The sequence below is a fragment of the Schistocerca gregaria genome, chromosome 8 (genome assembly GCF_023897955.1).
Source record: "Schistocerca gregaria isolate iqSchGreg1 chromosome 8, iqSchGreg1.2, whole genome shotgun sequence".
In the NCBI taxonomy this organism is placed as follows: Eukaryota; Metazoa; Arthropoda; class Insecta; order Orthoptera; family Acrididae; genus Schistocerca; species Schistocerca gregaria.
Genome location: NC_064927.1, coordinates 125,678,928 through 125,797,693, shown reverse-complemented (window position 1 = coordinate 125,797,693; position 118,766 = coordinate 125,678,928). Strand labels below are relative to the sequence as shown.

The following is a 118,766-nucleotide window of genomic DNA, read 5'->3' as shown; positions in this document are numbered from 1 at the left end:
AATTTTTTTGCGAAGTTGCAGGATTGCATTTTTCAAATATTGTATAGTATATGTGGCACTTATTTGATTCGCAAATGACCATATTGTGCAAAGTAACACACACACACACACACACACACACACACACACACACACACACACACACACACCAAAAAGTATTTGCCACATGTGTTGACACAAAGATTGAAGGTTTACAAACACAACAGCCTTTGATGAAAGGAGAAAATATAAAAATGCAGTAAATGAACAAGGCAAAAAGGAATACAAACGTCTCAAAAAAGAGATCGACAGGAAGCGCAAAATGGCTAAGCGGGCATTGCTAGAGGACAAATGTAAGGATGTAGAGGCTTATCTCATGAGGGGTAAGATAGATACTGCCTTTGGAGGAACAAGAGACACTTGTATGAATATCAAGAGTTCAGATGGAAACTCAGTTCTAAGCAAAGAAGGGAAAGCACAAAGGTGGAAGGAATATATAGAGGGTCTATACAAGGGTGATGTACTTGAGGACAATATTATGGAAATGGAAGAGGTTGTAGATGAAGATGAAATGAGAGATACAATACTGCATGAAGAGTTTGACAGAGCATTGAAAGACCTGAGTCAAAACAAGGCCCCACGAGTAGAAAACATTCCATTAGAACTATTGATGGCCTTGGGAGAGCCAGTCCTGACAAAACTCTACCATCTGGTGAGCAAGATATACGAGACAGGCAAAATATCCTCAGACTTCAAAAAGAATGTAATAATTCCAATCCCAAAGAAAGCAGGTGTTTACAGATGTGAAAATTACCGAACTATCAGTTTAATAAAACACAGCTGCAAAATACTAACGTGAATACTTTGCAAGCAAATGGAAAAACTTGTAGAAGCCGACCTCGGGGAAGATCAGTTTGGATTCCGTAGAAATGTTGGAACACGTGAGGCAATACTGATCCTACGACTTATCTTAGAAGAAAGATTAAGGAAAGACAAACCTATGTTTCTAGCATTTGTAGACTTAGAGAAAGCTTTTGACAATGTTGACTGGAATACTCTCTTTCAAATTTTGAAGGTGACAGGGGTAAAATACAGGGAGCAAGGCTATTTACAATTTGTACAGAAACCAGATTGCAGTTTTAAGAGTTGAGGGGCACGAAAGGGAAGCAGTGGTTGGGAAGGGAGTGAGACAGGGTGTAGCCTCTCCCCGAAGTTATTCAATCTGTATATTGAGCATGCAGTAAAGGAAACAAAAGAAAAATTTGGAGTAGGTATTAAAATCCATGGAGAAGAAATAAAAACTTAGAGGTTCGCCGATGACATTGTAATTCTGTCAGAGACAGCAAAGGGCTTGGAAGAGCAGTTGAATGTAATGGACAGTGTCTTGAAAGGAAGATATAAGATGAACATCAACAAAAGCAAAATGAGGATAATGGAATGTAGTCAAATTAAACCGGGTGATGCTGAGGGTATCAGATTAGGAAATGAGACACTTAAAGTAGTAAAGGAGTTTTGCTATTTGGGGAGCAAAATAACTGATGATGGTTGAAATATAGAGGATATAAAATGTAGACTGGCAATGGCAAGGAAACCATTTCTGAAGAAGAGAAATTTGTTAACATCGAGTATAGATTTAAGTGTCAGGAAGTCGTTTCTCAAAGTATTCGTATGGAGTGTAGCCATGTATGGAAGTGAAACATGGGCGATAAATAGTTTGGACAAGAAGAGAATAGAAGCTTTCGAAATGTGGTGCTACAGAAGAATGTTGAAGATTAGATGGGTAGATCACGTAACTAATGAGGAGGTACTGAATAGAATTGAGGGGAAGAGGAGTTTGTGGCACAACTTGACTAGAAGAAGGGATCATGTTCTGAGGCATCAAGGGATCATGAATTTAGCATTGGAGGGCAGCTTGGAGGGTAAAAATCGTAGAGGGACACCAAGAGATGAATACACTAAGCAGATTCAGAAGGATGTAGGTTGCAGTAGATATTTGGAGATGAAGGAGCTTGCACAGGATAGAGTAGCATGGAGAGCTGCATCAAACCAGTCTCAGGACTGAGGGCCACAACACCAAACAATATAACGGGCAAAGTTTTGCACAGTTGTCTCTAATTTTTTTTAATTTTTGCTAGAGGAGAATGAAATTTTTTGTGACCATGCTTGGAACATTTAGCTGTACATAGAGCTTACTAAATGTAGCCTCCATCAGCTGTGACACATCTGGCCCAATGTTCTTTACATGATGTAAACGCACTTTGGTAAAATTCTGGGATTGACTTTTACACCATCGCGTGATATAGGAAATACGGTCTTTCTCACTGTCAAATGTATTACCGCACAGGTGGGCCTTCAGACGACCACAGAGGTAAATCTCAGATGGAGCCAAGTCCAGTCTGTGGTGAAGATGAGGAACAATTATGCAACCCATTTTCCTGATTTTCTCCTGCGTCATAAGGGCTGTATGGGGTTTGGCATAGTCATAGTGAAGTCTGATGAGCTGTCCCTGAAGCTGTGGTCTGTGGGTCTTGATGGCACCTCGAAGCTTGTCCAATGACAAACAGTAATGGTCCTGGTTAATTTTGGAGACAGGTTCCAAAAAGTCAATGAAAATGACACCACACTGATCCCAAAAGAAGGAGGCCATCACCTTTCAGCCTGCTGTTCATGAAAGTCTTGGTTCCTTCTTCTGTGGGGAACTCGGATGACACCACTCCATGGATTGGGTTTTGCTCTCAGGTTCAGACAAAAACAACCATGTTTCATCCTGGGCAATGACGCCTTCAAAACACTGTTTCCACTCTTCAGTAAAGGTCTTCATGAGACCGTTGTACACATTCTTCCTCATTGTTTTTATTTCTCTTGTCAATAATCTAGGCACCCAACGTGCACAGATTTTTCTGTACCCTAGTGACTGTACCAGTGACACCACACTACCCATTGACAAACAAGTCATTTCAGCAAGCTGTCGTGTCATCACGTCTGTCATTTTCGACGATTTGATCAATGGTCTCCTTATTCACATCACTCATTGCCGCTGATGGTCTACCACAGATCGTCCAGTACAGAGGAATCAACTTCTTCTCTGCAACCACCGCTGGATACTGCTACGATCCATTGTGTCCTCCCCATAAACAGGGAGCAACTTCCTGTGAATTGATGTGGCAGAGTTTTCGCCGGTCTTGAAGAGGAACTTCATCACTGACCATTGTCGCAACCTGACATCTACTACATGGGCCATTATGGCTCACCTGGAGATAAAAGAAAATACTTTTATACACCGACTCATAGCTAAATGTTCCAAGTATGTTCACAAAAAATTTCATTCTCCTCCTGCAAAAAATTAAAAAAAATAGAGATGACTGTACAAAACTTTTTGAACACCCTCTGTGCATTCAAATTGCAATTTAAAATTTCATCACTATTGACATCTGGTTTCAACAAACTGACTGTTGCTGCTAATACACATGTGGGCATTATTAGTGATTACAAGTGAGTAGTTTTGGGACCTATCCATGGACGCTATGGCATTTAACTAATACACTTCGAAAATTTTCTTTCACCGTTGTGGTATATTGAATACTATATGGGGAGTCATGAAAATGAGACAGATGCAGAAAAGTAGGTAAACTGTTTATTATTTCAAAAGTAATCACCATAACTGTTAATATATTTATCTCACTGGAGACAAGACAACTAACACCTTCATGGAAAAATGTTTTAAGTTACCTACATAACCATGATTGTATCTTCTGTGCACCTCTTCATCTGAAGCAAATCAATGGGCACAAATGCTTTCTTCAGGGCTCCAAAAATACAGAAATCCATGATAGGGACTTAATGAAGGATGTGTAAGAGCTTCCCAGTGAAACTTCAGCAGAATACTCAAAACCACCTCGGGAACACATGAGCGGCCCACTTGTTGCCAAGGTTGTTTCGATTACACTGCAGAAGTTTTGCTGGGAAGCCTTTGTAGCTCTGAAGTGAGACATTCATGGCTGTCAATTTGCTTTGAACAAAGAGGTGCATGCCTGCGTACAATCATGCTTCCATAAGCAACTGCAAACATTTTTCCATGAGGACTTTTCCCATTTTGTCTCACAGTGGGATAAATATATTAATGGTTAAAGTAATTACTTTTGAGGCAATAAATGGTTTACTTATTTTTTTCCCCTCTGTTACATTTTCATTCGCACCCCCGCCCCCACTCCTATACTCTCTGTAATTAATGATCCGATTTTCTTCCTTCTCTGAAACCAGAACATAATTTATCAAACCTGTACAAAGATTTTGATATTGTAAAAAACTCACATATGGATGCCACATGTAGTCTTCTAGTCTAGTAGCCATTTCCTGTGTGAAGTGCATACCTGATCTATTAAGCTGGATCCTACAAACCTCCACCCAGAAGTTCAGAAATGTGCATTCAAGATCTTTGCAGAATCATCTTAGCCTCTGGTTTAAGCCTTCTACCTGGTTCCAGACCAGGGGAGTCTGGAAATGATGCTCCATAATTGTAGCTTTGCTGGCACTGCCTGCATGAGGCTAACTGTCTCGACCAAACCAGCCATCCACCTCTAGGAACCAAGGATGGCCTCTGAACCAATGCAACAGGCATCATTCATTCAGAGACAAGCCATGATTTGTAGCTAGCTGCATCCAATGCACTCTGTCGCCACTGGCATAGCTTCCTCCAGATCTCAACCACCACCCTGAAGCTTGTCAATCATCGCCTACAAAACTTCCAACTGTTTTTGGACAACTGGCCAATTCCCCTTGCATCTGCACATGGAAAGCATAGTCCCCATCCATCTTTAATCTACTTTCAAATATGCAAGTATAATAAGGAATTTAACACTAACCCAAGCAGTCAATGTAATACAAGTTATGCTGCTACATTGTTACCGGGTATCAGTGCAAAGTCAGTTGTGGCTACTGCTATAAAAATATGCAAATGTTTTCAAAATGTAATTAACACTACTCCACACAGATACATAAATAGACACCAATCATTTCTTGTAGGAGCAGGTAAGATAAAATATAAATGATGTGCATGGACAAATGTGGCTGCTGCTATTCTCAACCTGGTTGAGAGATGACTACTGTTGTCTCATATGAATTAAGCAGACAGGCTCAACTCAGTGTTTAAAGTAATCAGGCAAGAGAAAGGTGTGTAAAAATATTGGGAGATGTCCATGAAAGGTGCATGTTGGAACTGTCCAAGGCTATTACATTTTCAAATCTATTGCATAACTACATGCAGTGAGATACTGTTATTACTGGAGGAGTAGCAATTCCTGTACTTACACTGGAAGTGAGCAATCTGCTGCCTAGATTCTAGCTTTCAGACAGTTGCCTTCTGACCTTCCACTTTTCCTTTTCCACAAAGCTGGCAAGAATAACACTATGATAGGTACCTGGGTATGTCCAATTTTTCTCTGTTTTAATGAGGAAAATAAAAGTAATGTCCTTCCACAAGTCAAGGAACTGTTCTGCGTCCCATACTCTTCCGCATCTTTCTCTGTCCCATAGGTTTGTACATTCACCATTTCTATGGAATTCTATGTTTCTGTACTCAGTTACTGAAATTTAAAGTTGTGACAAAGCTAAGATAGGCCCACTTTTGCTAAGGCAACTGCATACTAATGTGTTCACAATACAATTATTTACATTTTCTGTAAGATTGTATATGGAAACTCACTTACCTGTTTGCACCTGGCAACCTTTCATTACTGCTTAGAAGAAGGTATGCAACCTTACTTTGACATTTTATTTACTTTTTTTCTCTTGATTGGTGCTAATTTTATTGACAAACTGCATAAGAGTAACTACTGAAAAATATTAATTACACAATTTTTAATTATAAACAGCTGTGCTGGAATATGGGGCAGCAATCCTAGTATGTTTTGTTTATTTGTAAATTATGTTATATGAAATGTACATTTCATTAGGAAACTCAATGAAGGAAGGTTGATGTAAGCCAGGATCTTAGACTGTAGGGGTTTACTAATTACTGGGAGCTCTAATGATGGGCATGTTACAGAGCCCCTTGGAAAAACAGCATCCAGGGATGGAAATAAGTCTAACATGTGCTCAGTATGTCTGCTGGAAGGCCTCATCCAAGATGCAGATGTGGCCCCTCTGCAGTTGAGGATGCAGTGTGTGGCTCATGTTGACATCCATAACAACTGTTGCTTGGGTTCTGAGGCCCCCCTTAGTAAGTACACCATAGAAGGGGAAATGTTTATTGCAGTAGACAAAAATATTTTGTCTATTGAGGTCATAATTAAATCTGACTGTGAAGTTATGTGGACACAAGTTAGTGACCCGATCAATCAACGAAAACTCAGTAGTTCAAAAATACTCCAATCATGCATGGTTAGTTGGATGTAACATTAACCTACCAAGTAGTGGTGGGGACATCTATAGATATAGTTTTGTTTGTCCATCCTTGTGATTGATAGTCTGTGGGACTGGTCATTCAGTTACGTAATAAAATGAAGCACCTGCAGCCATAATTTGGATGTTATTTTGTTTTGGTAATTCAATAAGTTGGGAAGGAAAACATAGGTACAAAGAAGGTAGCTGCGAAGAAACCATGGGTAACAGAGGAAATACTTCAGCTGATTGATGAAAAGAGGGTCAGTTGATTGATGAAAGGAGGAAGTACAAACATGTTCTGGGAAAATCAGGAATACAGAAATACAAGTCGCTGAGGAATGAAATAAATAGGAAGTGCAGGGAAGCTAAGACGAAATGGCTGCAGGAAAAATGTGAAGACATCGAAAAAGATATGATTGTCGGAAGGACAGACTCAGCATGCAGGAAAGTCAAAACAACCATTGGTGACATTAAAAGCAACGGTGGTAACATTAAGAGTGCAATGGGAATTCCACTGTTAAATGCAGAGGAGAGAGCAGATAGGTGGAAAGAATACATTGAAAGCCTCTATGAGGGTGAAGATTTGTCTGATGTGATAGAAGAAGAAACAGGAGTCGATTTAGAAGAGATAGGGGATCCAGTATTAGAATCGGAATTTAAAAGAGCTTTGGAGGACTTATGGTCAAATAAGACAGAAGGGATAGATAACATTCCATCAGAATTTCTAAAATCATTAGGGGAAGTGGCAACAAAACGACTATTCACGTTGGTGTGTAGAATATATGAGTCTGGTGACATACCATCTGACTTTCGGAAAAGCATCATCCACACAATTCCGAAGACTGCAAGAGCTGACAAGTCCGAGAATTATCGCACAATCAGCTTAACAGCTCATGCATCGAAGTTGCTTACAAGAATAATATACAGAAGAATGGAAAAGAAAATTGAGAATGCACTAGGTGACAATCAGTTTGGCTTTAGGAAAAGTAAAGGCACGAGACAGGCAATTCTGACATTACGGCTAATAATGGAAGCAAGGCTAAAGAAAAATCAAGACACGTTCATAGGCTTTGTCGACCTGGAAAAAGCGTTCGACAATATAAAATGGTGCAAGCTGTTCGAGATTCTGAAAAAAGTAGGGGGTAAGCTATAGGGAGAGATGGGTCATATACAATATGTACAACAACCAAGAGGGAATAATAAGAGTGGACAATCAAGAACGAAGTGCTCGTATTAAGAAGGGAGTAAGACAAGGTTGTAGCCTTTCACCCCTACTCTTCAATCTGTACATCGAGGAAGAAATGATGGAAATAAAAGAAAGGTTCAGGAGCGGAATTAAAATACAAGGTGAAAGGATATCAATGATACGATTCGCTAATGACATTGCTATCCTGAGTGAAAGCGAAGAAGAATTAAATGATCTGCTGAACGGAATGAACAGTCTAATGAGTACACAGTATGGTTTGAGAGTAAATCGGAGAAAGACGAAGGTAATGAGAAGTAGTAGAAATGAGAACAGCGAGAAACTTAACATCAGGATTGATGGTCACGAAGTCAATGAAGTTAAGAAATTCTGCTACCTAGGCAGTAAAATAACCAATGACGGACAGAGCAAGAAAGACATCAAAAGCAGACTCGCTATGGGAAAAAAGGCATTTCTGGCCAAGAGAAGTCTACTAATATCAAATACCGGCCTTAATTTGAGGAAGAAATTTCTGAGGATGTTCGTCTGGAGTACAGCATTGTATGGTAGTGAAACATGGACTGTGGGAAAACCAGAACAGAAGAGAATCAAAGCATTTGAGATGTGGTGCTATAGACGAATGTTGAAAATTAGATGGACTGATAAGGTAAGGAATGAGGAGGTTCTACGCAAATAATTGAGGATGTAGGTTGCAAGTGCTACTCTGAGATGAAGCGGTTGGCACAGGAAAGGAATTCGTGGCGGGCCACATCAAACCAGTCAGTAGACTGATGGGAAAAAAAAAATCAATAAACTAACTTCAGGCCTTAGCTGATGGTGTTTCATTTTATAACAAATCTATAGATCAGTCACAGGTAGTACAGAAAGACAGTCATGTGAAGCAGTTCTGAACACATTTTCCACAAACTGTCTTCCACAGCTGTCTTCCCACACACAAGAGAAATATTTTAGACCTTCTAACTACAACAAGCCTGACCTTATCAACACTGTCAGTGGAGAGGCAGGGATTTGTGATCATAAAGTCATCATAATGACAATGGTTACTGAAGGTAATAAAACGATCAAGAAGGCTAGGGGAGTATTTATGTTGGAAAGAGCAGATACACAGCTGTTAGCATCCTACTTTGACAATGAGCGGACATCATTTAGATACAATATGATGATATAGAGTCATTATTGGCAAAGTTTAGACTGGCTATAAATAGCACGCAAGAGAAGTATGTACTGAGTCAGTGGATTCAGGACAGAAAAGATCCACTGTGGTTTAATAACAAAATTTAAAAAATGCTGAGGAAGATAAGACTGTTGCACTCTATGTTCAAAAAATGAACAGCAAAGTTAGTAGAAATTTGTGCATCTGGAAAAAGATCAGTGTACAAAACATACAACAACTTCCACTATCATACTTTTGTGAAAGATTTTGCTGACAACACTGAGAAATTTGTCATCCTACTTAAAATCACCAATAATATCAAAGATTTCTATTCAGTCGCATGTCAATCAACCTGATGTGGCAATAGAAGACAGCAAAAGGAAAACTGAAATTTTAAATTTTGCATTTAAGAAATCATTTGTGCAGAATTGTGTAGATGCCCCAGTGCTTGACCATTACACAGACTCACATAGAACGGACTTAGTAATAGGCACCCATAGCAAAGAGAAGCTACTGAAAGAGTTGAAAACATATACCTTGCCAGGTTTGGATGGAATCCCAATTCAGTTTAACAGGTTGTACTTTATGAACTTAGCTCCTACTTAGCTTTCAGTTATCATGAATTCCTTGCCCAGTGCAAAGTCTGAAGCTACTGGAAACAAGCACTCGTGACTCTTGTACATGTTGTTGTTGTTGTTGTTGTTGTAGTCTTCAGTCCTGAGACTGGTTGGATGGAGCTCTCCATGCTACTCTATCTATTGTAAGCTTCTTCATCTCCCAGTACCTACTGCAACCTACATCCTTCTGAATCTGCTTAGTGTTGTCATCTCTTGGTCTTCCTCTATGGTTTTTACCCTCCACGCTACCTTCCAATACTAAATTGGTGATCCCTTCATACCTCAGAACATGTCCTACCAACCGATCCCTTCTTCTGGTCAAGTTATGCCACAAACTTCTCTTCTCCCCAATCCTATTCAATACTTCCTCATTAGTTATGTCAACTACCCATTTAATCTTCAGCATTCTTCTGTAGCACCACATTTCGAAAGCTTCTATTCTCTTCTTGTCCAAACTATTTATTATCCATGTTTCACTTCCATACATGACTACACTCCATACAAATACTTTCAGAAATGACTTCCTGACAATTAAATCTTTACTCGATGTTAACAAATTTCTCTTCTTCAGAAACGCTTTCCTTGCCATTGCCAGTCTACATTTTATATCCTCTCTACTTCGACCATCATCAGTTATTTTGCTCCCCATATAGCAAAACTCCTTTACTACTTTAAGTGTCTCATTTCCTAATCTAATTCCCTCAGCATCACCCAACTTAATTCGACTACATTCCATTATCTTCGTATTGCTTTTGTCGATGTTCATCTTATATCCTCCTTTCAAGACACTGTCCATTCTGTTCAACTGCTCTTCCAAGTCCTTTGCTGTCTCTGACTGAATTACGATGTCATCGGGGAACCTCAACATTTTTATTTCTTCTCCATGGATTTTAATACCTACTCCGAATTTTTCTTTTGTTTCCTTCAGATTGAATAACATCAGGGAGAGACTACAACCCTGTCTCACTCCCTTCCAAAATCTGCTTCCCTTTCATGTCCCTCGACTCTTATAACTGCCATCTGGTTTCTGTACAAATTGTAAATAGCCTTTCGCTCCCTGTATTTTACCCCTGCTACCTTCAGAATTTGAAAGAGAGTATTCCAATCAACATTGTCAAAAGCTTTCTCTAAATCTACAAATGCTAGAAACATAGGTTTGCCCTTCCTTAATCAAGCTTCTAAGGTAAGTCATAGGGACAGTATTGCCTCACGTGTTCCAACATTTCTACGGAATCCAAACTGATCTTCCCCGAGGTCGGCTTCAACTAGTTTTTCCATTCGTCTGTAGAGAATTCGCGTTGGTATTTTGCAGCTGTGACTTATTAAACTGATAGTTCAGTAATTTTCACATCTGTCAACACCTGCTTTCTTTGGGATTGGAATTATTATATTCTTCTTGAAGTCTGAGGGTATTTCGCCTGTCTCATACTTCTTGCTCACCAGATGGCAGAGTTTTGTCAGGACTGGCTCTCCCAAGGCCGTCAGTCGTTCCAATGGAATGTTGTCTACTCCGGGGGCCTTGTTTCTACTCAGGTCTTTCAGTGCTCTGTCAAACTCTTCACGCAGTATCGTATCTCACATTTCATCTTCATCTACATCCTCTTCCATTTCCACAATATTGTCCTCAAGTGCATCACCCTTGTGTAGACCCTCTATATACACCTTCCACCTTTATGCTTTCTCTTCTTTGCTTAGAACTGGGTTTCCATCTGAGCTCTTGATATTCATACAAGTGGTTCTCTTATCTCCTTAAATTCCCACCTTTTTGCAGTTTCTTTAGTTTTAATCTACAGGTCATAACCAATAGCTTGTGGTCAGAGTCCACATCTGCCCCTGGAAATGTCTTACAATTTAAAACCTGGTTCCTAAATCTCTGTCTTACCATTATCTAATCTATCTGAAACCTGTCAGTATCTCCAGGCTTTTCCATGTATACAGCCTTCTTTTATGATTCTTGAACCAAGTGTTAGCTATGATTAAGTTGTGCTCTGTGCAAAATTCTACCAGGCGGCTTCCTCTTTCACTTCTTTGCCCCAGTCCATAGTCAACTACTACGTTTCCTTCTCTCCCTTTTCCTACTACCGAATTCCAGTCACCCATGACTATTAAATTTTCGTCACCCTTCACTATCTGAATAATTTCTTTTATTTGAGCATACATTTCTTCAATTCCTTCTCTTGTACATAAGAAGGGCTAAAGAACAGACCCACAAAATTACAGACTAATATCCTGAACATCAGCTTGCTGCAGAATTGTGGAACATATTCCAAACTCAAATATAATTAATTTCCTTGAGATAGAAAAACTTCTGTCCACAAATCAGCACAGATTTAGAAAGAATTGCTCATGCAAAACTCAGCTTGCTCTTTTTTCATTTGATATCCTGCAAAGCTCAGATGAAGGGCAAAGGGGAAGATCCCATATTCCTAGATTTCTCAACAGTGTTTGACAAAGTGCCCCACTGCACTCTGTTAATGAAGGTCGTAGCACATGAAATAGGTAACCATATAAGTGAGTGGCTGAAAGACTTCTAAAGGAACAGAACTCAGTATATTGTTCTTTACAGCTAGTGTTAATCAGAGATGAGGGTATTACCAGGAGCGCCCCAGGGAAGCACGATAGACTACTCTTGTTCTCTATATACATAAACAATCTGATGACTATGATGAGCAGCAACCTGTGACTGTTAGCTGATAACACTGTGGTGTATTATCCAGAAAAGTAAGTCAAATTCTTCAGAAAAATCATGTGAAGACTGTCTTCCACCCACAAACTAAAACACTGGTACTGCCTGGTAATGCCAAGGAAAACCTTGGACTATGGAAATCAGAAATCTATCAGGTCCCCCGTCAATGAGGCATGACTTACAAAGATCAAATGGCGTGTACTGACAAAGATTCAAAGATCATTGCTAAGAACACCAATGGCACACCAGACTGCAACAGCATAACAAGTCAGCAGTTGCAGAACATTGCCTATTGTAAAAATACAGAATGGGTTACAACCATAGTAAGGTACTGAACCAGACTTCTAACTTTTGGGTCTGTGTCATTAAAGAAAAATAAATAGTCTTCATGGGTTTGCCGCCGGATGATGTTGTGTAAATTCCACAATATTTACTCGGAGCAACTGTCCTACTTCTTCAGGTGATTGAACCTTGCTGGTGGCTTGGAACGACTGATGGTATCTGCATGTCAATGTCCCTGTATATATAACACACGCACAAAGAATGCTCTGACATGGAAATCACGCAAGCTAGACTTCTTAGGTGGAGCTTGGATCAAGATGCAGCATGTGTCATGCCTAATCTCTCCGGCAGCATCCTTAGGAAGTTTCGAAACAGCCTGTTCTATTCCACTAATTGCATCTCAGATGGGGGTGGCACCCAGCATAAGTGCAGAATTCAGATCCTTCTGTAGCACCAAAACAGCAGCGTTGTCCAAATTCTTCACTATGAGTTTTAACACAGTAAGTCTTCTTGCATTCAGGCTTCAAGTCAATTGTACACTCCTGGAAATTGAAATAAGAACACTGTGAATTCATTGTCCCAGGAAGGGGAAACTTTATTGACACATTCCTGGGGTCAGATACATCACATGATCACACTGACAGAAACACAGGCACATAGACACAGGCAACAGAGCATGCACAATGTCGGCACTAGTACAGTGTATATCCACCTTTCGCAGCAATGCAGGCTGCTATTCTCCCACGGAGACGATCGTAGAGATGATGGATGCAGTCCTGTGGAACGGCTTGCCATGCCATTTCCACCTGGCGCCTCAGTTGGACCAGCGTTCGTGCTGGACGTGCAGACCACTTGAGACGACGCTTCATCCAGTCCCAAACATGCTCAATGGGGGACAGATCCGGAGATCTTGCTGGCCAGGGTAGTTGACTTACACCTTCTAGAGCACGTTGGGTGGCACGGGATACATGCGGACGTGCATTGTCCTGTTGGAACAGCAAGTTCCCTTGCCGGTCTAGGAATGGTAGAACGATGGGTTTGATGACAGTTTGGATGTACCGTGCACTATTCAGTGTCCCCTCGACGATCACCAGAGGTGTACGGCCAGTGTAGAAGATCGCTCCCCACACCATGATACCAGGTGTTGGCCCTGTGTGCCTCGGTCGTATGCAGTCCTGATTGTGGCGCTCACCTGCACGGCGCCAAACATGCATACGCCCATCATTGGCACCAAGGCAGAAGCAATTCTCATCTCTGAAGACGACACGTCTCCATTCGTCCCTCCATTCACGCCTGTCGCGACACCACTGGAGGCGGGCTGCACGATGTTTGGGCGTGAGCGGAAGATGGCCTAATGGTGTGTGGGACCGTAGCCCAGCTTCATGGAGACGGTTGCGAATGGTCCTCGCCGATACCCCAGGAGCAAAAGTGTCCCTAATTTGCTGGAAAGTGGAGGTGCGGTCCCCTACGGCACTGCGTAGGATCCTACGGTCTTGGCGTGCATCCGTGCGTCGCTGCAGTCCGGTCCCAGGTCGACGGGCACGTGCACCTTCCGCTGACCACTGGCGACAACATTGATGTACTGTGGAGACCTCATGCCCCACGTGTTGAGCAATTCGGCGGTACGTCCACCCGGCCTCCCGCATGCCCACTATATGCCCTCGCTCAAAGTCCGTCAACTGCACATACGGTTCACGTCCACGCTGTCGCGGCATGCTACCAGTGTTAAAGACTGCAATGGAGCTCCATATGCCACGGCAAACTGGCTGACACTGACGGCGGCGGTGCACAAATGCTGCGCAGCTAGCGCCATTCAACGGCCAACACCGCGGTTCCTGGTGTGTCCGCTGTGCCGTGCGTGTGATCATTGCTTGTACAGCCCTCTCGCAGTGTCCGGAGCAAGTATGGTGGGTCTGAAACACTGGTGTCAATGTGTTCTTTTTTCCATTTCCAGGAGTGTATTTTGTTATTTGAATTCAGACCCTTCTGTAGGCCTGAAACTGCAGCATCATCCAAAGTCTTCTCCATGAGATTAAACAAGGTACATTTTTTTATCACGAAGCAGAAAAGGATGGACCTATCACAGATGTTGTCAAATCCCTGGAATGGAATGTGGTGACAGCTTGAGAACTGTCCAGCAGATTGCTAGTGAAGGTAATTTATCTGTCTTCACCAGTGGAAGCCCAGTTTTCAGATTGCCACAGAAACATCACAGTTATGAGAAGCCTATCATGGATTTAGTAGATTTTGATGCAGACATTATAAGTCGAATTGTGCTAAATATGTACAAGACAGAGAAATTTTCTACTGTCAAAAAAATTACATAAAAAATGTGTGAAATTACAAATTGTAAAGGCAGTGTTACCTCAATGCAAAGAATACTACAGACAAAAAGTTTTAATGGAATGTTGTAACATCACTGCTCCAAGGTCAAAATTTGTAAGGAGTACTCTTGAAATAAGAAAATTTGGAAAACAGAACATTTTTTACTTGGATGAAATACATGTTGGAAATTCAGCAATGCTTCTGGTGGTTTTAAAGTACCAGTCAGTAAAGTGGGACAAATAATTGTACTTCATGCCAGTTCTGCTTCCGGATTCATTCCAGAAAGCAAATTAGGTGTTCTGGACAAAAAAGATCAGTTCAGGCTATAACCATTCTAAAACCAACTCAGACATTTACGTTATTGTTTAGGAAACAGTTTTTCTCTTACTTGCGTGCAAACTCATCTATTATTATGGACAGTGTGAGGTATCACTCAGTTGTTGACAAGTCTCCTGAAAACAAGAACAAAAAAAAGGCGATATCATGCTGTGGCTTGCAAGTAAAAAGATGCCATGAACTGCCAGTCAAACTCAGGCTGAATAGTTGAACCTTGTAGGGCTTAGTTGAAAAAGTATACAAAGTCAGTTGTGGACTCACAAAAACTGAAATATATTGTCAGTGAAGAGCAATGTGCAAAAAACAAACTTATTTCAGTGTGTCTGTCATACACAAAAGCAATTGATTGATAAAATATGGATCATTGAGATGAACATTGAATATGTTTTTACAATATTAGTGTTAAAACTACAACTGAGGAAGTAATAAAAAAAGAAAAGACAACATGCATTTTGCATGTGTGCCTCACTTCTCATTGTTTTTAATCACTGCGACCATTGTCATCTACAACTCTGCAGTCATTGTCAGTGTCTGACTCGTCTGTTCTTAGAATGATGATGATGGAATCAAAGAGATCTACAATTAAAATTTTCTTTTTTGTGTCCTCCCATAACTGCTCTGCATGTCAGCCATGCTCAAGGGAGTTATGCTGTCAAGTGCTGTGTACAAAAGCCCCTCTGCATCAGCAGTTTTAAATGTCATGTTTCATTCTGCAACATACCCTGTCACTTGTGCCCAAATGAGCTCTGTCGAATTGCACTGGCAATGATATGGTGGCAAAGGCAAGAGTGTGTGTCCACTTTCCTGTGCAATACAATTTCACTCACTTTTACAGGAGACTTATGAACCCCTAGAAGATTCAACGGTTCAGTATGAGTTTGACTGGCAGTGTGCGGTGTCTTTTTACTCACAAGCCACAGCATGATATCAGCCTTTTTTTTTTTTTTTTTTTTTTTCAGCAACTTAGAGATAACTCACATTGTCCATAGTAACAGCCGAGTTTTGCATGCAAGTAAGAGAGAAACTGTTTCCTAAACCATAATTTAGATGTCTGAGTTGATTTCACAATGATAACAGCCCGAATTGTTCTTTTTTACCCAGAACACTTAATTTGCTTTCTGGAATGAATCTGGAAGCAGAACCAGTATGAAGTACAATTATTTGTCCCCCTTTACCAACCGGTACTTTAAAACCACCGGAAGCATTGCTGAGTTTCCAACACGCTTTTCTTGCATGATTCTGGTTTACCCATGTTTCGTCCAAGTAAAAAATGTTCTGTTTTCCATTTTCTTATTTCAAGAGTTCTTCTTACAAACTTTACCTTTGAAGCAGCGATGTTACAACATTCCATTAAAAATTTTGTCCGTCACTTGTATTTGCATATTTGAACTCAATGTGTTTCAGTATTCTTTGCAATGAGGTAACACTGCCTTTACAATTTATAATTTCACACAATTTCAGTGTAATTTTTTTGACAGTAGGAAATTTGCGTCTTCTACATATTTAGCACAACTCGTCTTATAGCTGTGTCAAGATTGTCTAAATTTGTGATGGGCTTCTCTGGACTGTGATGTTTTCCTGGTGATCTGAAAACTGGGCTTCCGCTGGTCTGGACAGACACATTACCTGGCAATCTGCTCGACAGTTCTCAAGCTCACACCATGCGCTTCTGCTGTGCGTTCCAGAGATTGGGCAACATCTGCTTCACACTTGTGGAAAGTGTCTTTCCAGTAAATTATGTTTCTTGCCGGTTTATGCAGAATTTGTTGCTTACTATCACGATCAGCCATGACATATCACAACAAAGTGAATAAAAATTTACCAAATAACTGCCCCAATCACATTTAACAGTTGCACTGACCAAGATGTTCACAGTAGAGCACTGAGAAAACTGCTGGAAGTTCATTGGCTGTCAGAGGATGACGTCATGTCAAGTGTAAGGAACAAGCCTGAACTCTACCGCCTTCGTTCATGGCTCCAACATAGCACTTTGTTGGTCACTTTCGGGTCTGCTGAGCACTGTTGGGAATCAGGATGCACTCAGCCCTTGTGAGACAATTGAGGAGCTATTTGACTTAGATGTAGCAACACAGGTCAGGAGAGCAGAGTGTTGACCACATACCTCTTTGTATCTGCAACTGGTGACACCTAAGGGCTATCAAATCTCACAGATTCTGCTGACAGAGCATGATCTGATGTGCCATTCAGAATCAGATCAGCTTGTTATGATGATTTCAGTCCAATTCTAGTGGTTGCAGCTTTTTTCTTATTTGTGTTTCAGGCTTGAAACTGACATCTTACCTGCTTGAAACATTTTGGTTTGGTTTTCCACATTTGCCTGTGTTAAAATTGTAGTCTTCCATTCACTGCTTTCTTCTTTACAGGATTGTACATGAGAACATATGGGATAACTACACGAAAACTACAAGTGACTGACAAAAATGCCACATATCAGTGGACAGAGCATCTCTCCAAGCTCTGATTCGTAATATGAACCATGGTGTAGTTAACAGAACAGTATTAAGCGGAAAGGCATATCACAACATGAAGAAAAATCATTTGCTCCATACTGTTGCATCGAATTACTTCACACCTGCAGATATGCAACCAATGAAATGATTTCCAAAGCAGACTGCTGTTGTTGTGTCTTCCTGGGCAGAAAGCAATTTCAATGAATATGCTCTTGTGCTAGTATTTACATCTGTCAGATCACAGACAGGGTCCTTGTTTGCAAAACTGTTCATGAGGGGATGGCTGGATGGTAGTACCCAATGGGCATAATATTTATGCAAGCAGCCACACTGCCATAATCAGGTATGCTGAAGAACTGGCTGTTTAGAAGCAGGTGCTGTGCTTTTATCTCTTCCCACCTTTCCTCTGATCTGGCACAATGTCCACTCCCTGTACATCCTCCCCCACTCCTTCCGCTGACATGATGCTCCAGCCTCATTCATGCCTAGTGTTGTGTAGTGGTGACATTTCCACTGGTGCTCTGCATATCCCTGAAGTGAGTTCATTGTGGCATAGCTTCTTTCTCTTCTTAATCGTTCATGTGTTGGTTTTCAAGCCTTTCTAATGATGTAGTCACTATTATCCGGTAAGATATGACAGAGTCTATGGAAACGCCAAGTAAGACAGTCTTCCATTCCATCCAGCACCTGAAACACAGGCATTGCTTGGTAATGTCATAGATTACTTCAGATTACGGAAATGATTTCCTCATGCACCTCAATTCCATACACCAAAATATGTTTCACCATGGAAGTCAAATAATATGGAATGCTCCCCTTTCTGGATGTCCTGATAAAAAGAGCAGAGGGCATGAGGGACTCAAATATGTTCAGTTAGAAGATACACACCAACCCATACTTACATGTGGACAGCTGACATCATCTGGCACAGAGGAACAGCATGTTCAAAACATTGGTACATAGGGCTTGTATCCTCTCTGGCAATGTGAACCTCAAACAGGAATGTAATTATCTGAGGTTGGTGGTCCAGTAAAATGGCTACATAGAATGGCAAAATTAGGAGAACTCCATATCCTACACTTACAATACCACTGGCAGAAATGGAAGAGGCAGCTCAGGAGGATGCAGCCATTGCATTTCTCAGTTTTGTGAGGTGCTACCTGCAAAAAAAAGTGAAGACTGTCCTCCATTCAACAAATAAATCACAGGCAGTGCTGGGGAGGACGACCTTGGATTATGAAAATCTGAGGTCTATCAGATACTCTGGCAATGTGGCAAGTCATATATAAGTTACACAGTGTGGACTGTCACAGATCATTGCTGAAAAACACCAGTGGTATACCATATTGCAGCAGCGTGACAAATTGGCAGTCACCGAACATTGCCTTTTGAAATTACACAAACGGATTATAATCATGCTACGGTTCTCACACAGACATCTAACTTCAGGGACTGAGTTATTTAATAATCTATTGAGAGTCAAGTAAGGGAACTGCTGATCAACTGCGATAGTGGCTACATCGTTAAAATGGCTTGGGATCAGCACTTAGTCTGATTCAGAAGAGGAAGGAGGTATCACACAACCAACTGACTTTAGGAGTATGCAGGGCAACAGTAGATGTGCTGTCAATACACATCACTGGGCATGAACCAAGCATGGAACAACATGTCAGCTGGAAGAATGGGAATAGAGCTGCTAGGAATGGACAGCAGACAGAGCAGCAGGTCAGAAGGGATGAGAGAAAATTGTCATGCCAGCTATTAAGCAGTCAGTTCATCAATTCATCTGACAATAGTGAAATGTCACATTAAAACACCTTCAGCCGTCTAAATTTCCATTTGTTATTTTATTTGAGCAACCATTTTCAGCACTACATCACACCATATTCAGGGCCCCTGACCAACATGTAGGAAGAATCCCACCTCATATCCAGTCAAACCAGGGGCCAGCACTCAGTGACTGGCATCCATAGATTTCTACTTGATGCAGTGACCTCTTCAATCATCACTTGCTGACTAACAGTCAGAATATGGTGATCTAAGGGATCGGTGTGTCAAGCAGAAATCTATGGATACTTCACTGAATGCTGGCCCCTATCTCAACTGGACACAAGGTGGGATTCTTCCTTATACATTGGTCAGGGCGTTTTTAGATGAATGACATAGCGCTGAAACTGGTCGCTCAAATAATGTAACAACTGAAAATTTAGATGGTTAAGGTGTTTTGAATAAATTTCCTTTACTTCACATCAATATTCACAAATTTCTTTGTCATCAAACTACTGGTTTGGTCTATAATGACCAACTTCAGATCTCCAGCAAAATTTGGGAGAAACACAAATACACTAGCAGATTGTCTACAGCTTAAAACAATAAAATAGACCATAATGAAAAGTATCACTGAAATACATGTGCATTTGTGCACTTTGAATATGAAGAGGCACACCTGTTTTATAAAAACATTTCCTAATCTACTGGAGCTATAGTAGCATTGTCAAACGTTAAGCACAAAATCAGCACCAGCATCGCCAAATATACATAAATAACTATTTTATCATGAATCATTCCCAGAAAAGCTGAAGAAACATAGTACCCACACTGACTATCTGTAATGTGAAATAAAAACTTGCTCTGTCCACTGATTCCTATTTGCTTTGTTTATGTCTTGTAGTTTTTGCACAGTCATCTTCTGAAACCCCAGAGGTACTTAAGAATAACATTGTATTTGTACACGATTTGATAGGTCTGGTTGACTTTACAGCAAGTATTTGGTGGCAGAAGTGCTTGCAAGTATGGATGCTAGTACCTGCTTCCACCGATGATACTCGGATAGAGGAATTAATAGTCTGCTAAACTTGTAGTCACAGCAGCAAAATAACATTGAAAATATTGGCAGCTGTGTAAACCAACATGTGTCAAATGGCTCTAAGCACTATGGGAGTTAACATCTGAGGTCATCAGTCCCCTTTACTTAGAATTTCTTAAACCTAACTAACCTAAGGACATCAGACACATCCATGCCCAAGGCAGGATTCAAACCTGCGACCATAGGAGTAGTGCAGTTCCAGACTGAAGTGCCTAGAACCACTCAGCCACAGTGGCCAGCAGACCAATATGCTACTTTTTCTTCAGTATAAGGTATTCTTTTTGTGATTTTGATGTCTTTTCCCTTCAATGAGTGCTGACCACTTGTGACTACAGAGAGCAAGATTCCCAATGCAATTAATGCTGGACAGAGGCGAAGAACATGGTGTTCAAAACTTCCTGGCACATTAAAACTGTGTGCCTGACCGAGACTGGGGCTAAGCCATGTCTCTGCAATATCCTTTCTTTCAGGAGTGCTAGTTCTGCAAGGTTAGCAGGAGAGCTTCTGTAAAGTTTGGAAGGTATGAGACGAGGTACTGGTGGAAGTAAAGCTCTGAGGACGGGGCGTGAGTCGTGCTTGGGTAGCACAGTTGGCAGAGCACTTGCCCGCAAAAGCCAAAGGTCCCGAGTTCGAGTCTCGGTCCAGCACACAGTTTTAATCTGCCAGGAAGTTTCATAACAGCACACACTCTTTCAGAGTGAAAATCTCATTATGGTGTTCAGAGCTCATGAGGTGATTTACCACAAGCAGTCTGATCTTTGTAATTTATAGTGTTGTGCCCACAGAGCTGACTTTATGAGCAACACATTGGATTTGGCACATAGAGATTTATCCAACACGAATACATCCACCAGCTCTGCTCTATTCCGATATGACTTAAATGATGAAATGAAGGTGAATACAAATTGCAGCTGTTTTCTTGCATGGCATCCAATATTTTCATTACATTTTGTATGTAAAAAGTACTTTCATCTTCTCAACTCTTGGATATCTGTCCCTGTCAAATCTCTGCATGCTGTAGTTTAGAAGCTTGTGAAGCTCTGTAAATATTGTATGATCACTAAGCAATCTTGACTTTTGTTATTGGCTGGTCTGCAGAGAAGCAGAGGCTTCTACAAAAAAATTTTATGGTGTTTCCATCTACAGCTAGGGATACAGAAGTCCACCCAAACAGAGCTGTATTAGCTGGAGCATATTTTATACAACTGAGCTGTGGCATGTTCCCCGAGTGTGTTGCTAAAGACTCTTTCATAACAGCCACCAACAATCTCATTAGTTCATAGTACACTTTTCTTGTCTTTTTCAAATGGAGTGATGGGTGTGGTTAAATCAAGATCCTCACTGCCTGTGCCACAATGCTCCACATCGCATTAGCATCAGTGAAGTGCTCACAGAGCTTACAGTAGAAGGTGGTTGGCAGCACTTCTCAGTTTGCAAACCAGTAGCTGGCCCGCAAAGACCATGCTATCTTAGGCACTTGCCAGTAGGAGCAACTCAACAAGCACGTGGTCACAAACACAGTGAGCATTATCCCCCTCAATGGTATATCACTTGGGAGGACACTCATGATGCCCTCTCCCCCTCCTCCGTCGCCCAACAACCTGAAAGTCTGGCAGGAAGTGAGTGTGCGAGTTACTGTTCCTGCTACTGAGCCTCCCCCCACCCTCCCCCACCCCCACCCCTCCACCGCAAAAAAAAAAAAAAATTCATTTAGAGATGTAACTGATCTACAGGCAGAGCCAACAATAAAATAACTCTCTATGCAATTAGTGCTTTGGTTGAAGCAATTTTCACTTGTAACTAAATCAAACTGTCCCATCCTTAAAGCTACCATATGCTGGACAATCTTGAACCTCTTGTAACTCCAACTACATTCTTGCCCTGTCCTGTCATGTCATCAGTTTCTGTGAAGAAGTGAAAGCTCTTGTAAACCAGAATAGTTCATGTCTAATCTACGGCTATATTACAAAGACGAGAGTGCCATATATAACGCATCAGGCCTTTTCACAGTGTTCTGACACAGCAAGTTGGTAATATTCCATCTGTGGTGACTTCTACTCATGTTAACAACAATTATTTTTCATTTGCTTATTTCTCAATTTTTTTCATTTTCTAAATTGTGTACAGGTGGGAGGGGAGTTCAAATACTCCAAAATGTCAATTAAACTGTTTACCACTTACATTCATCATTCACGACAATAATTTTGACATGCTAATCAAAATACTGCACTTAGTATTACTGGCAAATCAGTTAATTAAAAGTTGTGCATAACTGAAAATTCCATCTCATTATATAACAGGCAAAAACCTTGTGAGATAATATATATTTCCAAGCATAGTGACACTACTGGTTTTCCATCCAAGCTCTTAAAATACATATGGCTGCTTCTCTTTTTTCCAAAGTCTCTAATTTTCCTGTAGGTGGTATCTATCTTCCCCCTATTGAAATATGCTTCTAAAACTACATTTGCAAGCCACTGTATGGTGCATGGCAGAGGGTACCCTGTACAACTAACAGACACATCCTTTTCAGTTCACCTGAAATAGAGTGAAGGAAAAATAGTCTATCTAAGCCTCAATATGAGCCCCAATTTATCCTACCTTATCTTCATGGTCATTATGTGAAATGTATGTTGGTGGCATGGCTCCCCATAAACCATGGACCTTGCTGTTGGTAGGGAGGCTTGTGTGCTTCAGCGATACAGATATCTGTACCGTAGATGCAATCACAGCAGAGGGGTTTCTGTTGAGAGGCCAGACAAACATGTGGTTCCTGAACAGGGACAGCAGTCTTTTCAGTAGTTGCAGGGGCAACAGTCTGAATGGTTGACTGATCAGGCCTTGTAACATTAACCAAAACGGCCTTGCTGTGCTGGTACTGTGAACGGCTGAAAGCGAGGGAAAACTATAGCCGTAATTTTCCCCAAGGGCATGCAGCGTTACTGTATGGTTAATTGATGATGGCGCCCTCTTGGGTAAAACATTCCAGAGGTAAATTAGTCTCCCATTCGGATCTACAGGCAGCGACTACTCAGGAGGACGTCATTATCAGCAGAAACAAAACTGGCATTCTATAGATCAGAGCATGGAATGTTAGATCCCTTAATGAGGCAGGTTATGTTAGAAAATTTAAAAATGGGAATGATAGGTTAAAGTTAGCTATAGTGGGAATTAGTGAAGTTTGGTGGCAGGAGGAACAAGACTTTTGGTCAGGTGAATACAGGATTATAAATACAAAATCAAATCGAAGTAATGCAAGTGTAGGTTTACTAGTGAATAAAAAAAATAGGAGTGCGGGTAAGCTACTAAGAACAGCATAGTGAACACATTATTGCAGCCGTGATAGACACAAAGCACATGCCTACCATAGTGGTAAAAGTTTATATGCCAACTAGTTCCGCAGATGACGAAGAGATTGAAGAAATGTATGATGAGATAAAAGAAATCATTCAGATAGTGAGAGGAGATGAAAATATAATAGTCATGGAGGATTGGAATTCAATAGTAGTGTAGCGGCACCACTGTTTAAGATGGGAAGAGGTTAGCTTTGGTGCAATATTTCTGAGCACACAAGTTACAGCCAGGTGCGGGCCTGTTGACAGTAAGTTACGCTACCAGCAGTAGTGAAGCAGAATGGAGGCCACAGGGCGGTAGACCTGCTCAGTAAATGCAGTGGTTTGCATGGCGCATGTTACAGGCAGAAGGGGCCCACTGGCCTACCTAGGTATGACTTAGAGCGGGGCGTTACAAAACAGAGGCGCACAGCCGTGTATATATAGATGCTGGTTCACTAAAAAGCATTCAAGTGTGACAGCTCTACTGGACGGCAGGGCATGTCACACCACCGGCTGCACACAGCAACAGATGGGGCGCCAGTGTTCCAGTCCACGGCAGGTTGCTGGTTCAACCCTCTGAGGCCAATGCATGGTCCGCAGCCAGTCAGCGGCGGGCGCCACCACAGTCCGCTACTGCAGGCAGTCTTGTTCGCTTCCAACACATTCCGGAGGCATCCCAAGGCGAGGGCCGCAGATTCAGATGCCGGATCACAGCCGCTTGTTGTCACCGCGATCTTAGCCATGCCGGCGAGGAAGCACGCCGTGGGCGCCTTGCGGCTTCCTGAAAGCGGTACTGAGGTGACAGGGCCAAAGACCACTGAGTTGACTGCCGGCACCTCCCGACATTGTCACAACTCCGCGGCCATATGAGGCCAACACACAGCTGTGCATTGTACGGGTCGCTGAGGGAGCCGTTCAGCACTAAGCCATTTTGCAGACAGCGAATTGGTGTCCTCAGTATTGTGGGACTCTGAGACGCAGACTGAGGGGAACGAGGCCTCTGTAGTTGAAAATAATAAATCACTTCAGAAACTCAGATGAGTTTTAATGTGGCACATTCCGTCAGTTTCCATCCATGTCCAACATCCCCTCTACATTTGGAGTCATAATGGTGGGTGTTGTCTGTACAGTACGACGTTCAATTCCACCACCTGCATTAAAATCACAAAATGTGGTGAGAGTTGACCAATTCTTCTTTTTGAGTGTTGGACGTTTTATTTTTGTGTTTTGAATATGGCTTCTGGCAGGTCATTTTAGATGTTTTGTATAGGCTTTTTTTTTTTTGTTAGAATAAGTGTTAGTGTGTTTGAGGCAGTAAGATGTTGTTTTCCATGGCATTGAATTACTTTTGTATTGGTTTATGATGATACTGAGTACGATGATACAGAGCTGTAGGAAGTCAGGTTATTCTTGTACTTAAATGTTTTGTTTTGGGACTAACTGGGAATGAAAGCAACACAATGGCAGAGTCAGGGACACAAGGTGTGTCAGACCCAGAAGAGGTACAGATTTTGTTGGAAAAGGCAGCACAACTGACAACGGACAATACGCAATTGAGAAGTGAATTAACCTCTAGAAGTGAGCAGGAAACCACATCGGATCAGTCATTTGTGCATAGGATGCCACAGCAGGAGATTGATCCAGCCATTGCAAGTTTGATTATTCCGTTTTCTGGCAAGGCATCTGAGGATGTATGTTCGTTTGTGGAGGACTTGGAAACTTCAGCTGTGATGAATGGTTGGTCTGACGAACAGTTGTTACATGTAGCCAAGATTAGATTAACAGGTGAAGCAGAGACATATGTAAGGGGTTCTGAGGCCTTCAGGAAGGTGAGACAGTTTAAGCAGTTGAAGGAGGGGCTTTTACAGAGCTATAAGAAACAGAATAGAGCTCGGTACTTCAGGGAGAAGTTGAGTACAATGACAAAGATGCAGGGTGAGATGATAGAGAAATACGCGGACAGGGTAAGAGAAATTAATGAGTATACTTACGAGATGGGTCAGAGCGATGAAGAAAATGGTGTTCTGTTGCAGGTGGCCGAGCATAGGGCAGTTGTATTTTTGAGGGGGTTACTGGCGCATATGTCGCGGAAAGTGCGTGAAAGGACTCCGAAAGAATTGTATTCGGCAATTCAGCTGGCAATCCTATGTGAGGAAATAGACATAGCAACCGGGGTACATGATAGACTAGCAGGTTTACAGTGGGTATAAATGTTACAAGTGTGGTCAAACGGGACACATGCAGAGACAATGTACCCTGTCACCAAGGAATAGAGGAAGGAGTGGAAATCAGCAGTATGGAGGATGGAGAGGTGGAGTTAGTAGAGGTGGACAATCGTTGAATGGCAGGAAGCGGCCCAAGACCCACTTTAGGGAGCTCCCGTTTAATTTTGATGCTACAAATATGTTTGCAGAGGTGGAATGTTCAGTGGTAGCATTCATAGGAACTAAAAAGATTAAGATTTTGTTGGACACAGGGGTGCAAGTGTCAGTAGCTACTAAGAGTTTAATGGGACAAATCAAGTTAGACCCACCACGTTATAGGTTGCGTGGAGTGGGGGATAAGGAGGTCACACCTTTGGGGCCAGTGACAATTGACTTTCACATAGGGAATGTCCGATTTGATGTATGCATGGAGGTAGTAACAAAGGTAAGCGAGGGCTACGACATGATGCTATGAGTAGATTTCTTGCATCAACATTATGGCAAAATTGACCTTGGACAACGAACTGTGGAACTTGGTGGAATGTTATTTCAGCTTGGGGAAACTGTTGTTGATGCAGAGCTGCCGCGAGGGGCGTTCAACATAATGAACAAACCAATTGAACCGCGTACATTAGCACTAAGGCTTAATTCACATGAGTGTGTGTCTAGTGGCACCAGGAAGTCGCTTTGGGTAAGAGTAGAGTGAAATCTACTTGTGGGTACGGTATGTGTTATTGAACCATTGGAGGATAATGAATTTTTGGATCGATTAAGTTGTTTTGTGAAATGTAGTACTGTACATGTACAAGAGGGAAACGACGGGCGAGTAGTTCCCCTGAACATGGATAATTTTAGCATTGTAGACGTGAATTTGAGAAAAGGAGTTTTAGTAGTGAATTTAGATGTTCCAGCTGACAAAGACTGGGGTTCGAGAGGTAGGTGTAGCGATCAACCACTAACTGCCAATAGAACTGCAAACTTTTGCATCTGAAAGGAGAAAAAAAAGAGCATATGGAAGAATTGTTGTGGGAATAAGGATTTGTTTTTTCCACTAGTGCCATTATCAGCAACTCCATTAGTTCAACGTAGGATACCAGCAGGGAATGAAGCACCTGTTTACTGTAAACCATACAGTAAACCGAGGTATTTGCAGCTGATTGTCAAGGGTTTCATTGATCAACAGCTTGTGGACGCTATTATAGAGCATAGTAATAGTAGCTGGGGAGTGGGCATTGTCATTCTGCCTAAAAATTCTTTGGATGGAACTAAGAAATACAGGTTCTGCTGTGACTACTGATACCTCAATAACAAGACAGTAACGGATGCATTCCCCATACCCAACATATCAAAGACTTTGGATCACATAGGACAGTGCCAGTACTTTTCTGCAATGGATTTGCCAAATGGTTATCATCAGTTAGAGGTGGCTCCAGAGGATTGTCCAAAAACGTCGCTAGACAGTGTGTTGAGGGATTTCAAACCACGGCAGTGTCTTGTCTATTTGGATGACATTATAGTGTTTTCAAGTAGTATGGAGCATCATAGACAGCGGTTAAGGGAAGTCTTTATGAGGTTAAGAGCAGCTTGTTTCATGTTAAGCCTGGAGGAGAGACATTTTGCATTGGAAGAAGTGAAATATTTAGGTCATATCATCAGTAAGGACGGAGTGCGAACAGATCCGAGGATGGTACAGGCTGTCAGGCACTTTCGGGAGCCGAAAACAGTTAAGGGAGTGCGATAATTCGTCAGAATTTGCAATTTCTATCAAAAGTTCTTGAAGGGTTTTGCAGATTTGGAACAGCCATTGATGAGATTTTTACAGAACGGTGTGAAATTTGAGTGGATAGAAGTGTGTCAGAAAGTGTTTGAAAAACTGAAAGAAGTGTTAACATCAAGTCTGGTTCTTGTGTTTCCAGATTGTGAAAAGGAATTTATTCTATCACACGATGGGAAAGAACATCCTGTAGCCTATGCATCTAGACAGCTGAATGCAGCAGACAGGAATTACTCAACAACAGAGAGGGAGATGCTTAGCATAATCTATGGAATCACATATTTGAAATGTTGCATTGAAGTGGTTGTTGGGGTCGAAGGATCTGTCCACTAGACTTGCTAGGTGGGCTGTGAGGCTTAGTGAATTCAGCTACGAGGTGGTGCACAAGCCTGGGAAGAAGCACGGTAATGTGGATGCACTGAGTATGAAGGTGGCAAAAGTAGAAGCCATAGGTTGTGACCTAGCAGTATGGCAAGAATTACAGCACGCTGACAACAATTGTAAAGTGTATCGGACACAGCCACAATTTAATATGTATTATGGATACAGCTACAGTGATTGCCGGAAGCGACATGTACATTTCCTATGTGGGGAATTGATGTCGTATGACCTTTCAGTCAAACACCATTGGTGAACAGCTTCTTTCTGACAATAATAGACCATTTTTCGAGGTATATGGAGATGGTGGCTATGCCAAATCAACAGGCAGCAATGGTAACGCAAGCGTTAGTAAATAACTGGATTTTGAAGTTTGGTGTACCAGAGAGAATAATTACTGACCAAGGGACCAACTTCATGTCAGATTTAATTAAAGAAATGTGTAAATTGTTGAATGTAAGGAAGTTGAGGAGGAGCACATTGCATCCACAGGCAAAAGGAAGGACAGAATGGGTACACAGAACAATCAGGAAGATGTTCAGTTTTTATGTGGATTCTCATCACCATCAGTGGGACAAGTATTTGAAGCATATTGTATACGCATACAATGCGAAAGTTCATACCAATGTAGTGTACAGGCGATAAATGTCATCACTGGTTTAGTGAAGCTACACAAAGGAAGGACTGGTGATTCTGTATGTCAATTCGCGAGAACAATTTGGGATGTTTGGAAATGGGTAAAAAAGGTGAATTTGAAGGCTTTGGAAAGCCAGGCACACACAGTGAAGCGGAAAGGAAGTTTACTGTAGGGCAATGGGTAATTCTATTCAGGCCCTATACGCCAAAAGGGAAAATGAATAAGTTCGCCACGAGGTATCAAGGGTCATACCAAGTAGTTGAAACCGCATACCCCGTTAATGTTAAGCTTCAGCTGCCAACTAGAACAACGATAGTACACATTGGGCAGCTGTGGTCATTTAAGGGTTGTCCGGATGTGATTCCAGGCATGTCACAGGAAAGGAAGAGGAGGAAGGAGAGAGTGAAGAGAGGTGTTCGGCGCAGAGAAAACCAGGAAGATAGAGTGGAGCAGGTTTTTTTTCCCCCCTTGTTATGTGTTGTTGGGTTTGCGTAGATTAATTAGGCATTGTATTTTCATATGTTGTATGTGTTTTTGAGTATTGTGGGCCTGCTACGGACAGGAGTCTTTTTGAAGAGGGAGGAAGGATGATGGTGATACTCTGCCCTCAGGCCACTGAAAGGGGAGCGTTGAGCAAGTTTGTAGAAGTAAAACCTGAAGATGTATTGCTGATCTCAGCAGTTAACAGCCAGTACGCCGAGATGACAAGGGAGCAATTATGGAGTTGCCATAGAGGGAAGGTAATGGTATGGCCAGCCAGGATGATAAGCTTTGATCCAGACACAAGCATGTGCAGTTATTTTTAGCCAGGAGGAAAGAAATAGACTGTCCAAGGGACACTGTGGAGCCAAAATTGAGCTTCCGCAGGTCGGGATGCATTAGATATTCTCCACCTATGAAAAATTAATAGTAGTTGTTTTCAGCAGGGAGTATTTGCTGAATTGAAAAGTATAGAGCTTGAGGGGAGCGGATTTTCAATCAATGGAACTAAGTGTGATAGGACCAACCTTCCATCTGCCAGCATCAATTTCGGTAGTCACGCAATTGAATGTTACACAGCCACAGCTGTACTGGCCAAAAGCAACTTAAGAGTTTTTGCCAAGGAAGAATCTGACCTTGTTAAATCAAACTCTGGAGTCAGGTCTGTTGAGATCCGTAAACCAGCTCATTTCAGAGTGAGAGGGGCACTTATCAGCCGAGCAGCTTGTGCAGCATGTCACTCAATATAGGGAAAGGCAATAACAAGTAACGATCATTTTGAGCACCTCTGTGCCAAGTGCCATTGCAACCTTAACTTTGTTGTGTGTTATTTTCATTCTGATCAGGCGGAGAGACAATTCCAAGAGGCAACCGATGGTAGTCCAGATCCCAGTGGATTGAATAACGAGGGAATAAGGGGTTGATTGTGTATTAAGTGGAGTGGTCATCCAGTAAGGAATTTTTACGTTTTGTCTCATGTCGTGTTTTAAGAGGACTAGACCACATCTACATTTCCTAATAGTAGTAGTAAATATATCAGAAATACCTGCTTACCCAAACAAGTTTAGGAGTAGTTAGAGGTCAACCCGGGAAACGGGCCTTTCCGAAGGAAGGGTGCAATATTTCTGAGCACACAAGTTACAGCCAGGCACGGGCCTGTTGACAGTAAGTTATGCTACCAGCAGTTGCAAAGTAGAATGGAGGCCACAGGGCCTTAGACCCACTGAAAAGAGTAATCGCAGTGGTTTGCAGGGTGTAGGTTACAGGCAGGAGGGGATCACTGGCCTTCCTAAGTGTTATGAGTAGATGACTCACAGTGGCGCTTTAGCAAAACAGAGGCACCCAGCATTGTACAAATAGGCGCCCGTTCCCTAACAAGGCAATCATGTGACAGCTCTCCTGGACGGTGGGGCTGTCACACCACTGGCTACACACAGCAGCAGATGGGGCACCAGCATTCCAGTCCACACCAGGTCACTATTTACTCTCCTGGACGGCGGGGCTGTCACACCACTGGCTACACACAGCAGCAGATGGGGCACCAGCATTCCAGTCCACAGCAGGTCACTAGTTCGACCCTCAGAAGCCAACGTGAGGTCCGCAGCCAGCCAGTGGTGGGAAATGCCACGGCTCGCTACCACAGGCAGTCTTGTTAGCTTCCAACACATGTCGGAGGTAACCTGAGGCAAAGGCTGCAGATTCGGACGGCAGATCGCGGGCGCTTGTAGTCGCCGTGATCTTAGTCATGCCGGCGAAGAAGCACACTGCGGGAACCTTGAGGCTTCCCGCGAGCGTAACTGAGGCGGCACGGGCAAAGACCACTGCGTCAACTGCCGGTGCCTCCTGACATCATCACAACTTCGCAGCCGTACAAGGCCGACACACAGCAGTGCACTGCACGGGTTGCTGAGCACCGATTCCGCACCAAGCCATTTCGCAGGCAGTGAAGTGGTGTCCTCAGCACTGTGGGACCCTGTGACGCAGACTGAGAGGAATAGGGGCACTGTAACTGAAAATAATAAATCACCTGGAAAACTCGGATGGGTTTTAATATGGCACATCCTGACAGTTTCCATCCAAGTCCAACATCCCCACTACAGTAGGAAAAGGAAGAAAAGAAAATGTAGCAGGTGATATGGACTGGGGGTAAGGAGTGAAAGAGGAAGCCACCTGGAAGAATTTTGCACACAGACAACTTAATCATAGTTAACACTTGGTTTAAGAATAATGAAAGAAGGTTGTATACATGGAAGAGACCCGGAGACACTGGAAGGTTTCTGATAGATTATAATTATCATGTTATGACATTGATTTAGGAACCAGATCTTAATTTGTAAGACATTTCCAAGGGCAGATGTAGACTCTGACCACAATTTATTGATTATGAACAATAGACTACTACTAAAGAAATGGCAAAAATGTAGGAATTTATGGAGATTGGACCTGGATAAATGGAAAGAACCAGAGGTTGTAGAGAGTTTCTGAGAAAGCATTAAAGAAAATTGACAAGAATGAGGGAAAGAAATATGGTAGAAGAAGAATGGGTAGCTTTGAGAGATGAAATAGTGAAGGCACCAGAGGATCAAGAAGTTAAAAAGACAACGGCTAGGAGAAACCCTTGGGTATCAGAACAGATATTGAATTTAATTGATGAAAGAGAAAATATAAAAATGCAGTAAATGAAGTAGACATAAAAGAATACAAACGTCTCAAAAATGAGATCGACAAGAAGTGCAAAATGGCTAAGTAGGGGTGGCCAGAGGACAAGTGTAAGGATGTAGAGGCATGTATCACTATGGATAAGATAGATACTGCCAAAAGGAAAATTAAAGAAACCTTTGGAGAAAAGAGAACCACCGGTATGAATATCGAGAGCTCAGATGGAAAACCAGTTCTACGCAAAGAAGAGAAAGCAGAAAGGTGGAAGAGGGTCTATACAAGGGCGATGTACTGGAGGGCAATATTATGGAAATGGAAGAGGACGTAGATGAAGTAGAAATGGGAGAGATGATACTGTTGCGCGATGAGTCTGACAGAGCACTGAAAGACCTAAGTCGAAACAAGGCCCTGAGAGTAGACAACATTCCATTAGAACTTCTGATAGCCTTGGGAGAGCCAGCCCTGACAGAACTCTACCACCTGGTGAGCAAGGCAAAATACCCTCAGACTTCAAGAAGAATATAATAATTCCAGTCCCAAAGAGAGCAGGTGTTGACAGATGTGAAAATACCCGAACTATCAGTTTAATAAGTCACTGCTGCAAAATACTAACTCGAATTCTTTACAAATGAATGAAAAAGCTGGTAGAAGCCGACCTTTGGAAAGATCAGTTTGAATACTGTAGAAATGTTGGAACACACAAGGCAATACTGACCCTACAACTTACCTTAGAAGATAGATTAAGGCAAGGCAAACCTACATTTCTAGCATTTGTAGACTTAGAGAAAGCTTTTGACAATGCTAACTGGAAAATTCTCTTTCAAATTCTGAAGGTGTCAGGGATCAAATACAGGGAACAAAAGGCTATTTACAATTTATACAGAAAACAGATGGCAGTTATAATAGTTAGGGGCATGAAAGGGAAGCAGTAGTTGGGAAGGGAGTGAGATAGGGTTGTAGCCTATCCCCAATGTTATTCAATCTGTATATTGAGCAAGCAGTAAAGGACACAAAAGAAAAATTCGGGGTAGGAATTAAAATCCATGGAGAAGAAATAAGAACTTTGCCCATTCATCTACTACCATATTCCTTTCCCCTGTTCTAGTCAACAGTTGCCTCAATTTCCCTCTGAAACTCACTGAAACCTCTGGTTCTTTCTGACTTGTCCACGTCCAATTTCTTACTGTTCTGCAAATTCTTGAGTGTTAATGTACAGTTCATAATCAATAAATTGTGGTGAGATTCTACATCTGTCCCTGGAAATGTGTTACAATTTGGAATCTGGTTTCAAAAGCACTCTCTTACCATTATGTAATCCATCTGAAACTTCTGGTGTCTCCAAGCATCTTCCATGTATAGAACCTTCTTTCATACCCCCCCCCCCCCCCCCCTCTTACTTTCCTACTACTGAATTCCAGTCGTATATCACTTAAATTTTTGTTTCCCCTTATCTGTTGTTGTTGTTGTCTTCAGTCCTGAGACTGGTTTGATGCAGCTCTCCATGCTACTCTATCCCGTACAAGCCTCATCATCTCCCAGTACCTACTGCAGCCTACATCCTTCTGAATCTGCTTAGTGTATTCATCTCTTGGTCTCCCTCTACGATTCTTATCCTCCACGCTGCCCTCCAGTACTAAATTGGTGATCCCTTGATGCCCCAGAACATGTCCTACCAACCGATCCCTTCTTCTGGTCAAGTTGTGCCACAAACTTCTCTTCTCCCCAATCCTATTCAATACTTCCTCATTAGTTATGTGATCTACCCATCTAATCATCAGCATTCTTCTGTAACACCACATTTTGAAAGCTTCTATTCTCTTCTTGTCCAAACTAGTTATCATCCATGTTTCACTTCCATACATGGCTACACTCTATACAAATACTTTCAGAAATGACTTCCTGGCACTTAAATCAATACTCGATGTTAACAAATTTCTCTTCTTCAGAAACACTTTTCTTGCCATTGCCAGTCTACATTTTACATCCTCTCTACTCCAACCATCATCAGTTACTACTTTAAGTGTCTCATTTCCTAATCTAATTCCCTCAGCATCACCTTATTTAATTCAACTACATTCCATTATCCTTGTTTTGCTTTTGTTGTTGTTCATCTTATACCCTCCTTTCAAGACACTGTCCATTCCATTCAGCTGCTCTTCCACATCCTTAAGTGCCTCTGACAGAATTACAATGTCATCGGCGAACCTCAAAGTTTTTATACCTTCTCCATGGATTTTAATACCTACTCCGAATTTTTCTTTTGTTTCCTTCACTGCTTGCTCAATATACAGATTGAATAACATTAGGGATAGGCTACAACCCTGTCTCACTCCCTTCCCAACCACTGCTTTCCTGTCATACCCCTCGACTCTTACAATTGCCATCTGCTTTCTGTACAAATTGTAAATAGCCTTTCGCTCCCTGTATTTTACCGATGCCACCTTCAGAATTTGAAAGAGAGTATTCCAGTCAACATTGTAAAAAGCTTTCTCTAAGTCTACAAATGCTCCCCTTATGTATCTGAATAATTTATTTTGTCTCATCATAGATGTCTTCTCTTCATCACCCTATAGAGCTAGTTGGCACGCGCGTGTGTGTGTGTGTGTGTGTGTGTGTGTGTGTGTGTTTGTGTGCGCGCACGTGCAAGTTTTAATCTATCTTGGCTATGATAATGCTTTCACAATGCTGTTAGTAATAGCTTACTCGCATTCCTTATTCATTATTAAACCCGCTCCTGCCCGAGACCTCTTTGATTCTGTATTTATAATACTGTAATTACCTGACCAGAAGGCCTGTTCCTCCTGTCGTCGAATTTCACTAACTCACACTGCATCTAACTTCAAACTGTCCTTTTCCCTTTTTAAATTTTCTAACCTACCTGCCCGATTAAGTGCTCTAATAATTTGAAAACCCTTACTTGATTATCCTCTTCTCTCTCTCTCCAAAGGATGATCACAGGAGTCATGTAAAGGAACTTTAATATTTGTACACAGTTATATTAAATGTTTCTGTAATGCCACTATAGCCTGACGAAGAGATGTTAACTCAAAACTTGTTGCTGAATAAATAATTTAGAAGTCAACAAGTTTTGTGACTGGTAGCAGTATTTGAAAACTTCTTCATAACGGATCTAACATTCCATGCTCCATATCATATCAAGAGCTCAGATAGAAAACCAATGGTCAGAAAAGCTTTTCTGAAGTTGAGATAATTGTTAACATCAAATATAGATTTAAGTGTCAGGAAGTCTTTTCTAAAAGTATTTGTCTGGAGTGTAGCCATGTATGAAACTGAAACATGGATGATAAACAGTTTAGACAAAGAGAGAACATGAACTTCTGAAATGTGGGGCTACAGGAGAACGCTGGAGACTAGACGGGTAGATCATACAACTAATGAGGTGGTACTGAAGGGAAGTGGGAAGAAAACAAATTTGTGGAACAACCTGACTGGAAGAAGGGGTTGGTTGATAGGACACATTCTGAGACATCACCAGTTTAGAATTGGATGGAAGTGTGGGGCACAGGGAAGGTAACAATCGTAGACGAAGACAAATAGATGAATAAAGAAAGATAAAGGTTGCAGAAAGTATTTCCAGATGAGTCTTGTACAGGGTAAGACAGCCTGGAGAGCTTCATCAAACCAGTCTTCGGACTGAAAACCGCAACAACAGCCCACCAGTTATAAAGATTGGCAGTTCAACTTTCAAATCCCATATTTCAAATTCTATAAACTAATTAATTTATGAGATAATTAATATTCAGTTTTACAAGTAGCAAAATTTTCCATTTTCGATTTTGTCTCTGTGCTTATTAGATTCCAACCTTTACAAGCCTACATTTTATGCACAAGATGATGTCCTTACTTCATTAATCACGATTTTTACTTAATTTATTGAAAGTTTCTACTTGCCCACTGTTTCCATGGCACAGTCAATATTTCTAGTTGGAACAAGGATATGAAAGAAGTCCACCAAGACCAGCAAAAGAGCTTCCACCACATTAATCATTGTTTGGATTTTGCACTATAAGAAGTTTCAAGAAGATGTGATCCATTGTGTGATGTCTTTGTATCTCTGAAATGATGTCTCAAATATAATTCTGGAATCTACAAACAGGAAAAACATGTAAGTAGATGATGTGCTATCATCAATTTTCGATGAGATGAATCCAAATCCAAAAAGTTCAACAGCCAATACCAATGTGCTTGACCCCATGAGTGGTATAGGTTAAACCTTTGAAGCATTTCAGGAAAAATATTGACATGTGCCACAAAATAGTGACCAAATTATTGAGCACACAGAGCTCAATCAAAGACAAAAGATGGTCAGTCCCGTAAGGTTACGTGAAGCAGCTCAAAAAGTTTGGGACTATTACTTTTGTATGACTGTTGCTATTGAAGTCTTTTGACTATGAAAAGAACTGATCAGATCTCTACGGAGTCCAAATTATAATATAACTGGAGCATGAAGTTCTGTAGACATTCAGCAAGAGTTCGGAAGAGTTGCTTGGGGTATACACACTGCAAGCTTTAACATGTACAAGCTCCATGCACAGCTCAAAATACTGCGAACCGTTACAGCTGGTGTGAAATCATATAATGTATCCTCTCTCAAAAGACAACTTATTGCTGAATATGCTACATTTAAGGAACTATTTCAAGAAATTATCCATTTGAGCAGTCTCGTAAAGACAGTTCCAGTATCACTGTAATCCTCTGAGAGGTCATTCATTGCACTGTGACAAATTAAAAACTTGCCACAGATCAATGATGGCCTGAAGGAAAGAGGATTTGAGTTTAAAGTCCCACTGACATTGAGGTCATTAGAGATGGAAGGCCAGCTCAGATCGGTTCAAGGATGGGGAAGGAAATTGACTCTGCTCAAAGAAATCATCCCAGCATTTGCCTGGAGTGATTTAGGGAAATTGCAGAAAACCTAAATGTCACTGGCTAGATGTGAATTTCAAATTTGTACCATTAACCCCACCACCACCACCAAAACTGTGGAAAGGAAAGCTAGATTAAGAAATTGTAAGTAAAAGATTTGGAATCTAAAAAGAAACAACATAAATGCCTTCCTCTTTTTCAAAGAAATTATGTTGTTATATACAGAATTTCTTACACAGTAATACTAATGATTAATGGCCTTTTGTTACTGAAGTCTATAGTAAATCTGAGCTATTGTTTGTAAGTGACCTCAGAGAAAAGAACTGATTTCTTCCTACATATGTCTTTTTTTTAAAATTAAATGGAAAAAGTTTCCAAAAAGCACGGCCTATAAAATGGGGTCCACACTGATATTTTTTAATATTAATATTTCTCTTTGTAAAACAAAATACCACTGAACAGAGATATATTAACAGGCATAATAGGGCACTGCAGTTGGCATCGCCTATATAGCAGTGGTTGAGACCAGTTACTGCTGCTACAATGGCAGGTTATCAATAATTAAGTGAGTTTGAATGTGGTGTTATAGTCGGTACACAAGCGATGGGTCACAGCATCTCCAAGATACGACCATTTCACGAGTGTACCATGAATATCAGGAATCCAGTAAAACATCAAATCTCCAACATCACTGCAACTGGAAAAAGAGCCTGCAAGAACAGGACTAACGATGACTGAAGAGAACTGTTCAATGTGACATAAGTGAAACTGTTCCACAAATTGCTGCAGATTTCAGTGCTGGGCCATCAACAAGTGTCAGCATGCAAACCATTCAACGAAACATCACTGATATGGGCTTTCTGAGCCGAAGGCTCCGTGGTGTGTCCTTGATGATTACATGACACAAAGCTTTACGCTTTGCCTGGGCCTGTCAACATCATCATTGGAAAGTTGTTGGCTGGAAATATGTTGCCTCATCAGACGAGTCTCATTTCAAATTGTATTCAGCAGATGGACGTGTAAGGGTATGGAGACAACTTCATGAATCCATGGGCCCTACATGACAGCAGGGGATTGTTCAAACTGGTGGATACACAGTAATGGCGTGGGGTGTGTGCATTTGGAGTGATATGGGACCCCTGGTGTATGTCCAGATACGACTCTGACAGGTGGCATGTATGTAAGCATCTCATCTGATCACCTGCATCCATTCATCTCCATTGTGCATTCTGACAGACATAGGCAATTCCAGCAGGAGAACGTGACAACCCACATGTCCATAATTCCTACTGCGTGGCTCCAGGAACACACTTCTGAGTTTTAACACTTCCAATGGCCACTAAACTCTTCAGACATGAACATTATTGAGCATATCTGGGATGCCTTGAAGTGTTGTGTTCAGAAGAGATCTCCACCCCCTCATACTCTTACGGATTTATGGACAGCCCTGCAGGATTCATAGTGTCAATTCCCTACAGCACTACTTCTGACATTTAGTAGAGTCCATGGCATGTTGTGTTGCGGCACTTCTGTGTGCTCACGGGGGTCCTACACAATATTAGGCAGGTGTACCAGTTTCTATGGTTCTTCATTGTGTGTGTGTGTGTGTGTGTGTGTGCCTCTCTGTGTTGTGTTAAGTGTTTCGTGTCCTTTACGAAGGAATATACACTGCAGCAAACGAGTTAAATGTATTGGTCGTCTTGGACAGGGAGCCTTCCTGCGGAGCCACAATAACCACCTACATTCGAACGTTTCAGGAGTGTTTAGATTTGTGGATTTTAGAAGGTGGGAGTGTGGAGACGGCATGAATGAGACTGATTTTGGGTAGAGTTAGGGATCAGAGGCTATTCTGAACTTCTGGAATATGACATTTTAGTTAGGATGAACACATCAGGCCTTTTAAAGACAAATGGCTGCTCTTTCTCCCATTACAGCGTTTGAGGAAAGACAAGCTAAGTTTGGAGGTAAGGACTTCCTGGCAATCAACGAAGGGATGGTCTGTGGTGCTGGGAGATTACTGTTCTATTGAAGTATAAAGTAGCAGATGCAAGGTAAGATAGGTTCCCCATGTTGGTTTTGGTCAGGAAAGTTCAGGAAAGTTGGGGCAAAGAAGTGCTTCCGTTTGAGATAATGTCTGAAGAAGATTATACCTCCAATCAGTCCACAGTTGCTTCCCCCAGTGGGAAGCCCCCCCCCCCCCCCCCCCCCCCCACCACCACCACCACCACCACCACAGAGCCACCCACATTTCCATCCATTCTTTGAAGAATAATCTCTCTTTGTGATTAAAAAGAGACTCATGGGATAGATTCTTCAATACAAGCAAACGAGTATAAACACCCTTATTTATCTGGATTCTGTTATGATTCAAGTGTTGACTGTTTGTCCTAGATCTGACTATCCTACTTGACACATGCAACACAAAATATTTCCTTGTCTACCTGCATCTATTGCTACAGTAGAAAGAAGTTTTTCACCACTGCGGCGTACAAAGATATGGCTGAGGTCAGCAATGAAGGAGGTTCAACTTAATGGCTTATCTCTGTTGAACACTCAGCCTGACATTGATTGTCCCATTGATGGTGTGATTAACCAATTTGCCAGGAAGAATAGGCATATAGAATTCATCATTTAAGGAAGAGAACCACAATTCTAACTTTTTTATATCATAAGATGGCATTGTCTTAAATAAAACTTTCTTAAACTTTGCATTTGACTTGATTCATTTTTATTATGGTAAAAGTAAAGGTAGCTCAAGATATCGTTACGGGTGCCTTCCATGAGGTTTTTCTGAATCCGCCACTGGTTCCACCCAATATAACTATCAACTTAGAGATGCTACAATGTTGGGGACAACAGTTGTGACCGTGTCTATGCTCTGAAGAAAAAGTATAAGTCTGTAAGCTCAGCTACTATGTTCCACTTCTAATTTGCATTTTTAAAGACACAGTTGTATATCTGGATCTGTATGAAGAGTCACGTTTTAACTCTACCTCATGTCCTCTCAGTGCTTGATCTTTATAACATTCAATTAGTGAAATTTACCTTATCCAAGATTACAACTCTTCAATTATTTGCACCAGTCCTTTTTGGCATACCCAGTCATTACCAAATTCGTTACTAGGTAACAGCCTTTGCAAAGTTTACTGCATGGTTAACTACTAAAAAGTAAATTATTACTATACTACACATACTGACTGAACATAGAAAACATGGCATTATAGTTATAATGAATAAGACTGGTTAATTGTAACAGACAAATTGTGTGTACAGTTCTAACTAGAAAGTAAATGTTCAAATACAGGTATTTAACTGCAGCTATGGGAAAAAGCAGTTTCCTGAATCATATCTGCTCAATGATGTATCTTAAGAGAGAGAGAGAGAGAGAGAGAGAGGGGGGGGGGGGGGGGGGGGGAGAATTAGTTTTACTGGCCTCCAGCAACCATACTGAGGAAGTATAAGTAAATCAGAGCTGCATGAAATCTTCATTCACCTTTGTAATAATGGATTCAAACAAAGTGAGACAAATATAAACAACAGTGACTCAGGGATGTTAAAAATCACAGTACTGCTTGAAGTGATATTAAAAATAAAGATCCATATATCATATAAAAATTATATTTTGTTATTAAATATAAAAATAAAAATACATTACTTCTGGAAGCCTTAAATATATACTGATGCATAAAGTCACAAATCACTACCAGTAAAACAAATGTGACCATTATGGCTCCACTGCAAGAAACCACACACAGTCCCTCTACACATACAATTTCATGACAGCAGCCATCAACAAGGGAAAAAAATTACACACAAACATATTCATTCTTTTGCATTACTGTCGCTGTCTTTTGTGTAATATAACAAATAAACAGTAATACTGCAATCCATTAAATGTGATTTGAATAATATCACTGACAACTGACTAGGTCTACATAAGATATAGCTGCACAAGCATTTCATAACAGCACCAATCATTCCAGCATATTGTAATAGTAGCAGACCATTTCTCTTCCCATAGGTTCAATGCTTTAAAAAGATAATAATTCATAATACAATACAAAATATATGTGAGAGTCCATTTTACAATGACAACCCACTACACAGACAAATATTTTACAATTAGACACAATGCAACATTAATTAGAGATTTTGTCACTGGCAAAATATACATATCTACACTGTCTCTATTAAGTAGAGTAAAGAAAACCTCTCAGAGGTGTATTACTTCTCCATCACTAATACTGATGGACTGTATCATAAGTTACAATTAGCATCCAATTTTTTTAGCATAGTTTTGCCCTTCCACCACTGAAAAGTAAATAAATATAAAGAGTTTTTATAAATAAACATCTACATCAAAATATGATGAATCATTGAAAATCAGTCACTATTTTAATTCTTTCCATGACCAGTACAATTCAGTTTAAGAGTGCAATGGCACATAATTCATGATAAAACTGACGAGGATATGAAGTACTATTTAAGTATATTCTCGGCATGATTGGGACAAAGGGATTGAGTTACAGAAGGGATAAAAGGCCAATGACGAACAGGAAATGTTATGCTTCAAAATGAAGGATATGTCTAAGATACACTTACAGCAATAAATAAATATAAAAATAAAGAAAACCCATGATATGTAATTCCGATTTTTCTATGTGCAGTTTAACTTTGATCAGGACAAAGGAAGAAACATATTCGATTCCCTAACAGTTATCATTAAATATCACATTTGTTCTAAAATTGTGCAAATTCTTGTTTCTTTAGAGTATCCTCACCAGCCTGTTTACTGAGGTTCTCTCTCATAAACTGATCTTCAGTTCACATAGCCCTAGGGACTTATGAATAGGTTACTACTTGTGAGAAAAATGCTTTAGTTTTGCTGTAATTATGAACATATTAAGGTATTTTCCTCATGCAAATGGGGATGAGGTATAGATAAACACAAAAATATTATAATTTTATTATACTTGCTTTTTTAAAGACAAATAAAAAACTAATGGCACAATGGAATCTTATTTTCAGACATACAAATAAAAGAATGGCCGAATTTCTCATATAAATGAAGAAGACTAGTTATTACCCCCCACTTTGCACTAGAATTTTAAATGAACATTATTTCACAAGTTTCTCAGAACAAAACTGCATTAATTCAGGATAGAGGCCACAAATTTAACACTAAAAGTACTGTCTCCTTCACCTCCCTCCTCCAAGTTTTTCCTCAGTAATTTCCAAAATTAATGCACTGTGACTGACACTAAAAATATGGACATTTCAAGACTTGTCATACTTTCTTTCCAGTGAAAATAAGTGCTAGTTTCACATAAAACAATCATGCAATGAATAATTATATTTCACCATATCAACAGGAAAATGACTTCCTCTCCTATTAATATTTGTCCTCTTTCCATGATCTTCCTCAGCTATTAAATCCATCTACCGTTTATCAGAATCTTGAAGGAAAAAAAAAGTGCACACTTCCATTACACTACACTAACATATCACTGTTCAACATGGAGTGACTTTCTAGGTTCCAATTATGACAACTGACTGAATTATCCAACAAGAATCTCGTACACGACATTTTCAAATCATAGGATCACAGGCGTATAAGCACAAAATTCTGAAATACTAGTTTTTGCATAACTCCAGAAAAAACTGCTGTATGTATTTGTGAATATGAAATGTAAAACAAACAAATTCTACAACACTAGTCATTTTACAATATCAACTGTCAGAATTAGAATCGAGTATAGGAAAGCCATCTTAATTCTTCCTGATTAAAAATAATTACATACATTTGTTTCACAGCACTCTTACATATAACTTCTAAAGATATTGCAAAAAGTTGTAATTTTTGTTTAAAACTTCAGTTCTACTTATCTGCAAAGGAACTGAATACTGGCAGTTCCTGGATTTCTAAACTATGAACTGTCCATTAAACAATACTCATAAATCTTAAAACTACAGTGTTATTGCACATAAAAACTTTATTTTAATTTCCACTGCGCCTGATGAAGAACTTTTCTTTTAAGTGAACATTATTACTATATTTATAATTATATAAATATAACTACTGAAATTCTGGTTGCTGTTTCATAAGAAAGTCAAAGTTGCTATCACAGTTGTACGATCCACATTGCCCTATGCCCTAATGCTGAAAACAGCTACTCATATAGTTCTCCTGTTTTAGAGAGTTATAAAGTCCACAGAATCCCTTCAAGTACTGAAAACATATCTATACTCTGTAACAATAGGTTGTTCCTTCATTTTAACAACAAGCCAATATATCAAACAAGATGACTCTGTTGACAATACTGTAATGTCCATTTTTAGAAAATTCCATACAGATCAGGCCTCCATTCCTGAAATTTGTTCCTGTTTGACAGATTGCTGATCTGTATCCTTTGTCAGTGCAGCAGCTGCAGTGATGCTGAACACAAAATTTATACAGCCAAACTTTATGAAAGAGCCGTGGTTTATCAATGCTGTCCCTTCCCAACCAGCTCCAGCATCTCCAATTACATCAGAGCTGCTTCCTCGACAGCTGCACTGTATCTCTACCTATAGAAATAACACCAAAGAAATAACTTTTTCTAATTTCTTCTCAAACACTGATAAAAAATTAATTTTAATTACAGAGCTGTGACTAAATTTTTGAATCATAAGTTAACAATGTAAACAGGTATTCAATATCTAACAACTACAATGGGCAGAAAGCAAGTGTCTACTTGAAATGTGTAATGATAATAATAATAAATAATTATATATTTGTGTAAAAACAATTGTGTTGGTTTCTCTGCAGAAGTAGGTTGATTTTCACAGATATAAACCTGTCAGTGCTGTGGCATTCTGTTGTGGCTGGTGCTGAGATTGTTGTGGACTGTGCATGGGCCACATGTTACTTTACATCCAAGCACAATTACGATTGTCACACAAAACACCTGCTTATGGGAATTCGTTATGGACACTGTAACAAGCAGTCAATCCAAGTCATCCATGTCAGAGGAAAATCAGCAATTGGTGTGGAAATGTTCACATCATGCCCCAAAAAATCAACTTGTTAGACAGCTCATGACAGTGGTATAACACAATACATGATCTGAAGATACTTAAAAATGAGTATGAATTTCATTAGTGTAAGCTGCATTACTATTGGGAACTACCTGTGAAGATTGTGACGATCACATGAGATATTATGGAGAAATCATGGTAGACTAGCTCAAAGACTTTCCCCAGTTGTTTTCAAACACAATCTAGTGAGATAAAGCTGTGTTTAACTTGCGAGAATTTGTAAATTTCTATAATTCTCACTACTCGCAAAAGATTTTCTGCATGTGACCACAGAGAAAATGCAGAATCACCTCAATGTAATGGTGTGATGCAGTACAACATTAAAACAACTTATCAGTCTGTTTCTTCTACAAAATACAATGAACTCAGACTTCATCTTTACGCAAGTTGGAGCACCACCACATTTTGCAAACAATCAGCGTAAACAAATGGGTCCATAATCATTTTCTGGGATGATGGTTGGGTTGCTGTGGTTCTTGCAAGAGGCTAACATGAAGACTTTGCCTTACACTGTATGATTACTTCTTGTGATGATGGGTGAAGGACAAAGTTCATCAGACCACACCATGTGTCTGTGGGTTATTTGTAAATTCGTATCCTGCATGTTCTCAACAATAAACCACAAAAGTTCCAGCAGAAGTCAATTAAGAATATTCTCAAACAATTGAAGAAACTGGTGGAAAATATTGGCACCTATATGGAATATACATTGTGAACTCAATCTACACATTCTGCTAATCATAAAATATCTGGTTTGAACACAATAGATCAAATATTTTGGGAAATCCTGTATTAGCAGTTTCCAATAGGCACTCACTTTCTGCCACCTCAGGAGTTAATGTTGAGCAGCAAGGGAAGAGACTGAAAACTGATACAACTACAAAAACTCCTCACCTTTCCTGAGCCAGCAATCATCTTTTGCGGTTCTGATTCTGGATCACTGCATACTTGGGTCTCTCTCTTCCTTCGTTTATGGACTACTTCTCGTATCCTCTGAACCAGTGGATGGACAGTATTTGATGCTCCCATAGGCGCAGGCTTCTCCGAAAAGTCACATGAATACAGCACATTGTCAACCATTGTGCCATGTTCGCTGTAGTTCAGTAACTCGAACTGTTTTGTTGTCTGAAGTTAAAAATAGAAATATATCTTAGTGCACTAAAAGAAAAAATGAGCCAGATGTTTTTTGTTTGTCCCTATGAGTGTGGCTCAAATGAAAACATGAACTGCATATTTCTAAAATATTTATTACATTTAAAATGAGTATGATCACATCACTTCTTCAAAGAATCCCAAAAATGTGTTAGCAACATACTGCACTAATAAAAAATTTGAACTTATGGGAAGTCACTTTGTGGATGAGAGAGGGGAGGTTGTGGAACTTCAACAAAAGTTGAAAACATGTAGTACCAAATTGCAGGTTAAGACTATGTCTAATGCTTTTCTCTTGACAAATTCTTTCTAGTCCCTTAGGTCTAGTTAATTGTACTGTAGCAATATAATACATTGAAACTAACAGAATGTACACAAACACAGAAGTGTTTACCTTATCCAGCCAGCCCAGGTGAAAAAATGGTTCTTACTAACAGGCAACTGTATGACAACCCCCTTTTCCAGATTTAATATTTGTAAATTAAGTAAATTCTCAGGCTGCACATTTATTATCATTTTATTATCACTTGGAATTATTATCACTTGGAATTTTAGGGCGACTTTCTTATTGTGGTGCTTTCTTTTAAGAGGGTATGTATAGGTCACAAGTTCTATAACTGATTCACTGACTTTTAAGTTCGCTTGAATGACAATCAAAGCCACAAACAAATAAATCCAGTCTTCTAGTTATGGCTGTAACTACATAAACACTGTGTGACTCATCTAATTTGATCAGAAGCAACTCCAACAACTAATCAGTAGCTGTGAAAATCACCGAGAGCAAGGTTGGTGCATAGCATGTGTGTGGAAGACACTCAGATTCCATGTTCTGTGTTACAAGCAGTATAGGGACTAGAATTGTCATGCAGCACACAAACATCAGAAGTGTAAAGTCAATGATATTTACTCCTCATTGCAGCATATGGGTGACTCTGGAAGGCAATTCCTGACATTTGAAATGGTTCAAAGGACAGGTCTCTTCCTTGGTACTGTTGCTCACTGTTATTACAAAATTAATTCTCTTCAGTCTTAAACGAACACAGTCAACAACTGCAACCAAAATTTTTCGCAAGCGACCCCAACAGTTACATCCTACTCAGATTTATTCTGTTGAAATGAGTATTTTCTTTTTAATTCCCAATTTGGTAAGTCTAGATATCTTCTTAAGGGTTGGTTTTATTGGGTTACACATTTTACCTCAAAACTTTTACATCCTCACAGTGCATATGCCCCTTAACTGCACCAAAACTGAATAAAAATTAGGTAATTTAAATCACACTATATGTACATCATTCAAAGAATTAAATTTAATATCAACTGAACTTTCAGTTAGCTACTCTGACAAAAAGGACATACCTCATCAAAGAATATGCATGCATGTTTTGGTGAGACAAAGTTGCAGTGGCCATAATTTTCCAAGATGACATCCATATCTGCACCTGAGGATAAAATTACACATAGTAAATTAGAGTATTAAAGCCACAGCTCTATAATGTAAATGCGCATTATGTGGAGAATACAATACAGCAACATAAATATGAATAAATTTTGTCACTTTGAAATAACATACAGTAACAAAAACAAAAAGGTAGCTTTTATCTACTGATTTACATTAAAGCTTCCCTGCCCAAATTTTATTTATGTAGAAAGCAAATAAATACCACCAATAAGAAACTGCCAGATGACATTGGCATGCCATCAATGGGCTGCAAAAGTTTGCAAAACTCTAAATTACTACATACAGTCCTCACGTAACAATTTGTAAACATATCACTGAATCATAGTACCCATAGTTACCATACTGAAAGCTCATTTTGAACTCTTTAAACACATGTAGTCATGTTAAAGAAGTCAGACAGCTTTGTGATGAATCATCATCTAATATCAACAATGTAGAAGAAGACAAGATACCTACTTATCATAAATAAGGCATGTTTGAAAAAACAAAAATAATGAAAAATAAAAAATAAAAGACCTGCCTGCAACTTAATGTGTCTTCTTTATGGTAAGCAGTAATCTTGTCTTTTTCTATATTGTTGATATTCCTACATGGAGGTCCATTGTTTAAATAACTACTAATGTTCTATGAGAACATTTATTTTCTCTAAATATTTACCTACATTGACTGAACTGTTCATGATGAAGATAAATGAACTCAAATCTGAAACTGATAAAAGCTGAAATAGTTTTGTACACTGATGATGCAAGCACCATAATTAATTCCCATAGTGACACCACAACAAAAGGACTGAATGATAAATTAAATTTTCACCAAAAACACTGATTGGTTTGCAACACTTCATTTAGCACTGCAGTGCAGCATTTATCATTTGGCACGGTTTTCTTCACTTCAGTAGAATTGTGGTGTCAGCATTATTTGTGGTATAAGAGAAGTTCAGAGGTCTATGTCTGTCTGCCTAAAAAGAGGCAGCCTAGTGATCTATCATCACAAGCTGTTAAAAATGAATGAGAATGACAGCAGAGGAGGATATGGATTCTCAGCACCTATATACAGTTAAATAATCGACAAATACCACAAATTTGCTTTGAAACGACACTACAGCGCCACACACAAAGAATTTAAAGAATTAGATGACAATTAAAGAGCAAAAAGAATACAATACTCAACAGACAGTATTCATCAAGGAGTCTTATTTGCTAAATTTGCAGGCATGGCATGGCAAAGAAACCTCCTTAAGGATAATATCTGATGTATGTTCTCAACCCTAACATTGGCAACTGCTGAAATATTAAACACACTAAAAACAGCATCACATTATCTTAACCTTCGTATGAATTGCTGTTAGTAATCAAGCAGAAATTGAAAATAAAGGTGGCACCCAGAAATATAAAACTTCAAATAGTAAGTAAAGCTGCCACCAACCCAAATGTTGCTTTACTGTGCACAGTCCAATTTGGAGATAGTATGCCACTGTGTTTCTTCAACCTTTGAGCTGATTTAGCTAGTTAGTTGTATGGGAACATATAGCTTAACATATGAAGAGCCAAGATAGACATGAAGCCCATGCCTACTACAGTAGTACAAAGTTTATATGCCAAATAGCTCTGCAGATGATGAAGAAATTGATGAAATGTATGATGAGATAAAAGAAATTATTCAGGTAGTGAAGGGTGATGAAAATTTAATAGTCATGGGTGACTGGAATTCGACAGTAGGAAAAGGAAGAGAAGGAAACATGGTAGGTGCATATGGATTGGGGCTAAGAAATGAAAGAGGAAGCCACCTGGTAGAATTTTGCACAGAGCATAACTTAATCATAGCTAACATTTGGTTCAAGAATCATGAAAGAAGGTTGTATACATGGAAGAACCCTGGAGATACTAGAAGGTTTCAGGTAGATTATGTAATGGTAAGACAGAGATTTAGGAACCAGGTTTTAAATTGTAAGACATTTCCAGGGGCAGCTGTGGACTCTGACCACAATCTATTGGTTATGAACTGTAGATTAAAACTGAAGAAACTGCAAAAAGGTGGGAATTTAAGGAGATGGGATCTGGATAAGTGGAAAGAACCAGAGATTGTACAGAGCTTCAGGGAGAGCATAAGGGAACAATTGACAGGAATGGGGGAAAGAAATACAGTAGAAGAAGAATGGGTAGCTCTGAGGGATGAAGTAGTGAAGGCAGCAGAGAATCAAGTAGGTAAAAAGATGAGGGCTAATAGAAATCCTTGGTTAAAAGAAGAGATACTGAATTTAACTGATGAAAGGAGAAAACACAAAAATGCAGTAAGTGAAGCAGGCAAAAAGCAATACAAACACCTCAAAAATGAGATCAACAGGAAGTGCAAAATGGCTAAGCAGGGATGGCTAGAGGACAAATGTAAGGATGTAGAGGCTTATCTCACGAGGGGTAAGATAGATACTGCCTACAGGAAAATTAAAGAGATCTTTGGAGAAAAGAGAACCACTTGCATTAATATCAAGAGCTCAGTTCTAAGCAAAGAAGGAAAAGCAGAAAGGTGGAAGGAGTACAAAGAGAGTCTATACAGGGACGATGTTCTTGAGGACAATATTATGGAAATGGTAGATGAATATGAAATGGGATATACGGTACTGCGTGAAGAGTTTGACAGAGCACTGAAAGACCTGAGTCGAAACAAGGCTCCGGGAGTAGACAACATTCCATTAGAGCTACTGACAGCCTTGGGAGAGCCAGTCCTGAAAAACTCTACCATCTGGTGAGCAGGATATATGAGACAGGAGAAATTCCCTCAGACTTCAAGAAGAATGTAATAATTCCAGTCCCAAAGAAAGCAGGTGTTGACAGATGTGAAAATTATCGAACTATTAGTTTAATAAGTCACAGCTGCAAAATACTAATGCGAATTCTTCACAGACGAATGGAAAAACTGGTAGAAGCTGACCTCGGGGAAGATCAGTTTGGATTCCGTAGAAAAGTTGGAACACATGAGGCAATACTGACCCTACGACTTATCTTAGAAGAAAGATTAAGAAAAGGCAAACCTACGTTTCTAGCATCTGTAGACTTAGAGAAATCTTTTGACAACGTTGACTGGATTACTCTCTTTCAAATTCTAAAGGTGGCAGGGGTAAAATACAAGGAGCAAGGCTATTTACAATTTGTACAGAAACCAGATGGCAGTTTTAAGAGTCGAGGGGCACGAAAGGGAAGCAGTGGTTGGGAAGGGAGTGAGACAGGGTTGTAGCCTCTCCCCGATGTTATTCAATCTGTATATTGAGCAAGCAGTAAAGGGACCAAAAGAGAAATTCGGAGTAGGTATTAAAATCCATGGAGAAGAAATAAAAACTTTGAGGTTCACCATTAACATTGTAATTCTGTCAGAGAAAGCAAAGGACCTGGAAGAGCAGTTGAACGGAATGGACAGTATCTTGGAAGGAGGATATAAGATGAACATCAACAAAAGCAAAATGAGGATAATGGAATGTATTCGAATTAAGTCAGGTGATGATGAGGGAATTAGATTAGGAAATGAGACACTTAAAGTAGTAAATGAGTTTTGCTATTTGGGATGCAAAATAACTGCTGATGGTCAAAGTAGAGAGGATATAACATGTAGACTGGCAATAGCAAGGAAAGCGTTTCTGAAGAAGAGAAATTTGTTAACATCGAGTGTAGATTTAAGTGTCAGGAAGTCATTTCTGAAAGTATTTGCATGGAGTGTAGCCATGTATGGAAGCAAAACATGGACGATAAATAGTTTGGACAAGAAGATAATAGAAGCTTTCGAAAAGTGGTGCTGCAGAAGAATGCTGAAGATTAGATGGGTAGATCACATAACTAATCAGGAGGTATTGAATATAATTGGGGAGAAGAGGAGCTTGTGGCACAACTTGACTAAAAGAAGCGACCGGTTGGTAGGACATGTTCTGAGGCATCAAGGGATCACAAATTTAGCATTGGAGGATAGCGTGGAGGGTAAAACTCGTGTAGAGGGAGACCAAGAGATGAATAAACTAAGCAAATTCAGAAGGATGTAGGTTGCAGTAAATACCGAGAGATGAAGGAGCTTGCACAGGATAGAGTAGCTTGGAGAGCTGCATCAAACCAGTCTCAGGACTGAAGACTACCACCACCACAACAACAACAACTATAAAGAGTACATTTTCTGAAGTCGCACTGTCAGTTGCAACAGTTTGCAATGGACGGAGGCTTTAAAAATTACAGTGAAGTACCTTGGTTACGTCAAGATGCATGCCTAGAATGATTTTTCAATTCAGAATCCTGGAGCAACTCAGAATTTTTCACATATGCAAATCATTGCCAGAGTTGAAATAAGTGATAACTGACATAAAAATGCTTGGACTATCTGGGGAACAAACCGGGGACATTTGGATCTGTATTTTTGCAATTTAGCATTGAGTCAAACATTGCTCCCACTACTGAGAACATCACTCTTGCAAAGAAGGGGGGAGGGGGCTTTAAAAAAATTGAAATCATTTCAGCTTGGCAATTACTGCTCTATAAATGAATTTTTCAACAGATACCTTATCTGTGCAAGTGAGGGCAACTAAATTTAAATGTAGGGTGTGATTGGGTGTTGCATTAATTGTGTACAGCGGCACAATGAAGCAATATTTTCATTCAGACTATTTATTATACTTGTATTTGTGATAAATTCCACATTATAGTGAGACATCGTAGATATGGTGCATGGAACACAAAAATAGGAAAAAGAAACTGACGTGCAAATGACAGTGATACACTATATCTTTTCTAAATATTTATGTGAAGTGACTGAACTTTTTCAATACAAATATGGAAGACATGTTAGTTTCATCTTATGTAATAAAACAAGGAAATGGTTCAAATGTGTGCTTAAGGATAACCAAATGAATAATTCTTGACTGCAGAGAAGAAATTGGCAACAACTATGCTATATCCTCTCATTCCTTTCCTAGACTTCACATATGCTTTGTCTGTAAGCAATACAACAGCTGTTCCCCAAATGCTGAGGAAATGAATGGCATCCTTAAAACCATATCAATGTCTTTACTTGGTTCAATGGATGGATAGTCTGAACACCATTTAGACTATCTGCAGACACAGGGAAACTAATTCAATAGTCATATATCATCTAGTTCAAATCCTTCTATCAGCCACACTGTCTGACATAATAAAAAACGAAATGCAGATATAGAGTCAATGAAATTATTCCATACTTTTGAAGAGGAATCTGGCATTTTTAAAGGAGGTCAATTCTGAATTCCGAAGCAGACACAAAAGATAAATGATAAGTCATGCTATGCCTGAATAGTTTCTACACAACTACAAAACCCAGTAAATCAGTTGGCTGAAACACTGTATCAGCATTTTCTATATCAAAGTGAACGCTGGGACTAAAAACTAATGATTAAGGGCCTGTGCAGACAACACACAACCTCATGGTGCAGCCAGTGAAAGTCATGGTGGACATTAACAGGAATCCCTGAAATGCATGCCAATGCACTGTGTTGGCTACATGGAAAGCTCGTTTGACGTGATGCCAGCTGGCTGCTGTTACTTACATTGAGAACAATGTGCTGCATCCTGCCACAGTGAGTATGCAAAGCTTTTCATGGGAAAAAAAGATTTAAGTTTATTTGTGCCTACAGTATCACAACATTTTAGAGAGGACAACATTTCGCATTTGGACTATTAAACATTTATTTATTCATCACCATTGTGATTTTGGCTTATTCTGTCATTTACAACTGATAGTACACTATGAAATGTGTAAATGAATCATTCTCAATGACTCTCTGAAATAGCAATCTGCAGCTGAAATGTTCCCAATTATTTTGTAACACATATGGTTTAATTTTTTTCTTTAACGTACTGTGTCAATACTTTTGTTGTCTACTTTCCTTAACACATTGCTGTCACATTAAGCAGAAAGAGTAACGGGTGACAAGGGATGTAAACTGCTGGGTTGAACTCATCTTGTCACAGAAAAAGACAGCTCTGTCTGATGAGGAGGACAAGTTGCAATGAAGACATAAAATATTGTTACCACCAGCATAGCAAAATCTTGCAATTTCTGTATGAAAAAGGACAACACTTTTGCTAGTTGGGATAAAAGATATGGATAATTATGAAAACCAGCAAGATAAATGGAAATGAATACTAGATGTGGCAGAATGGTGTCACATTAAGATATTTGGTAACCAATTATAATGATTACTTTCTCACAATGGCTGCAAAATTGCATCTGATAATAAATAACAATTATAGAAGTATTTTAATTTACTTAGGCAGATATTCTTTACTTTGCAGGCAGACTGTACTATCAACAATATACCCTCTTCAATGATCACAAAAATCATTATGTCCCTCAAATATGGTAATTATACAGTAGCGTTTTTAGAAGAGTTTTTTTTAAAAAATTGTGACCACAGGACTGTCACTGAACTACCTTTGTAATCACCCAATGTCATAAGAGAGAGATTTCAAAAAGCAGCATTGATACAACCGAATTAAAAAATTCACAAACAACTGCAGATCAAGTTCACTTCTTTACGTCAATTGCGAACATTTTATAGAATGTCACCTACAACAGAATAAAAACTCCTTTTACACAGCCTCTAAAGAGACAGCCATACATAATTATAAAAATTAAGTCCTGGCAGAGCGCTAAAATAGAAAAACTACCCTGTTGATACAGTCTGTGACCTTGTCAGATCTTTCAATTGTGTTGATCACAAAATTCTAACTGAAGTGCCAAAGAAACTGGTATAGGCCTGCACATCCAAATACAGAGATATGTAAACAGGCAGAAGACGGCATTTTGATTGGCATTTTGATAAGACAAGTGTCTGGCACAATGTTGAAGACTAGTTACTGTTGCTACAATGGCATGTTATCCAGATTTAAGTGAGTTTGAACGTGGTGATCTAGTCGCCACACAAGCGATAGGATACCGCATCTCCAAGTAGCGATGCAGTGGGGTTTTCCCATATGACCATTTCACAAGTGTACTGTTAATATCCAGGAATCTGTTGAAACATCTAATCTCCGACACAACTGCAGCCAGGAAAAGATACTGCAAGAATGGGACCAATGATGACTGAAGAGAATCAGTCAATGTGACAGAAGTGCAACCCTTACGCAAATTGCTGCAGATCTCAGTGCTGGGCCATCAACAAGTGTCAGCATGCGAACCATTCGACGAAACATCATCAATAGGGGCTTTTGGAGCCAGAGGCACACCTGTGTACTCTTGATGACTGCACGACACAAAGGTTTAAGCCTCGCTTGGGCCCGTCAATGCCGACCTTGGAGTGTTGATGACAGGAAACATGTTGCCTGGTCGGACAAGTCCTGTTTCAAATTGTATCGAGCAGATGAGTGAGTACAGGTATGAAGACATTCTCATAAATCCATGGACCCTGATTGTCAGCAGGGGATTGTTCAAGTTGGTGAAGGCTCTGTAACAGTGGTGGGTGGGTGCAGCTGGAGTGATATGGGACCCCTGATACATCTAGATATGACTGACAGGCGACACACACATGAACATCCTGTCTGATCACCTGCATCCAATCACGTCCATTGTGCATTCCGACAGATGTGGGCAATTCCAGCATGACAATGTGACAGCCCACATGTCCATAATTGCTACAGAGTTACTCTAGGAACACTCTTCTGATTTTAAACATTTCTGCTGGCCACCAAACTCCCCAGACATGCATATTATTCAGCATATTTATTTATTCACACGCCTAGATCACTATGGCCAAACTGAGGAGCAAAACTCCAAGGTCATGGAAAGAGTCAGTACATGAAATTACAACATAAAAGTAATAACAGATAAAACAAAATGTTTATGAACCCAAAAAATGCCAAGCCACAAGTTTAAGTAAACACAATCAACAACATAAAATAGGAATTAGCTAATTTTTTAAGGAAATTCTCAACAGAATAGGAGGAGTGACCTATGAGGAAACTAACTCTTCAGTTTTGATTTGAAATCACATGGATTACTGCTAAGATTTTTGAATTCTTGTGGTAGCTTATTGAAAATGGATGGATCAGTATTCTGCACACATTTCTGCACCAGAGTTAAGGAAGTGCAATCCAAATGCAGATTGGATTTCTGCCTAGTATTAACGGCGTGAAAGCTGCTAATTCTTGGGAATACGGTGTTATTGTTAGCAAGAAATGACAGTAAAGAATATATACATCTTGAGAGGAGAATGTCAGAATACTCAGACTAGTGAACATGGGTCGTCAAGAGGTTCACGAATTTACACCACTTATGGCCCAAAATGCCCGTTTCCGAGTCAAAAATATCCTTTGAGAATGGGAAAAGTTAGCCCAAAATATAATAAAATATGACATAAGTGAATGAAAATAAGCAAAGAAGACTAATTCTTGTGTCGAATGATCACTTACTTAAGATATCATTTGAATAGTAAAAAATGGCAGTATTATGTCTTTGAACAAGATCCTGAATACGAGCTCTCCACGAAAGTTTACTATCTGAACACCTGGAAATTTGAATTGTTCAGTTTCACTAATCATATGCCCTTTATGTGAAACTGAAATGTTTGGTGTTGTTGAATTGTGTGTTATGAACTATAAAAACTGAGTTTTAGTATGATTTAGTGTTAGTTTATTTTCTACTAGTCATGAAGTGAGGTCATGAACTGCACTATTTGAAACAGAGCCAATGTTGCACACAACATCCTTTACTGTCAAGCTAATGTCATCAGCAAACAGAATTATTATAGAATTACCTGTAATACTAGAGTGCATATCATTCCATTCTCAACACAGTGAATAATGACATTTTGTTGTCTGTTTTAAAGTAAGAGGTGAAACAATTGTGAGCTATTTCCCATGTCCCATAACTGTACAAACTTCTGGAGCAATATTTTGTGATCAACACAATCAAACGCCTAAGCGAAATCAAAACATGTGCCTAGCGTTCAAAACCTTTTATTTAATCCATCAAAAACCTCACAGAGAAAAAGAGATTATAGCATTTCCAGTTATTAAACCACTTCAAAAGCCGAACTGTACATTTGTTAGCAAATTACGTGATATAAAATGATCAATTATTCTCACATACACAGCATTTTCAATAACTTTAGCAAACACTTATGGCGTTGGAATAGGTCTGTAATTGTCTACATTATCCCTTTCTCCCTTTTTATAAAGCTGTTTTACTAAGGAATACTTTAATCGTTCAGGAAACTGGCCATTCTTAAAGGAAAAATTACAAATATGGCTAAGTACAGGGCTAACATGTGCAGTACAGTACTTTAATATTCTGCTAGGCAGTGTCATATCCATGAGAGTCCTTGTTTCTCAGCAATTTAATTATTGACTCAATCTCCCCCTTGTCAGTATCACAGAGGAGTATTTCAGAAATCAATCTCAGAAAGGCATTTTCCAGGAGAGTTATATGATTACATGTAGAAACTTTTTATTTAATTCACCAGCAATGCTCAGAAAAGATTGTTAAATACTGTACTTATACCTGACTTATTAGCAGCAGAAATATGTTTACTACGGACTGATTTACATCATCGATCTTGTGCTGCTGGCCAGACACTTCCTTCAAAACTGACCATATGGTTTTAATTTTATCCTGTGAATTAGCTATTCTATTTGCATGCCTCATACATTTTGCCTTCCTCATAACATTTTTAAGCACCTTACAGTACTGTAAGCACCTTACAGTACTGTTTGTAATAGACTACCTGTAGCTTGACTCTGACTATTTCTAACATTTTGATATATTCCCGCTTTTTTCATGGTATCCTTATCCCACTGGTTAGCCACCCAGGCTGCCGTTTACTGCTAGTACCTCATTTAGAACATTCTAATGGAAAGCAACTCTCAAAGAGGATGAGAAATGTGTTAATGAAAGCATTATATTTGTCATCTATGTTATCGGCACTATAAACATTCTGTCACTCTTGTTCCTTAACGAGGTTTAAAAAACTTTCTATTACTGTTGCATTAGCTTTCCTATATAGTTTGTAATTATACGTGACATCTGTTTGAGTACAAAAGCCTTTTTGTGTTAAAATTTGTACACCATGGTCTGAAAGGCCATTCCCTCTTTACTAAAAGAATGCCAATCTAGTAATGAAAAATGAATAAAAATATTGTCTATGGCTGTGTCACTGTTCCCCTGCACCCTGGTTGGAGAAAAACACTATCTGCATCAGATTGTATGTGTTTAGGAGATCTACCAATATTCTTCTTCGTGCACAATCATATACAAAATTAATATTGAAGTTACCTCATATAACTAATTTTTGGTACTTCCTATAAACTCTCTCTAGCTTGAGCAGAAATGCTCTGAAGTCAAGTGTTAGGGGACCTACAAACAACAACAACAACAACAACAACAACAACAATGAGAAGTTTAGTTTCACTAAATTCAACTGCCCCTGCACAACATTCAAATACTGTTCAGTGCAGTGCCGTGATATGTCTACTGACTCAAACGGAATACTATTTCTTCTGTACATGGCCACTCCCCACTCTACAAATTGTCAAATTATTTAAGTGATGCTCCGATACGCCAATAATGTCAGAGTTAACATCTATAAACAGTTCACTAACTTTGTCTCTAATACTTCTTATATTTTGATGAAACATGCTAATTCCTTCTCTAACTGGATACCTGACCACCTCTGTAAGTCCTCCTTTGTTCCTTTAAGCAGGTATACCTATCAACTGACTCCAATCTAAAAAAGGTGCAGCTCTACCACCAATTACTACAGGAATTTTTCCATGAGTGATTCTACCACCACCCACTACACTGTCACCCATAAGCTTTGCCAGCCTCTCCATCCCATACCAACTGAGGTGCAGGCCATACCTAGTAAAATCCACTCTATTGATGGACTCAACTTGCACCACTGCAATGTGACCCATGCCCTCTGCCGTCAGTGCCCTCTCCAGCCCCATGTTAACTTGTCTAATAGCAGCATTAAGATGAGGCTGATCATGGCACTGAAACAGTTGCACAAAGTACACATTAGTGCCGCCAGTTTGAGTAGCTATCATTACCTGGTCACCACCTACATCATATTCCTCATCCCTATCAAGACTATTCCCTGCTCCACCCACAAATCACTACCTGATCCTCTTTCATAAAATTCCTAAATAACTCCCCTATGCTTCCAGTCCCCTGAACCAACCTTGCACTAGGCTTCACAATGCAGGTGACCTGGTACTCACTCCCCATCACTTCCTGCGACTGCTGGCCCACACCTCTACCGTGCGAACTACCTATCAGCAGAACCTTCTTCTTTCTTCTAGAATTTGCAACTGAGGTAGGCTTCCTAACTGCCAAGGTGCTGCATGTTTCCTAACCTACAGTTGTGAGACACTGCTCTCCATTCAGCTCTGACAGTTGGTCAAATCTACTGCAAGGAGGGTCTCACTAGAATGCCCACTGGCTTCCCCACTGCATTTCCCCAAATGAAAATACTTTGAACAAATCCCACACCATAACCCACTACTCTCAAATCTATAACAAAGCCCATACTTCTCGCTCTTGGTAAAATTTTAAGAGTTACGGAAAGAACTAAATGTCTACATTACCTAAGTTCAATTACAACAGTAGAACTATTTAAAGAACTAACAATAGTGGTCTCAAAATCCTCTCTCTACTAAGAAAGCAACAACATTTATTGATACGACTAAACCACAATTAATATCAATACCACCAAAACTTCACACAATTTCTTAGCTGAAACCAAAGATTCAAGTGCCCACTGGAGCACTCAACATAAGTAAAACGGTGAATGAAAATCTTACTGAAATATTTCACTAAAAACAATTCAAAAGTCAGCTGAAAACTACTGCATGAAATTTATTAAACAACTTCAACAAGGAGACAACTCTAAAAAAAACACAGTGGGTGAATGTTTCCAAAAGTTTATTAACATGTTATTTCGCCACAAACAGCAAGAGACACCACTGAAAACTACTAAATTTAATATGTCTATAACCATGCACAAAAAACTTTGTCAGAACTTAACTTTTAAGAACGGCTGCAGCTACAACTGCACGCCGCCAAATGTAAACACGCTACTAATACTTGGTTGAATAATTGAGTACAGTGCACAAACAACTTTGACAGTACGTAGCTTTATAACCAGTATAGCTGCAACTGCACAGTGCGAAATGTAAACACACTACTGAGGCCTGAGACTTGGATGACCGACATGAGCACACTCACGAATAACAGACCACTCGGGTCAATAAAATAGAAAGAAAGACTGAGATGAATGAAAAGACACTAATAATTTTCTTTAACAGCAAATATTAACACAATTAAACTTTAAAATAAGTATCTGAAGACTCAAACTTTATAAAATATTGGCGAGCAATTTCAACAGCAGTCCATTGCACGTGATGTCACACCAAAGGCACCTTGCAACGTGTTGTTCACGAGAGATCTCCACCCCCTCGTACTCTTACAGATTTATGGATAGCCCCACAGGGTTCATGGTCTCAATGCCCTCCAGTACTACTTCAGATATTAGTCAAGTCAATGCCATGACGTGTTGCAGTACTTCTGGACGCTCATACGGGGCCTACACGATATTAGGGAGGTGTACCAGTTTCTTTGGCTCTTCAGTGTATCATAATGCTATATCACTGTATATTAGAAGTAATGACCCTAGACACTTGACCCACTGTCACACAAAGCAGCGAATGACTGTCTCCTAAAATTCTCAGGGCTGCGATATTAACCAGTTAAACATGTACAGCTGGACGTCGCCATCCGAGGTGAATCGTTTGCCCCTCAGAGCCTTTATAAGGGGACCAAAATTGGCATAATCACAGGGAGAGAGGTCCGTACTTTATGGAGGTGGCCGAGAACCTCCCATTTGAATTTCTGCAGGAGTGCCGTGACTGTGTTGGTCGTATGAGGCTTTGCATTATCGTGGAGCAGAATGACCTCATGGGCGAGATTGTCTGGTCATTTTGATTTGATCGCTTGGCGAAGAGTGGTCAAGGTTTACGAGTTTGGGCATTCACTATTGTCCCATGTTGCAGGAAGTGACTCAGAAGCCAGCTGTCTTTGTCAAGGAAGAATGTCAGTATAACCTTTCCTGCACCTGTGTGGACATTTGATGTGTGCTGCTGGTAGCTCTGTATAGTCACGTGATGTGCACGTGTGCCCTCTAGCGACAGGGCTGTAAACTTCCACACTCTTGTCGGAACCACACCTCATGACACACGCCACGATATTACCCTCCTGTCACCGGTTTGTGCATTCCAAAAACTGGCTCGTTTCTTTTTGAACGCTCCTTATAAAGTGGCATTAATGCTTAGATAAGCACAATGAGATATGGATTAAAAATTAAAAAATCATTGAAGTAAGACCTATATTTTTCCTTTCATTTGTCTGTCATGTACGTGTTTAAATAAAACTCTATCTCGGAGTTGTAACACTTTTAGATTGCTGTTTTGAATATAAAACCTTGCACGTCTACCCTGAAATTAACCTACTTTTAAAGTTCCTACGATTTGTTCATTTACTTCATATTTTTGTTTTTAAACATTGCAATTACACTTTGGGCAGATATTGATGCTTTTCATACACATTTTCTGCAGACAGTTTTTTTCCATTTCTCACAGATGCTGATGGTCTTGTTTCCTTTGCACCTTCCAATATGACTCTTCTTTTGGTTTTTATATTTTTCTGGTCCTACAGCCATTTCTTTGACTGACTGACTGACTGACTTACTTTCTTCTCCTATCCTGCTCGTAGCTGTTTCCCATTCATTTAGCAGCTGAAGAATGAATCCCATCCTCTTACGTTATTTGACTGTAGACGATGCATGCATTTATTGCTGCCATATCTAGGATAGTGTGAAAGACATGTATGAGCTATTGCCAGATAGCAATCTTAGTTGAACATTTACGAATCATTTAGTCAATGACGTCCACACCATACTCTGTGGTGTTACAGATGGTATCACATTTTGGTTTCTTCTTTTTTTCACTCACTGCTAGTTCAGGATGCAGTTGGCTGAGAATAATGGCATTCTTAGGGCCAAATGTACACTGCAGTTGATCTTAGATTAACACAAAACTTTGAAATCTGCCTTGTATAAATGTAAATCTCAGATTATATCACCATGAAGTTGGGTTAAGATATTATTGGTTATGTAAGAAATGAATGCAAATAATAACTGATTCCATAACAATTTGTAAATAATTTGAATAGTTTAAGACATTTTATAGATGAAGCCGCAGCGCCAGACAGAGAAATTAGAAACATATGATGTCTGACAGCAGCCAATAAATACTGAACACCTCTCACAAAAACGTTCTCTAGGCTTGAAAAGCATTAGCTACACAATTCACATTAAATTTTTAACTATGAAATACATGCTTAAACAGCTTTGCTAACTGCACACACATTGATGAATCAGACTAGCACAATGCAGAAGCAAGTTGCTCTGTAACTCTCAGACTGTAAAATAATAGCTGCATCAGTTACTTGTGTTTGGATGCTTAACACAGTGTGTTTTGAGAATTTATTCTCATTTTCAAGTGCACTTGTTTACGTGAATATGTTTGCATGTGTGATTTTCTACTTCTTTTGCATCTTTTTGCAGTTGGACTGCAATCGGAAAGCCAGACAAAATGAATCTTTGAATGTTTTTAAATGCTAAAGTTAGAAATGTACTGCTTCTTTTCATCACATTTTCAGCTTTCAGCTCATAAGCACAATACTTTTAATGTTCATGTCTACAAAAAAACTTATCTAGTGTTGTTTTGTTAGCCAATAGACATGTGCAATAAGAAAAAAAGCAAGGCACACTATTGCATCTTGTGCATGCCAACAAAGTGAATGATTATTGAAATGTCAAAGAAACAGAACTGCATAAAGGTATACCTCCATGCAGAACAGATTTCTTGTTTTATTAGATTGTCAGTGTTTTAGTCTTACTGTAGTTTACACAACTTCTCACTTTGTAATCTTACCTATGATGCATCATTCAGTGTGTGGCCAATAACAGCAATTTAGTTACTACCAAGGCATAGAAAGGTAATCCAAATGTACTTGGATGCCACTTCTGCAGCTATTCAAAACTTGAGCCCATGTCTGTCAGTTTTGATTGACATAAATTAATTAACCAGCAGCTTGCTTTGTTTGGAAGCAACTGCTCATCAACTGTAATGTCTTCACATGGGCGGTAACAGCCACAGTATTTTTGTCCGAGCTTGTTCCATATTTCAGAAATAAAAGTCAACTCATCAGCAGGGGTGCTCTGATTCTGGAATGACTTCTCATCACAGAGGAGGAATCTGAAAAGTTCACAGAAATTGTCTCTTGACATTCTATCCCTGGTAAAATTACACTCCCATAATGCAACCAATGGCCACGTAAGGAAACACCTTTAGCACAAAAAGCACCTATGGTCTCCAATTCCTCCAACAATATGGTCTAAATGGTGCTTTTTATTTCTTCCCAAGCACATGATCCTGTTCGTTATTATTATAATATGCAGCATAAAATATGCATCATCATCCCATCAGAAAGAAGTTGGAAGGCAGTGATGATAGTCATCCACTCAGTGGCAAGAATATTCAGTCTGCACTCTCTCAGCCTTTCCTTCAGGACATACAAAGCAGCCCCTCATCCATGAAACTACACGTTAATAACCTTCCATTCCATTTCTAATCACCATATTCACTGATTTGCATGTTGACTCTTGATACTGTTGTTTGAACAATTACAATGGGGAGACATTTACTGATTACATCTCCTCAATCTTGCTATCTTCATTGTTACTTGTCTCTGGTAGGAAATCACCATTAGTACCTCATAATTCAATTATGGATACAATGACCACCATTGAAATCTTTTCGATCATGTGTATATCATCATTCAAGGGAGTGATTGTTGATAAAAACAATATGCGATGCAAGTATCTTTCTAACTGTAAGAACAGGCTATTCAAAAAAGGAGTCACTCCAGAGGTCAATTGAACCCTCCTACTGTTCTGTGTATACCTAATGAAATTTCCATGAAATCATGAAAATTCAACCAACTGTAGTACACTACCGTCAAAAATAGAAGAAATGAGGAATAGTCACAAATTTACGTGAAAACACATTAAAAACTGAGAAAAGATCGTTATCGCAGAAATAAAAGTTTCAAATGTGCCTTTTGACATCTTTTGTTGTTCTAGTGTTAATGGCATTTGTTGCCTGTCTCAAATGAAAAGTGATTTACATAATATATAAATAAATTCCTTGTACACTTTGACTCCACATTTAGGTTTCAGAGTGGAGTTATGTATTCTGGAGTGAAAGTCTTTCACAAACTTTGTGGTCATTAAGCAAAAACTGAGAATTTTATAAAAATCAAACAGCAGTTAAAAACGAGCCACATCTACTAAAAATTGTCTGAGTTTTTAGGTTTAAAGAAAGAAGATTCCCATTAGAAATGCCCACTGCAAACAAATCTTTAACTTTGTGGCACATTTATTATTGTTCTAAATCAAGTGCAGTGTGGTTGTAAAGATGTTAATCTGGCAAGAGGTGATGAACAGCAGTTATTTAATGTATCTGAGAAAGTGGTGGATAATTTTATTACATTGGACTTAGCTTGGGCAAGGAAATGGCTTGTAGCAATTTAACTACAGATCTTTATTAATGCACTTTCAAAGAACTGGTACTATTGTTAATATATATCTTGATTTATTCCACATCCCTGAATGTTGCCTTCATAACAGATCTATGGAAACAGATAAATGAAGAAATGGATGATTGTTATGGATGACAGTAAATTTTGAAATATGTTTAATGGTTCAAATACACTAAAAATCTCATACTGACCTGTACCAATTGTCAGTGTCCTGTAAGGCATGGCACAAGGAGGACCTGTTGTGCCCAGTGGACAAAGAATGGCACGTGCTCTCACCATATGATGCTGAGTTGAAGCCCTGAGCTGACTAGCCAACAGCTGAGCTAAGTGGTCATCTGTAGATGAGGAAGGCAAAGAGGCTGCAAATATAAATTTCATATTAATACTGCAAGATTAACAGAAAATGGAGGTCAAATTTATCTGAATTCCTCTGTCTGTTTTTGGCTGGTGTGAATATTTTTGCAGTTATGTACTGTAAGAACTATTAATGATTCCACAAATCAACAGATACAATTTTTTCATTTCCCTGAGGCTTGATAAAAATCAAGTGAAGTTCACAGATGTTATTGTCCATTTGAATTTAATAACTCCTACAATTTTGTTTCGATATTAATGGTGTCAAAAGAAAACATTATTTTTATTGCACGAAGACCTTAACTTTTTTTTAATGGAGACAAATATGCAACTACATCTAATTTAGAGAAAATGTCAAGAGATATGTGTTGAGAAGTATGTGGTTTGATGCAAGGTGAACCACAGACACACTTCTTCAGCATAAATTACATTAGCACATGGTCTGAATATCTCACGAGCCTTGTAGGGACTACAGTCTTTGTGGTCATTGTCCCATGATTAAATTTATCCACATGCTTTCTTTGCTTCCTTATTTGGGCTTGTTCCATTTATCTACTGATACTGATTTACTATTTTTCATTGATTACTATGATCAGCCATCTCCCCACATATAAACTGTTGCTTCACATGTAGCTCACTAATAGATAACCACCTGTGCTGTTACGTATTCTGTGGCTTCCTTTGGCACTGCAGATGTAAACAGTTCAATCTTAGAAGATTTTCTTTCTAGGTGTGATATTGTCATATATTAGCACTGAAAAAAATTGTTCCATTGCCTTGTCCATCTTTTGAATTAGTATTTTGTTTGTAGACAGCTCAGAAAGCATGTGTTCACTCAGTTTACACTTATTGTTCTAGAAGTGAAGGATTTGAAACAAACACTTCTTAAAAAGCTTTCGTATCAATAATTTAGGGGGAATGGAGACCACTCACCTAATAGCAGAAGAGCTGAGTTGCTGATTAGCAGACACACTGTGTGTATGGTACTTCAGCTTGGCAAAAGATTTCTGCCAAAAGCTAACAAGTTTTCATAATCTTTTGTGTGCGCCTGTCAATGACTCAAGGCTTCTGCTATTAAGCGACTGATTTCATTTACTTCGAAATTATTTACATTCTGACAAAACTGTCCCTACTATATTTAAATCTTTTATGATTGTACTTGTATAAAGAAAAAAAAAACTAACTAAAAGTCAATAGCTTGGTCCTTGTGTGTCAGGATATTGAGGAAAAAATTAAAATTTTATCATGAGTAAAAAGGTCAGCTACAGCCATAAAATTATGAGTAGGGGTCATAGACTGATCTTTGTAGTGATAGATTTCACAGGGGCAAATGCAGAAAGGAGGCTGGAGCTGCATGTAACGTAGAGGGAATAGAATGATAGACCAGCAGGATGGGACATTCTGAGCACTTTAGGCACAAGTAGAGGAAGCTAGACTTCAACTGGACAGGCTACGGACAGAGAGGGTGGAGAGATGGGAACCAGGATTGGCAGAAATGACATTGGCAAGAGAATTCACCCAAACAGTTTTAATCTGAATACTGACAATAAGTCTAACCAACTATCAATAATACAGTGGAGAGGAGCTTTCAAATAGTTGAAAGATAAGGGAAGTCTTCCAAACTGATCGAAAGTTTAAAGTTGGCAGAAACGACAAGTGTAGCCTTCTGCCATTTTGCAGTAGTCGCAGGCAAGGTCTATGCTTGCTCTAGGTAGGGAGTATTAAGTCAACAGGATTTTTAACTCAAGCACAAGACTTAATGGGACATATGACTTACACGTATTGTGTGAGGATTCTACATACAAAAATGGAAGTACATAAATCCAAGATGTTTGCTGGTAAGACGAAAAACTGACTGCCGCTGTACATAAAATTGTTTTCCTGTATTTAAAATGATGCAAGAAAGTCTAACAGTCACTCACATGTAACCTTTGCCAGTTGAACTTCTCTGCGAATATTCGATTTTCAAAGGCTTGAATTACCACTGCATTTAAATTTTCACATGCAGAGATACAGCAGAAGTTCAACGTAACTTCAGCCCAAAAGTATCTCCGTATTTATGTGTAAACACACACACACACACACACACACACACACACACACACACACACACACACACACACACACACACACACCTTCTACCAGTCCTTAGTATAGTTAATAGAAGCACAGCAAAGAAACAAAAATCAAACAAAATTAAAGTTAAGTGGTGTTTTATTATAGAGGAAAAAAAAGCAGGGAGGCAAAAAAGGTGCAGACTTTGCGGCAAACGAGGCTAGTCTCACAGAATTATGAAAAGGAAGAAGGCCTCTGTAAGTGGTTACAGAAACACAAAATTACAGCAAACCCCACTAAAACATGATGACAGGGGTTTTAATGCAAAATTAAGACAAAAACTTCAGAACAATTCATCAGTAGGAAACTTCAGATACGATACTAGCAGTTACAGAGGTCACATGTTAGTGGAATTCTAGAAAAAGAACAATATGTGTAACCTTAACATTGTGTATTGAACTGGGGACATATAAAGAACAGAGAGGCTTTGTCCCACCATAGCCCTCAGTGGTTCACAACCCCACAACAGGCCACAGCAATCCACCCACACAATTGGCAGCCCACACCAAACCTGGGGCTGGGCTGTTCAGCCACCAGTGGGGCAATAGCAATTACTATTTTGGCAAAGTGTACTGCCAAACAGAAGTATTTGATGATGATGATAATAATAATAATAATAATAATAATAATAATAATAATAATAATTCACTAATGCCACTAGCACTCTTAACAACTCTCTCATGTCTATGCACACTGCTTCTGACAGGTATTTTTATACACAGTCTATATTAAAACACACAGTAATTGACAGTGATGTGGTATTTTGTTGGAATACAGTCTGTGTCAGCATTTGTTTACATGAAGTTTGAAAAACGAATAATTTTGACTTTGGTTGTTCATCATCCGATATTCGCAGATTCAATTACACCTAGTCAAAACTGGAGACGTGTAAGCAAGAAATAACAATGTAGACTGAAATCTTGTATAATATTTTATTCAGTAAACAGTGAACAAAATAAAAATGTAACAAACATGCCTCACTTGTCTGTCACCATTTCTGTGACCATGAATTCAAAATTCTTATACTTCCCAGTTACAGGCGTACCTCTTACGATTAAGTCCCAGTGTATATTCACAACTGCCATCTACGAAATTTCATAAGTGTTGTAAACCAATAAGAAACCAGGATAGAGCCCAATGATGTGCATACTTTTAAATATTTGTAAAATAAATCTTATAATTTTATTTTATGGTATTTTCCAGTTACAAAATTTACTGAGAACCTACGTGGAAAAACAAATAATTCTATTCAAAACCACTTGACACCTGAAATACATATCTGTCAACTCAATGGCCCTGTATCATTTACGTGTATATGCAACTGTTTTAACTTAAGTTTCCTTAACCCATAAAAATGCCATACCTTAAATAAAATGAGGAAAATATCTACTTGACATTAAACAGAAAAAAAAAATCAAAACAGAAAAGCATTTGCAATATACGTATAAAAAATAAAAGTGAAAAGCTATCCCCACAAGTTGTAGAAATATTCCATCTAAAAGAGTAATGAATAAGGAAGACCAAAATTGCTAGTAGTGTACTGTGCAAATTATTACTTACCACAGTTCACTTATGTGCAACATCTGTTCGAACCTTACTCAATAACACTACTTTGTTTTCTGTAAAGCTTTATTTGTTTTGTGAATTTTCTATTACTAGCTGATTGCCAGTGTTTCCACAAATGTGCTGTATTATTTACCACAAGAATGCTTGGCATATATTCCTGAGACGTTCATAAAACAACCACTCTCAAACACAACTGAGATTCATCATTTATCTGAATGGCTCGGAAGTAGTCATCCTCTTGGTCTTATTTAGACTGGCTGACATATCCGCAACGGATCACTGAAAATGATGAGCTCAAATTTTCATTACTATCAATGTCACACAAAAATTAGTAACACATACCAGTTTTATTGCAATGCTGTATTTAGCACAGCAGTTGAAACACTGGAAATCAGTAATCAATGTATAATGGCAAAGTCTATTGCCAAATAGAAGTTTTTAACAACAAACATCATCGTTATTATTACTATTATTATTAGCATTAAAATATTTCAAAAATGGCACTAGCACTTATTAACGACTCTCTTGTGTCTATGCACACTGTTTCTGGTTCTGTTTCATTCCATATATCCTACGATTTAGTGCTCGATACGCAATGTTAGCATTAGTTATTTCCTGAGCACTTCTTTTTCAAACTACATTTTGTGGCTTAGGTGCACAAAACTACAGGGTGTTTATAAATAAATATCGGGTTTTTAATGCTTTATAACATTTATTGCATTAAACTTACAGTTGTAAATGATATGTCAAATGAAAGAGCAACTCAAACAGTTTTACCAAGAATGTTCAATGTGGGCACCATTTGTGCCGTATCCTGGCGGAAAGTATATGGGCCTTTCTTTTTTGGTGAACCTACTGTAACTGCCACTTCTCACCTTGATACACTAAAGCAATGGCTCTTCCCTCAGTTGGAAGAAAATGAGCTAGAGAACTTCATCTTACAGGAAGATGGTGCACCACCTCACTGGCATAGCGAAGTACGCAATTGGTTGAACTTCACTGTACCCAAGCGCTGGATAGGTCGCATGGGGCCCAATGATAGGGCTTGCTTCATATGGCCTCCACGTTCACCCGACCTAACGCCATGAGATTTTTTCCTTTGGGGCTTCATCAAGGATCGTGCTACCAGCAGACCTCCCTGAATTAAGAAACCAGATTGAAGCAGCTGTTGCTACAAACACTGAAGACAAACTTATCAACGTTTGGGAAGAACTCAGCTATTGACTTGAAGTGTGCTGTGTGACAAATGGTGTGCCGTGTGACAAATGGTGCTCATATTGGACATTTAAAGGTTCTTGGTAAAACTGTTTGAGTTGCTCTTTCATTTGACATATCATTTACACTACTGGCCATTAACATTGCTACACCATGAAGATGATGTGCTACAGATGCGAAATTTAACCGACAGGAAGAAGATGCTGTGATATGAAATGAAATGTCATGTGACGAGGGCCTCCCGTCAGGTAGACCGTTCGCCTGGTGCAAGTCTTTCGATTTGACGCCACTTCGGCGACTTGCACGTCGATGAGGATGAAATGACGATGATTAGGACAACACAACACCCAGTCCCTGAGCGGAGAAAATCTCCGACCCAGCCGGGTATCGAACCCGGACCCTTTGGATTGACAGTCTGTCGCGCTGACCACTCAGCTACCGGGAACAGACGCTGTGATATGCAAATGATTAACTTTTCAGATTATTCACACAAGGTTGGCGTGGGTGGCGACATCTACAACGTGCTGACATGAGGAAAGTTTCCAACCGATTTCTCATACACAAACAGCAGTTGACCGGCATTGCCTGGTGAAACATTGTTGTGATGCCTCATGTAAGGAGGTGAAATGCCTACCATCACATTTCCCACTTTGATAAAAGTCGGATTGTAGCCCATCACAAGTGCAGTTTATCGTATCGCGATATTGCTGCTCGCGTTGGACGAGATCCAATGACTGTTAGCAGAATATGGAATCGGCAGGTTTAGGAGGGTAATACGGAAAGTCGTGCTGGATCCCAATGGCCTCGTATCACTAGCAGTCGAGATGACAGGCATCTTATCTGCATTTGGACAAACAGTTCGACAACATTTGCAGCAGCATGGACTATCAGCTCGGAGACAATCGCTGCGGTTACCCTTGACGCTGCATCACACACAGCAGCGCCTGCGATGGTGACCTCAACAACGAACCTGGGTGCACGAATGGCAAAATGTCATTTTTCTGTATGAATCCAGGTTCTGTTTACAGCATCATGAGGGTCGCATCCATGTTTGGTGACATAGCGGTGAACGCACATTGGAAGCATGTATTCATCATCGCCATACTGGCGTATCACCCGGTGTGATGGTATGGGGTGCCACTGGTTACATGTCTCCGTCATCTCTTGTTCGCATTGACGGCACTTTGAACAGTGGACGTTGCATTTCAGATGTGTTACGACCCTTGGCTCTACCCTTCATTTGATCCCTGCAAAACCTTACACTTCAGCAGGATAATGCACGACCGCCCCTTGCAGGTCCTGTACGGGACTTTCTGGATACAGAAAATGTGCGATTGCTGTCCTGGTCAGCACATTCTCCAGATCTCTCACCAATCGAAAACGTTTGGTCAATGGTGGCCGAGCAAATGGCTTATCACAATAGGCCAGTCACTACTCTTGATGAACTGTGGTATGGTGTTGAAGCTGCATGGGCAGCTGTACCTGTACACGCCATCCAAGCTCTATTTGACTCAATGCCCAGGCGTATCAAGGCCATTATTATGGTCAGAGGTGGTTGTTCTGGGTACTGATTTCTCAGGATCTATGCACCCAAATTGCGTGAAAATGTAATCACATGTCAGTTCTAGTATAATATATTTGTCCAATGAATACCCGTTTATCATCTGCATTTCTTCTTGGTGTAGCAATTTTAATGGCCAGTAGTGTATAAATGTAAGTTTAATATAATAAATATTATAAAGCGTTAAAACCCCGATATTCATATATAAACACCCTGTATAGGTGTGAAAATTATCATACTAATGAGTACTTTAAAACACTGGATATAAATATATTAAATTAGGGATTTCTCCACCTGTTTGTGGCTACAATGATGAAACTTTGAATTGGCTATTTTCCTTTTTCACTTTCTGGCATTTTCTTCATCTTGTGTACCATTGTATCCTAATTTGCTGATTGTTATGCCCCTTTTACTTCTTATAACTTCTTCCTCACTCTCTCTTATATTTAATTAAAGAGCTATACATTTCCAAAGATGGTGAAACTATCTGCTCCTGTATGTGTGTGCTAACCTGCTGCTGCATGTTAGGTAGACTTGTTTCTACATTTGTTCAATTTATCTTTGAGAAGTTAATACGTTTAGACATGATTGCTATATAATGGGGATTGACTCACTTTTTTTTTTCATCCTTATGCCCAGAGGCATCAAAAACTGGGTGAAAGAAGCTATAATTTCTCTGTTGCTATTGTCTTATAAAAATTACTTACTTGAGACCACTGGTCAATTTCAACATAATGGCCATTACTAATGATGCTTAAGAGAACAAGAATGAACCATACTATAAAGTGATAGTCATGTAGTTATGAACGCTAAAAATAAAACAGAACACTATATACACATACACGTGACATTGGTAGAGTATACACACTGTCAAAAATAAAATCCATAACCCTCCTCCTTATACATGGATATGTATCTACTTAATACATAAACCTATGCCTTACACATGCATAAATCTGTACATAATACATAACACGTTAGTACAGATATGATTACAAAATATGTAGACCCTGATCTATAACAAATACCTTACCAGCTGATTGTGCATCAACATAAAATGGTTCACGTATTGTAAAATACAAATATGTTTGCTCTACATGCACAAACATCAGACTGGCAGTAAAAGCACCAGTATATTGTCCTATTCAATGTGAAAATACCCAGACATATCCTGTGGGTGTAACGTATGCAAATATGCCACACTACATAACAAATTTATAGTTACAATCAATAGAATGAGATGTAAGTTGTACACATCGAACTACCTATGGAAACAACTAAATAAGAGGATAAAAAGAGAGAAGTAGACCACATGCTTATATCTGCAAAACATTTTAATATAACCACTATTAGTGAAGATTAACAGCTTACAACTACTTTCAAATAATGTACAGATAATTATTATGTAAATGCATAACGACATTTGTCACGGGTAAATGCAACAAAAACATGACGTGTATAAGGGACACACAGACATGTATTTCAATATGTCTAGAATGCACAAAATTAGCTGTAAGTAGCCAATCTCAACTGCCTGTGGTTATGCGGAGAAATTAACATACATATGAGTATGATGTCCGTTGTTCACTTTCTTCCTTTCTCATGCAGTTGTTTTGGGATATGGTCAGCCTTAAATGTGCACAGAACAATGTTTTTGCATTCTGATGTGTTAGGGTATATTTATGAGCACAATATTACATTGACTTACTGTCAGCTAGTGAAGTTTTGTGTGCGAGTTCAGTGTCAATGTCTTTAATATTTGTTTCCATACTATTCTGTGAAACATATTACGTATCCGTATAGATACAGACAAGGACTGTAGCATAAGAAGAGCTCTTGAGAAGATGGGAGAGGAAAACATAAAGAAAGATTTTTGGGCCCGCGTATGAAGTGGGGCAATGGAGGATAAGGAGAAACAAGGAAGAATTGTACAGAAATCCTGACTTGGTGACTGAAATTGAGCATAACAGATTGAGATGGCTGGGCCATGTAGAGCTCATGTCAGAGGACCAAGCTGTTAAAAAGGTTTACATAGGAAATCCAGGCAGCAAAGGCAGCAAAGGAAGAACCCTGAAACTATCGCTGGAGGGTGTGGAAAATGATTTGAAAAAGACTGGAGTCAGGAGATGGAGGAAACAGTCAGAAAATCGTCAGGATTGGGCTGTGATCATCAGCGAGGCCAAGGCCCTACATGGGCTGTAGTGCCAAGGAGTACATAAGTACGTAAGTATAGACACAGAGTATGATTATCAATTTCACTCTTGACAGCACGTACCTTTTACCAATGTCATATGTATGACCTTACGTTGATATAAGTTTCATTATTTTATCTGGTTTATGAATAAAAGATCATGTTTGTTATCACTTTACAATACGTCCTCATATGTGTCATTGGTATGTCCACTAGGCGTATTTTATACGGCCTATGGGTGAGCGAGTCGAAATTGGGCAGGACAAACACACGCACACGCACGCACACAGAGAGAGAGAGAGAGAGAGAGAGAGAGAGAGAGAGAGAGAGAGAGAGAGAGAGAGAGAGAGAGAGAAATGTTTCTAGTCTGGCTACTAACTTTCATTACCATCATTTTGAGTACCCACTTCTTGTAATTCAATAGCTACAACAACGAAAACCTCTACACAACTCTCCTTCATGCGCATTTTGGTAATAGGCAACAAGCTTTAGCCTGCATCATTATCAAACCTTTAAAACTTTTAACTACATTTGAACTTTATGTCCATATATAAACATCGCTTACAAAGGTGTTGAAAAATTGTGAAATATTACTGACAAAACTCTAACCTGAAATTTCCACACACTCTCTGCCACAGACTCTGTCATCTGTCTCCCAAAATTGCTATTGTTATTAAATAAATTATAATTAAGCTGTTTCTTTGTACTCATAATATCAGCAGTAGCCACAAATGCAAGAAGCACACTTTTAAATGTTCTGAAGTCTCATAATTACATATTTAGAACAGACATCAGTATCTTAAATAAATGCGTTCAAGGCTCTCTCTTTGGGATATAAATTTAAGAGTGTCTTCTTGTCTCAAATTGCTGAAGATACATTGCACTGAGAACACAACCCATAACATAAGAAAAACAACGTAAGATGTGAAGTACTTACATCCTGCTGTGAGGCCTTTGAACGTATTCGCAACATGTGACTTCTGGAGTCCATTGAGAACAGCGTTATCGGTTACTTTAGAATTATCATCCTGAATGTTTTCAGGGGACTCCCTGCAACCTAACTGCTGAGGCCTAACAACAGATGTAAGTGGATGGCCTTGCCTTGGTTGTAAAATTGGTGCCGACCTGCAATGAAAACCAAGAGGGACAATATGAATAATTGTTGCCAACAAATGCAAATGAGTGAGCAATAGTTCTAACTTTGCCTTCTTTGTGTGATATCTACTGTGGTTCAACCTGAGTCAGCAGTTGCTACATGGAAGAGATATGGATTGAAGAATGAGAAATAGGGAGCTGTAGGGAAGAAGAGAAAAAAGTTGGGAACACAGAAGTGCCAGGTCATGAAGGTACAAGCATGATTCTACTAAATGATGGTGTCGTAGGATACTTTGCCCATGTAAAATCAACAGCCAACATAGCTGCTATTACATCTACAATAAAAATTCCTTTTGATACAGTCTTGGAATCTGTGGTTGATATGAAAGAAACCATGACTTAGGCAATAATATACAGAAGGCCTCGCCAAAGCCTTCACAAACAAGCAGAAATAGTCTCCCCCCTCACACACACACACACACACACACACACACACACACACACACACACACACACACACACTCTTCATACTTCTCTTTCTCATCACTGTAGTCACAGTTACTGACCCATAATCAATTTCTGAAAACATAAAGTACTTGTATAGATACAAAATTTACTTAATCAAGTAGTGGCAGGAAGAAACACATACAAAGGCACTGAAATATGTAAGCTTTCGGAGCCCTTGGCTGCTTCTTCTGACAGGACTGAAGGGGGAGGAGGACAGACGAAGGAAAAGGACTGGCGAAGCTTAGGAAATGAGGAATCAGAAAAGTCACTCAGATCTTTAGGTTGGGGGACACTTACTGGACGAAATGAGAAAGAAAGACTGATTATTGGGTATTACACATAACAGATTTGAAAATCAGAGCTTTCAAAGGTGGAAGATAGGGTAACAAGAAAGACAGAGATTATTGAGAAAACATTGTGCACAAGTTAATAAGAGTGGACAGTTAAGTGTACTGTATGTGGTAGGGGAACAGACAGGTCAGAAAATAAAAGATACAGAAAACTAAAAGGGAGTGAAGAAAGGAATAGTTACTAAGGAGCAATGCTGAGAGCAAAGAAATTATCATAAATTAAAGCCAGGTGGGTGGTGGCAACTGAGGACATAATGCCAGTTCTCACCTGCAAAGTTCTGAGAAACTGGCATCCAGGGGAAGAACCCACATGGCATATGTGGTAAAACAGGCACCGAGGTCACGACTGTCATGCTGTAGAGCATGCTCTGCAACAGGATATTGTGTGTTGCCAGTATACATCCTCTGCCTATGTCCATTCATACAAATTGATAACTTGGTGGTGGTTACGATGGTGCAAAAGGTCAAACATTGTTCTATCATTCTATCCATCTATACATACAGAAATTGAAGGACCCCCAGTATGGTTTCTGTCTTTTTTTTGGGGGGGGGGGGGGCTAACATCAATAACTACTGGAGGGATTTCCACAAATAAACAGACTTATCCAAGATAAAGGTTTCAGTGTATAGAATTTATAAAGGTTTCACGGAAACTGCCTGAACTACAATTAAAGTCCGCCACTCCTGTGAAAATGATGAAATTGCCATTTACAGAGCTTGGCATAAGGCCATCCAATTGCAACACTCAGTCGATACAAGCTATCTCAACCAGGAGACTGGGGTGAGCTACAGGTGACTTCCCAGCAACTGGCACTGAGGGATATATTAGATACTGCAAACATAGCTCATGCCAAACTCTACAGAGGCTGGGTAGAGAACGCTGCAATTGGTTGGTTGGTTGGCTGGCTGGCAAGCATGTGGCCGTATCTCATGCCAAACCATTGCAGCAGTCAGGTGGGCTGGGTAGTGTGATAGCTTATAGCTCCCATCATTGTCATGAGATATCAATCCAAACACCAATTAAATACTGAGCAGATAACATTTGTGTCTACTGACAACTTTCCTGCTCTGCTTAAACTGCATAAGTTATACAATACTGCAATGCCAGAAACGTCAACCAGCTGTAGATACTTAATGCTACCCACGCAAAGCCAGACCAGGTTGTTAGCACTATCTATATCACTTCTATATCCTCATTCATGCTATTTCTTCAGTTGTCTACAACCTCCAGCTGCATACTTATGTGCAGAAGGCGGGTTTTTTGTCTTGAGGATGTACATTATCAAGCAAGACAAATACAATGTATTAATGATTTTGTATCTTATTGGATATTAACAGTTACCAAAAATATTTTAAAACAATTGTGTCATCTTTGATCTTCTATTTATATATTTCATGGACTTATATTTATTGTCTCAGCAAGATTAATGAATACAAACACTTTTTATTATAACTAAGTGACATGTTACAGCTGGCAAGAAAATGATACACGTACCCATATCGTTCTGTTTTCAAATGAGAGCGACTATGTGACTCTGATGAAAAATCGCCTTTTACTTTCTCCCTGCTGGCTATAGAACCGGAACAGCTGCCACTGCTTTCACTACATGCAACAGTCATTTGTAGTGACATCACACTGCTTAGCCACTGCAAAATAAATAAGATAAATGTGACATACAAACCCATTAACAGAGTAGCAAAAAGTAGTACATAATAGTTATACATGGCAGTAAATATGCTGCTTTCTACACAAGACTGTATGTGGGGTAACAAACCTGCTCCTGTTCATGGGGGGAAGCAAGGCGTGCAGCAACCTCTTGCTCCCTGAGGAACTGACGTAAAGATGGTATCATATCTGGTGGAGAACGATACTGTGCTTTAACAGAGTCTGGAACCTAATGGCACAGTAAACAATTCTATATTATCAGAATTGGAATAGTCAAAGGATTATACAGCATGAAAATAATAATAATAAATAAATAATTGTAACTGGTGCACTAAAATACAGCAGTATTACACAACATATTGGAAATTTGTTGCTGCTTAAACAACTTACAATAATTGTAGGTGCATGTTAGTTCAAAGAAGGCTAATTAACATGACCAATTACCCAGACCAAACTTACATTAACAATATTATATTGGCAATATGCACACATGTAGGAAGTCTTTTATGATTTATGAAGGTCATGTGAAAATTTCCATGCTTGGCACCAATTTTTTTCCCCAGGTAGAAAATGGATCTAGATCAATATTTCTCCATCTCTAAAATGTGGTGTTGGTCTGCCAAATTCTGAACAACTGCTGTCATAACTATCCACCCACAAATTCTCTGGATGTGAGTACATGGGAAACAAAGTGACATATCTGATAAATAGGGTGGGACTTCTAACAATTTCAAATTCCTCATCTTACCCACAACCAATTTCACGGGGCTGAAGAAGATATATTTTTTTTTTTTTTCACAATACATAACTCTCATCTCATATTTTTTCATGTAGTTGATCCAAGTGGACTTGTGTAGTATTCAACAGTTTTGTTTAGCCAATCGCTTACAAAATTAATAGAGCCAAGACCAGTGTTTGTTCCACAGTAACAAATGGACACAGAAAAGAAATTTTTAATGACCTAAACATAGCTGGGAAATTTATTTTCCCGTTTCACTTTGGTCAGTATCTACAATAGTAGTACCTGTTCTCCATAAAACTTTAGCCTCAACGACAGCAAGCCCATTTTGTTAGAACTATACAAAATGAACTAGGCAAATAAAAATGAAATTACCCTGGCTTCAAGGTAGCCAACACATTCATACATTTTTTCACAGCCGTTGCTGACTACAGTATATGATAAATGCGAATGCCCAAGTCAACGAATATAAAGTAGGTGCACATCAAGGATCAATGTACATTGGCTCTGCCTCACAAGATGAAGTAGAAAAGAAGGGAAAAAAAATTTTTGAACTATGCTGACACTGGTGGTGCCCCTGCTAAAATCTTACAGAAGAGTGCACCAAACTAACTGAAATACTCACATACTTGAGTGACTGCTCACTTCAAGCAGGTACATTTTCTGATGTATTACAAAACATCTAAGGTTATTCTTGTTTAAAAAAAAAAAGATGTGTGTTTGGGGGGGGAGAGGGGAGGGGGGGTGCGCACGCTCGCGCGCACCATGAGAGATAGAGAGAGAGAGAGAGAGAGAGAGAAATCAATTAAATACTTAATACTCATCACAGTTTACTCCTGCATTTCAAAAATATTACAAAAAGTTATGTGTGACAAACTTATGGAATCTGAAAATAAAAACAGTATCTTAAGTAATCATCTACACAGATTCAGAAGTAAGAAGTCAACAACACATCAGTGGCATACTAAGTCCTATCGACACTAAACAGGAATCAACAGGGTTATACACCAACTTATCGAAAGCTTTTGACATTGTAGATCATTAGATTCTGCAATCAAAGCTTGCAAAATATGGTATTCGGCATCTATGCAACAACTGGATCAGTTCCTTCCTGAGCATCTGTAAGTAAGCAGTGTACATCAGGAACACTGAAGTCCACCAAAAACTATTTCTGAACACTATCAGACTGTAAAGTAATTTAATATGGTGTCTCTCAAAGATCAGTACTGGGACTCCCTTCTGCTCCTTCTGTACATAAATAATCTACATTTAAATGTGGATGCTCATGTAATGATCATATTTGCAGATGACACCACAGTTCTACTAAAAGGGGAAAGTAAGGAAGAATTACAGCAATTGGTAAATATTGTCCTAAAACAACTGAGCACAGAATAATCAGTTTGGGGGGAAAAACATATGGCGCTAGAATACTGGTATTCCTCTTTTGCCATGTTTCTGAAATATGGGACACCTTACAGTCTTAAAAATAAATGTAATAGGTAAGGACTGTAGATTACAGGCGAAAAAAACTGTGATATTCATCACCACTTTAACAGGTACAAAAAAAACTTACACTGAACCAAATTAACACATTCTGGTGCAAAACTGGTACTTTCTACAAGGGAGTTAAATTTTACAACAAACTTCTAGAAAACAAAAGCATTACTGAGATCAAAACATTCAAAAAATCTTTTTAAATTCACATTTACAGGATCACAGCTTTTACTTTACAATTTTAAATTGACTTGTCTAGAGTCATATACATAAGCTGCCTTGTAGACAACGGCACCCATAAAATACAATCTACAGCTTCATTTCTACCCTAAAAAAAAACAGTATGGAAAGGTTCCTCTACTGGTAAAGTGAATCTTTTTGAGATTTTGTGAGAGGGAGAACCTTTCATTACAGAAATCTTTGGTAGGTCCCTTTAAAAGTTCATCAACAATATCTTGTTTATGTGGTTACTAAATGTTCAACATTTTTTCTAGGTGGTGAATGGTTGTGTTTACTGCAAACACAGTGTGCTTAATTAAAATATTTAGTCCTTCTATAACTCTTGTTTGTATTCAGTTAAATACTACACTCAGGCACAATAATGCACTACACGCTACTTTCGTTGGGGAGAAATGTCTTTCTCCCCCAATTTAGCACAGAATTCAAATTATGACAATTCAATGAAGCTTTATGTTTCGTTTGTACAGCAACAGAAATATGTTAAATTTTTTTGTTGACATTTTTGGGGACTTCATCATAGGTCAGGGGGAAAAAAATCAGGTTTTAACATCCCATTAACAATAATTATTAGGACTGAGCATTAACTTGGACTGGACAAGGAGGGTGAAGGCAATTGGCTGTGAATGGAATGGTTGTCACCAAAACACTGCAATATTTCAACAAGACATAGGCTCAACATCTTTGGACAACTGTGTCAGCTGTTGGTAGACACACTGCACTGCACTAGCTGCCATAGTGAACTGGAGCACAACCAACAGCTTACTGGTATGTTCCACCAACAGTTGATATCCTAAGATGCAGCACATAATCAGAATGCTGCAAAGTTTTAGTGACATTGTGCTCAGCAATGTTTATTATAGTAAGGGAGTATTAAAGAGCACAAGTATGAAACTATTTACTTACCCTGACCCTGTTCCTCCCAGATAAGTGAACTTTTATTCTGAAAGGAGGATACTGCCTGTGTGCTTTGCGCATGAAATTTATTTTTACAGCATCCTGGTCTATTGGGCCAGAATACTGCTCCCATAACTTCAGTCTTTCTGAAACTCTACATGACGTTAGTAGATGTGAATCCTGTTGAGTATAACAAAAACATTACAAAACTGCTAAAGAGTTAATATATGCAAATTTTAGACATGCAACAACAATTAAAAATACAGTCATTAATGTAATGCAACAGTAGTTCTAACAATATGTCATCACATGGAAACAATATTTGATATATCGAATCGAATGTTGGTAGGAAAGTTCTGGAACAAAAGATGCTATTTTTCAATGTGGGTATTTGGAATAATACAATTAAAGAGAACACAGCTAAGAAATAAGGAAACGGAGTCTTGGAACATTTGAGATTTGGTATTACAGAAGAATGCTGTAGTAGTAGTAATAGTAGTAGTAGTGTGGTCTTACTAGTAGATGGCACTAGTGGTATATTTGTCAAACTGAGCCCAATATCTGAACTTACTGACATTTAAACTGTATTTTGTGAGCTCAATGAGTGACAACATGCCTGATCCATATGATGAAGAAGAAGCCGCAAGAATTCAACACCGTTTGGAAGAAAGTAATTTTAGTAATTCAAGAGATAGTGCAGACTCTACCAATGCTTGTAATTAATCGAAAAGTGACGAAAAATAATGTATTTTTGACTACTGGGAATCTGAACACACACAACAAACTGCAGTGGTGCAAAAACAAACTGATGAGTAGGGACCAGAAAATTACCATTTTGTGATATGAAATAAAATATAGTGTAATTAAAAATGAGAACAGATTCTGGTTTTCTGGGACTCTAGATGAACTGAAAGCCCACTTCTCTCACAGCATCCTTACGTAACTGACAAGGAAATCTATATTAAAAACAAAGATTCCAAGACTTACCAAGCGGGAAAGCGCCGGCAGACAGGCACATGAACAAAACACACAAACACACACACAGAATTACGAGCTTTCGCAACTGGCAGTTGCTTCGTCAGGAAAGAGGGAAGGAGAGGGAAAAATGAAAGGATGTGGGTTTTAAGGGAGAGGGTAAGGAGTCATTCCAATCCCGGGAGCGGAAAGACTTCCCTTAGGGGAAAAAAAGGACAGGTGTACACTCGCACACACACACACACATATCCATCCGCACATACACAGACACAAGCAGACATCGCTTGTGTCTGTGTATGTGCGGATGGATATGTGTGTGTGTGTGAGTGTGCGAGTGTACACCTGTCCTTTTTTTCCCCTAAGGGAAGTCTTTCCGCTCCCAGGATTGGAATGACTCCTTACCCTCTCCCTTAAAACCCACATCCTTTCATTTTTCCCTCTCCTTCCCTCTTTCCTGACGAAGCAACTGCCAGTTGCGAAAGCTCGTAATTCTGTGTGTGTGTTTGTGTGTTTTGTTCATGTGCCTGTCTGCCGGCGCTTTCCCGCTTGGTAAGTCTTGGAATCTTTGTTTTTAATATATTTTTCCCATGTGGAAGTTTCTTTCTGTTTTATTTACATTGACAAGGAAATCTTCCATTCAGGACAAGTGACCAAGAAGAAAAGTAACTGAGACTACAGTTTTTATAAAGTATTGACATAAAGATTATTTACGACACACTCTAAGTATTTGTATGTTGAAACTGATTCACTAGAAACACAACATGACGAACTGAAGAAGATAACTTTAATAACTTTGCAATTTCAAGAGCGTGTACATTCAGATTATGGTGGTGATGGTTTTTAGGCACTCAACAAACCTTTTTCCATTGCTGAATTTGAAATGTGTGCATTCTAAGTATAGACAAAAGAAGTCTTTCTGTGTGTAATATACTGCTGTTGTGGAGTACCATGTAAACGTACTTGTTGTTTTTTGACATTGTATAACAATGTAAATTTCAGGGAGGGAGTCGAGAACTGCTCTTTTGGTCAGGACATTATGGGACGGCTGACACAACAAATAACAACGCCTTTCAATACTGTCTTGAGTTAAAAATTATATTAGGCAAATAAGCCTAAACCACAGAAAATATTACTTTTAGTTAATTAAAATTATTTCTAATTTAAAATGATATATTAGGTCAAAGAATAAAAATATTAGTTATTGCATGCAAGACTCCATGCTAACTTGACCCTGTGTCCACACTTTGAAATAATTTTCTTTTAGTCTCAAAATTAACACTACATTATGAAATGAAGAGTAAATGGATAAAAGTACCAAAACTTTGCCCAGAAACATGTAGCTGACTGATCACAAATATGAAAAATGAGGAAGATCCAGCCATGTGATCATTACAGTTTGTCTTCGAACAACTTGTGGAGGAATCGTGATCCCTCATAAAATTTTTGAACACTTGCTACACATGTTGAATAACAGATTACGGGGGCATATCTCTAGCCACTCCGACACCAAACAAAGGATCGTAACATTGTGGATTGGCTTGTGTGCCTCAATGAAGCAAACAGCCACACCATTGGTGTAACAACATCGAAGGGGTATCTGTGGAGAGCATATGGTTCCACAAGAGTGTCAGCAGCCTTTTCAGTAGCAATATGGGCAACGATGTGTAGGACTGACTGATCTGTCCTTGTAATATTTACCACTATTGCCTTGCAATGCAGGCTGTGAATGGCTGAAGCAAGAGGAAACTACAGCCCTTATAGTTCCTGAGGATATGAAACTACCACATGATTTAATGATGACAGGGACCTCTTGGGTAAAATATTAAAAAAATAACTAGGCCCTCATTCAGATCTCCAAATGGAGACAACTCAGAAAAAGCAAATTTGGCATTTTATGGGTTGGCGCATAGAATGCGGGATCCTTTACTAACGTAGGTGAGTTAGAGAATTTAATAACAGAAATAGAAAAGTTGAAGTTAAAAACAGTGGATATCACTAAGCGTGGTGACATGTTAGAAATACAAATTAAAATAGAGTCACTGATAGGCACAACAAAAATACTCTCACAATTATAGCTTTCAGCCATTGGCCTCTGTCAACAATAGACACACGCACGCACACACAAAGGTGCGTGCGCGTACACACACACATACACAAACGCAACTCCCACACACTACTGCACTCTCAGGCAACTGAAACTACATTGTGAGCAGCAGCAACAGTGCATGATGAGAGTGGCAACTGGGTAGGGGTAAGGAGGAGGCTGAGGTAGGGAGGGGGAGGGATAGTATGGTAAGGGTGGGGGACAGTGAAGTGGTGCAGGTTAGACAGAAGGCATGGGAGAGGACAGTGACTAACTAAGTCACCCATCCAGCCCCTTCCCTGTTCCCATTCCAGACCTAAACAGCCGTCATTTCACCACCACACCCAGTCTTTTTATTTCTCTCCTTTTGCACTACTGCCCCCCCCCCCCCCCCACAAACACTCCCCTGCCCTCCGTCTAACCTGCAGCACTTCACTGTCCCCCCCCCCACCATACTACCACTCCCCCTCCCTACCCCAGCCTCCTCCTTACCCCCACCCAGTTGCCACTCTAATCATGTACTGTTGCTGCTGCTCACAGTGTGGTTTCAGTTGCCTGAGACTGCAGTCATGTGTGTGGGTTGCGTTTGCATGCGCGTGCACATGCACACTCCTTTGTGTGTGTGTGTGTGTGTGTGTGTGTGTGTGTGTGTGTGTGTGTGTGTTGCTCATGAAGGCCAATAGCCAAACGCTTTAATTGTGAGAGTCTTTTTGTTGGGCCTATCTGTGACTCAGCATCTCCATTATATGATGAGTAGCAACTTTCCTTCTCATAATATTGTTATATTTCATCCTGGATTTTCCATTGTTCAAATTAAAACAGAGGTAATTTAGAATGTGACCTAATAATGAATAAGAAAAAGAGGAAGGCAGGTGAACAGTTACGAACAACATAGGGAATACATTATCACAACTACGATAAGACACAGAGGCAAAACAAACAGTAGTACAAGTTAATATGCCTATTAGATCTTTAGGCAACTGAATACTGAACACTGAAAGAAAGTACGATGAGATAAAAGAAATCATTAAGATAATTAAGGCCAACAAAAACTTAGTTCTGATGGGGGGGGGGGGGGGGGGGGGAGAGAGACTGGAATTCAATAGTATGGAAAAGGAACAGAAGTTAAAACAGTAGGAGAAAGATGGCTGGGGCAAAGGGATGAAAGAGGAAACTACCTGGTAGAGTTTTGAACAGAACTTTTATCACTGCTAACATTTAGTTTAAGACCGACGGAAGAAGACTGTATATGTGGAAATGTTCTAGAGGCACTAGAAAGTTTTAGATAGATTATATAATGACGTTACAATGAAGTCCAGACCATTAGCTGCTTACAGGCAATGCGGACAGTTGAAAATATAGATTGTATAAAGGTAACACAGATTCAGAAACTAATTTTAATTGCAAACCAATCCCAAGAGCATATGCATCTCTCACCATAATTTATTGGTCACGAGCAGCAGATTAAAAATGAAGAAAGTACACAAAGGTAAGAAATTAATGTGACAGGACTGGGATAAGCTGAAAGAACCAGAAGTTGCTGCAAGTTTTAAAGGAAGCATTACGTAAACTAGCTATAAAGTATGTAGTTCGCACAGCCGAACATCTATTACGGTGGCTCTCTTTCAGGTTCTCTTCTACCTGCAAAGTGAATCAAAATACGAAAGTACTCACCACAGCACAGATCAGTATCCGCTTCCAATGTCTTCCATGGCAGGTGAATAAAATGAAGAGTCAATGGTTGAAAACAAACTAGCACTGGGGCTGAAATACACTGCTTTACCTCTGTTTAGGAGCACAAAATGTGCATTAGAATCCCCAGCAAGTGGTAATGGCCAGAAGAGTTGCCCAATTGCTAATTACAGCCTCAAGTAGGTCAAGAGGCGGGACACACACTGAGCCAATGACAACAGCAGCCACCTGCAAGCTGACTGTGGGACAGGTGAGATGTGGCATGAGTGACTAATGAATAATGCCAACCTACTGTTAGCTCTGTCCTGCTAAGGTCATCCAGGAGTCTGAGTTCCTACATCGAAGTTTTGAATTCATTCATGTTCCACTGAGTTATGGAAGTCATCATTCAGCGACTGTTTTCTGTTCCACTGCAACGGTGAAGTGCAAATGTTGTTAGTTGAAAAGACAGTTGGGGGTTTTTACTTCCTGTGGCGGAACCCCTGCCCTTGCTACTGGAAAGTGATAGCACTCTGCGACCTCATGGTTTAAACATTATTCTATGAGACTTTAAGTTTTTTGCTCTCCTTTTTTTCTTGTATATGGAAGTTGCGGTGTTTATATAGGCAAGAATTCTGACTTTTTACCTTCTTTATGGTGACTACTTTTGTTTGGAATATCTGCCAGTTTCAGAGCATTTAAAAGCTCAGAGAAAGATGTCCGTTTGCAAGTGAATCTCCAAGAATACATATCTGTACACCATTCTGATGTTTAAGTATGTTTGGATGTGTTGCATTAAAGACCACGTTTCTAAAAAGGGAATAGTCTAATGCAACATGTCAAATCTCGCACTGAAAATTTTTTTACACTAAGAATACAGCAAAAGAAACACAATGCCAAATTTTAGCCGCTAATGCGCAGTGCAAGTATTTCTTTAAAAAGTGTTGAAAATTGCCAAATTCATAGCTTGCCAGGTAGCGGGAGAAATGTATACCCCTATTGTAGCTCTGCCAGATAGCATACACACAATACTGCAGGTGCACAGCCTTGGCTGAAAACACGTCAGTAAACACGTAACATGGCACAATGTGATCATAATTTATAAGATAATTTCAATTTCCTTTGGTAGTTTCTCTGACAGTTATTCACAGTTATTATTCACTCAAATTTTTAATTCATTTAATACCCACAATAATTAGCAGTTGCTTTTGCTGAATCACCGAGGGGTAACGATGGAGATAAACATGAATGAATTTCTCATTCTTTTGCCTGTGCAGCTGATGAATGCTATGACACATTTGTATACAACAATGCCAGTGATAAGTATCAGTGGATTACTGTTTCCATGACTTTTTATCTGTCTTCAGGAATTTCAAGGCAAATTACTACCAAAAATTTAAAAAAGGACTGTTTGGTTGCCAAAATTTTGTAATCCACAAAAGAAAGATACGGAAAAATGGAGAATGATAATTTTCAATATTGAATCAGAAATTTCTTCTTACCAATTGTAGAAAATGAGTCATTGCTTTTGTTGGTCTCTGAGCTTGGACGTAACAAGACCTATCTTTAGAAGAACAATAAAAATACTGTTAATGTAATTCAGATTCCACCTGAAAGTGGAGCCTTGCTTGACGAGCACCTCCCATAACACGCAATTTGCATAACAAGCTAAACAAATTGTAAAAAACGACACACTTAACAAATGATGTTCCACATTAATGTTAATGAAGATTTAGTGTGACGTTACTAGCCGTTCACATGCGGTGGGGGAAACATTCAACAATATGAACATCTTTCATTGTCGGCAGTGGCATATGAACAATGTCTTTAGTATGTACTGCAGTCTGGGTTTAGCACTCTTTCTGCTACCGTCTTAGTGCAGCTTGTGATCACACATTTTTCTAAACTTGTGTTCACAGAGAGTTTTTTTGTGTACAAGTTTTAATAACTTTTGTAGAAATGTCCCTGAAGATAAAGCTGCAAGAAGATGACCATAATAGAAAGAAAATTACCTTAGAAATGAAACGTAAAATCATTTCAAAACATGAACATGGTGTGAGCGTTGCTGCTTTATTACACACGTATAATCAGTTTACATCAACTATTTGCATTATCCTCATGAACAAGGACAAGGTTGAGGAGCTATATGCTCCAAAGGGAGTGACAAGTGTTTTTAAACAACAGTTTCGTATTCTGGATTATGTCGAAAAGGTGTTTCTTATATGGATAAATGAAAAGCAATTGTCAACACCAAAGAAGTGTTTATGGGGAGCTGTGGGTGGTTCAAGAGCCAAAGAAGTGTTTATGGGGAGCTGAGGGTGGTTCAAGAAGTTTAAGAAAAGAACCAGCATCCACTGCATTGTGGGCCACAGTGAAGCAGCAAGCTCCAACACAAAGGCAGCAGAGAACTTCAGCAGCAACTTCAAGATGCTTGTAGAGTCTGAGATTTCTCTGCTACAACAGGTTTTTAATTGTGATGAGATGGATCTATTCCAGAAAAAGATGCCGAAGTGTACCTTTCCAACAGTAGAGAAGAATGTGTTGCCCAGTCACAAGCCAATGAAAGACCATCTCACACAGCTATGCTGTGCCAATACAAGTCACGATTTGAAAATTAAACTGGTGCTTTTTTACCATTCAGAAGCTTGTGAGCCTTCACACGATCTTTTTTGTTGTAATTGGATCAATTAAGCGTTTCATCCTTTGCTGGAAAACTATTTGCTGAATCTGCCACTCCATGTCTTTCTTGTTCTGGACAACGCTACTGGCCATTCTCTAAGCCTACACCACCAACTCCTCAAAGAATTTCAAATTCATCAAGGTCCAATTTCTGCCTCTCAACACCACCCTGTTACTCCATCCTATGGAACAGCAGATTATTTCTCACCTTACGAAGCGCTACAATAATGCACTCGTTGAGTGTTGCTTTGGGTGACTGAAGTTACCCATCTCAATATCAGGTAATTTTGGAAATATCACATCAACATCGTTGCCTGTGTCAAGATGATCGAAAAGATAAGGCGTGGGAAGGGGTTACCAAGAGAACTCTCACTTCTGCTTGAAAGAAGCTCTGGCCAAAATGCGTTGTCAAATGTGACTCAGAGGCATTTGGAGCCTGTAATCAACGAACTTGTGTCTCTGGCCAAGAGCATGGGATTAGAAGTTGATAACAATGATATTGACGAGCCTGTGAAAGACCACAGTCAAGAAATTACCACCGAACAGCTTCTGGAGTTGCAGTGTGTTTCACAGCAGGAAGTTATGGAGAGGAGTTCTTCAGAGGAGGGGGAGGAGGAGGTGCTAACAGCAAAGCAGTAATCTTCTAGCACAGTAAATGCTGAAAGCATGGTAATTGGTTGCATCATACACTGAAAATCATCACCACAATAAAGCAATGGCTACACGCACTACAAATTTATTTGACAATAATGCTGTGTCAAATTTTCACTAACTGTTGAAGTGTCAGTAATAACAGATGACTGTTGATACTTGCTAGTAAAAAAGAATTAGTTATGTATCGTGAATAATAAAGTACATAATACTGTATGTACAATTTTCTTTGAATAAATGGCATGACTAAACAAAAATTTTTGGTACTTTTTCTGCGTGGAATGCATTATTGTATTTTAGATTAATTTATATGGGATAAACTGTTTTGCTTAATGAATGTTTCACATTAAACGTAAGATTCTAGGAAGATTTATGCTCGCTATGTGAGGATCCACTGTAGTGTGATTCAGCTTCTCAATAAAGATGGCGGCGTGTGTAGATGTCCGTGATTTTACTCCTAAAATAACTTATAGTGAAGCCGTTAAAAATTCGTGCGTAAAGTGTAAAAATGAATTCTTAAAGTATAGTGAACGTATTGCTAGTTTACAATGTGTAATCAGCAGTCTAAGAGTAGAAATCAACAGTCTGAAGTCCAAAAATACGGAGCTGAAGTCGAAGCATAACATGGATCCATTGCTTCAAGACAGACAGAAGAACAAAAACTTTCGCCAGAACATGGATACATTGCCGCAAAATGACGCTGATAAATCATCAAAATGGAAGTTAGTACACAACAAGCGTCAATTATTCGGCGCTAAAACGTTGTCTTCAACAAATGTTTCGAGGTTCGAGAATGTAAACAATTTTGATGTACTTTGTTCTAGTAATAGTCTCACAGAAAGTGAAAACAATCGTAACAAGAGTGTACCGGTAAACTATCGGAAAAAAGTTAGGTTTGATCTTCCGAAGCCACAACGTTCAGTTAATAGCAGTGAAAGTGGCAGTAGCGTGATCCAGTCTGCTGTGAGTGAAACATCAAAAAATCGTCTTCACATTTTCGCTGATAGTCATGGCAGAGGCATGGCTGATATAGTGAAAAGCAGTTTGAATGGTGCCGATGTTTGTGAAATCGTAAAACCAGGTGCTAAACTTCAAGAAGTTGTAGTGGGGTGTGATCCTGAGAAAGTAAAAAACGAGTGTGTGATCTTAATAGGTGGCTCAAACAACGTTGCCTGCAACGAAGGGAATGATGTCGTACAGTCGCTCAGGAAGAAAATATCGGCGCTTCATCAGTCTAAGGTATTTTTTGTGAACATTCCAAAGAGACATGACAATCCCACAGTCCTGTGTAAATGAGGCTATCTCACAAACGAACTCTAAGTTAGCAAAGTTGTGTAAGCATTTTAACAATACTTGTGTTGTAGATATAAGCAGTTTTGGACGAGAATTATTTACAAGACACGGTATGCACCTGAACAGATCAGGAAAAAAAGAATTAGGTACCCTTTTAAAAACAAAAATATTGGAAGATGTCCACAAATGTACCCCAAAGTTGGAACCAATCGCACTTAAATGGCTCCAGCCATCAAGTCAGACTCAGTTTCAATCTCAAATATTTCAGGAAATTGTTAGTAATGAACGTACTGCTTGTGTAGCTTCAGATAATTTTTTAGGCAAAAGTTTACATCTGCATCTAACTCCAAAGCAATGACAATTTTTCACCAGAATGTGGGAGGATTTGGTAATAAAGTAAATGACATTACTGTTCTGTTAGAGGAACCACAAGGAATAAAAGATACTGATGTATTATGTTTTAGTGAACATCATGTGAAAGATATTGAAAGGTTGCAGCTAAGCGGTTACTGTCAGGCAGTGCATTACTCTAGAACCATCATGGAAAAAGGTGGAGTGGTAATTTATGTAAAAAACAATATATCTTACAATGCATTAGATTTAAAGAGCCATTGTATAGAGCAACAAATTGAAGTACGTGGCGTTGAGATTACTGTAAATGACATCACAGTTATAGTGTTAGCATTGTATAGATCTCCCTCAGGGAAATTGAATGTATTTCTTAAGCACTTAGATTCTTTATTATCCAAACTGTACTCAAAGTCTAAGAACTTAATAATTACTGGTGACTTAAATGTTGATTTCCTAAATGAGAGCAATAGTAAAGCTGATTTAGTACATTTAATGGAGTCTTATAATCTGATGGCAATTGTAGATTTCCCCAACTAGGGTTACTGTTAACAGTAAAAGTCTGATAGATAATATATTTATAGATAAGTCTAAATGCAATGAGATCACTGTACATCCAGTCCTTGGTCTTTCTGATCATGGTGGTCAATTACTTAGGCTCAAATACATCAGTGTGTGCAACAGTCCTGAGCATTCCTGGAAATCTTTTAGGATAATAAATGAAGAGGGCCTTATGAAATTCAATGACAGCCTAAAAGAGATAGATTGGAGCCCAGTATATAGGGAAACAGATGTAAACAAAAAGTACAATTCATTTTTAAATGAATTTATGTCTTTATTTGAGTCCATCTTTCCCACAAAAAAAAAAAATAGTTAGAAATAGTCATACAGGCAATGCCAAGAAGTCTTGGATCACTACAGGGATAATAACATCATGTAGAACAAAGAGGATGTTATACAGTTCTCTCAGGATTTGTAATGATCCAAAGAAACGACAACACTACAAACTTTACTGTAGCATTCTCAAGAAGGTTATAAATAAATCTAAAAGTATGTGCATAAAATCAGAAATTGAAAGATCAGAAAATAAAATTAAAACTATTTGGAATGTAATAAAGAGGGGAAACTGGCAGGAAAACAGAGAACATGTCTCAGGCAGAGATTATAACAGGGGACAGTATCATAAAGAAACCAGAGTTGGTTGCAGAAATATTTAATAACAACTTTTTGAGAGCAGCAGAGAAGACAGGCTGTAATGGTTCTATGGAAGAATCATTGTCCCTCCTACAGAAAGCTATTAGCAACAGAATCCCACAGTTATCTTTACCTCCAGTTACTGTAAGCGAAGTCATAAGAGTAATCAGATCATTAAAAAATAAAAATTCTGCTGGTGTGGACAATATTTCTAGTACAATACTAAAACACTGTTATAAATTTGTTAGTCCCGTTTTATGCAACATATATAATACATCCCTACAAGAAGGGATTGTCCCTGACAGACTAAAATTGGCTGCAGTGATTCCTCTCTTTAAAAAAGGTGATAAAAACGATGTTACAAACTATCGCCCAATATCCCTATTAACTACCTTCTCGAAAATTCTTGAGAAACTCATACACGGAAGGATTGTGGATCATCTCAACTTCCACAGTATATTAAGCAAAAATCAGTTTGGTTTTCGTGCTGGTCTTTGTACCGAACAGGCAATATTCTCTTTCAGCAACCAAGTTTTGGAAGCCATTAACAAAAAAATGTCTCCAGTGGGTATTTTTTGTGATCTTACGAAAGCCTTTGACTGTGTAAACCACCAAATTCTTTTGAAAAAGGCAGAATACCATGGTTTAGGTGGTACTGTTGGCTTGTGGCTGCAATCTTATCTGAAGGATTGGAAGCAGACAGTAATGCTAAATGGCTCTTCTGGAAAACCTGCCTCGTCTGAGTGGGGCACAATAACATGTGGGGTGCCTCAAGGCTCCGTTTTGGGCCCATTGCTGTTCCTCATCTTCATCAATGATCTTCCTCTTTGTTCTGAGACAAACAGAAAATTTACCCTGTTCGCTGATGATACCACAATTCTAATTGATGATTTGATAGATCACAATCTTGAACAAACTACAAATACTGTCTTTAATGACATCTTAAATTGGTTCTCCTCAAATGGTCTCTCACTCAATGCAAATAAAACATTATATGAGGTTCCATACATCACAAAGTAATCTCAATGAAATTAACATAAAATGTAGAGATCAACCAATACAGAAAGTTGAAGATACAAAATTCCTGGTCAGTTCACATTCTACATCTATGTAAGAAACTTAGCTCGGCAACATTTTCATTACGGGTAATTTCTTCAGTGGCTGAAGTTGATGCCATTAAGGTTGCCTACTTTGGCTACTTCCACTCATTGATGTCATATGCTATCATGTTCTGGGGGAACCAACAACTTGCAAAAAAAGTTTTCACCGTCCAAAAAAAAGCAATCAGAATAATGTGTGGGGTCCATAAAAGACACACTTGCAGGCACTTGTTTCGAAAGATAGGTATCCTAACAACTGCCTCACAGTATATTTTTTACTTGCTGACCTTTGTGTGCAAAAATTATTCTATCTACCAAGACAACAGTAAATTCCATGGCTATAACACCAGAAACAAAAACAATCTACATGTCGAAATGAAACATCTCACTCTGGTACAAAAAGGAGTTTACTACTCCAGCATTAAGCTGTTCAATGCTCTCCCACTACATATCAAATGTGTTCATACAGAACTGCCAAAATTTAAACAAGCTCTCAAAGATTACCTGACAGAGAGATCTTTTTATACTGTGGATGAATATTTGAAAGAAAGTGTACATCATTACTAAACTTAATGTGTCTAGAACTAGTTCAATTGATTTTATTGAGCATTTGAGCATAATCACAGTTTTTGCAACAACAAATTGGCTGTACCTGTATTTACTCATGTAGGCCTAATGTCTGATTTAACCTTGTGCTCTTATTTGTAACCTTTATTTGAAACTTTTTTCTGTTAAATAGTTGTTCTGTTATTTAGCTGACATTGTACATATTACTGTATTTATAGTATGTCTTACTTAGACTATGTACAATTTGGCATTGAATTGCCCTTGTATTTATTGTAAGTTTAAATTGAAACCTGTACAATTTGACACGTTCCATATCCTTGTGATTGACTCACTAACTGGATCTACGGAACATGAAATAAATAAATAAATAAATAAAAACATTGTTCGACACCGCAAAGCATTTTTCAGAAAAATGTCAGACAATATCATTTTCAATATCTCGTTTTCTTTTCAGGTTTATCAGCAGAACAGTATTGTTCAAGTTCAGCAACTTGTTAGTTGTCAATCTGCATCACATTTTGCTAATTTGATCAAGAATTCCTAGTACGCAGCACAATATACAGAACAACAGACGACGACATCTTACTCCATTCTAGTTCTGTCTAAATAAAACTAGTAATTACTATAAAATGCCTTGATGCATTCATTTTTCTTTTATGGGGTGTGCCTGGTGTAAGCAAAATGTTTGTTTCCATCATTCAATAGATACTTCGCATTTTTGCAATGACTACAGGGAATAAACAAGGAACCCTTGCATTCTTAGTACAATATACACGATTCAAAAATTATCATAAGAACTGTTCTACAGGAATTGTTATACAATATGTCTTGTCAAAAAAACTGAAGTCTGGATTGATAGAAATCGTCTGCAATTAAGTTCATATAATGCCCTGATTTTCTTCCCTCTGCTGGTTACTTGTGTAACAAGTACATCTGCAACAGTTTAGCTGTCCATATGAACTGAAAGTTATCAAAAGAATTAATGATTTGAGAGGTATTTGGTATGATTTATGAGCCTGAAATTTGTGTGTGTGTGCATTCTGGACTTTGCACTATGAGGCTCTACATTCTCTTGTCATGATTGCGTCTACTCATTCGCCAATTCGTGAATTAGGAGGAAGGGTTTACAAACTGCTGTTCTCAGCATTCTTTATGTGGCAAAAATGTGCAACTTAAACATTTTTTCTAAAGAAAATACTTGCAGTTTGCCTTAGCATATAAAATTTTGACAATATTTTTCTTTCAGTGTAGGACGACGATGATTTATGTTTGTGGGGCACTCAATGGCATGGTTATCAGTGTCCTCTTTTGGTGTATTCTTACTGTGTGAAAAATTTCAGGGTATGTTTTGACATGTCGGATTGGACCATTCCCTGGTAAGATACAGTGCAAAGTATGTGTGAAATGCTGGATACTGCACTTCCTTGATGACTTTCTTAGACGCACCACATGGAACTCTCATTATCGCCTTCAGTTCCTAAATTTTTCTTTCTGCAGCATGAACATGACAGTTCCTCATGACAGTTCCTCATGGCATAATGACATGAACAATTGCTAAATTTTGGCAGAAATGTACAGGGTTCATTTGCTTCATATACTTTTGATCTCCATGTAACACACACACACACACACACACACACACACACACACACACACACACACACACACAGCTCTCCTGTTACAATCAACATCTAATATGGTGGTGTACGGGTTATAACTTCGTGACACATAAACCCAACTTTAATATACTCTGGTATAATGGGAGAGTTGAATGTTAAAATAAATTATGCAGATTTTTCTATTGTCTCATTTACTTCCTTCATAATGTTTTTCACCTCTATGACAACATTTGACCATTCTTCCTCTAATTCTTTGCGGTCAGCTTCCATTATAAAATCTAATGTGACTACCCCATTGTTGAAATTAAGGGTATTACACACTTCAGTTGCTATAGGACAGTTGCCCCCGCCCCTTCCTTTTATCTATAATAATTCTTGACACTTGCAGTGATGCACCTGTTTAGAGCAGTAGAGTGCCAATTTTAGAAGTTATCTGACTCCTTTCAAAGACCCAGCAACTGCTTCTTCAGCTTTGCAAAAAGGGGAAATCTTTCCAAAGAATCTCTCTCTCTCTCTGGCAAACTTATATCCTGTTTCCAGAATGAGATTTTCACTCTGCAGCGGAGTGTGCACTGATATGAAACTTCCTGACAGATTAAAACTGTGTGCCGGACCCCGAGACTCGAACTCGGGACCTTTGCCTTTCACAGGCAACTGCTCTACCAACTGAGCTATCCAAGCAAGACTTATGACCCTTCCTCACAGCTTATATCCTATTGTTTTATTTATCACAATTTTTAATGTGTGTTTTCTCAGGAGGAATTTCCACTGGGTTGAGTGTTAGTCCTCCCTTTCTGCTAAGCGTTTGTGTTTAAGGTTTAAGGACTACTTTGGTCTCATGGGGTACTAAATATCGCCTCAATGGTCTTGCTTGCCTGGATAAGCCTCATACAATTTGGAGTGGAGTGGAACTGTTGCTCCAGGGGGTGCCCACTAGGAATTATCTTGTCTCAACAGTCAACCACGTTGCCAGACATGTAGCACCCCCCCCCCCCCCCCCCCCCACTCCATAACAAATCCAGGCAGTTAAGCCTGTAGAGGCACACAACACTCCACTGTCACACGTCACTGTGGCTGTTTATGTATGTCCAAGTTTACAGTAATAAGAGGATTGGTAGCACTGATCAACCTACAGCTCGGGAACCTCAGGGTTGCCAGGCCTGTACCCTGCAATTACTGGCTTGATCTATGAGGGAGCAATAGGGCAGACAGAGATTAGACTCACAGTACAGCCCGGAAAGTAGTACTGGAAATGCTCAGGACTCCACATTCGGCAGTCATGTACTCACAAATGAGTCACAAGTGCCAATCACACATCAGAGTTGTAAATTACAGCAACAACAGAACAACTGATGACAAATATGCCCACTACTTTCATTCCTTTGGTTGTTACAAGACAAACAAGAGGAAATATACGATATGCAGTTTTCACTGTTTCTACCTTTTTCCATGTAACAGTCGGCCCGCTACAGTTTCTGATACTGGTAATTAAGTGTCAATTACCAAAGCCCATGTTTTTCTCTCTTCTTAATCAACACATTTCTTACTTACAGTTAATATAAAAAAAGGAATTACTACTTACAATGAAGTTCTGCGGGTGGTTAGGACACATCCAAGTTCCTGAGGGTAACGATGTAAGAGGTGGATCCAAGCAGTCTTGATGAAACAGAAGGGGGCAGTAATCACATGCTATTAATGGTGCTTTCCGGCAGCTTCTGTAACATTTAATAACAAATATTTCGGAATTTATAATACAAGTTGCAGGAAGCTACAAAGATATACTCCCTTGTAAGTGAACTTCAAATACATTGCTGTTCTGTAGCAATCAAATTTATCAAAGTGAAAAAACACAATATATTTACTACCTTATTGGCTATAAAAATAAATAAATAAATACAAATTTCTGCTCTAAGTGATTCTGTTTTCCAATTCTTGGGTTAGTAGACCACTTGTGTTATAACCTATCATGACTTGTGAATCAATACTTTAGTATTTAAAAGTTCAATTTTGTGGGCGAGGAAAGGTTACACAGAGCTCTCTTCTGGACCTGCAGTAATGAAAAATGTTAAATTAACATAAAACACATCAGATACTGAGAATTTGCTTCTACAAAAAATTTGAAGAATACTGAATGTGAGCTTGAAGAAACAATGCCAAATTGTACTAAAATTATTCAAGTACGACAAAGAAACCCTGAACTGGTGACAGAATATAACCTGTCTTACACAGATTTTACAGTTACAATATGTTGCTAAAGATTATAAATAGTTAGAATGTAGTTATTCAATTGAATTGAATTTACTTGTGAGACTTCAAATAACCAACAGAATTTATTGACTGCAGGAAGTTTTCACTATGGAAATAAGAACTACATTGCAATGATGTTGAGTTTTGTATTAGTATTTTATTGAACAGTCTTGATCACTACAGAATGATCCAGAAAAATGTAGACATTCTTTGACAATCAATGTTAACATAACAAAATGACATACCATTACAATTTTTGCACGGGGTTAAGAAATTTTACGTGTTCAAAGTAACACCCATTAGCAACCAAACAACGTCGACACCACTGACCTGTAGATTGAACTATGGCTATCAGTGTTGCTGGTGTGATACACATCTAGAAAACATTGAAATGTTCCAGTTAATATAATGGCAGAACAATAATTTACTAACCAAGTGGTAAGCTACAAAACATTTTCAGGCGCAGATAAGGATGCAACCTGTTATTTATTGGTTGTAAAATGAAGAGATCAGTTGAAAGAAATGAAAAAATTTTGGAGATTAAGGAGATTGTATATGGAGAATCTCAAACAGTTTTTGAGAATTTCATGGGGGACATTGGGCAACAACTAACTGAAACAAAGAAAAGGAATACTATAGAGGTAGCAGCAGAAAAACTACGTAAAAAGACAAAGTCAGGCAGAAATCCTTGGATAGCACAAGGGATATTAGATAAACAGAGAAAATATTTTTTAAAATAAATAAAAACTAAAAAAAACATAGTCTTTGCAAACTGACAAAGATTGAATGCTAAGTTGTGGAAGCTAGTATGACCATTGGTAAGGGAGATGCCACTTCCCTGGAAATTAAAGAAACCTTTGGAGAAAAGACAAGCAACTGTATGAACATCAAGACTGCAGATGACAAGCCAATACTAAGCAAAGAAGAAGAGAAGAAGAGAAGGCTGAAAGGTGGAAGGAATATGTCTATATAAATCACTGATATTTTATGAAGCAGTGGATGAATATGAAACAGGTGATGCAATACTGAGAGAATAATTGAAAAGGACTGAAAAACCTGAATTAAAACAAGACACGTTGAGTAGACAATATTCCATCATAATTAACAACCACCTCAGAAGAACCAACCATGAAAAAACTGTTACACCTAGCATGAAAGATAATGTGACAAGCAAAATATCATCGGACTTCAAGAAGACTTCCATTACCACAGAATGCAGGTACTGACAGGTGTGAGTATTATCACATCATCAATTTAATAAGTCTTAAATGTAAAATACTAAGAACTATTACTAACTGAAGAATGGAAAGAGAGGTAAAAACCAACGGGAGGAGGGGGGATAAAATGAGATTTTGAAGAAGAGAGATTAAAAATGAATAGAAGAAACGGAAAATGCTGACTGGAACACACTCCCTGGGGATCTAAGGAGATCACGGATAGAATACATAGAATGAAAGGTTATCCACAACCTGTATAGAAACCAGGTAATTGTGCCAAGATTTGATTGACATGAAAAGAAGCAGTAATTGAAAAATAAGTGAGACAAGGTTGTACCCTACACCCCATGTTATTCAAGCTGTACATCGTCCAAACACTACAGTACACAGAAATTTGGAAAGGAAACATAGTTAAGGAGGAAACGAACAGCAACAGAAGTAAAACTAGGGCAAGGAAGTGTAATCAAATTAAATCAGCTGATGTCGAATGAACTGGATTAGGTAGTGAGATATTGAAGGTAAAGGATAAGTTCTGTCTTTTCTTTTTTTTGGGGGGGGGGGGGGGGGGGGCATAACTGAGGGTGGCAGAAATAAAGAAGATAGAAAATGCAGTCTGACATAGTGCAAAAAAGGTTTCTGAAAAGAGAAATATTGCAACATTTGATATAATTTAAGTGAAATGAAGTATTTCTTGAAATTGTTTGTCTTGCATGTAGCTGGAAGTTTAGACATAAATGGTGCCACAGAAGAATGCTGGAGATTATTTAGTTGTATTGGGTAACTAATGAAGATGTACTTAATCAAACTGGGTATAAAAAACCATGGCACAACTTGATTTTTAAAAAAGGGGTGAGTTGATGGGACATGTGCCAAGACATCAATGAATAGTCAATTAAGTAATAGAAAGATAGGTGAAGAGTACGGACTGTCAAGGGAGACTAAAGCTTGAAAACAGTGAGCAGGTTTAAATGGATAGAGGGTGCAATAGTTAAGCAAATATGAAAAAAACCTTGCACAGGAGAGACTAGCGTCAAGATTTGCAGAAAATCAGTCATAGGGCAAACGACTACAATGGTAACAACATGTAAAATATAATGAATTCAAAGAAGCATTAAAATTACAGCATGTCATTATTTTCAAAAATGCAACTACTATCTGTCTTGCTGTGTAAAACGACATGACAGTTTCCTGTCCCATTCTTGGAATTGTATGTTCTGGGATAATGAACAGAGATGTGAGCAATTGAAAAACAGTCTGAAAACTATGACATCGTCATTAGAAAATATTCCTGATTTATAGTTATGCCTTAAGTAGCTATTTTTGGCCCTGGGTTTTTTGTTCCTGTAGAAAAACTTAAAATCTAAAACTGAGCTGAAAGCCTGATTTTTATTTATGCACCAACTGACAGCTCAACGTCTCTTTATGTATTGAATGGTTGCCTTTCTTCATTTAACAATTTTTACCTTCAAGACATTGGTTTAACATGTTCACAAAGTACTTGAGATGTAAATATCAATACAAAAGCTACAGTTTATTACATATAATCAACTCCTCCTAGTACAATGAAAGTTATTTCAGAGGGTCTTAGCACCTGATCTAATGCCCTGTCACCTTTCCTAGTGAATAATTTCCTGATCTGCATATACTTGTGGCCTAAAAGCAGAATAAACAATGAGTCATCAACCAATTAGTCATATTCTGTCCCACCAGAAACCTTACACAGTTAAACAAATGTAACAATGGAAAATCCAAGTTGGAATGTAATAATACTGTGAAAAGGAAAGATGCCACTCATCACATAGCAAAGAGTCTGAGACGCAGATAGGCACAACAAAAAGACTGTCACAAATAATAGCTTTTGGCCAGTAAGGCCTTCGTCAGAATTAGATGGCAAACACATATACACACCCACAAAAATGCAACTCACACATACGACTGCAGTCTCAGGCAACAGAGTCCACACTGCGAGCAGCACCACCGGTACATGATGGGAGCGGCTGGGTGGCGGTAAGGAGAACGCTGGAGTGGGGAGGGGGAGGGATAGTAGGGTACGCGTGGTGGACAGTGACATGCTGTTGGGGAGTGCCGAGGGACGAGGTGGAAAGAGAGTAGGGCAGCTATGTGCAGTTAGGAGGTTAGATGGAGGGAGCGGAGAGGTGAAGAGAGGGGGGGGGGGAGGGGGGGAAGCGGAAAAAGAGAGAAGTAAAAAGACTGCTTGTGATTGAGGAATGAGGACTATGTAGTGCTGGAACGAGAACGGAGAAGTGGTTGGATGGGAGAGGACAATGATTAACGAAGGTTGAGGCCAGGAGGGTTACTGGAATGTAGGATATGTTGTTGCAGGGAGCATTCCCACATGTGCAATTCAGAAAAGCTTGTGTTGGTGGGAAGGATCCATATGGCACAGGCTGTGAAGCAGTCATTGAAATGAAGGATGTCATGTTTGGCGGCGTGTCAGCAACAGGGTGGTCCACTAGTTTCTTGGCCGCAGTTTGTCGGTGGCCATTCCTGGGGACAGACAGCTTGTTGGTTGTCATGCCCACATAGAATGCAGCACAGTGGTTACAGCTTAGCTTGTGGATCACATCCCTGCCTTTGATGGGATAGGTGACGTTTGTGACCAGACTGGAGTATGTGATGGTGGGAGGATGTATAGGACATGTCTTGCATCTAGGTCTATTACAGGGGTATCAGCCATGAGATAAGGGGGTTGGGAGCATGGGTTGTGTAGAGATGGACGAGTATATTGTGTAGGTTCAGTGAACAATGGAATACCATTGTGGAAGGAGTGGGAAGGATAGTGGGCAGAACATTTCTCATTTCAGGGCATAGCGAGAGGTAGTCGAAACCCTGGCGGAGAATGTAATTCAGTTGCTCCAGTCCCAGGTGGTACTAAGATACAAGGGGAATGCTCCTCTGCAGCTTTATGGTGGGACTTTGTGAGAGACTGGAAAGATTAGGCACAGGAGATACGTTTTTGTACAAGGTTGGGAGGATAATTACAGTATGTGAAGGCTTCAGTGAGGCCCTCAGTATATTTTGAGAGGAACCGCTCGTCATTGCAGATGCGACAACCACAGGTGACTAGGCTGTATTAAAGGGACTTCTAGGTATAGAATGGGTAGCAGGTGTCAAACAAAATGTAGTATTTTCTGCAGACAATTACTTATTAAACCTGGCACTGATGATCTCAACCATGGTAAATTTGCAATTATAGAACATGTACAAAATGAACATGATAAAGAACTTTACTATTATTGTTATAAATCTTAACACTGATTTATTGGAGACTCACTTTCGACACTCAAAACACGATCTAACAGGTAGTGGCACGAGACCATTGTCCAACTCATATGGCTTCTTCTTCACAGAGGAGGTTCTGCGTAAATTAATTCTGTTTGCTCCTGGACCTACAGGAAAATGGAACATACTTTAGAATCTTACTGAATACACAAGTTAATTATTTACATTAAATTATCAATATTTTTTTCTCATTTTAGATTATGGCTAGCTGTGACAGAGACCACACATGATGAAAACTACGAAGTTATAAATGACCAACAGGGAACTAGCTACAAATAACATTAGGAAAAGGGTAGATGGCTACTTAGTGTAAAGATGATTCACTGAGTTGCAAACAGGTGCAACAAAAAGACTATTACAAATTACAGCTTTCGGCCAAGCCTGCTTCAACAAAGAAAACACACACACACACACACACACACACACACACACACACACACACACACACACACACACACACACACACACACACGAGACTGCTACCACTGGCATCTCCAACCAGAAAACTGGGAACTGGGTGCATTTCCTTATATTATGGGGAGCAAAGCGACTTCTATGGAAAGTGGCGTTGATAAAGGGGGGTGAAGGGTGGAAGGTGGGGGTGTAAGTTACAAAAATATTTCCCATATGGATGCTGTAGATTTAGTTACTGAACTAACAAATTTTGTTAACTGTAGAATCTTGGCATATCCCATGTTTTGTAATTAAGCTTGCAAAGTAGAAAAATTATGAAGTCAGACACACAAAAAATATAATATTTTTAGCAAACACTATTTCTATAATTGCTTTGAACGAAAACTATCATTATCAAGCCATATGAAAGAATACAATGACACTTCCACAAGCATCATTCAGGAAGGCAGCAGAGAGAGTGCCTAACTACCGGAAAATAAGACTTCAATCAAACAATGGAAAATTCAGGATAGAATGTACAATATTATGAGAAGAAATGTTGGTACTCACCATATAGCGGAGATGCTGAGTCGCAGATAGGCACAACAAAAAGACTCTCACAATTAAAACTTTTGGCCATTAAGGCCTTCATCGATACACACACACACACAAATGCAACTCACACATGCGATTGCAGTCTCAGGCAACTGAAACCAGACTGGTGAGTCTTTTTGTTGTGCTTACCTATCTGCGACTCAGCATCTCCGCTATATGGAAAATAAAGACTTTTTTTCCCTTCCAAAATAGGCCCAAGAACTGAATGTGACATATCTTGGCAGCAAGTTAGGCTAGGTACCTATAAGCTCCATTTCTTGAACATTTCTGTTTTGGATTAAAGCAATTAATTGTTAGCTTCCTTGTGAATTTTGAGTATTCCACCTGTACAGAGTTCAGTGAATACATATGCGCCTTCATTAAGAGTTGTCATATTGTTCATTCAAGCTTCAATTATTGTTGTGTTTAGTGTGGATATCCATTTGTGTCATACCTATGTTGTGGTTTTAATTGCAAACTGTGGCTGAAAAACAGAATTGCAATACTATTGCAATTTAAGCTGCAAGTGATTGCATATGCTAAAGAGCATGGTAACAAGGCAACAGAAAGGCATTTTGGGTCATCTCCCAAGTGGATAAACAATAAGAACTTAGTGGAATCGGGACAATTTTTTAAAGATATCACCTCACAGTAAACATAATCTGGTAAGTGGAACTGATAAATGGCTAAAACTTAAAGTAAACCCAATACTTGGTTTTTCAAGAACAGACAACCAAGAATTTTAGTTTCTACAAAAATTATCATTCATCAAGCAGTATCCACTATCCAAGGGATCACCAACTTTACTGCATCAACATCATAGTGTTCAAGATTTATGAAGAGATACAGGCTTTGTACGCCGACCACGATGTCGTGCCAACATCAAGCGAGAGACTTGTTTCTTTCAAGAATGTGGTGACTGCACTGGAAAGTGAGGACTATCTTTACAGACATCTGGCCTGGAAGATGTAGCAGATAACTCTGCAGAAATTACACATGCAACATGGAAGGAAAATAAACTAATTAAAAAAACTGCTAACTCTGACAGTTTCATTGATGAACTTGGTAAATGGTCAGTGAAAGCAGTAACACACCATCAGCACCTGAAGAAACTGCAACAATGTGAAAAGTTGTGTACAGGCTGAAGAACTATGCTTAGTCCTTTACTGTGAATTTACTGAGGACCGGTCTGTAATTCTCCCACAAGAAGTACAAGCGAATCATTGGAGTAATGACCAGATTTCAATTTTTATAGGAGTGACATATTTTCAAAACAAGACCACAAGTGTTGCAGATGTAAGTGATGACACAGGACGACTCGGCTCATACTTTGCTAGCAATGCGCAAAATTCTTCAACTGCACACAGGGACACAGAAGATCATAATTATTTCTCATGGTAATCCTAGTCATTTTAAAAATTGTTACCAGATGTTTGAATTGAGTAAGTCACTTGTGCCAACTGACTGGGTATACAGTGCTACCGGTCATAGGAAAGGGCATTGTGATGGTGTATAAGGCCTGATGAAGCACCTGCTACAAAACAATCTTTCCAGACCAGCAATTCAGAATGCTGCGGATTTTACGAGAGTCATGAAACCTTACACATCCACAGCCCTCATTGTTTTGTCCAAAGAGGAAATCGAAGAATTCCATGAGCAGAAAAAAGAATGGTCCAAACAAACCACTCCTGCAAAAGGAATTCAGAAGACACATTTTTGGACTCAAAGTGATGAGCAAACTGATATTGCATGCAAAGAAAGAAGAAATTTCATTCGTTCAGCCAACACCTCAGAAACATTAGGATAATATTCAGATTCACAACCTGAGAAGGGTTTCGTTTTTTATGGTTTTGTCTGTGTGTGTTTTACTGTGACTGGTGGATTGTAGAGATTATAGACACTAGTTATGAGTTAAGCAAAATTGTTGTGAACTTTATGCTACCACATGGACCAGCTGTTGGATATAGGTTTCCAGCTGCAGGACAGCAACACCACCATCAGTGCTCACTTCCTGTTCACAATGTTATGAAGATTAAGTGTTCCAGTTCCTATTGGTTCAACAGGAAGGCACAACTCTATACCAAAAGAAGATACTGAAGCAGTGGAACATATTTTTAGTTCATTGGCTGGCTAAATTCAGTACAAAACTGAGTGCACAGAAGTTGTATAACTTGAAACCTTTAGTCTTTGGACCTTTCTCATACATTTTGGAACAATTTAAAATGCTTGAAAAATGAGTCTCCTACAGATCTTCCAAAACTAAAATTATGTTACATAAGGCTGCTTTTGATTTTTATGAGACTGTTATGTGATAATGTGGTAATAAAACAGGTTTTATGTATGGCAAAAATTTCAATTGTTTATAAAACCAGTTCAACCTAAAAGTGGAAGCTCTCCTTTTCAGGGGATGTAGAACTTTATGGTACTATTCAACAGAAAAAAATAAAAATTTTATGGATTCGCATTAAAAAAACCATAAATTACTAAAAAAAGTTCAGATTGCTATAGAAGAAGAACTTTGACAGCTAAGGCCAAATGGAAGATTTCTTTGTAATTATAAAGCAATTATCTTGGAAATAAAAAAAAAACAACAAAATACCTAGAACTGTTCCAGAGATACAGCATTTTAATTTTTTTCCCAAAATTCACACCTTCAATGTGGTACGTGCAGAGACATCTTTGAAGGGCTGTATCTTAGAACATAAATTTTTTTGGAGAAAACAAAAAAAAAAAAAAATGTGTGTTCCTTACTTAGTCCTTCATTTTAACATGTGCTAAATTCAATAACATCTGAGACTATGAAGATAAGATTTTTTTTTTTTTTCTAGCCCACCTGAATTGATATGGACTATGCCTGTATTACCATTTTCCATTGAGCCACTGGAGAACATGGGCCCCTAGTACTGAAACGAGAAAACATCACTGAGGAGCCTCTGAAAATCTGTGGATAGAGGTCAGAATTTTCTCATTTAAACTTTCAATTTTTATACTAAAAACACCATGGCCAGTTTTCTCCATTCTTATGAGTCACCTAAAACCATGCTTCAACTTACACGAACTAAATGCATTACCAAAATACAATATGTGCAACAGGGGGAATGTGTCAAGGTCTTCATTAGTGTTTGTCCACCCATCTGCTCTGACCCATGACGTGACCAATATGGCGGAAACGACCATCCACTACAACTCCAATATGGTGCCTATGATGTAATTACGTAAACATGACAACAAAGACGAAAATAGATCGAAAAACCAACACACACATCTTCCTCCAAAAATACAATCAAACAAACGGGACAAGCGTAGGAAATTGGCAGTTTATGGGTGGGAGCAAACTAAATGTAAACACACACACACACACACCACCAGACCTAACGACACAAAACGACTAAATAAATCGACAACACAAAATTCCCAAACCCCACTACACACAATATCCTCTGGAATCTGTCACTTCCCTTCACCTATACACTTCAACTGCAATTGTCGATACTACATTATAAAACTCCAAAAATTGCACGACCGCCACAACTATTGGCACCACAAAACCAACACCTCCCGTGACCTATATAGCACAACAGCAGCTCATGATACCAAAACATTCATTGCTACGACCACACATTGGAATCGGAGACTTCCCTTGACCTGTATAGTTCAACAGCAGCTCACAATACCAAAACACACATAGCTACAGCCGCACATTGGAATCGGACACTTTCCTTCACCTACATAGGTCAACAGCAACTCACGATACCAAAACACCAATACCACCAACCAAACAACACAGAAGTACCCCACCAACCATCGTAACATGCACAAAAATACACTGAAAAGAATGACTACTAACCGCAAAAAGTTCCAGTGCTGAACTCTACGTCGGCCACCACAAACACCACAATCTCTCACTCACTCACTCTCTCTCTCTCTCTCTCTCTCACACACACACACACACACACACACACACACCAACAAAAAAAAACGCAACCAAAAGAAACTCCAAACCCACCCACGACCCCCCTCCCAACCTCGACCATCCCTCCAAAATCAAAGACACATCAACAAATAAAAACAAAAATAATAAACAAAATAAACAAATCTCAATCGCACAATACAACTCAACAACAACTGCAACAAAATAGATCCTCCACAACATAATCAAACCACCCTCCCCCCACCTACCAACCTTCACAAACATTACCAACAAGCACCCCCGTCCCCCAACCCCCGAGACACAGCCACCCACCCTCACACCACCTCCTTAACCATTTGTGGCCTATACATTTTACTAATTGCCCTTAAGAAAACCCGTAAAATGCAATAGCCCTCAGGGATGCTCTTCTGCCAACAATACTCATCTAAATGAGACTGAAGGTTAGAAGAGCGCCTCTTCCCCCTCCCAATAACTGACTTAACCACCCCCCAAAACCCCTCTATTGTATTTCTCCATGCCCCAGTCTCATAATTTTTGAATTCCAAACTATGGTTAACTACTAAATGATGATACCCCCTCTCGCCCAACCCCCCATAAAATGAAAAAGCATCGGAAACTATTGTGCTGCCCTCTTCAATAAACTCCTGAATAAATCCCACCAATTTCCTTTTTGTCCACCCCTCCAAAACCCTAAAAACAAACTCTGAAAAACCACCCCCAGATACAATGGCCCCCCATAAACCAGCCAGAGACTTACCCCTCCCTACTACTTCTCCCCAAACTGCGACTTGTCAACCTCCACCACCACCCCAAGCCCACCCAACTTACCCCTGTACTTACTATAGGCCTACTCAGAACACACTTCCCTACAAAACGAAAACCAGCCATGAACCATCCTCTCACACCAGTCATGAACCATCCTCTCACTCACACCAGTCTCATGCGCACAAAAACTGGGAGAGGATCTATAACAAAAATAATATGTCATCAACACAATCTCTCGCATGCTCAACCTAGACCTCTCAAAGCAGGTACCACACCTTATGGAGCACCATAGGTTGTCCCTACGATACCGCCACCTGTAGCCGTCCCCGGTCTGAGACAACTTTTGACAACCGCATTTCCTGCCGACACACGCTGCACCTAATCACTTCTGCCAGCAGCCCATACAGTTGCAAAAATTTTAGAGGGACAACACATTGCCCCCCATTTCTGCACGCAAACAAGTGCTGTTAAATTTATCTGTCACATCCACACCTAACAAAAGCAGCCACAAATTAAATTAAATAAAATAACACACAACTTATAGCAAACAGCACTAACTTAGACACAACCAAAACTAAATTGTTAACTCACTGAAACCAATTCCTTTCGCAGCACAGTCAAAAACCAATACCTTGCAGAACAAGCAGCAACACCACAATGAACCCAATACACCACATAACACGCAAACCACAAACACACCACCAGAGGACACCACCAACTGCAACAAAACGACATCTATAAACAATACTCACTCATAAACTAAACTTCGCGTCACTGTGACATCGCACACCATTACGTCACGGGTCAAAGCTTGACGGGTGGGATCGGAAGCATCCGTTGACCTGATATCCTGGTTCTTCAAATAACCTATATAGGTCAACTGAAGACCAGGACACTAGTATTACCAATAGTGAATGAAACGTGTACCTAAATTTTGTATTCTATACTGAAGAACAGGATACTCATATTACTTATATCGATGAAAACAACATGTCTAACATGAGTAGTCTGTTGTTTTGTAGCCAGATGATCTTTTGAGAGCAAAACTACAACTCTTATATTGGTATCCAGTACTTTGTTCAAGCAGATATTACCTATTGTATAGAAAACATCACCTCTAACACTGGTAGCTTGTAACTTAACTGAAAAAGAGAACACTGGTATTATACATGACGAACAGAATGACAAACCTGCCACTGATATCTTATTCTTTATTTATGGCGGATACATCGCTAAATTAAAACGTGCGCACAAATTCTTTAAAATGATGGGCAACAACAAAACATGAACAATTTCTTTTTTCAAATGATACCTTCTTTTATTTAAACTTACAATTTGCTGCTTCATTTCCCAAGATAGACTAAGTGCTTCACTATCTATGGCTAAACAAATTATAATCTATGACTTAAATATGATGTAATTGGTCAAACCCAACAAGTTGTATCTCATTCTTCAGCTGACCTGACTTTTATATATTTCAATAACTCCCAGGAGTATGGAAATTCAAAAAGGGTGTCCACCACAAAAATGTTATAGATAACAGAATAATTTCCTGGTATTATGATAATTATAAAGGAATTACATACCTTTATCAGTACCAGGAAATGGCAGTGGAACCATCAGCTCTCTGGGAAGTTCAAACTGCTTAGGGTTCATTGTTGAGGCAGCCTTAATCAACACATCCATTGCACTTTCCTCATTTTTAACGCTTTCAGATAATAATTTGTCATTCTCTATGGTCATATGCCCAGTTTCACTTCCATTCTTTTCACACTCCTTCTTCCCTCGGCATCTCCCTGCATGTGCAACAACTTTTGAAATGCTAACTATGGAGAATATTAATCACTGAACTATAAAATCAGTTACAAAGGAAAGAAATATTACCTTTCACATGTTTAAAGATTTTATTCTCACATTTTGTGTTTAAAATACTGGAATTCATGGCAAGTCTCTCAGATTTATTCTAAAAAGTACAAAAAAAAGTTACAAACACTTGAGTAAATGACATTCACTACAAGACTTTTTTATTCATATAAAAAACATATGGTAATTTTACTTTTGATAAATAACTTACACCAGCAGTTCTGCAGCAATGACATAACCATTCACCAAGCGGAATGTCCGTGTCATCCAAGGGAGGGTCACTGGAAAGTGGTGAGTTTTAGTGAAATGTTGAACATGTTACTAATGATGAGGTGAAACATTTGTAAAATAAATTAATACGTTGCTTATGGTGAGATTAACACATTTGTACAATGAACTGCAGTTTATTTACTTAAAACCTTTCAACTACTACTTATGCATTACATATATTACATTTCTTTATGCAGCAAATCTCCAAGAGGACAGAAATTCACTGTTACTCACTGGCACTGAAGATGAAATGAAGCTGGACATTTATCACAGCATAACAGGTCGCCACCTTCACCGCAAGCATCACAACAATCGTGATTATGTCCTTTCCCTGGTCTCTTGTAGTAGGGATGCAATTCTTTAGACTCTTTTTTCTTTGTTTTGACAACCTCTTCACTAACTGGAGGCGCTATCAAGGCTTGGATTTGCTAATTAAAAAAAGAAGATATTTTAAGAATTACTTACTAACAATCGTACATACAACTGACGGTACTGTAACGTGCCGTTCAATATATTACATATAACAGAAGCCATTTTGCAACAAATATGGCTGCATTCCTTACTTACGGGCATTAAACCTCCTGAAGTGTCTAAATCATACTCTACAGTTGCCATTATATAATTGTTTGAACTTATACCATTAATGAGGAACTTGATTAATGAGAAAACTTCTGTGCACTAAACACGTCCATTTATATAGTGACTCCACTACCCACAAGTACTTTTCACCGCTGTACTCGTGCCATATGTATACAGTGACTTGATCCCATGCGTAATAACGTTTGTATCATTCATCGTGGAGGCGACACAACCGGAACGAATTCACATAACAGCGATTTTTCCTCATGGTAACAGACCTTGGAACAGCCAGCGTCCAAGTAAACTAAGGATGGCAGAAAACTCGACATTCTCTTGTTCACACGGAATTATTATTCTAGCGCATGCGCTTACGATCAAAGTTAATCGATAAGTCTTTGCTCTAATACACGTATTTTTCGCCTTTCTGTAAAAAGAAAGCAGCACAATAAACACCTCCAAGACGCACCATATTATTGAACAACTGAAGAAATACTTTTTACGGCAAAGAGAAACTGTGTTTTTTTTGTCACTGGTAAAGCTGTTTGCTTCCCCGACAACTGAATGGTTTTTAAAAGATACACTTGTGCCGCACAGAACAAAATTACGTAGCCCGTTAACAAAATAACCACATTCCAACACAAAACATTGGGAGTAGTTTGTACACTACTTTACAAGACACTGACGTTTTACATCGATACTCGAATAACGACACATCGATACTTCGATACATAATATAAGCCAGTCGACACTGGAACTCAAGCGGAATCTCTACCAATGATCAGTGTCATCGCAATAAAATCGTTGTGCGTTGAATGACAACGTTGTACATTGTTACGAATTTCTGTATCTCTCTTTCGAAAAGTAAAATAATTCGAGTCGAAATACAGTAACCTTTAAAATGCTTAATAATTTTTAGTAATTACCAGAAAATTAATTTTACAGGTTAATCGAAAAACATGAATTAGCAGTAGAGACCTAATAATCAATACCTTCTCTGAAGATATAAGTTTCTAAAACATACTATGCGCACTGTACAACCCAAATAAATTTTCATTGTCATAAATTATTTACGATAATCGAGACTGAGGTCCGTTGCCATCAAGAGCCACTTTTATGTAGCTTTATTTTTGTAGTTTCACGATACGGGTTTTTAACACATGTACAAATGACGTTACACAATGGGACACCCAGCGCGTGAGTAGCAGCACCATCTACCATCTCTAGGAAAAAAAAGAGCTTCACAGACCTTAAGGCCTATTCATGCTCGCCGTGACGTCACCTCAAAAAATTCCACAGCGCATTTCAAATGGTGGCGTTCATAGTCTATCAACTGACCGTTACATCACGTCACGTCATGTCACCTCAAGATATCCCTGGAAGAAAGGTCTGACAGTGACGTCGTCTGCTAAAATCAAATATTAACCTATATTCACCACACTGCAACAGTCGGCTATATGAAGGAGAAAAATACAATTGTTGATGATGTAATTCGTTACATAAGGAAAATATTGATAGACAAGGTAAACAGACTCTATGTATTGCTTCTCAATATTGTATGCTGTGTTTGTGCATATTCACTATCAAATAAATATTTTCACTATCAAATAAATATCGATGTTTTGAAATGTTGTTTCACTTTTAGTTGTTTATCATACAAAATTATTAAAAAATATTCGACATGAAGTTTACTTTTGCCATTAATAAACTTGATCGTTGTTAGTTTCTCAATTTCGATAATATACTCCAAATTTTTGTATCATGGACGGTAACTCATAGCCTTAAGCCGCATGTAATGTGCCACCGCAGCTTGTGGCTTTTTGTAGAGGCATCATGAGCTCCCATTCACACAGGACGCCACAAATTCTACATGACTACAAGGCTTTCAGGTTAGTGTCAATTGAAGCCACGTGGGTGGTTATGGATGTCATTGTTTTGATTTTGCCATTAGAGTGGTGACAAGAGATAAATACAAGAATAAATTTTGGCTCTGATGATAGATTTTACACATGGATAAATCACTGATCACAAACACATGTAACAGAAATAACAGCTGGAGATGAAAATGCTGTCTGCTGAGGCAACAACCAACCAATGTCAATATCATCTCTAGACACCATAGTCTTCCAAGACTTTAGAATGTTAAAGTATTTGATGAGAAAGGCATTTAGAAAAACAAATTTTTAGTTTAACTGCTGCCACAACACACTAAGGAGCTGTTTCCTGCATATAATCCACAAAATATACAATGCTTGGAATCTCAAATCACGATGTTCATACAATTCTATTTTTTGGTTACATATATTAAGTTTATTTATTTTTCATTCAACAACCTTTTAAGACTGTGGGTTATGTCATTAATCTGAAAATATTCCCCCCCCCCCCCTCCCCCTGCACACACACACACACACACACACACACACACACACACACACATACTGCTGCAGAAAAGCAATTGTTGCTGTTGTAGTTGCAGAAGCTGAGAAAGTATGTGTGCCGACCACTATTTTCACTTTTTTCAGTAATAAAATGAAAACACAGTGAAATTGAATGGATTACAGCAACAGTTACTACATGATAACTGCTTTAGAATACTCGTGTGTTGCCACTAGATAGCACTAGAGGAAGGAAAGTGGCGCAACAAAGTACACCCAAATTGAACTTTTTGTGGCATGACAAATATTGCGTCTTTGAAATTGTGCCACTAAAAGCTGGGAGTTCACACACGCAACTGGACTGCAACTGCCGTATGCAACCAGCTTTCTTCAATTTATCATTTAGTAATGGGCTTGTGATTTGAGCTGTGTCCATTGCAAAAACACCCAGAAGTTGACGTGATGTGATGGTCTAGTGTGACTCGGTTTGTACCCTACCCCACAACACATACAGCCATCAACTCAGTATTAATTTGAAGAAAAACAGAATATGGTTTGGATAATGTGAAACCTCAAAATTATTTCTCCAATCACTGCAATGCTAATATGAGTAGCCCACTCCCTCCACCCAGCACAGATCCTGAGCGCACTCTTGCGTAATAGATTTATGTCTTCATCACCACAATGTTTTACCGACTACATTTTAAACACAGCAGCTATCTTGTGTAAAATAACAATTTTTTTGACTATTACAGGTAGCAGCAGTGTTCAAAATACACTCGGCAAAAATGTTGTAATTATGAAAATGTACTAAACTAGAAAACTTGGCCGTGCTTCACAAACTGGTGTAGGAACTGGAGATACATCCTAACCTCTTCCCCCTTCTCTATCTTCCTATCTCCTCCTCCATCCTCTCATTGTTCATCTCCTCCTTCTACCTCCATCCATTACCTCTTCTCCACTTTCTCTGTCCATCTACTCCTCCCCTTCTATATGTCCATTTCTTCCCCTCCCTCTCTGTACATCTCATCTTTCCCCCTCTCTCTGATCCTGAGCCTGGTTTATTCAGGACTGGGAACTGAAGTCGCTTTAAATGAATGAGTAAACCAGTTGGGCTCATTGATATACAGGGTATGAGAAAATTTCTCCAGCTGCCAGGTCTGTGAGTATATTAACTTCAATGACACTACTTTGCCTAGTTTTAATCTGAGAATGGGTAAGATTTTAAGGTTTTGAACATTCTGATTCTTTAGTAATCATAAGCCAAAAAGCCATACAAACAACTTTACTGTGTTCTGTAAAGCTGACAGCGAGGAAGAAACCAAAACAGTGCATGGCTGTGTATACAATTTATGTTTGAAATTACACAGAAGGAGGAAGCATATATATGTGAGAAAATGTTTGTCTAATGGTTGACATACCCAGATATCATAGTTCAACTGACTGTGAGAAACAAATCCAAATAGCAAGTTTTCACAGCACAGCTCAGCATTTTTCTTTCTGCAGTCTGTTACGAAAGAAAACCAATACATTGACATTTAAAACAAATGTATAGCCCATATCTGTTTCAATGTTCATTAGTGTATCGTCTAAAAATCTGAAGTATATCTGTTAAGAACTATATATTACATACACTAAAAATATATAGTCTATATCCACCCAAAAGTCACTAGAGTGTCATGAAAAACTCGGATGTAAATTGGTAAAGAGCTTTTCGAGATTTTTGGTAACAACATTTCCTCCACATACATTACACATACATGTTATGTGTTACATAGATTAAAAAATATATATCCTGTGTCCATCATATGTTCATAAGAGTAATGTCTAAAACACTGAAGCTAATTGCTCGAGTACTCTTCAACATTTTTGGTAAGAACATTTCTCCATTCTACATTACATATATATTTATATATGATATACATTGTAAATATATATCCTGTATCCAACCAAATGTGCACTGGAGTATCATGTAGAAACATGATGTAAATCCTTTAAGAACTTTTTGAGATTTTTGCTAACAATGTTTATATGTATCTACATACTATACATGTAAATGTAGTCTCTGCCAGTCTGATGTTAATTAGAGTATCGTGTAAAAATCTGAATTAAATCGATCACATACTTTTCGAGATTTTTGGTAACAATATTGCATCAACTGCAATACAGCTCTATTTTCTTTTTTCTTTTTTTTTTTTAAGGACATGGTTCAGTATTTACAAAAGAATATTTCCACCTGAGACTTGAATAACACTTTAATCCTACTTGTTGAGGTCACAAAGAGAGCAGAGCACTTCCATAATTTTCTCTACATTGATCTCCATGTGAGGGCACTGCTATGCTAAGAGAGACTGCATGCCTTCTTTAGCCTCTCCCATTCATCACTGTGGATTGCAGCGGCACATTGCTAATGTTTTTGGTACCAATGGGCGTTGCTAACTGTGGCGTGTCAACGGAGTCTTTGAACAGTACCACATTCCTCCTTCCCCCTCCCCCCAAACATCTGCACTGTCATCATGGACGACTGAATGCAGATGCAGAAGAGGAGGTCAAGAAGCAGGGAAGGTAACTGCAGCCAATGTTGCCTCCCTGCCCACACCCCAGTATACACTGTGTGGAAGACTGGGAAGACCCGCCAGAGATCCAGTCACAGGGTGCATGCCCAGATGCTGCGGTTGGCTGTCCAACAAGAGGATTTTCTGCAGCAGCATGATGACTATCCAGGGGTGTATCATCCACAGTCATCAGTTTGGGCACCTGGGCAGGCGCCAGCATCGATTTTGCCAGTGCCGGGGGCAGAAGCTGCAGTGACGACGGTGGCAGAGTGTTGATCTCCATGGGCACCACAATGAAAGGTACCAGCCTCGATTGCAGAGAGACAGTTATGACTGCAACTGAAGGTCTGAGCAACATGCTGGATCTGTGGACAAACATTCTGCCACACAATCACTGACATACTCACATGTGTGTAGCAGCTGCTTTTGGTGTCTCTGCAGTAGCCCAGGAGCACCATGGATGACATAAGATGAACGACTGATTGCTTTGGCAATAGCTCCATACTCCCAGTGCTGGCTCTTTCCCAAGACTTTGTAAGGATTTCTTTCTGTGGCTGAAATTTTGTCCGACCTAGTGGAACGAATTGTTTCTGCAGTAGTCACAGAAGTAGCAGTTCTGTCAGCAATTTACTCTCACATGGGAAGGAGCAATAGGAGGACAGGAAAATTTCCAACATCTGATTCTGTGTGTGGGAGGAATGAAGTTTTTCCATAAGATTTTTGAATGTTCGAATGAACCGATTAGCTTCATGTGCGATTGTGGGTGAAAAGGTGCAGTAGTCACATGTTTTACACCATAAGTGGTACATAACTGTTGGAAGTCTATTGACATGAATTGTAATCTATAGTCTGAGACATTGACCTTGAAAGACCTTCACGACAAAAACTGGAAGACAAAGCCGATACCCCACATGCAGTAGTGGTGGATGTATGGGGACAACAAAAGGAAACTTATTGTATGTGACACTAACAACCATCCCACGTTCCAGAAATGATCTGTGAAATCAATATCAGATCCCAACGTTGCAATTTTTGTCAGCAAGAAGAATCATATTACAGGATACCAGCAGATCAGTAATTGCAAGTCAAGTGCAAATTAGTATGATGTGAACACTGCACATTTATTATGTAACCCAGACAGTTCAATTCTTTCTGGAAAAAGGACCTCTTTGCAGCACCTTAAGCAACAGCAGAAGGAACTTGAAGCAAACAGTTTAAGTTTGCTAAGCGCTCAGCAGGCGTACAAGTCACGGCGAAAATATCGCCTAAATAGTTTGTACAAGAAGAGACTTTTGCTGTTAAGTGCTCCAAGAATCGTTGAGCAACAGCAGGAGTTGCAGCACTTCCGAATGTTAGTCATTGAAATTGGAACAAACCTAAGTGAATGTTTACCACAAAGTATTGCTTGAACTGTTCATAAAGTGGCAACTGTACATATGCCTCATGTAAATATATTTTGGAAAGTGTCTGCCATGTCTCAGTTTGTCCATCAGTTCCGCCAGGCTTGGAAGACGAAAAGAATCCACTGCTGTTGTCTCAAAGTCTGTGAACAAATTCAAATTGCCTGATCGCTTCTTCAAAATGACAATGGACGATGTCCAGAGACTTGCAGAAACGAGCTGGATAATGCGATTGTCTTGCCATCTTCGTGGTTCCTGAGGAACTAGCTCAAGTAATGCATGGGGGACTGGTTGGGTGCAAAAAAATTGCAGATATGCATTGTTCTTCACAGATAAATGTGCTTCAGAATCTTTAGCCTGTCCAATACCTGGTCCAATCAGTTCCTTCTACTTAAAGCACAAGTCAAGAGCGTTAGTGTGAGGAACAGAATTACTGATTTGTAAAACATTGTTCTGAACACATAAATTGAACAAGTCAAATAAATGTAAGCTAAAAATGTCTGCACTGTTTTTAGATTGAATACGTGAAAGGAAACAAACATCGTCACTCCCTGAAAAATTGATGGCAAAAAACACATACCAAGGACTGCAATTTCGTGGTCATTATAGGCAGGTAAAATAGAAGCAGGCTGATGTAGTTGTGAGCCTCCATTTCTGTCACAAGTGTCTTTATTTCTCAGGGAAACGGAACCACCACTTTTAAACGAACAAAAAGTTTGTTTGCCTGCTGGAGTGTTGCACTGGAGGATTTCCACAATGCAGAAGTGCTTGGTTCAGCTTGCTCCTCAGTGAGAGGTGTGGCCCATACCGTATGCACCTGTTGATAGTGTAGCTGTGGCCACCATGCACTGGCATGGGAGCAGCTGTTGGCCAGATCGTGCTTGCCATGTAAATACGCTGACTGAATGTGACCCACATGTTCACACTGAAAGCGAGTTGCGTTACGACATTCTGACCATGCCTGGTAAAACACTGAGGCTTTGTTTTTCTACCAGTATCTTGCAAAACATGGTGTGTGGTATTAGATGGAAAGTTATTACTTCCACTGTTCTTACTGTTACTTCTGTTTATCTGAGCTCTGTTTCTAATTACTTGACCATTATTCTCTACATGAAACTGAGTGCCTGGTACACTACGAATAAAAGAAACACATGGAGCCTTAAAATCAACTTCTGTTGGGTCCACAGTTGTATGAGATTCCACTATAGACAGAACTTGTTTTTAACTTACGGTCTGGCTGTTTTAAACTTGTAGTGTGAATGCATGCATGTCTAACATTCTATGTCACAGCGTCATGTGACATGACTTCACTATAATTAATTCCACATGGACACTTAAACTTGCAATGTCTGATGAGATCTCTGAATTCTGATATACTCTGTTTGACTGACTGAGCATGCTGCTGCATCAGACGAAAAGAATTTAAACCACGTAGCTACTATATGGATTTCACTATCAAAATTATCATCCAACTATTTCACAAGATTATTGTATGTGACTTTCTTGGAAACAGTTTTGACACATGATTTGACACAGAGGCAATACACATCAGGACCAATGTGAACAAAAACTAAGCACTGTGATCCATACCTGTTAATTTGCAGGCGACAAAGTGCGTCCTATAGTTCGACCATTCTCCGTCTTGACTGTGGTATGGACGAAATTTTTGAAAAGCTGCTCCCAGCGGTGCTACTTGTTTTTGTAGTATTTACTTCAGTTGACTGACAGTGAGCAATAGGCGCTCAGTCTGCAGTGATGAACTGTGCAAGCTCAGTTGGAGACATTTCCTGTGCAGTATGGTAGGACACACTAATATGACAGAACAAAAACGGGGTAACAACCAGAAACATGTGCACAACTCGCAAGCAAGGCAGGCAGCTGGTGTTATAAACAAGCTTGTTAAGCTCCAGTTCTTGTCAGTATTTGTTAGGAAGAGACGAAACTGTATCTGTCCAACTATAAATGTGAGTTCTTTGATTGCTCTGGGAAATGGCTCATCTGAAGTACACCATATGAAATAATGGAAATGGAAATTAAGTCCCTTGCATAGGGGAATAATGAGGGAGATCGACACTGCCGTACTAGGCAAGGTCCTAATGGAGGTGGTTTGTTGTTGCCTTCCTCCAACTGTAATTCGGACACATCATAATCATGAAGACGACACAACAAGACCCAGTCATCTCAGGGCAGGTGAAAATCCCTGATCCCACTGTGAATCAAACCTGGGACCCCGTACTCGGGAAGCAAGAACGATACCGCGAGACTACGAGCTGTGCACATATGGAGTATTATTTCACTTTATTACATGAATGATAAAAAGTTTTATCTAGCTTAATACATTGCTTTGCCACAGGAGGACCTGATAATTTTCAGCTGACATTGAATATTAAGGCATCACTTGATGCATACAGCTATAACTCTTCTCTTGAAGGACAATGTTCAACATTTGCAAAGCTACATTTCAATCTGACACTTGAATAACTCTTTAATCACACTCAGTGATGTTGACGGCTTGAGCTGAGGTCACAAACTTGGACAGTACTTCCATTGACCACCACGTGAGGACGCTGCTGTGATGAGAGAGAGGATGTCTTCTTTAGCTTCTCCCATTTGTCGTTGTGGATGCAGTGGGACATTGTTAATGTGCCTGGTATCGATGTGCATGACGACTGTGGTGTGGCACTGTAAGCTTTGGACAATACGACAAATTGTGTAGATTGTACGTATATATGTGACCTGTGTTGGTCCAGAAGCTTATAGGAGTGTTGCACAAAAATTTGAAATAAATTGGTTAAGAACTTTTCGAAATTTTTTGTATCGACAGTAAACAATAGCTTGTCTTTATATTGTAGTAAAGATGTATCACAGTAATTGAAGATGGGTAAATCCCAAAACGCATATTGCAATTAATAAAGTTATAAAAAGTGGCTGGTTTTGTATTTATAGAAGTAAGTTTTGTTATTGGAACAAATCTTACTGAGCAGCTTCTCAAAACGGAATACCATGATTTTGCATTTACATGATACTCGACTTGAGTGTAAGAAGTAGAAGGCAAAAAAGCTTCAAATATTATCAAACTGGAAACAGCAAAATTTTGGCAAAAAACTTGAATTCAAAATTTAAAACAAAGATAGTAAAGTATGCCACCCAAAAGAAATAGCAAATTTTGTGAATTTTTACTTCAGCAATAATGTTAATATATTACAACAGATATTTCCAGACATGTAAACCTTACACATCCAGGACCAATCACCAAACTAAACGGAGGGAGAAGTGGCACAAGTTGTATGGCAATTCAAAAATTAAAAAAATCGATGTGTCTATCTTAAATCTCGGTTTGTGGCCTTAAAGAATTCGCAAATACCACAAAACTAGCACTAACAAAAATAACCAATGAATCGTTCAAACCTGGCCGTTTTCCTCAGTACCAAAAGTAAGCAATTTCAATACCCATTCTTTAAAATGGTGATGCAGAAAACATAGAAACCTGTAGGCCAATCTTTTTACTATCCATCAGTTCCGAAATTATTGAAACACAAATGAAAAATACGTTAACTTTCAGCATGAGGCTGATGTAACATTACTGTGTTTGCGGGAAATAGGTATGTGTGGCGGAAGTAATATTCCGTCCCGTTAGCCACGACGATTTTCTGCACTGTCGAACGTATATTTAAGGTTCCTGCAAACATCTGGCAAGGCTGCAGGCTTCATACATTCTGCGGGAACCACTGGATCGTAGCAGCAAAATCACTCGAAAAATTAGTTGTTTTTGAAATCGTAATCTCTACTTGTTCCATAGGCGTTAGCTGACATTGGAGATCTCTCTGCTTTGTGTGTTTTGTGGGCTTTTGTTTTTCTTTTGTGTTCGAAATCTGCAGTGAGGAGCAAAAGCAACCGGAAAAAATAGTTTACAAAGTTCTTGATCGTCTACATATGATGAAGATATTTGATGATGATTCAGGTTACACATCATCTGAAAATAATAGTAATTCTAGGCTTTTTTAAGATGAATTGCTGCATACATTTATCATATCGCAATATTCACAAGATGACTGTTTATCATTTTATTGTTATAATTTTGTTGGGAAGCATTCTTCTGCAGGTAAA

General features: G+C 39.1%; 1 protein-coding gene across 1 annotated transcript; it reads right to left on the bottom strand.

The window, feature by feature from the left end:
- Positions 1–40,255: 40,255 nt before the first annotated feature.
- Positions 40,256–109,036, bottom strand: LOC126284355 (PHD finger protein 12). The gene is made up of 15 exons (XM_049983219.1): positions 108,321–109,036; positions 107,988–108,181; positions 107,695–107,764; positions 107,505–107,583; positions 107,207–107,416; positions 99,930–100,044; positions 94,753–94,885; positions 79,000–79,170; positions 75,733–75,852; positions 75,453–75,604; positions 72,943–73,130; positions 63,195–63,362; positions 46,239–46,321; positions 44,625–44,855; positions 40,256–43,220 (listed from the first exon to the last, which is right to left on the bottom strand). Exons 1-15 carry the CDS (start codon positions 108,366–108,368, stop codon positions 43,008–43,010), a joined length of 2,175 nt encoding a protein of 724 aa, XP_049839176.1. The 5' UTR covers positions 108,369–109,036; the 3' UTR covers positions 40,256–43,007.
- Positions 109,037–118,766: the final 9,730 nt, after the last annotated feature.

Excerpts from the sequence above, each read along its gene's own strand:
- LOC126284355 (XM_049983219.1), bottom strand. The coding sequence starts at position 108,368 with ATGGCAACTGTAGAGTATGATTTAGACACTTCAGGAGGTTTAATGCCC. Across the intron at positions 108,182-108,320 it reads CTTCAGGAGGTTTAATGCCC|CAAATCCAAGCCTTGATAGC; the intron begins GTAAGTAAGGAA and ends TTTTTTAATTAG. Across the intron at positions 79,171-94,752 it reads ACCACCCGCAGAACTTCATT|GATTCACATCTACTAACGTC; the intron begins GTAAGTAGTAAT and ends TATACTCAACAG.